A 118,824-nucleotide genomic window follows, 5' to 3' on the forward strand; every position below is an offset into this window, starting at 1 on the left:
CTAAAATAAAAGCTAAGACAATAAAGTATCTAGAAGAAATAGAAATATATCTTCACACCCTTGGAGCAGCTAAAGATTTCTTAGAACACACAAAGCAAGAAACAGAAAAGAAAATGTGAAAAATTACACTTCAATAAAAAGAAGTTCTGTACATTAAAACACATCATTAAGAAAATAAACAATCAAGCTTCTAACTGGGGGAAAATATTTACAATACGTACGTCTAACTAAGGACTTGTATTCATAATATATGAAGATCTTCTATAAATCAATAATAACAAAATCTACTCAATAAACATGCACAAAAAACTTAAACACTTTACAAAAAAAGATATATGTCTGTCCAAAATGAACATGAAAAGGTGTTCAAAATCATTCCTCATCAGAGAAATAAAAGTTAAAACCACCATAAGATACATGTCCACACTCACTAGAATGTCTAAAATCAAAAAGGCTGAAAATACTAAATGTTAGTGAGGACTCAGAGCCAGTGGGAACTCTCATATACTGCCGGTGGGAATATAAACTATTACAACCATTTAAAAAACAACTACTTGGGGAATTCCTCGGTGGTCCAGGGGTTAGGATTCTGCGCTTCCACTGCCGGGGGCCTGGATTCAATCCCTGGCTAGGGAACTAAGATCCCGCAAGCTGCATGGCGTGACCAAAAAAATTAATAAATAAAATAAAAAATAAATTAAAAAAATTTAAAAACTACTGACAGTATCTTTTAAAGTTAAACATACATCAAATCTATGATCCATTCCTAGGTATCTATCTAAAAGAAGTAAAACCATACATTCACAGAAAGACTTGTACGTGAATGTTCATAGCACTCTTGTTCAAAATAGCCAAAAACTAAAAACAACTGAAATGTCCATCAATGGAAGATGGATAAACAAAGCATGGTGTATCCATACATGGAATATTACTCGGCAGTTAAAAGGCAAACCTACAGATACATAAAACTTCATGGATGAATCTCAAAATCATTATGATGAACAACAAAATCTCTGTGCATATTATTGTGTATAAATTATGTCTCAATAAAAACTTAACTTTATAAGACAAACTAAAAATTGCGACTGGTAGAAAACAAATTATCTAACTCTACACAGCACAGGAATGAAAAAACATAATATCTTTGACCTGAGAGGAAAAAAAAGAGGACAGTGAGAAAGTGCTCACAATATGATTAAGTGGAAGCATTTTCATACATATAATATGTATAATCATTTAAATATGTGTGCTTTAAACTTTAAAGGAAAAGATAGCAAGGAAAGAAATCATGTTATAGTTTACAAATCCTAGGATTTGTTCTGAAGTCATCTGTCTTTTTTTTTTTTTTTAGCTCCCTGGCATCTGAACTCCCTTCCTATGCCTGTGAAATTTCTGCCTTCTGCTGCAGAAGCCCCAAAGCCAGATACCAACTTTCATAAGCTCCACTCCCTTGCGGGGAGGGCACATGAACAGCCTGGATACTGGCAGTGGGAATTCACGCTAGCAGCCATGGCAGTAACTTCGGGAATCCAGTCACAACTACAGCAGGAGGGTCATCTAGTAGCCAGTGTCAGCAGTGGCCAGTGCCAATGCCAGGTGACTAAGAGGGGCAAACCGTTCATCTAGTGTTTGGTAGTAGTGGACATGGTATCCTCACCAGCATCCTTCTGCAGCATGATTTTAGCTTCAAAGCTACACGCTTTGCTTTGTCCTGCCCATTTTTCTAGCATTATCTCCAGTGTTCCAAATGATTCTGTGAACCTACTCAGTATTCTTTCAACAAATTCCTTTTCCACAGAAGTCATCCAGAGTTAAGAACTCTGATGGAAAAATAAAATAATAAAAGCACTCTAATACAGAATACAAAATAATGCTCCTTCCAGTTAACAAAATTTTACAAATAAGTAGAAGTTATTTGGTCTCTTTTTTTTAAAAATTATTTAATTATTTATTTATTTATTTTTGTCTGTGTTGGGTCTTCGTTTCTGTGTGAGGGCTTTCTCTAGTTGCGGCAAGCGGGGGCCACTCCTCATCGCGGTGTGCGGGCCTCTCACTATCGTGGCCTCTTTTGTTGCGGAGCACAGGCTCCAGACGCGCAGGCTCAGTAGTTGTGGCTCACGGGCCCAGCCGCTCCGCGGCATGTGGGATCTTCCCAGACCAGGGCTTGAACCCGTGTGCCCTGCATTGGCAGGCAGATTCTCAACCACTGCGCCACCAGGGAAGCCCCTATTTGGTCTTTTTTTTTTTTTTTTTTTTTTTAAGTCATTGAAAGTAACTTTTTTTTAAACACCTTGGATTCCTCTCATACTTTCAAAGAAAAGTGTTTTTCACAATTAACGTTGTTTTAAAGGGGAGACATTTTCAAAATATCCATCGGGAAAAAAATAGACGTCTCCATAATTTACACAATGGATAACTGAGGTTCCAAAGGAATACCTTAAAATTAAGAAACTGTTAAATAGAAAAAAACACTCTCATAGCTAACATTCAAAGAAGTATGTATCTGTGACTGATGTGCTCAAGGGATAGGTTTGGGGACATGCCTATCAGCCTTTGTGTCACCCTCAAAGCTTGGGAACATGCTAAACATCTTACCTTTCCTTATCAATTGTGAATTGATCAACCATCAATTTTGCTGAGTTTATTTTATATCTACGCAAAATTTCCACATACATAAACTCTTTAGGTAATGAGTTTCATAAATTTACTGTTTGCTATGTGAATTAGTACTGTTATTTTTTGGTTCCATTATTCTTGTACTATAGGATTTTATAAATAAATCTATGTTCTCTGTAAAACATCTTTTGAAGAAATAATGTATAGACTCAGATAATTTTTCCTATCAAGATTTTTTTAAAAATTTGCATCTATCTTCATCAGTCCAAGCAAAATCCTTTCTTTGTTGTGGTTCTTTTTATTTTTGCCCATTGTTCCTCCGCATCCTCCACTCCTATGCTCATAGCCCTTCCTCATTGGCACCCACTCTGTGTTTAAAATACAGAGTGGTTTTATGTAGAAGATGTATACATTACCTAAATTGTAATGTGACATGAATTTCATTGTTTCTTACCTTGCCCTCATGAAGCTGACACTTAGTGGAGATAAAAGACAAGTTCACATATAAAATAAGACAATAATTTCAGGCAATTGTAAATGTAATAAAGGAAATAAACAGGGTGATGCAGTAGTGATTGAGTTACTTTATAAAGGTAATCCCTTCTGAGAATATGTTATTTGATCTGAGACCTGAAGCATGTAAAAGATGCTGTTGTGAAGAGCATCCAGACAAAGAAAGCATAGGCTCTGAAACAAGAACAAGCTTGACATGAGACAAATAGAAGAGGCAACTGCTGTGTCTGGAGCACAGTGAGCCAGAGAAACCTGGTCATAGATGAGGCAGGAAAGAGGCACGGACTGGTTCAGAATGACAAAAAAAAAAATCAGGGAAATTAGTTAAGAGATCATCTTACTCCATGTGAGATATGATGGTTTGGAGAAGGGCAGTAGGACTGGAGATAGAAGCATGTGGTGCCAGAGAAGCCCAGAGACAAAAGGGTTTCAAAGATTTTAAAAAACGAGGTTGTAGTCAATCATTTCAAATGTTGCAGTGCTTAGTTATATGAGGACAGGAAAAGGGATATTGGATTTGGCAACTTGGAAGTTGTCAGTGACAGAGGTAGATTGGAGGTCATTGAAGAATGAATGGAAGTTTTTCATTATTAGATTTGACCCTCATTCTCTTCTGGTAACATCCAAACTCCTATGGAAATGACAGTAAAGATATAGAGAAAATCCATAAATTCATAGGAAGAAAGAGAAGAGTTTCAGTGACAAAATTTCGGAGTTTGGAAAGCAAACCAATTAGTAGTGAGTGTCAACAGAATGAAGGAAGGTTAATTCAAAGCTAGCAGTGGAGAAAACAGAGCAGTAATCCATTTTACACTGCAAGTCCACTGAAATAATAAAGAACTGGTAGTACTAGGTGCCTCTGGAAGTGAGGGAGAAAACAGAGTCGAAAGAGGAGGACTAGCTAAAAGTCTATCTGCCAGACATTTAGACCCCTAGTTCCTCTCCTGTACTCAAAGCAGAAGCTGAAAGATTCACTCACTGGAGAGGGTAAAACGGAGAGGGTATCTAGAACAGGTAACACAAAGCACAGTTGAGGACAGGAGTCTTATATTGAAAACATACCCCCAGTCTTCTTCTCCCAACGACATTTGGGTCTATACCCTCCAGGAAGGTGATTGGAAGATTCTTCTCTGGGGATCTAACCAGCCATTTTGTTTCTCAGTACAAGAGTCCCAATAACGTCATCTACTACGAAAGACCACGATCAACAAACCCTCCCCATACTACAAAGTTTTCCAATAAGTATTCAGTGATTCTCTGTTAAAGATAAACAGACAATAAAGAATCACCAGACATTTAAGGAAAGTATCCATTGTGAAATGCAGAAAGTAAAACAATATGGGGAAAATGTAGCTCAGAGGAAACAGTCAATACGGTAGATGAAAACACAAAAATTTTCAAATTCCATTAATATTCTTAGCAAAATAAAAGAAAAATTGCATTCATGAAATAACAGAATGGTATACAAGAAGCATTAAATAAATAAGAATATGAATTGGTTTACAAGAATTATGCAACAAGTTTCCTGCAAAACCACACTAAAAATGTATCATCTGAAGATATTTCGTTTTGCTTTCTTTAAGGTCAATTGTGAAGCAATTTGATTTTTGCTTTCTCTTTTCTAATTCTTATCCACACAAAACTTAGGAGCGTTTTTAAAAATAACTTGACTTTTTTCTAGCTTCTTCAAAGCATCCAACCTTATTTTCTCAGAAACAGTAGCTCCTATCTTTTTGAACTTATATTTTGATGGTTCACATAGTATTTAATTAAGTTGTCTATCAACAGTAAGGCCAATTCTCTGTCAATACAGGGACTTAAAAGTTCATTACCATCAGCTGTAGTAATAGGCAATTTTAGTTTACTGCTTATTTTCTGCTGTGGTTAATTGTGTGGTCACGTCACGGCTTTACACCCATGAGGTTTACCTGAGTAGGTTTGGTCCTCTGGAATGAAGGCAACATACCAGGTCTTCTGCAGCCACTAGACCATTTCCCAGGTAGCTGCAAATTGAACAAGAGTTCCACAATTTCACACTTGAGTGCATTCAAATCTCTCAGGTAGATGGCAACCAGATTCCATAAATAACTTCCTGCTAGCACTGTTTCAAAATTCAGATTTTAAAAGATACTACCTTCTACGTGAAGGGCAAATTCTTAATGAAATGAATTATATGACACTTGAGCAACAGCCTGAGGCTCCCAAATCAGGTAAAAAGGATTCTCCCTGTGAATGCATATAATGAAGACATAATAAAATCAACCTCATCTATATAGATTTTGGTTGGATCTTAACATGACGATACGTGACTAATACACAGTGGGAGCTCAGATTTGTTTTTTGGTTTTTTTTTAATATGTTTGACTTAAGCTCATAATTTATAAAATACCTTTGGGGATTTGTTTTGTTTTGTGAGATACAATGAACTCTAAGAGCAATATTTGCTCCTGGACGTTCACTCTAGAGTTAATGAATTGAGAAACAGAAATTATACATGTATGTGGGCTCTAGTGTATATTTCAGAATACATATTAGTATTAGAAAAAGTAATAAAGAAATACCTTTACTTACTAAAGAAATATTCAATATGAATAATGAACTGTCATTTGCATCATAAAATATAACATCATAATGTCACTCACTGTGCTATTTCGAAATTATTTGTCTTTCTGCTCCATAAGACCTAAGCTCGAAGGCAATATTAGTCTTAACTATGCCTACCCTAACTTCTGGCACAAAGTTAGACACACAATAAATATCAGTTGAATTAAAATAAAAGTTGGCACTGTAATAAATTAAAGAGTGCAGAGTTTTTTTTAATGTAAGTTCAAAGTACAAACAATGAGGAGATGGAGCCAATAATTTAAAAATATTTTCTTATGTACAAGTGAAATCAGGTTTAAAACATAAAGCCAATCATACATTACTTCTTCAATAAGAATAGACCTATATATAAAATGACCAAAAATTGTTAAATCTTCTCAGTAAGCATCACATTTTTAAAAAATTACTCTATCATATGCTCAAGGAAAGTTATCAGAAATTGGTACAAAATTTTCTAAATACCTAAGACAGAATCTTCTCCATTCCCCCTTTTTTATGCCATTACTATTAAATGTTTTTTCCCTTCAGAAATATCTGATGACTCTGCAGTTGGTGCTCAGAAATTCAGGATACAAAATTCATGCTTCCCCTAGCTAATATTAATTATATATTTTATCCAAAAAATAAAAAAAACTTCAATAGTTACAATAGTGATAAGAATTTGTTTTATTGTGTTTTCCATAGATAGTAATAAGGTTTTTTGGTGAAAAAATTCATTACAAAGACAATCTATAATTGAATCAGTAACAAAAAAATATTTGCTTTAAATGAGTCAAGTATTCTGCATTTGAAATTCAATTTCATAAACATTCAAGATTAGTGAATTTTGATAGGAAAAAAGACTAACAGAAAGGAAAAAGACACCTTTTTAACAGATAGCGACTTACAGGTTTTTTTTTAAATTTCTTTGGGAAAACACACAGTATAGTTATTTTTTTAAGTCTTTTGTTTCAAGTCAAGTGAACTTTAGACTAAGAAATATTTTTAAATTTGCCAAGAAATTGAAGTGTTAAAAATAGTCTTCTCCTTATTCATTTAATTTCATGTTTAAGGAAATATTTGACAGATACGTTAACAAAATGCAAAAGAAGTTTACCTGCATTTTTATATAATAAATTCTAGCTCTGTAAAAAATTTCCTGGTTTTACACAAAGGCCAATTTTTGACCTTCATTGATCCATTTCTATGTAGTTAAAAAAATACAGTATCAAATCTTTCTCCCTCCCCCCAAAAAAACTAGAAGAAAAATTTTTAATTGTGAGTGTGTGAATGTAGCTATGCATATTCTCAAGCGTACCAAGCACACAAACATCACTTTACTTGGAAAATTATTTTCATCATACTGTAAACATCTTTTCCTCTGCATCTGGACATTTCAAAATAGTCTTTGGTATTACTAGCTATTGTGCTTTGAAATGGAAACTTAAGGGACTTCTGTAGCGGTGCTACATAGACATTTTAAGATATAAATAAGAAAAATGCACTTGGAATAAGTTACAATTAGCTGCTTTTGCATAATTTTCAAAAACTACAGTGTATGCCTGGTCACAGTTTTATGAGAAAGAATATCTCCTTTTTCAACTCCTTAATTTTAAGGAACACTTAATCATTTTGGCTAAAAATCCATTTTTGGAGTGGATCTGATGGATTGCATGGCACTAAGCTTGGATGCTCTCCACTTGCTGAAAGGCACATTTTAAAGAACGGATTATATAGAAGTTGGTCCTAGAATAAAAAGAAATACAACAGACATTAAGTTTCAAAACTCAAAGTTAACAGAGAAATATAAAAACACTTTATGGTCTCATGGAAGCCAAAGGGAGACTTACATAACAAATATACACCATTCTTAACTTTTAATCTTTCTAATATCTACTATGTCTGATAAAATCTTGTTGGTTTTTGGTGTAGGCAACATCATTTATGCCACCATTGTTCAATTCACAGAAGGTGCTATATAAATGAGGAGAGGTATGCAGAAAAAGGTCTCAATCAAGTTTTCAAATAAAAAATATTTCATTGATATAATTATAAGTGACAAACTCTAAAAAATCCTGTCATAAAAGTCATCTTATAGTGTTATAGAATTATACAAAACAATATTCAGGTAAGAACTGCTAGTTTCCAGCTAAGCTTTAAAACATATGTTTAAAAACAGAAAAAAACCTTTCACATATTCTCTCAATTCTAGATTCATGAAAAAGTACTAAAATAGGGAAGGAAAGAATTAATCACTTTAGGTAAGAAAAAATAATTATTTTTCTCTTCTCTGCCAGGAAAACAAAAGTATGACTGTCACAAGAAGCATCATAAGAATTTCTAAAACATATACGAACAAATATTATTAATAATCCACAGACATGTTGAACTGCATAAATCATGCTCTAAGATATTTTACAACTATTTTGCTCCTAAGAGTATTTAATTCATAGATATCTTCTTTCTTACCACATGGGTAGACATACATAATGACAAAGTTAACAAAGACAGAAATTCTGACAGATAATATTAATATAGTATGTTTCATGTATTTTCCCAGATAAGCAATTAGAGCTAATCAAAATGATTACATAAAGGGATGAATTAATTGTACTGAGGTACCTTCTGGATATCCCATATCTGTTCTCCAGTGACAAGTGTCTTGTGACCTTTGTAAGCACATGCCTTCAGCTGAACGACACCTTGAGCAGCATGAAGACATAATTCCTTCTGGATGTTATGCCGAATTTCATGTTGAACAGAGTATTCAAAGTACTGTGAAAGGAAGAATGCTGTTACTGACGAGAGCACTCTATATCCTCAGTTGCAAAATTGTCGGCCAAAAAAACCAAAAATCAGCAACTCACTGAATAATGGAGTCATGTGTACTTCACCAAAAGAACACAATGAAGTAAGTATCAAAATCGTAACCTGAGTTTTTGGGACAGAAGATATTATAGCCTTTCTCCAGCCTATCACCAACAGATAGTTACTTAATTAAGAAGGTATTGTCTTCCTTCCCATGTCAGAAATTGGAAGCTATCAGGTAGGATGGAGGCTAGAATAGGTTTGCCACAGAAAAGAGCCTGGAAACGTTTAGCAAGCCCATTAACTACCTCTTTCTCTCCACAAGTGTTTCTTCTCTCTTATTCATCTCAATTAATGGTATTTTAATTTAAACTAGAAACATTTAAACAGGGTACTCTTGGGAATTCCCTGGTGGTCCAGTGGTTAGGACTCGGTGCTTTCACTGCCATGGCCCAGGTTCAGTCCCTGGTTGGGGAATTAAGATCCTGCAAGCCACACGAAGGTGGGGGGCGGGGGGCACACGATGACACTTTTCCTGCCTCAGTTTCCTTGCCTGTAAAATGGGTAATTTAATAGCTCCTACCTCATAGGGTTATGAAGATAAATGGTTTAATACATGTAAAACATTTAAACCAATAACTGGTACATGGTAAGCATTCAATACATTTTTAGCTATTGTTACTATTATTGATGCTCCTCTCTCCCCACATATCCAATTAAGTAGCCCTTAGTCTTACTGAGTTTTCCTCTCAGATGTTACCATCCCACCCATCCTTACTTCCACATCCTCACTTCCTTTGTTCAGGCACTCAAAATCTCTACTGCAATACCTCCAGGTACCTCCAATTTCTGCTCCTATAATTCAGTCCACTCTGCTGCCAGTTAGTCCTTTGTAACATTGATTTGATCCCTTACATTCCCTGCTTAACGATTCACAATCACTACCGTTGCTAAGATAAAGTCCACACTTCTTAACTGGTACGTGAAATCTTCCACTTTCAGTCTAACATCAACCATTGTCCCAATTATACACTATGCTCCTTTCACACAATTCTACCAATGCAGAACATAGGTATCCATAACTCCACTTTGCTTTACTCCCTAGAATATCTTTCTGAATCCTTTTCTGCCTAGCTAACTCCTTTTGATCCTTCAAAAGCCAATTCAAATATTACCTTCTTTCTTTAGTTTTCCCTGAATTTGTCCTATGAACAAAATTACACTCTTCTCAGGCTTCCCATAGTCCATCAGAGATAACTTTCATAGCACTCTATTGGAATTGTGTGTGTAGCTAGCGGACTTCACCATAGACCAAAGTCAGGCAGTGTATCTAGTAATAACATCCATTATACATCAAATACTTCATAATGTTGACATTCCAAAGAAAAAATGAGTGAACATAATTGATTTTCAATAGTGAAATAATTAGTCTTAGCACTAATATTTATTAAGCCCTTATTATGTGCAAGGCGGGGACTGTTCTAAACCCTTTATGTATATTAGAGTAGGCACTCCACAAACATTAGCTGAATTAATCTTGAGTTCCCCTGGTCTTAGCCTCATACTTAATTTATCTCATTCCACAAATATAATATTTTTATAACTGATAGCTCTTCAGATGGAGACATTGAAAAAAAATGGGTTTAGATCATGAAAACAGCACTCTGGCTGTACTTCTTTAAGAAAGATAAACCTTAGGATTTCAAAGATGAAAAGAAAGGCTGACCAGAACTTTACATTACTCATATTATTTTTTAAAAACCATTAAGAGGGAAGTTATAAGGAATGGAGAATAGTTGAAGATACTTAGACAACTAAAGAGTATGTTATTATCTAGCTGAGAACACTGGAGAGAATTTTAACTTAGAACCAGGACAACTACACTGGAAGAGAAAGGGGAAGAGGCAAAGCATTGTGTTACAAAGCCATAATGAATTAAACTGCACTGCACCAGTATATTAGTCAATTTAGTCACATTATCAAAATACTTATTTTCATTTGGCATAGTCCAATACTGTTACAATGGAGTTTCATGCTATAAAAAAAATATCATTATCTGGTCAAAACAGTAGAAGGGAACATGAGGAAATGACCAAGTTAGATGATATCTCAAAAACATCTAGCACTCAAGGAACTACAATTCCCAAACTAGTTTAAATGCAATGCTTGATTGAAAATAACATTTAAAGGAAATAAATCAAAATAAAATCAATGGCTATGTCAGGGTGATAGAAGCCAGAGTTATCTTCTTAAAATATAAACTAGAAAATATAATTCTTTAGCTCAAAATCCTCAGGTGGCTTCTGTCACACTTGGAATTAAATTCAAGTTCCTTAACGAGGCCAGCAAAGCCTTATATGACCTGGCCCCTAATTCATGTCTCTGATCTCATTTTCCACCCCTCTCTTCCTGGACCACTCTGCTCCAGCCACACTGGCTTTATGCTTGCTCCTTTTACCTGCCGCTGGGCCTCTGGCCTTGCGTCCTCTGCCAAGATGCTCTCCTCCTGGAACATGGTTCCTCTCCCAACTCCTCAGGCCTCCACTCTAAGGCCACCTTCTCAAAAACGTCTTCCTGAACCTCCGAAAATAACTACACCCCTTGCACACACATTATCCCCCTACTCTGCTTTATTTTTCTTTATACCTAAAATTACATATTTATTTTTTCCTTTCCTTCTAGAATACAAGCTCCACAAGATAGAGACTTTGTCTTTTTCACTACTATAAGAGTGTGAGTTACATTATAGGCGCCAAACAAATACTTGTTGAAGGAATATGTGAATTACTTCAGCATCTCCAAATTTCTAAAAGATGGCTATATGCTATTTATAATTTTAAAATTATTTTAGAGACAGAACTATAAAAACATCTTTATGGCAATGATAGGAGAGAAACAGACAGAACAATGTATAAAATATATCTTCAACTTGTATGATAAAATAGATGTAATGCTAGAGGAAGCCTGAAATAAATTTATAAGTATTTACATTTAGTGATAAGATTTTTACAAATGAGGAAATATTTCTCATTGCTCAAAACCTTAATTTTTACTAGGATAGTCCAGTGTTATTTCCAAAAGAATGTAACTATTTATATAATTATTTTTTCTTCTAATATATAGCGTGTAAGGAAAATTTTAAGATATGAATATACGTACACATCATCGACATATATGTACATATATGTATATGTATCTGTGTGTGTGTGTATCTCCATCAAACTTTTAATATCATGGACCACAAAAATACAGTATGAACATGATGTTATTTGCTGTCAAATCCAGTTAAATATAGCCTTTACGTATAATTTAGCAAAATCACCATGCTAATAGGCATGCAACATCAAAGATTCACATAGAAGATCCTGTTTTTCATTTCAAATGGCATTATTCTATTATTTTCTCATTTGCCTTTCTACTAAATGGGTAAGCAACCTCAAACTGCTTACAGAGGCAGAGTGAAAATCAAAATAAAGTACTCTGCAACTTCTATATGAATTGCCAAACTTAATCTAAAAACATTTCACATACCGGTTTACCTGAACATAAAATTGATTTAGGAATTCTGAAAAACGTGCAACAACTTACTTCTGTTTGTAGGTACTAAAGAGAAGGGAGGATTTTTAGTGCAGTGCTCACCTGGTTTCCCCCAAGTCCATGACACGTATACAAAATTAATGGTTTGCCTCCTTGATTATTTTCTCCAACATCCAGACATAGAGGTTGACCAAAACTTTTAATCTAAAGGGAAATTTTCAAGTTATAAATTTTTTAAAAAATCTATGTGGTTTCTATTTTTTCGCAATTAATTTCAGGAAGTGGTGTTAATAATAATAATGTAAAATCTCAAAAGCAATAAAACAGAAAATATTTCAGCAATTTTTCTGAACCACATAAATATTGGTGGCAGGAAGTCTACCAAGTAAAAAGGAACAGGAAAATACTCACATATCCAGCTATAACAGGATTAAGGTCTGGCACATATGCTTCTGGATAAATATTGTTCAGATACCATGTAAAATTTTTACACTGAAGGCGGTGCTTTATTTCAAATCTTTTTGAAAGATCACCAAATGACTTCTGGAGAAAGATGAGAAGTGAAGGCGGATGCTTAATTAAAACAGCACTGATAAAGTACTTCGAATGCTACTATTTGTATTTACATTTAGGTCTTTTAAAAAAAAAATTCTGGGCCAAAATGTAAGATGCGATTTAACTACAGTCACCATTCATTCAGGCAACAAGTATGTCTGGCTGCTCACTTCTGGCTTCCAAGAGAATCAGGGACCACTGCAGTGCTGACCTAGTGCTATTTTATTCTTCCTTTGTGCCACAAACCTCTGTCATGGGACAAAGATCCCTAGTGAAATGCTGAAGGCAAAAAATGGTAGTGGGGGCATCCAAAACTGATCCTAGTTTTATACGCAAAAGTGGTCTGTAAAGTGTGGTGTGAGAAAGCAGGTATAGAGAAACAGTGCTAACTGTGCATAATGTAACATAACTCTTCTCCAGTCAAGACCACAAAAAGCAACGCAGTTGGGAATATTGTTTTCTAGTTTTAAGGGTGTTGCTTACTCCTAACAGTATCTTCTAATAATATCCTAACAATAACAATGTTTTGGTAGAAAAAGTCAAGTTTTTAATCAATTGTATTTTATTTTCCTTTACCTTATTTAAAAGGACTAAGAAAACTTAAAAACAAAAAGCACTATTAAATTGAAAAGGTATTTGGTACAGGCAAAATTTTAAAGAAAAATTACAGTGGGTGCCTAAATATATGAAAAAGTAAATACTCAAGCTTATCAGTTCAACTACGGAAAATATTTTCTCTGCCACCTTCAATGTTTTGAACGCAGGTGTTTTAGCAAAAAGTATAAAACTCTGAAGGACTTCTGGGTAGCTTACGCATTTTACCATAGGGGTCTACTTGCCCTATGTTAAAAACAAGGGTTTGCTGGCTCACTTGCCCCTTTGTTGGTGACAAGAGAGCATAAGCTGTATTTAGCATCCACTCGCCTGGTTAGCCAAGTACTTTTGTGCAGTACACAATCTGCCCGATTTGTTTTGGTGGCCCTGGGTAAAAAGTTAGCAATCTGACCCAGTAGTGCTCTGACTTTGCATGGTACTGACATGTTACAGGGAGATACCAGAGACCAAAGAAAAAGCGAAATGAGGTAACCAGATCTTTCTTTATGACATTCGAAATGTTGATGCCCTTTAATCCCAATATATACCTGCTTGCAAATCGGCACTCTTTCTCACAAAGAGTTGGGTGCCATTCGCTGAAGCATGTCCTTAAACTGTCTAGTTTATTTACCACATCCAATATTGAAACTGCTGGGACTCAGTTCTAATGCATTAGGCATGATGATTCTGCAGAGCTTTGATCTAGGACAGGTCAATAACAACCACAGTGCCATGCATTTGTTAGCACTTATTTCCTTATTTCACAGCTGCTCTGGGAGACAGGCAAGTATTTTATCTCAAGACAGGGAGGGAGAGGGAAGAAACGTGGTGGAGCACATGCTCCATGTCTGGCCAATCTGTCAACCACCCTATGAAGCACCATAACCATTTCACAGTCTCAAGGGGCTTTGCCAAAGTCACCCCTCCAGGGTGCAGTGGAACCAGAACTGGAAATGAGAAATCTTGATACTTCTGGTTCATTCTCCTGCCCCATTCTGACACTGTCTAGCTCTCCAGTTCAAAATGCCACTTAGCACCTTGATGTAGGTGCTAATCACATCGCCTAAAACCAGTTAAAAGCAGTTCCACTTAATCTTATTTTCTTTGAGTAAAATACTGAACCAAAGCAGTTACAAAAACTAAATATCTTCCATATTAAAAGGGTAACATCAGGTAGAATGCCTCAACTTTTTAAATGCAGTTTACTTGACTTTCTCAAGAAAAAAAAAAAGAAAAGAAAAGAAAACTGACATCAATGAGTTATATATTTTTGAGTTCAAAAGCCCAGCTTTAAAAATAACGTTTTAAAGAAATGTTTTATGCTTGAGTTGACTCAAACAGGTAAAAGGACATGTGAACTTGTTGTGGATTTTTACCGCAATTTAATTATTTAGTCCTAACTTACTTGTTTAACAATTTTTGCTGCATCTGTGTTTCTCCTATAAAATATTTCCTTATATTCATCCATCCAGACTTCTGCAAGGCGAACTTGGTTGCGAGCAATCACCTGAGTGCCTTTTGGAAAGGTATGAGGGCTTTTGCTGCGAAAAACATGTCCAACAACAGAGCAAGGCATAATCTCCAACTGCCCACCACATTGCCACACCTGATAATTAATGATATTTGTTTAAATTTACAGTATTTTAGGAAAATCAAAGTGTTGCTTTTAAGTTCACCTTTAAGATACTAATAAAAACAAAATAAGAGATTTATTGCAGCTTTACAAATAGTCTCTGTTCACTGCCAGTTCAACTTAAGTTCTCAAAGATAAAGAACTATTATTAAATGGTACAGACACAAGAGACAACACAACCCCACATTTTCAGAAATTACTTTAACAAAACAGTGATTTCAGATCTCTCATAAAAGTAAAGTCCACAATTTCTTCTCTTTTTTTTTTTTTTTTGCAAAAATTATGCAAGCTCTCTAGTATCCACAGAAGACCAATGGCTCTTCTGCATTTGACTTCCACAGCAGACTTGGAGTAAGTGAGCCCAGACTCTATTTATCTCTTGTATATTCAATTTTGTGATCAAGAAACAAATTCCAGACAGTCATTATTACCAAAGCACAATCTATTAAACTTGATCATTATAAAAACTTCATACTATTTAGAGATAGAGGGTCAAAAAAACTTACTTGCATTAACTCTAAAATGGCAAATCGCTAAATCAATACCTACTCACTTAAATATCTTGACAGCTTGTTCTGACATAAATGAAAAATCTAAACGTCATGTTTAATAATATGTGCTAATATTAGGGCAGTGGTTGTATTCTCTCTCTCTTTCTTTTTTTTTTAAACAAGTGAGAAAGCTTGGTGATATGTTCAGTTCAACAGACTGCTTGAGATCCAACATGTGCTGGGGCTTGGGAATATTTAAATGAATAAAACAAGACCCCTGCCCTTAAGCAGCTCAAACTTGGCCAAGATCATCACTGCCATTATGTGATGAAGCCAGAGCCAAAACTTAAATCTTCCAACTCCTAGTTCAATTCTTTTTCCACTACATTCCAGCCTAAGTGATAAGAAATGAATGACAAAATCATTGTAGAAAATGAACTCATGAAATCAAATACGTACATGTGGAGACCATCCAAAACCTTTCTTTTATTTCTCATATTAACTTTTAATATGTATAGGGGAAAAAAGCTTGTTTAATCCGAAGAGTTAAGTTCAATGTCCTTTAAAATTATACATAAATGTTTTTCCATTCTGACTCGCTTGATAATCAACCAATTTCCTGAAGCACTAGATTTAATTATGTTTATCTTGGCTGGAATTCAGTTGCTACAAGTGCATTAATTGGTGTTACTGCCTGGACACAGGCGTTTAACTGATTCTTCTTGTTACACTGGCAGCAGTAAATAAATATATTAAGTTACACTTTAAGAGGAAATATATTTATTCTAAAATTTCTAACAATTAAATTTTAGAAAGCACAAAAAGTAAAGACTACATTCATCCATGATAATCTGTATCAGCCAACTAGAAATATATATTTCATTGTTTAGTATGAGCGCTATATTTATAAACTTACTCTGAAAGACATTTCTATATTTTCACCTCCCCAAATTTCCATTTCTTCATCGTAAGTTCCAATATATTCAAAATAGTCTTTTGATATGGAAAAAAGGCCTCCTGCAAAAGTGGGTGTTCTGAAAAATAATCCATTGTCAAACTTTGTTATAAAAACCAAATAAGAAAAAAAACATATTTTAAGAGCAACTGAATCAAATGTACAAATAAATTAAAGAGAGATGACAATTTCAAGGCTTTATATAGATTAATAAAAACTAAAAATGCTATCTTCAAAGTCAAGTTTTGGGGGATGGGGAGGAAGTACTTTAAGTATCCTTCTCTAGCAGAACAAAATTATTGTGTCTTCTAACCAAACTTAGAAGATTCTCAAGGGAATTCCCTGGTGGTCAGTAGTTAGGACTCCGTGCTTCCACTGCTGGGGGCCCGGGTTCGATCCCTGGTAAGGAAACCAAGATTCTGGCCTCACAGCTCGGCCAAAAAAAAAAAAAAGATTCTTAAGTAATGATTATAAGGAAGACATAAGAGCTCACTTAATTCTACTTCCTACTCAGTAACATCATGTGTAAACAAGTACATAAATATATAAACGACTTTCCTATTCCTTCCATACAGAATATGTGTACTCTTTATTTTGTTAATGTGAATTACCTTTGCAGAAATTACTATAAAAAGCAAAGAATGCATACATATTCAAATACTTGAACTGTATATAAGACTTTGAGAGCAATCATCTTACTTAATTGGATAAGTTTCATCCTTCCTTCTTTGCTTCTCATGATCGGGAAGTGACTCCCAGCCAAATGAAAGGCTCCAGTCAAAATTCCCACGGTTGTGGTTACTTCCGTAAGGAGAAGGCTTGTTGAATTCGAACGTGTTCAGATCTATGGATGCAATATCTGGGCTCACGACAGCAGTGTAGTTCTCAGCTATTCTGGCCAACAAAGGTTCTAACCAGCCATAGAAACACTCACCTAGAAGGAATACAATTTTAATTAATTCAATGAAAACACTCAGGGTTTTTTTCCTTTTGTGTTTTGGAAGAGGGTTTACAGAGAAATGAGAATAACCAAGTCATTAGTGTTTTGAACATTTATATAGGGGAGATTTCTTAAAGGTTTCTTGTGAGATAAGGGTAGGATGAAAAATATAAAACAAGATTAAGCATAGTTAGAAAATGACTGATTTTTTTAATCTTACAATGGAAGCAAAATGATACTGATATATTTAAGTTTCAGACTGTGTATTTCTCTTTAAAATGGGCCATGAATCAAGGATAACGTTTTGCTGATCCACACCACCTAGCTCCAGAAGTGTTCTGATTTACTTAAACTTGTCTCCCTGAGTAAGGTATAGTAACTGAAATCTTCATTTCTCTGACAGGGTCTTAGGAGAAAACAAGTAAAGGAGTCAGAATATTCTGATTTTAGCAGTTGGAGACAAAGCACCATTCAAACCTGCCCAGCCCTAATGAAAGAGAGTGGAGGAGTGGCATGAAAGGTCTGGGTTCTGGCCCCAGGCCAGGCTGTCTCACATCACACATAGAGTTCAGGAGATGTGGCATGTACAGTGCTACTCAGGGCTTCCCATCATTCAGTGGAGTTTGGCAGTCATGGTCCAGGAGGACCATCAGACACATTTGCCTGGAGGGGAAGAATGCCCAGTCTGACAGTACTGTAATTTTGGACCAGGAGAGGGAATGCTGGAGAAGCAGCCATTTCCTTTTGAAAACACCTCTCCTGGATTACCTTTAGACCTTTCTTAAATGCCGGGTATTAAGAGAATACTGAATGTGAAAGCTCTAAAGAGACCCAAGCAACTCCAAAAGCCCTTCTGTAACAATTAGCGTATGCTCAAAACCATTTGCTTGGTCAAACATAACCTAAAGGCTGGCCAATCCAAAGCTAAACACTCATACAAAGAGTAAAACTCACTAAACTTAGAGCTCGAGGGAATAAGTGATACTTTAGTAATACCTAACATGTACATTAAACATTGACTCTAAAAATACTGTCTAAGTACTTTATTTAAAATCACTGACACTGAAAAAAATTTAAAATACAAAGAAAAAAACCCAGCAGCAACAAAAACAAACAAAAACTAACAACGTTCATGGGAAAGATACCAGAAGCTGTAAAGGGGCACCCCTAACTTGGCACAAAAAGGAGTGTGTGAATCTTTGGGGGAAAAAAAAAGAACTGAAATATAAAAAGTAAAAGTGTTAGGACTAGGACAAAGTTTAATGATAGGGTTGACTACACTTAAACAAACAAAACTTTCACTCACTTTAAAGTGTAGTAATCAAGAATAATAAGGAAAACCACATTTTTTTGACAAAATGAGCATATGAAAAAATCCTAGGCATGGATAACTCGCTGGGGAAGCTGGTCACTGGAGGCCATAAAGTTAAGGAGCCTCAAACAAAAGGACGTAAGGTCTTTGAATAAGTGAAAGGAATTTCCTACCCAGAGCTGTAATCTGCTTGGGCTGTCACTGCTATAATCACTAGCTGAAAATGATGTTAAAGAAAATGCAATTAGGCATTTAAAGAAAAGGCTTCCTTACCTTTTAAATTAGAGGGAGGGGGAGGGAAAATGTTACAACTATGTCTATACATGTATACTTACAGTGAGCATCTAAAAATGTGAGTGTTTCAGCTGTTGCTACTGTTGCCCCTAGCAACCTTGCAGTGATCAGACCTTTTCTCTCCTTTTGTCTGACTATTTTTACGATAGAAAATTGTTTTATATATTCGTCTAGTTTACCATGCAAGTACTCTGTAAGAAAAAAAAATCAAGATTAACTCATTTCTAAGTATATTTTCATATATATGAAAGCTAATAAAGAAACCACAGGGCAATGAGTCCTCCACATGCATAATCTTAACAGTTGTACACATCCATCCTTAAGACAAAAATTATATCTTCAACTCTTACTGGAAAACAAAAATTATATATACAGATCTTAACTTTTGAACGATTATAATGCGTGACATTACCACACATAGTTATCCTGCCCATGTCATATCAGTAAACACACTGTGTTTGGGGGGGGGGGAGACTTCCAAAGGAATAGACCCCAGGAGTTAAGAAGACTCATTTAGAGGCCAGAGAAAAGGGACAAAGGAGTGAAAGAAACTGAATTTGGCCAAAAAGATATTTGATTCTTATTTAAATTGGCATTTAAATCTGCAAATGTATAGAAAAATGTCAAGTATCAAAAAAATTCTCTGATATTTAGGCAGTGGTCAAAATAATTGAAGACCAAAATCTTGAGAGAAAGATGAGTAGGAAAATCCAGGGCTACAGCAGTTTGGGAATATTTCTACAAAGAGTCAGCAAAAAATTTTTGAAAGCTCTAGAGTCTCCTGACACAGAATTTTTTCCAGTAAAAATATGAAGGAAGAAAAGAGTATGTAAATCAGGAATGAGGTTAGAAACAGGCAAAATTTTAGTCATGGGTGTGTATAATTTAAGATACTCAATATTCCAATTTGGATGACATACATACTAAGCAACAGTTAAAATAGCAGGTAAAAGAAAAACACATCAATCAAGTCAGTCAAGTGTTGTCCATATTTTTAAACAACGTCTTAAGTCTGCTTGTTCACCATGGAATTCTTGACTCTTTGTTGAGTATATAATGCAGTTCTTCAAGTGGCCTTCTTGGACCCATAGCACAGACTCAAAAAAGATTTGGGAATATTGAGAACGCCAGCAAACATCCTGGGTAGATGTTTGCTTCTGCCAGATTTCAGAAGCAATTGCAGGTGACTTTGACTTTATCTGTAATTATATATTTTTAAAAATTCTCCAGTGGTGCAGATAAGAGAGTTGCTTATTTAAAGCTTAAACATTCATGAAGGAGGTAAGAGTCCAGGAATAACTTTTGTGGAAAAATAAGCCTATCTAAACATTATCGTCTCAGAGTAACAGATTAACTTTTTTAACACCTTCTAAGTACCTCAGAATTAATACTCTGAAAGACAAGTAGGATTGTAATTTGTCTTAAAAATATAATCATAGCTATTTCTGCTTTAATCATAGACTTATAGAGCAGCAACTTATAAAATAGAAACATTTTAAAGGTCTTAATGGGAGTTGATTTTTAAAACGGAGTCACTACAGATTCCTTCAATAAACCCTCCCACTGTCCATATGTTAAGAAATTTTTATTCACCCACAACTTCTGAATTTCCTATAAATTCTTACCTGCCCTTTAAATTTAGCCCCCATCCACACCCTAATTTTATGAAGTTAAAAACACAAAGCCATGAAATCAGATTTCCTGGGTTTGATTTATAGCACCATTACTTTTAGCTATGTGACCTTGGGCAAGTTATTTTACCTTACTGTACCTCGGTTTCTTTACCTATAAAGTGAGATAATAGAAAAAATGGGGCTAATAGGACTAACCCTCACAGGGAATTGTTAGGAGGATACAATGAAAGATCATTGTACAAATAAAACATTTAAGACAAGGGCTAACTAGCACATGGTCTATGCTCTGAAAATCTTAATTATATTTTGTTTGCTATCATTGGGATTTAGCTATCTGTTAATTGATTACCTACATATTTATGCTGCTTTTCATTAAGCAAATTGAAGTCAGGGACTATGGTTTCTACTGCACAAGCTCTTCTATGGTAACTAGGGACACATTTTCCACAGTGGGGACTCATTAGATAGTTCTTTGACTGATTCAATAAGACAAATTACACTACTATTCAAAGATAGCCCTCGCCAAGAAAACTTTTCCGAATCTATTGTTGATTACTATAAAGAATTATAAAAAATACTCAGACCCTTTGACCAAGCAGTCCTACCTCTCCTAACTTATCTAAGGATATAATTCAAAAACAAAGGAAAATAACATAAGCACAAAGATATTTATTGTAGTATTACATATAGTAAGGCTAAGGGGTAAATAAAAGTGAATGGTTAAGTAAAATGTATCTAGTCCATTTTTGTCATTAAAACTAAAGTTTTGAAGGTAACAGAAACAGGCTAATAATGTTACATGAAAATGTCAGATTTCAAAACTAGATTTCTGACATGGATATAATTAGATAAACATTATATGTTTATGTAGACAGTGATTAGGAAAGAAAAGGAAAAGATTAAAATGGTTGAAACATTAGGTTAAAAATGTTATGCTTTATTCACTTACAACCACGTCTAAAGTCTGGATACATCTTATAATTAATTGATGACATGTCACCTAATAGGTAGTGGGGTTTTTTTTCTCATGGTCTGTAAAGTAATGATTTACCTTACGGTAGATGGTGCTTTGGATTTGATGGGAGAGTGTTATCCTCAGTTTACAGATATAAGGAAACTGCTCATTAGTGCTGGAGCTAGAATTTGACTTTAAGGAATCTAGTTCCAAACTTGGGCTCATTCAGGAATAAATTTTGCAATCATTGAAATAATCTGTGTCTGTTTGGTACTTAAAATACTTGTAATGTTTGAAAACTCAGCAAATTATAGTATTTGTCTGATTATCCTGTGAGTCCAATTTAAAATGTGTAACTTAGCAACTGATTATTGACATAAAATTAAGTGAAAATTCATTAAAGATTTTGGCTAGCTTTGTAAATGGTATTGGAATATTTAAAAGCGCCAAAATAAAACAGGATGTGGTAACTCTTCAGTAATTTTTAACTACTCTTGATATTATTTATTAATTAATATATCATTTATATTAATTCTTCTAATCTTTAAAACAACCCTAGGAGTTATGTACTACTTATGTATTCCCTTATTTCTAAGCTATACAATTATATACTTCTTATAAGCAATGACATGTTCGTTTAATTGGCTGTAAGGGTCTTTTATTCTACTGGTATGTAAACTAATGATGTATTATACAATAAATTTGATGAAATATGGCATTTCCCCCATTTTACAGATAACGAAACTGAGGTATAGGGGGGTTAAGTAACTTTCCCAAGTTACATAGCTGGTTAGGACCAGAACTGGGATTCAAATCAAGGCAGCCTAACTCAAGGCTCAAGTGTGTGCTCTTAACCACTATGTCTTACAATAAAAGTCTCACATTGAGGACTACAAAGTTATAAATAATGGTGTTTCACACGTTTCACACATTTCTGAACTCCAAAATATTTGAATATGGACTTCCTTGGATTCTCCCTTCATCCATCATATATAGCATCCAAGACACTATATTCAAGATCTGAGGTGGCATACAGAGAGTACAATATACCCAAATAGACTTTGGACAACGCCACATGGATTTACTCAGGAAACAATCTAATTTGCATGTGCTTTCTTACCATCTACGCTAGCATCATCCACCAAAATGATCTCCTTCAGCAATATGGCAGGTGAAGAATAGAGCACGCTGTGGACAGTTCTAAGCAGCGTGGACCATGCTTCATTATGAAAAACTATTATGACACTGGTGGTAGGCAGGGGAGGACAGCGCTTAAATTTTTGTTCAATACATCTAGAAAAAGTCAAAGTAGAAGAACAATTATGAATTTTATTACTTTATTTCACAGCTATACCATTACTAAATTATCATTATTTAAACCTTTAAAACAATAGAAATGATAGTGGACACTTTATTTATATGTAAGATGATCTTAATGCTATATAAAGGCAAATAGATCAAAACAAAATTTCTTACAAATAGACCACTCACCCAGAGATCATGTCCACTGATATTGATCACATGTCACGAATTAAAACATGCTATTGTAAGCTTTCTCCATAATATAATTTTAAATACAAATAACATTTTAAATAAGAAAAATAACCTAGAAGTGAGACAACCTGTAAAAATAGCAAATACTTGTAACTGCTCAAATACAAACCGTTTTTTTCTTTCCTTGTAGAAATCATGCATTTTTCTTAACATGTGCAATTTTTAATCATTAAATGAATATTCATCTTTGTAGAGATTATCTTAAATTAGATACTTTCCTAGGAATGTAATATTGTCTAAGTTTAATCAACTTCCTTAACCTGTAACTGAACCAAAAGGGGAAAAATTGCTTACTATAAAGCCTATTTCCTTCAGCAAAAACTTAAGTACCTACCATATGTCACATGCCATGCTGTGTTAAAGATTTTGCTCCAGTAAGGAGAGAGACCCTAAATAGTTTTTGACTGATTAGTGGTATTACTCATTCACTAAAAACTTTAGTTATAAATTTATCTTGAATTCATTTTGATAGCAATGTCATCCTCAATGAAAATAATCTTCATATGAAGCCATTGGGGTGTGTGTGGGTCTGTACAATCTCCAGCCTTTGAGAATGGAGATGACCACAGTCCCTCACCTGTTGAGTCAAGGTGAGGACCAAATGAAATAACATATAGGAGAGGGCTTCAGAACACTGTAAAATCAAACGGAGTGAAGCTGGGACATAAAACATGTGTGGTCTATGGCAAAGATAAATAAGTAAAATAACCGGATCTTTGATAACCATAAATGGTTGTACAATTTTAGACAACAGACTATGAAATCCTCCTACACAGTCAAAAGCCACTATAAGTAGTGTGTGAACAATCAAACAGTACTGTTCGAACCCAAAGATAAGGAAGTAAATCATTCACTCATGGAGATAGGAGTCCAGTACACTTTGGTTGCCCTGCCAGGGCCAATGGGGAAACCAGAGCCCCCAGAATGGTACTAGAGGCTTGGGAAAGCCACCCTAAAAGAGATATTCTACAAACTCTCATTAATTACTACTTTTACAGCCATACCTCAGTATGAATGTGTTTCAAATCCTTTCCTGAGAGGACGTCTTTAGGTTGAAATATTTGTAGTGATAAGAAAGGAATTAAATTAGGGATAAAATATTGAGAGGGTGTCAACACCACTGAGTAGGAAACGAGGAGGAAGGTGAAACTGATTTTGCTCTCTAGGACCATCATGATTTTAAAGTGTAACATACATGCATAGCCAGAAGAAAATAATCACATTCATCCTCACTGGTAGATGAAAGCAAATGATTTATTCTAAAGGGAATTTTGGATAAACTATCAATTAAAAATAAAGTCCAAACACAAACTACCTATTTATATATCTTCGAGTTAAAATTACACGGAAACAAATGACTAAATATAAGCTTGTATTTTTAATCCATAAAGTCTTATAAGCCAACATAAAAGTATAAGTAAAAATTATGAAAAACTCCATACTATAGTATTTCTTTTTTAGGAAAAAACTTTATAATTTTGTCTTATAAGCATTTTGGGGAGGGAGTTTTGGGATTTAAAAAAAAATTTTCCTATATTTATTTGCCACGTGACTAATTAATATAGTATTAATATAGAATTATAAAAAGGTTTTGAAGATTTAAAGTATGACACTTTACAAAAATTCACACTAATAAAGTGTTATCTCTTTAATCTCACAAGGCTTTCCCTCAGTTTAAGCAAGGATTTATTTGCTTAACTGATAAGTACTAATATCAAGTAAAAGTGTCATGTTATATCATCAATGCAAGTGATAATAAAATTTCACAGTATGATTTCATAAACCCCATTTATTTTGAAACAATTAGCATGCTCAACTTATGTTTAAAAGTTGTTTCACATGTCATTTAAAGTAGTGAAATTCAAATAACTTGCCAAAGTGATTACAGATTTCCAGTCAAACCATTTGAAAAATTTGGCATATAGAAATGTGCTTAAATTATCAGTCACAAGACCATCTGGCTTTGGGAGAAACGATCTATATTTCTAATGAGCATGTAAAAGATTAGCAGTTCTTCAGAAAATGTGTTCCTTGATGATATAAGTTAAATTTAAAGTATGAAAGTATTAAATCTTCACAGTTCTAGGTACACATTCCTGCCCAAAAAAAAAGGTTCTTTGTGTGCTTAGCTATCTTGCACTTACATATTGATTAACATTATTGAATATTACTGCAGTTTCTCAAAGCTATATTGGAGAAAAGGCTTATCCTGAGCTCCCTTTGTCATGTCAAAGAATAAAAATCATGCTTCTTGATTTGTGATGGGGATTGCTTTTCAATCAAGACCGCTCCCAAAATCAGTAAAGGGCCATATTGCATTTTAACCTATTAGCATAAAAAAGGAACTATACTATGCCCTGTCAGAACAACTAGAATATTTTACATTCATTTGTTTCTTCACACATTCATTTAAAATGATGAGCAATTTAACCTTGAATCACACAGATTAGAATAGAGCAACAGAAATCTAATCTACACAGCTTCAATATTGAGGATGGAGCAGGTATTCATGATCATAAACCTAGAAAAATATGAAGGAAGCAATAGACCTAAGTCTACTAAAGTAGTTTTCTTCAGGTTCACTTATAAATTTAATTCTCTTATAACTAGAAAGCAAAATATGTAAGCACTGTTTGCTTACAGTTTGTCTATCTTGCACTTTTAACAAATCTACAGATTGTTTGAAAGTGCTGAAATTCATTTTAGCTATTTCAGTTCAAATAGAGCATTTGAACACTACCTCAAAGATAACAAGATGGTTAACTAAGAACAAAGAGACAGCACAGTAGAATCGGGGGCTGGGGGGGGATTTTAATCAAAATACTGTATATTTGAGATAAACATGTAAACAAAGTAACACTGAAATGCAATGTTGGCCTCTCAGAAGTGACAGGGAGAAAACTCTATAAATACAAGAGCTTATTCAACAAAACTCCAGAGAAAGAATCACAGTTGAATTAGTAATTAAAACAATACTGTCTCTTAAAAGAAAGGTTACAAAACACAGGACATTCTGAAATGTAGTTATAGCACTAAAAGTAGCCACAAAGTCTACGACTTAGCTCATAAACTATCATAGCTCCAAAATCTTGGCACATTTTTTAATATTTCTATTCTATAGCAATACACAGAAGAACAGAAACAACTCCACCGCCCACATCTCCCATAAAATCCACCCCATATTTCCTCCTTAATGGATGAGAAAACTAAAGCATTTAAGAATAAAGGATTTCCTTGTGGTTCTATAGAGGTCAGATCTAGACTTCGGTTTTCTAATTTCTAAGATGATAATTTTTCACATCTGCAATGCCTCACTAAACATAGATATAGAAATCTAGCCTCAATAACAATAAGCAAAAAATAATTAAGACAGGTTAAATAAATGGTATTTGCCGATTCTTTGCCTCAAAGTGGCTAAAGAACAAGCAACTTCCTTAACTAATGCCCCTCCCCTGAAAACACTCCTGATAAATACTAAACAGTGAATATTCTTCAACATACTCAGGAGGTCGAGTGTCTGGTCCAAGATCTCGGTGTAAAGAAATCCTGTCACTTGCAAAAGCATTAAAACAGTGTTTTGCTTCTCCACGTTCTTTTTCCTTCTGCTCTTCAATACTTAAGTTGGTTGTCTTGAATGCTTTGCCAGAAGCACCAGGTGCATTAGAATCCTGAGGCGGGCGGTCAAGAACGGGTTTCAATTCTGCTGCTGTATAATATCCTTGCAAACAGGGTCTCTCACCAGCATCAACGTTTTGCCTGACAGGTGCTCCTATTTGCATTTTTGGCATTACCTCTTTAATATTGTTTACAGCTTCTAGCATTAAATCAAACACCTTGTTTTTGTTTTTCATGTTTCTTTCCATCCTTGATTCCTCTTTGGAATATTGAACACTTACTTCTCTTTGCATTAAAATCAAAAATATTATAAAGAAAAAAACTACTGCACCAAGCTTCCAGAACTTTTTATGGTAATGTCTTTTAAGATGTAGTTTTACTAGTCGTTTTAGGTGAGCCATTCTGACATTAAAAGCTTGTCACTTGACAAATAACAGTTACAGTTTCCTCTGTTACGTATATTTTTTATCATAGATTTGCTGGCAAGAAGGTTTCCTTAAATTGCAATACCTATAAACAGAAATGACAGATTAGTAGCTATTCATTCCTATAGGCATGGTTCACTTCATTCACTCAGCCAACAACTGAACATAAGCTATAAACAATGTACTCTTATGGTTAATAACAATACAAAGATATCTTGCCCTCAAGAAAATTACACTTTTGGAAGAACACAGTTGCTATCATTAACTATAATCTATTGGGGTTATAAAATATTAGAGACTTCTCTCCAGTAAAAAATACATTGTTAACTCTGCCTAATATCTGCCATGTAATATGCATAAATGAGTTTTATAAATATATTTTGAGTTTTTAAAAAAAATCTTAGCTCAATAACCAAGGGGCTATAGAACTTCATTAAGCTGATTGTAAAGAAAGGGGTAATCCATAAGAAAGCAAAGGTACACTGACAGGTACTGTCAGGCATACATCTAAAACTGTGGCCTTTAAGAAGTTCACCATCAACCTATGAACTTCAACTAAATCAATTAAGATGATAAAGCAGCTTCATCACCAAGTAAACTGGCATTCTCCCAAATTTGCTTACCTGATAGCACTTGTTGAGTTTAACAGAACCAATAAAGACTGGAAAATTAAGATAATGTGTTGTTATATAACAGTTATTTTCAATAGCTCACACAAATACAAAAAAAAAATAAGAAATAGAAAAAAAAATGGCAGTGAGCATCACTTGGAATTGTCTCTAAAGAGGCAATAGAGATCATTAAGTTATAAAAGCAGTATCTGGTGTGACAAAATGCTGCTTGCAGTTGATCCTAAGAACAGAGCAGCATGTTTACCAAACCCTCGGTTGGGCCATCAGGAGCAAAAGAAACAAAAAGTAAAAGAGGACATTGACTACTGCCTGAATCACAGTGAAGACGGACTTTCTTCATGATGCCTAAAAAAATGTAATGTGAAGGGTTCAGTACATGATTACATACCATGCACCATTATAGTCAGTCAAGTAATTAGCAGAGACAAAAGAGCAAGGAAAATGCCTTTGCTCCCTAACCCTAAACACATTTTAAGGAAAATGTCCTTTAGAGGAGTAAAGATTAACACTTTATTTAACTTCTTTCCCAAAGTTATCACTAAATTTAAAATAAGAAAACCAAGTTCTGAGATGGATTCTCTGGTCTTTAGCAAAAAATTTGAAGCTGAATAAACAAAATAGGCAGAACTTGAAAACTTAGTTCTACATACTATTTCGAATTGGACTGCTCTATACGTTTTCAGTACAGACTGGACACTTTGGTTCCAACAGAGACCTCATTTATGATGTTTTGCCCATAAAAATGAGATTCCAATATTTCTGAGCTTTGGTTGCTTCAAGAGCCTCATGTAAGGATTAAAATGACCTCTTAAGATTTTAACATCATTTTAAGTTATAATGTAAGGAGTTTCGGACCACACAACTGTGGTTATATCATTTCCTACGTGTCAAATGTTGTGCTAGGCCATGGCTATGAAGGTACCTTAAAGGTAAGCTTCAAGGAGCAAAGGTCAGTATGAACGATGGCACTTCAACAGGCAACCACAAAGCAGCGTGATATGATGGAGACTATGAAAGCACATGGAGAATATGGAGAAATGTTATGGAAAATTTCCCAGCAATGACACCATTGAGCAGAATCTTGACAGATAAGCAATTTTTAGGCTGGTGGACAAGAGAGAGGAGAGAGAGGGAATGGTAGATGCAAAGGCATACGGCAAGAAAAGATGTGGTCAATCCTTGGGTACAGCAGAAGTGGAGGGCACAGGCAGGAAAGGGCAGGAGGTGAGGCGGGAAGGTCAGTTAAAGACCAGCTCACACAGTGAATTTGGAATCTACCAATTTTGTCCTGAATGAATAGAATGGAAAGTACTGAATGATTTTAAGGAAGGATCATAATCATATTTATGTTTTAGAAAAATCACAGGTTCCTCGGCGCCAGTAAAGGTAATGTATACCAAAGAGTTGAGGGGAGCAGGAAGGATGGAGGGGGCTGACTCAAGAGAGTCTAAGAAATGAGATCGAATAGGACTTGGTGAGAGAAAGAGAAGAATGGGAGGTGGATGGGTAGAGTGATGACATTGACAAAGGCAGGGAATATAGGAAGAAAGATTTGGGATGGGATGTTCAGTTTTGGTCATGACAAATTTGAGGTGCTGGTAGGGTTTCCTAGGTGAGTTCCCATGAGCCAAAAGATACATAGGACTGAAAATTAGGGAAAAGCTCTGTGCTAAAGATGAACTTTGACAGTCTTGGGGTACAAAAGAGTTCACCTACAGTATATAAAGTAAAGAAGGCCAGAGAAATAGCTACAATTAAGGGTTAGGGAAGGAAAAAAGAGAAACTGGAAAGAAAGAGCAAAAGGAATGAGAAAACAAAAGAAAGGAGAATCAAGGGAGAATAGATTGTCAGATAATGTATCCATGTCAAGTGGATACAATCTACATCTTACCCTTGAGAGATGTTAACTGTTTGACAGTGGTTGATATTTAAAAGTAAACTTCACGAGACCTAGTCCAATGGGCTTTAGTGCAAACCAGAAATGAACTTTGGCAGAGAATCCAATAGGCTAGTTGTAGTCATGCCCCCAAGATCCTAGGGCTTAGGATTCAGGACACTTTCAGACTAACGGGGCAACAATGATCTAAGAGGTTCCAGGGAGCTAAGGATGGCCAAAATGTTGAGTTTTCATAGGATAATGGTTTCCCAACCTATGAAATACAACCTGATCACCTTTCTCTCTTCTAATGGCCTCATTAGTTCCACCCTTCTTTCTAATTCCCCACCCTACCCACAAATATGATTTCTGGCGTAAAATATTCATGCTTGACAACAGATAAATAGATATAAATTAACCTATGTTCATCCTCCTTTCTGTCTCTGAGACAACCATCAAAAATCCTCTTCTCCAGTGCTATTTAGTGATACTAAATTTCTTCAGTAGCCAGGATAAGCTAGATTAGGAATTTGAGAAGGAATGAGCTGGTCTCCTTAGAATGTTTTAACACAACATAGAACAGGAAAGAGTCCTGGGAAAGTATAGAGTAGAAGGAGATGACAGAACGAGATCTTTCTCTTTTTAAAAAAAAAAATTAATTAATTAATTTATTTATTGGCTGCATTGGGTCTTCATTGCTGCACGAGGGCTTTCTCTAGTTGCAGCAAGCTGGGGCTACTCTTCGTTGCGGTGTGTGGGCTTCTCATTGCGGTGGCTTCTCTTTTTTGCTGAGCACGTGCTCTAGGGCACGCAGGCTTCAGTAGTTGTGGCTCGTGGGCTCTAGAGCGCAGGCTCAGTAGTTGTGGCTCACAGGCTTAGTTGCTCCGCGGCTTGTGGGATCTTCCTGGACCAGGGATCGAACCCATGTTCCCTGCATTGCCAGGCAGATTCTTAACCACTGCACCACCAGGGAAGCCCCAGAATGAGATCCTTCTACAGTAGTGATGGGTTTTCCAAAACATTTTATGCCAGAAATCATATCTGTGGGTAGGATGGGGAATTGGAAAGAAGGATTGAATTAATGAGGCCAGTGGAAGAGAGTTCTTTTTTAAGGATGCATTATAAACTAAAGGAGTTCATCAATAGGGTAGTAATCCTATACTGTGTGCATGTTTACCTATTTAAGGGAGTCACTCAGTTAGGTTTTAGTATAGGATATCTCTAATGAGAGAGTCAAGACAAGCTCATAAAGGACATGAATAGTATCTCCCTTACTCATGGTTGTTTTTTTTGGCACTTACCACAATGTTGGTGACTTAATGGGTACCCAATAAATGTTTGTTGACTAGAAAAGGGATGAAAGAAGACCAAGATTTCATTTACTATCAGAAATAACAGAAATAGTTAACTTTTGTTAAATGTTGATTAGGTCCCTGATACTTTAACACTTACTACATAAGTTCTCTTTTAGTCTTTCCAACAATCTTGCAAAGTTTATGTTATTCCCATTTTACTGACAAACATTGAGAGCCAAATAGACTGAGTGGCTTGGCCAAGGTCATTCAGTTTAAGTGGAAAACCAGCATTTCCTCAACTGTATTCCAACTCAGGTCTGATGTAAAATCCTGAGATTTTCACTGAAGTTGTCTGAAGTAAGGTCTTTATAAAGGAGTCAAGAATCGATGCTATAAATGTAAGGAAGTAACGGGAAAACCTAGGAGAAAAAAACTACAGATAGCCTCACATCACCTCAAGTGAGGTTTTCTGGACAAATGAGTTAAAAAAAAAAAACTATTTTCAGAGCATGTTTTTGGAAATAAAGATCGAGGAGGATGAGACTGTAGATTTTGACAATGGCGGGTTAAAAACTGAAACTGCTTAGTGGTAGAGTCTACTAAAGTAGGAACATGATGCTTTGCTTTTTTCAGATTATTTCTAAGGGAACAATTTTCTTTTATTGATTGCTGATCAGTGGAAGATTCCAACATAGATCCCCCAGGGACTGTGTATGACTTTTCTTTGCTGCTAATGTACAATATCAGCCTTCCATTAATGATAAATTACACTCAACATTAAGCATCTCCATCAGTGGTCTTCAACTCTGGATACACATGAGCAGAAAGCTCTTTAAAACTGCAGTGCCTTAGGCCCCATCTCTACAGAATTCGATTTTACTTATTTTTATTATTTTTATTCATTTATTTTTGACAATCGTGGCTTTTATTGAGAGGAAGGAACTACAGCTGTTTGGATCACTATGTATTATTAAAAAGAGACTTTTTAAAACTTTTTTTATAGCTTTACTGAAGTGTACATGATGCACAAGTTGTACACATTTAAAGTATATAATTATTTTTGTTGTTCTAGGGATGGGGCTTAGGCCCTGCTTTTGTTGTTATTTTCAACTCTCCATATAATTCTAAAGGGTGGCAAGGGTTAAGCATCACTGGTTCAGGTAACAGGACTTTGGGCAAAATTAGCACCTGATAAGAAAAGGACTGCATCTGGATCTAGAGACTGTCATACAGAGTGAAGTAAGTCAGAAAGAGAAAAACAAATATCGTATATTAACGCATGTATGTGAAACCTAGAAAGGTGCTACAGATGAACCGGTTTGCAGGGCAGAAATTGAGACACAGATGTAGAGAACAAACGTATGGACACCAAGGAGGGAAAGCGGTGGGGGGTGGGGGTGGTGGTGTGATGAATTGGGCGATTGGGATTGACGTGTATATACTGATGTGTATAAAATGGATGACTAATAAGAAACTGCCGTATAAAAAAAAAATTAAATTAAAAATTAAAAATAAAAGAAAAGGACTGCATCTAACCAAAGGCAACCACATTATTAATTTCTAATACTCCAAAGACAGGTTTTCAAAATAAACTCTTGATGTAAATTAAGCAAGTTATTTTGACACGGAGGGATAAGATAAAAAATCCAAAGCAAGAATGATCCAAGGATTCCTGAAAAGTCTAAGGGATTAACTGCTGATATAAATGAGGCATTGAGGTTATATTCCAAATTATGATGTTCTAAAATCATTTTTAAAATATTTTATTCCCATCATAAACATGGAAAAACTGAGACTCTAAACAATAAAAGACATAATCCGAATTAATTAATTAATGAGATAATCCTAATTAATTAACTAGGATTCTTTATTTCTATTCCTGGGAATAATACCATGTTCCTAGACCACACTACTTGCCAAACTTGAAGACCAATATAAAAACAGCAGACAGAGAAAAACAAATACCGTATGCTAACACATATATATTAATCTAAAAAAAAAATGGTCATGAAGAACCTAGGGGCAGGACGGGAATAAAGACGCAGACCTACTAGAGAATGGACTTGAGGACACGGGGAGGGGGAAGGGTAAGCTGGGACAAAGTGAGAGAGTGGCATGGACATATATACACTACCAAATGTAAAACCGATAGCTAGTGGGAAGCAGCCGCATAGCACAGGGAGATCAACTCGGTGCTTTGTGACCACCTAGAGGGGTGGGATAGGGAGGGTGGGAGGGAGGGAGACGCAAGGGGGAAGAGATATGGGGATATATGTATATGTATATGTATAGCTGATTCACTTTGTTATAAAGCAGAAACTAACACACCATTGTAAAGCAATTATACTCCAATAAAGATGTTAAAAAGAAGAAAAAAAAACAGCCAGCGAAACAAAGCAAATCTCTCCAAAACCAACTTCTAATTGGATTATTATGTTTGAGAATTAAAAGAAAAAACTCAGCACAACAGCAAGCTCAGGATATTTGCACATTAGAAATGTTGTATTTGCACATTAGAAATGATTAGCAGACAAAGGGTTTGTTCCTCTTGTACTCTTTCTAAAATCTTTAAACACACCTATCCAAAATGGTCAATTGCTAATTATAAAAGATCACATTCGCAGAAGAAGAGAAGGGAATACCATGAAATAGTTGTTTAAAACTAGAAAAAAAAAATTAAAATTCGGAGATTTTCTAAATTCCAAATCCCTATAAATGTCTAATGTTAGAAAAAAATTAAAATTCAGAGAACATCTGGTCTTAAAAAATATTACTCTATATCTTAGTATATATGTAGACATTACAAAAAGGCATTAATAATAAATAAAGATATCCACAAAATGATACTTTGAAAGGTTAAAACAATATGCACAATTCTAACAGTCTGTGAGACTGGGTTAAAATCAGTGAATTGTTCTCAGGAGTAAAAATATGCTTCCATCTGAACAGAAAAAAAACAAAGTCTCATAAATTAAAATAATATAACTACAAAACTGTGCTTCCAGGTATCTGGACCATGGCTTCTTAAACTATGATGTGGCAATAAATCATCTGGGGATATTGTTTAAACGAAGATTCAGGTGGGAAAACATCAAGATAAGATCCATCATCCATCATTATAGTCATGATTGTCCCTCCACGTGAAAAAGCACACACTGCAAGATTAGCTGTTAGTTTAATTTTTAAATTCCACCTAAAAAAATCTTCTAAAGCAGTTAAACGTAGAACTTCATAACTGCACATGAGAGTAACATTTACTAAAATAAGCGGACAGTGGTTCTTTCCATTTCTTGTTTCTGTGTTTGTGACAATAAACCTTTACAACTCCAGGGATTTAAGGTCTGGTTCCAGTTGAATGTAATTGGCACAAAGCCTAATTGTTATATGAGACTTGCTTACAACTTGAGTTAAAGCGTGCTGTAAAGAGTTAAGAATAACTACACAAAGCAAGAAATTACAAAATTACACCCTCAAATCACAGTGTAGATTGTAGATTAACAAAAGTACACTACTGTGAATTAATACTCATTGGATCTTTCCTACGTATTATCATCTGGATTTTCTAACTGAATTTAAAGACAAAACAAAACAAAACTTGTCCTGATAATAAACCCTTAAGTGCTTGGGCAGAAATTTTAAGTGCCCCTCATCTGCTGATGAAAATGTTAGGGAATGGAGGTGTGGTAGGAAGTCATTTCTGTTTGTATTTATTGGTGGAATCAAATTTCATGGTGATTTGCTACTGTGGTTTGTTAGTTTTGATTATGTTTTAGTCCACGTTCACATCCTCGCCAACAATTCTGAGAGGAAGTAACTTCCGGATGTATGACAAGTGACAGACACTGATGCAAGGCAAACCGCATTGAGAAAGCCACACACAGCGGACATACCTCAAAGATCCCAGCTAAAGATCAAATAAAGCTGCTCTGGGTGGCTGGAAAATGCCACCAGCAGCCAACTAAATGCATGAAATTGTCATAAAGTAGGATGACTTTTGTCATAAAGTAGGACGACTTCTGAACCTAGGTATCTTCAGGTTATGAGACAAAAAGCCTAGTGACAGATTTGACTTCCAGCAACTGTAAGGCACAGGTTAATAAGGAAAAGGGCATGGTCTGACATCCAACTTCTCGGCCACACCTGGTCAGATAAATATCTCCATTAACTTTATCTTAGGTGAAAGGCTGTAGACAGGATCTTGATTTGTGGACCAGCCAATCTATCTTTACAGTTTGGAACAAACAAGTAATTACAGAGCTACACTTACCCATGGGGGTAACAGGGTAGGTGGGGAGGGAGGCTCACATACTATCTCCTGCCACATCTGCACCTATGAATGAATTTCACATAACACATAAAAGATATACTATATTATTTACAGCATACTAGAGGGTAGAGGAATTTTTCCTCTACTGGAGTGATTCCAGGGGTTCCACGGATTGTCCACTTAACTGATTATTCCCCCAGGCAGAAGCAATGCATTTTGAAAGATCTGTCCGTCTAACTATTTACCTTGAAACATAGTTGATGGCTTTGGGATTAGCCATCCCAAAGAAACTACATAGTGATTTGAACAAGGAAAGTTTTATCTACTATTAAGAGAGGACTGGAGTAACAGGGCATTGGCTAGTAAGAGTTAACAGGAATGCTAAAGAACACAGGAGTGGTAGATATAAGGGGCAACCGGCACCCCTAAGGCTGAGATGAAGACCCAAGGAAGAACCATCCCCTCTTGAGGGCTGAGATCCAGAGATCTTAATGGAGATGGCAGAGCACTGGCTCCCTGATGGTGGAAGAGTCACAGAGATGCCTCACTGGTGATACTCCCTCTGGATCCTGGAAGAAGCCATTCAGAGAGAGGTGTCAAACCCTGGAACTTGCTAGGTGCTGAGGAAAACTGCTGGCTGCTGATGGAGTTGAAAAGCTTTCCTCTGTAGGAGTCTAGTGCACTTTCATGTGCATCTTGGGCCAGTGTAGCTCCAGGCTGGTACCTGAGATAAAAGCTGGGCAGCGGGTTCCCTAGACACCCAGTGCTGTGGGGCTCCCAGTGTGTACATGCGAAGGGCTAAAGAAAGAGTATGGGGAGCAGTGACCTCGGCTGGGAATAGGTCCATGATGTCTGTGGCTCCAGCCAGTACACAAGTCAATCTCTGGAGAAAGTGCAGGGGGGCAAGAAGGTGCCAACTCCAGAGAAAGCTGTGCCATGCAGTTACCTAGCACTGGAGAAAACCATGTGGGGCAGTAGAGGAAAAGTATGCCCAGCAAGAACCTGGCTAGTGAGCCACCCTGAAACCAAGAAGAGAAGCTCCTTCTACCTTCAGTGTCCCTCCAGTGTCCTCTACTGAAAAGGCTCAGGAGAAATATTTACAGGGCCCAGCTCCATCATTACAAGCAGGCAAACAGAATGACTTTGGAGCTGAGAGAAAATAAAGTGATAAGCAGCACAGTCTGCCCTTTTGATGACTCAGCCTCTCTGCCACACATCTGAACTCCTGGACAATAACAAGGTAATTGTTATTTACTATCTCCTGCCACATCTACACCTATGAATGAATTTATATTCCACCTAACAAGACGGAAGCATCCTTCTCACCAGTGAAGGGGAGACCTCAAAATGAGGAGACACAGAGCGCCAACAGCCATTGTATGCATTGTTGTGACTATGTGAATTACTTCTCAAATTCTGTCACAGTTCCACCTAATATTCTGTCACCTAAAGACTAAACTGTAACCTCTAACAACTTCTATGTAATATTTTTTTAAAAAGAAAATGGGGGGACTTCCCTGGTGGTCCAGTGGTTACGAATCCACCTGCCAATGCAGGGGACATGGGTTCGAGCCCTGGTCCGGGAAGATCCCACATGCCACGGGGCAACTAAGCCCGTGCGCCACAACTTCTGAGTCCGCGCTCTAGAGCCTGCAAACTGCAACTACTGAAGCCTGCGTGCCTAGAGCACGTGCTCGCAACAAGAGAAGCCACCTCAATGAGAAGCCTGCGCACCGCAACGAAGAGTAGCCCCTGCTCGCCACAACTAGAGAAAGCCTGCGTGCAGCAATGAAGACCCAGTGCAGCCAAAAAAAAAAAAAAGAAAATGGGAAGAAAAGAATAAAATTAGTAGCATATACAAATAAACACATACATATAAAAAGCAAAGGAAAAATGTGCAAAGTTACTACAATCCTCATTTATCTAATTGGCCACAAGGCCATAACTGATATCTATGTCTTCCTTCTTCCACTACCCATTCTGAATTTACCCTGTCCTCAGGCATTCCGTGCTGTTGACGTTGGCAGAAAAGGCAAATCCATATCCAGAATATTTGTCTATTTTAATGAGGAAAAATCTGCTCCCTCAATGATGGAAAATGTCATATACAATCAACCTGCCACCCAGTGGCTGGCTGGTGCCTGTAGGCACTCAATGTTGGCTTCTCATTGACTAGGAGGAACTCAGCAGTAGTGCTAGCAAGGTCAATTTTAGAAAGAAGAAGTCCACATTGCTTAACCCATGCACACATAGCCTCCATTTCTGCCACCATGGCCACTATTCGTGGCCTCACTGAATAAGCACTGGAGTGGCCGGGAGAAAGGCTGACTGACATCCACAGAGTGTGTAATTTTGCCCACTTGATTATTAAGAGCAGTAGATGTCTTATGGTAGGCATTAAGATGGGACATGAATTTCTTCAGGGTCTACTCTTTTTGAAAGGTTCATCCTCATACCTCTTCCTCAAAATTCCTTGTCACCAATCTTCCAACTCTGTTCCTCCCAAGTCCCTGACCATACAGTCAAACCATTAGGAACTGCCCATGGCCCATTATATATCTTTACTTCTGGCCCTCTCTCATTCCAGATATTGTATACAAATCATATCTACTATTCAAATTCTGCTGACTGGGAGAATTTTCCTTCACTGTCCTTCACGATTGCTCATGGGGTAGGGCTATAGTGTTGCAGCTGTCCACTCTTGAATGGTACCAGCATAACCTGTAGACTCCTCTGTAAACCAGGCTTGAGGTTTTTCTTCTTCTATCAGCTAGACTAAGGAAATACTCAAGAGGCCAAAGGCATGGGTTGGAGGAAAAGAGGCAATACAACAGGAGTTGCTATCAAAGGAGTCTGAGTCATTTGCTCGTACAACTTACTTGTACTTTCCAGAGCTGCCCAAGCTCTGTCTCTTACATACTACTGGGGCCCAGGGCAGGCCTCCCCCAAAATATGCCTCAATGGTATACATCCGATGCAAGAAGGACACTTTGACCTTCCTGTCTCCCAGAAAGCAGGAAATAAATCTCTCATGTGAACAGCGCACTCCCTGCATCTGGAGGTAGAAGGACACCTTTATCGCCAGAGACAGGGAATTTGGGGCCAAGAAGCCTGTATTTAAAAAAAAAATAAGCACTTTGTTACTTCTTTAATTTACTACTCCAAGCCCAAACTCTGTTTAGATTCTTCACTAACTAAGCACCCAAAGCCTAAGTTTCTTTGTCCTGTCAATTCCTCACAAATTTATTGTTTGTCTAAAAAGCATAAAAGCTGCCTGCTCTGGCCACTTCTTAGGTCTCATTTGTTATGAGAACTCCATGCACACGAATTAAAATGTGTTTCTTTTATTCCTGTTAATCTCTCTCGTGTCAGTTTTATTATTAGCCCAGCCACAGAACTCAAGAGGAGTAGAGGGGGATATTTCCCCCTCCCCAACAATACCATGTCCACTTGTTGGCAGACTGCTGCTGGGCATGGCCAACCTTGTGGCCAGGTAGGTCAGACAACACCCAGTTAATGATGAGAAGCCTGGTCCACATGATAAACTGACACCCCATGGTCATGTATTCAGGATCTACCTGGTAGCAAGCCAAAAGCAGTTTGTCAAAGGGTGAATAGTTAGCTGAAGAAGTCAGAGATTTTCTTCAATATCTCAGAGATCTGCATTGTGATTCTGCTATTGGTTCTTGCCAGAGGCTCTGTGCAGCATCCCTATTTGCTACAGGCACTTAGAGAATCATTGAATCTGCTATATCTTAAAGCCAAATTGGTAGCACAGCATGCACTGTGTCCTGGACTTGCTGCACAGCCTTCTCTTGCTCTGATCATCATTCAAAACTAGCAGCCCTATGGGTTACTCTGTAGATAGGTTGAAGGGGCATGTTCAAATGTAGAATATGTCACCTCCAAAATCCAAAAGGGTCTTTTGAGCATAGGGACCACTGAATATCCAGAAATGTTACTGAAGTGCTCTTGAATTTTTGTGGGGCTGGATTATTACCCTTTGGTTCTCATATGCTTTACTAAGACATCTAAAGTACTTGCTACTTTCTGCTCACTGGATACAATCAACATGATATCATCAATAGTAGACCAGTGTGATGTTTTGTGGAATGTTGGGATGATTAAGATTTCTAGAACAGAAGAACTAACTAACTAACTAACTAACCCTGAGGCAAAACTGTGACAATATATGGTTGGCCCTGCTAAATAAGAGCAAATTGCTTTTAAAGAGGGGATATATGTATACGTGTAACTGATTCACTTTTTGTTGTACAGCAGAAACTAACACAACATTGTAAAGCAACTATACTCCAATAATAATTAATTTTTTAAAAAGGCAAATTGCTTTTGGTAGTCCTGGTAAATTCATGAAGTCAATAGCGCACACCAAAAGCCAGGGGCTGTGTTGATTTGATCAAGTAAAGACATTGTATCTGGGTCAGCAACTACAGTTGATCCTTGGACAACATGGCTTTGAACTACATGAGTCCACTTACACGTGTATTTTTTCAATAGTAAATACTACAGTATTATGTGATGTGAGTTTGGTTGAATCTGCAGATGCAGAGCTGCCAATACAGAGAAACTACATAGTTGGAGGGCCGACTATAAATTATATTCAGATTTTCAACTGCTCGGAGGGTTGGTGCCCCTAATCCCCACATTGTTCAAAGGTCAGCTGTATAGTATTTGGAATCAGCCAATGATTAGGTTTATGATAGTCCAGTCATTCTCTAAGATCCATCCAACTTCTACACAGGCCAAATAAGTGAGGTAAATGGAGACATGACAAACATCACAAGTCTTATTTCAAATCTCTGATGGTGGCATTAATCTCATCAATTCCCTCCAGGATATGGCATTACTTCTGATCTACTGTCTTAGAAGGGAGAAGTTCTAAGGTCTTCCACTTAGCTCTCCTTCCACAATGGTCCTAGATCCATGATCTAGAGAGCAAATATAGGGATTCTGCCAGTTATCTTGTATGTCTATTCCAATCATACTTTAAGGAACTGGTGAAATAAGCACAGAGTGGATCTTCTGACCACCTGGGCACACTGTGAGTCAGGCTTGAGCTAAGACTCCATCTATTCCTTGGCCACTCTAAGTCCCCATTTTGACTGGTGGACCACAAGGATATTTTGGGTCCTCAGGAATAAAGTATGAAAGGTCTGATTATTTCCTTTTCCCCAAAGTACAATCTAACAAATGGCTACAGGTCCCTTTGGGGAAGGCTTAAAGGAGGGTTTATGGTGTATGCTTGAGGCAGTGACGCAGTGTTCTTCCTCAAGGGGAACAGGCCTCCACTTCAATCAAATGGCTCTGGATCTGTGAACTGATTTGGGTTTGGAAACTGGATGAAAGGTCATGACTCTCAACTGTGGCAACTAAAGTCAACTTTTTTGCTACCAGACCTAGACTTTTTCCTGTTATATACACAAAGTGACACTGGAGACTGCCATCTATTTCATTCATTACCTGCCACGAGAAGTCTGCTGATGAATTTACCTTAGACTTTACCCACAGAACCATCTGCGGGCGAATGCCTTCTGATTACACCTATGTCCCTGCTTTCCATTATTGTACAGGTAACCTACTTCATCTGTGTTAGTTAAGTGCTGCCACTTGGTTTCTGCTACTATGGGATCCCACCATCTCCACTGAAATCAGGGAGCCAATCTCAATGGGCTACCAAGGAGAGCAGCTACAGAATTTTTTCACCAATACAGGGGCTCCCTCATTGTTTTTTCTCAATACTTTAATGAAGGAAGTGTGTACTGGGCCTTGTCATGGAATATAGTTGGAAGATGGGTGTGCAAGTTGCATACAATAAATCCAGTCAAACATTCCTTTTTTGAAGGAGTCCCAAAACTCACTAGTAGTAGACAATGTCTGTCCACTTATTCTCCTTTTGAGGCCTCATAGCATTAAGGGATAGGGGAGCAGGGGAGTAGGATTGCTTGCTCAAATTGCTATCACTTTGCATTCACCTTTCTATAGGTTTATGCACAGCTCATTGAGTAAATGCTCATTCTCCACCTCTCAACTTGCATTCCCCTCTAGAATGTGTCAGCAAACTTTCTGTAAAGAGCCAAATAGTAAATATTTTTTGCTCTGTGGGCCATATGGTCTCTATTGCAACTGCTCAACTCATTTTTGTGGTGCAAAAGCAGCTATAGACAATACATAAATGAAAAGACATAGCTGGTTCTAATAAAATTTTGTTTACAAAAACAGGTGGTAGACTGAATTTGGCCTAAGGGCCAATCCCCAGTCTAGAAATTCAAAAAGACTCCCATCTCAACATTTATATATTTCCCTTACTTATCCCTTCTCCATTAGCTGCCACATCTCCAGATGTAAAAGAACAAAATATATTCTCCACAAATCCATAACATTATTTTTTAATTTATGCACAAAAGCAATGTCTGCCTTTAAGATTAGGGTAGACATGTGCCTAATTTGAAGCACACAATATCCCGCCACTGATCCAGTTACCATCTGAAATTTCTGCATTACCCACTCCCCATGGTTAAAGTATGAAAAGACCCTTTTAGTATATGTTTCAGTTGGAAATAAACCAATGTCAGGCTAAACTTTAATTTTTCTTTCAACAGCCGGCCTCAAGTAGGATAATTTTCATCAGGACCATACCTAGACAATTACCACACACTGAGGCCTATGAGACACATGCTGAATGCCAAGCTCCACATAGGGAAGGGAGGGGTACCTAATTCTGTGGGATTTGTACTTAATTCTTTAGGCAAAGGGGAGAGGACTTAATGGATTTTAAGCAGGGTGATGACCTAATCAGAACTGAAATTTAGAATGATTGTTCTTGAAGCTGTGCTGAATATGGATTTTTTTTCCTGGGGGGAGGGGGGTGGGAAGACCAGAGAGGAGGCTAGAGGCGATTAGGAAACTATTAAGAGCAATCCAGGTGAGAGACGAGTAGAAGGGGTGTGGAGGCTTGGGATAGGATTCGGAAGGTAGAGTTAGCTGAACTCAACAAATAAATCAATGTGGAGGCTGGGAATTCTGTTAAATTATAAAGTGTGTTAAATATGGGTTCTTGACTTGTTGAAAAAGACCAGCTAATGACATGCTCTCTACTCTGGATTATCTGCAGAGGTAGGCCTGGAGCTAAAATAATGGAGCAAGAAGCCATGAACACTAAAGGAGGTGATGACAAAGTTCAAAAAGATGGGTCATTTCTGAAAAAACAAAGGTCATGGTCAAAAGCTCAAAGACAACAATTTGCATTAGAAACCCTCTCTGCACTATTAATTGTCCTCCAGAAGGGCCCACTTACTACCAGGTGTTCTTTTACCCTTTACTCTTATCCCATTTGACGCAGAATTATCAAACATGCAAGGTCTCACACTACTCCAGTCTCCGTCAAGGTATCAATCAGGTATGAGAATAACTTCTAGAAATTTATCCCACTGATATGCTAGTACTCAAGTGAAATGACAACGTGTAAGTTTGCACATTAAAGCATTTTTTTGTTAATATCAAAAGGTTGAAACAGCCTACAACTCTACCAAAAGGGAACTAGATAAATAAATTATGATAGAGTCCTATGATGGAATAGTATGCCAAGTTAAAAACAAAGAAGCAACTTTATATGCTGATATGGTGTTAATTCCATAATAATTAAATTTTAAAAAGCAAGATTTATTTGCATTTCAAAAACAGAGAAAATATATACATATTGTTTTTGTTAAAAAAAAAAAAAGCATTGGCTGCCTCCATAGAGGAAAACGGTGTATCAGAGGGCAACAGCGAAAGGAAAAGGGCTACTGGGGGCGGGGGGGGGGGGGAGGGGGGTGTTCCATACACATTAGGGAGTAAATAAACACCAGAAGTCAACGTATCTAAGAAATACAAACTCCGTCAGAAATGTCAGCAAAGAAAAATCCCAAACAATTGCTGTGGAACAGGACTAGAAAGCAATAGTCCAAATAGAAACAAGAGAACAGAGAGCTCCAGGAAGGGACCCATAAATCTGATAGGTCTGATTATGTGGAAAAATCTTACTGAGAAAGGGTTGGATTATATAGAAATAGAAATTCATATATAGAAAAACTAAGCACATTCTTTTTTCTTAAGTGAGTTTATTATTAACTCCACGATTTAAAAAAATTCTACAAGTAAGGAACCATGTTCATAATACATGTGCTTGGCTCAGCAGTGAACAAGATTTACACAATAATAAATACATACTAAAATGCAAACGAAATGTGGGAATTATATTGCGACATCTATTGGGAAGTCAAGAAAGGGAGGGCAAGGGGTATGTGTGTGAAAAAGCTTAATATTTATCTACCATAATGGACAGTCAGTAGGTAATGTCAAATATTGAGACATTAAGAAATAGCAGTATAAGCATATTATTTCAAAAGGTAAATATGGAAAGAAACATCTAAAAGAGGTGAAAGTGGTTGCCTTTACGTAGCAGGACTGGGGAAGATGAGGGTTGAGTGGATTTCTGTTGCTGTTGTAAAATGTTTAATAGTCTTACTTAATTTTATTTACATATAAGTCAGGGGGAAGTACAGGATTTGGAATGAGACTGCTTAGATTTGAATCTTGGCTCTGACATTTCACTAGCCTTGTAGATAGAACCAAATTACTTACTCTTTCAATTTTCCTATCTCTAAAGTAGGGGAAAAATAATATGCACCTCATAGAGCAGCTTTGAAAATTAAATGATTAATTCATGTAAGTTGTTTAAAACATGCCTGGCACATAACTGCTCAGTAGTAAAACAGTAACTAAGGACTAATACTTCTTAAGACAATAAATATTAACTACTGTTACTTGATAAAAATATAAAGGTGTTAATAACTAAAATATTTTTTAAACATATGAGCCACATTTTAAAGTCTGCTCCTTTTGTGAGGAAACTTTTTTTTTTTTTTTAAGTTAATACTCCCAGGTACTAAGTAGGACTTTATTTCTTTAGGCTACAATCTTCACTTTAATCCATAGTTGGAAGGGGGAGAAGACCCATGAAAAATTCCAGTCATAGTAAGAGCTAAAATTGGAATCTGAAGATAAATTTTAGTTAGATTGGCCAAAATGGGAGGGAAGAGAGTTCCAGGCAGGGAGAATGACGCTTACAGAGACCTAGAGGCAGGAGGAACTTGGCAATAAAAAAAAGGCTAATAGAACTAGAACAGAGAGTGATGATGCGAGAGGTGTGCTCTGGGCAGGAACTAAATCATGCCAGGCCTTTAGGCCACGTTAAGGAGTTTGACTTATCCTGTTAAGCAGGGGGTAACAAGACCAAATATTTTGAGAAGATCCCTCTGGGTGCAGTGTGAAGAGTCAATTAGAAAGAAGTTCAGATAGGCAACAGGGAGGACCTTGCGAAAGTCCAGGCAAAAGATGATGATAGTGCTAGGAATAGAGAAAAGTAAATGGATTTGAGAAATATTAATTAAGAGGTAAAACTGACAGAACTTGGAGAAGGGAGACTCCTAGGAAGGAATCTTTTGCCTTTTTTTTTTTTGGTCTAGTCTAATTAATTTATATTCTTCAGGTAAAAGCTGACCTCCTAAACTTCTCACCAATACTAATGTACTCAATTGTAGAATATTTGCAAACAAAAGCTGTAAGACATTTCAATCACAAAGTTAACTTTTCACTTCTAAATGGTAAAACCCAAATCTTGGAACAGAGGCACAAAAATAACATCACAAAGGAATGAGATGGAAATAACAGCAACCTAAATTAAATAGTCTAATTAATTAAGTACAGTGAAACAAGTTTCCTACTTCCCAGTTTCTGCAGTTGCTGCCCATAAAAAAGGCAAATATACTGCTGCCCAATGCCTCTCCCCTTCCTGTGCCACTTTTACTCTAATATTTTTACTCTACAATAGTCTTAGAGGAAAGAGAAATTTTATATGCTCCACAAATAATCTACAAGTTGTGTGTGTGTACACAGGTGAAAAAGCAGACTGTATTATATCACATATGTAAGTCACATGATAAAAGGATACCCCACCCAGCTCAGGTGTATGTGGAGGAACGTTGGTTGGGTTGTGCAGTGCCCTCAATGAGATGAGACCTCAGTTGACTCTTAAGAACCGGAAAAAGTTATAAAGATAAGAGGAAAGGAGCTCTCAGCAGTGGAGAGTAACAACAACAACAATAGAAAAAAACAATGAAATCTGTTGCTGGAATAAAAAATTTTGGTTTATGGAGTATAAATCCGTAGTTAAACAAGGGTCATATACTGTGGGACCATTTTAAGGGCCATAGGTTCTCTATCCTGTGAGCTATGAAAAGTCACTACATGACTTGAAGCAGAGGAGAGAGAAGTTCAGGTTTACATTTTTAAAGAGATCCATCACCTCAGGGGTTCTGCTGAGGATGGATTTAAGCTTAACACTATCCACTGAGATATCAGGGAGCAGGTGACTGTGGTACCAAAGTCAAAAGTTGATGAAACCCTGAACTAGGGCAGTAGAAGTAGGAGAGGAATTTGTGAAAGTAGGTGGAAAACCTTGAGCAGATCCGGTGATCTGATAGTTGTGGAAGTTAAGAAAAGAGTAAAACATGACCTCTGGATTTCTGGCATGACACCTGGATGGTAGTACAGATCCATTACCCATTCTCCAACATCCCAGGAGCCTAATGTGTTTCAAAATTCAGAATATTTTGGATGTTAGAAAGGAGATATGGTTTACACACCCAATATAAGAGTGTACCCCCCAGCAGGGCCTGGGACGGTACCATGTAATCAAACACAGAACTATTTCTGCAGCAAGACACATCCTCCAAGCAGAGTAGATGATAAATAGCTTCCTGACAGTTCTCTCAGGTTTTACAGCAAATGCATTCAAGTTTTGCTGAAAAATGAGTTAACCAAAAAAATTTTTGCTATCAGAGATTTTTTGGTTTTGGAATTGTGGATAAGAAACGGTAAATGTACTAATACTCATAAATAAAATACAGGAAGTAAAACATTGTTTTTTGTTGTTGTTGTCGCTGTTTTGATGGGATAAAGTTTCTGGTTTACACATGTAAAATCTCAGGTAATTATGACATCTTAAAGATGTCCAGCAGGCAATGGGATACATGAGATGAACAACCTAGTTTGGGCAGTTTGAAATAATTATAGGGAAAAAAGTGTAGCTGGGAAAATAATCTCTATTTAGTGCCAAAAAATATGAGCCCAACCCAGAGAATGACTGAAGGAGACTTCATCTAATTGCCAGTAGTCACTAATGACCTAGAATTCAGAGTCCTACTTGTCTCTGCTTTGCCATAAGTTAATGCACTTTGGTCTTTTGCCTTTCCTGGCATTGATTTGAATTCACTGTTGCTATTGGCAGTATATTAATTGTGTTAAGATTACCCAAATCATATAAAACTAATTATTCTGATACTAACTAGATGCATAATTAGATAGGTGATTGAAAATACTTCCTTCTCAATCAGATTTTATAATCATAAAAGATCTGGCATACCAAATGTATTTTTACACTTTATGGACCAGAAAATTGAATATGTCTGAAGATGATTTGGGCATTGATCATTTCCAAAATATTAAATACATCAATATTTTCTTTTGGAGAAAAATTCCTTTTACCAGGAATCTGAAGGCATGTTAAAATTAAAAGCTTCTATGGAAGGCTTAATCATCCAATCAGAGCTTCCAAGCCTACATCCCTACAGGTCCTAGGGATCTAATTTCTTAATTTCTCAATCTTTTTTGGGGGGTGAATGGTATGATTCCCACAATATGTCTCATAGTGAAAGAAAAATATATATTAACAGACTACAAACCAAGTAATAAACTTGCCTGTTTAATGATTTTTTTCAGACTCCACCCAGCATTATAACTCAGCCATAAAATTTAGAACTTATAATAGAGCTGGACAGAATTCTTTTTCTCTCTCAAACTTTCACTTGATAATATTTGGTATTATCAAGATTATACTTGGTAACTTCAAAATCCCTTCAGAAAAACCTTTTCAGTTTTTCCTATCCCCAAACATACTACAATATGCTGAGAACCCATTTAAGATACAATAATGTACAATAAGATTTCACACAGTTCTTAATGTTTGAGAGTTTTAGTCTAGCACCAGATCCTAGAGTCTCAAGCCCTCCAATAAATGTTTAATAAGGATTATAGTATAATTTTATATATTTTTAAAAGTACTGTTTGATTTTCTATCCTGTGAATGCATGGGTGTGTGTGTGTGTAAGACACAGTAAACTGGTAGAAAAATCAGCCTTAAAAAAAATGTAAATTCAATAGGATACCGCTATTTTTATTGCAGGTTCCAGCCCACTGTGGTCAGAAAATCGATGAAAATCAATGTAGAGTTTTAAGACCAACGTTTTTTAAAAGTAAATAATAGAGAACATCCATGCTGTAGGATTAAGTATTGTTTTGTAAACCTTGTTTCATTTATATATACACATACTTGAGTGTATTGTGTTGAGGAATAGAATGCATTTCTGAAGATTGCAGTCCAAAAAAAAAAAAAGTTTAAAAAACACTGATGTTAAGGAAGTGTGCTTGCCAACCAAAAATCTAGAGTGTTGCAAATGGAAGGATGACCCTGGGTTGCTGCCTCATAAAATATATTTTAAGCCAATATAATAAAAGATCAGAAGACTAAATTATGTTGTCCGAGTTGACTCAAAAAATTAACTGTGGCTCTGAAATACCAAGAAAGGATTAAAAATCTCAGTCCACATGGCATCTTCTATACACATGTGATCCACAGTGACAGGTGAAGAATGATGGCCTCACTCAGTCTCCCTGGAGTCAGGCATCATCTGGACAAGTAGAAATTAGGGTAAATCAGAGCTGGACAAAGAACAATTGACTATTCTGTAATTACAAAGGCCTTACAAACTATATGAAAGACAACAAGGTAAACATCTTATGATAAATGAGAATGTAGGTGGTGAAAAGTACAGATAACATGAGTCGTGAGTCAAGCCACTCAAATAATAATGCCATGTCTACCACTAACTTGCTGGGTGAACTGAAGTTAGAATATGTCTCTCAGCTTCAGTTTATCACAAACTGGATGGGTTGACTAGATATCCAAAGTGAGAAGGGGATCCTAAGAATGCTAGGGCTAGAAGAGATTCCTGATTTAAGTCCTCATTATCTTAATCTAGGGAAGTATTATTTTTCATATTTTACAGATAGTTTAACTGAGACATCCTATTACTCTAGCTAATGCAAATATGTTAATTTCTCCCTAAAATTAAGGGTAAAGATAATCTAATAACATCTGGCCCAATAATCAGTGAAGATTAAATTAATACCCTACTCTCAGAGAGCAATACCTACACCTAATTTTTAAATAGTATTTAGCACATATATCTCTCCGTATGGAGACAAGATTAAGAGGACAGGTGAGGCTCTTTTAAGAAAAACAGAAAGCACTGGTTAAAGGTACCATAAATAATTATGTCCTATTGTGCTGCGGTTGACTTTTTAACTTTGATTGCACCTTTAAAAAAAACAACTATATGTGTTTCCTAAGGCATTTTATGTTAAGTGTGCAATTTAAAATATATTTTTAAAAATTAGCAAAGATAGTACTAAACAAATATAGGCAGTGAGATTGCCATTTATTATTAAAATTTCTATGTAAAAATGTTAGCTAAAGCAATGCAAAAAGAAAGATGCTTGGTACAAGCTCTTCAGAATGTTTTAACTAATATGTATGCTAGACTTCAGATATTAAAAGTTAAGTTTAAAGAAGTCTATTTGTAGGGTATGACTTTAACCTCATGTATTTTAGACACAAACTCAAAGAAAAATATACAGTAAAAGAAGCAACAGATTTTCCCACAACCAGAAATTCTCAAATAAATGATTTTTTTAACAATACAATTTGAATTTAAATGTCTTCATTATGTGGTATAACTTTTACAGCAAGTTATGTTCACTTAATAAGGTTTTCTGGAAACCAGAAAAATTGGTAGCTCCATGGAGTTCTAAAAACAGAAATAGTTATTTGATAAATTTGAAGTGAGGTGTTTGGATGAATATTTGAGAGAGAAGGAAGTGCTTTGATGGGCTTTGAAAGAAAAGGAAATGAAGTCTAAGGTAAGCACCAGTTTCACCCTCAATTCTTAGGCTTCAGAAAAGCCTAATTAGGCAGGGAAAGGAATTTGGGCCTGGCACACCCAGGTTCAGACGTGGCAGGTTCCTGAAGCAAAGTTTTTTTGAACCTTTGACTCATATGCCACAGGCAGACCAAAGCCGCGATAGGCAGGGCGTTTAGTCAACAGGTCCTTCAACGAGATGGTGTGCGGTTGGTGAGTGGCAGTTAGATTTCCTCCTGCCACGAAGAAAATAACTTCTCGATCAAACCGGAAAGTGGGCGCAGCTCTGGCTTAGGGAGCGCACCCGGAAAAGTACAGAGACCAGAAAAAAAAAGAGAGAGAGCGAGAGAGAGAGAAGGATGTCCGCGTCCCGGCCGCAGAGCGCCTTCCAAACCACTCGGAAACCATTTGAACGGCTCGGGCGGCCGCGGTTTCCAGCCTAGGACGGTCTGGGGTCCGGCTGGGAAAGTTGCCTGGCCAAGCCGTGCCCTTCTCGCCGCGGGCTCGCCCCTCCGGCCCCCGCACCGGGGCGGCAGGAGACCAGCAACCTGTGAGCCCGAGAGGAAGCCCGCAGCCTCGCGCCCGGCCCTGCCCCCCCCACCCCCCCACCCCCCCACCCCCCCACCCCCCCACCCCCCCCCGGCCACCCTCGCAGGGACCAGCTCGGGGCCCCCAGGACTTCGGCCCGGGTCCGGCTCTTCTGAAGCCTCCTTACAGAGACCGACAGGGGGCACTGCGAGTGACAGGCAGGACAGGGCAACCCCCGGAGCGCCACCTCCTCCCCGGTCTCGGGAGTCCCTTTCGGCCTCTCCCGAGGGGCAACTGAAACATCGCTCTCGAGACCATCTCCAACCGGCCACCGGGACCTTCCCCGTCTCTCCGCCACGTGAGCCTCCGCGTCTGTCCGACACCCCCCCCCGACACACACACACACACACACACACCTCCGACGCTGCCCAGGGGCAACGAGTCCCCCGCCCCGACCTGAGCGCCGGCCCGCCGAGTTACCTGGCGGGTGGGCAGGGCAAGGCGGCGGGAAGCGGCGGCCGGACGGGCGCTGGACGTGGGCCGGGCGCCAGGTGCAGGTGGCGGCGGCGGCTCCGGTGTCTGTCGCTACAGTTGCCGATTAGTCCAGCTCCTCCTCCGCCGCCGCCTCCTGCCTTCCCGCTGGGCCTCCGGCGTTGCCAGGGAGAGGCCGAACCGAGACTCGGCTTCCTCTCGGAGTCTCCCAGGTGAGCTCCAGCCTGCGACGTCGGCAGGGGCGAGGCCCCCGTCCCGCGCCTGCGCGCCAGCCTCCCGCCCCGCCCAAGCCCTACCTGAGCGCTCCAGGTGAGGACCGAGGACCGCGCGCGGGGCAAGGGCGCCGTCCCGGGCCGGGCGCGGCCGCTGCGCGGCTCCTCTCTCCGCGGGAGGCGAGGCTGGTTCTCGGCGCGAGGCGAGCCTCAGCCCGTCTGCCCCGGGGAGTCCTGCGCTGACCTGGTGGTAGGGGTCACCTTGTAACCAGAACACGGTCTGGGTCCTTAGGGAACCAGAGGGTCTAGATTTCCCTCACACACACTTCCCTTCCTCTGCGTTTTGCCAAAATGAAGGGGTGCGCTGCCCGGAGATCCGGGGGCCCCGTGCCTCCGAGGACCACCTCATGACGGCAGCAGTGGTTGGCTCGTAGGGTTTCCACGAGCAGGGTTCAGCAGCGTCTGTCACCACTTAGGTTCGTGAGCTATTGGGTGAGCCTCCTTCCCATGCAGTCTTGATTTCATCACTTGACTCACTTCAGCGCAGCTAGTGGTTTCCGTTTCTGCAAGCGCGCGCTCTGGTAGGGGCGCCTCACGTCCAAAGGAGGAGCCTCCCTCTTCCAAAGAAGAGCCTCTGGTATTTGGCAGAGCCTCGCGAATTTGGGGCGCACCACCCCTTCCTGAGTTGCTATCGAAAGGCAAACCAATTCCCAGATGAGAGGGAAAGCAGCGACAATAGAGAAACCCGCGGTCCTTGTTTGAAAAGACACTGTGGTTTCCTAGAGAGGGCTTGCTTCTCCTGCTGGTGTGCTTAAACCCAACATCTATTGGGAAGGTGAGAACGCAGACTCTAAGGAGATGGTGGGGTTTGCCGTTGTTTCTAAGACAAAAAAAATTTTAATTCCCTTCTGTTTGTCTTCCTTCTGCTGTTCTGAACAAACATTGACACACCCGGAACCAGGACTTAAAATGACCTTTCTACTTTCCTATGAACTTATTCATTTATTTGGCTCTATCTTCAATGTTCACAGGAATATAAATACGAAAAGAGCTGCAAATGTTTTAGTGGCATGCTTAATTACATGTTGGCAGATTTTCCATAAACTTTGCCTGTGGCCTTCCTCCTGTATTTTGACACATACTCTTATGGTTCCCATTTATTGGTATATTAGTGTTATGTGTGACCTAAAGTTAAGGTTTGGAAATACTGGTTAGTACAGTATCAACAGGTGTAGCTTTAGGACTCAGCTAGTCTGACATTGGTTTTAGCATCCACAGTACTATTTTATATTACACTCATGAATTGGATTTAAAACTTTAGTTAGTTGTTTGTTTTGTATATTATGGTTACTTTGCAAGCATCAAGGAACTATTATATGTTTATGACATTTTAATATCAGTACTTACCTGCAATTTTTAAGCTCTCCCTCTCTTCCCCTCAAAAGTTCAGGAGCTACTTATGTACATTACCATACCAACTAGATAATATTTGTCCGTAGAGCCGTAGCTAAAAACACTACCTAAATTCCACACCACCCTCCTCTTTCTTAAAAAAATTCTGCCACTTTCTTTGTTGTTTGCTTTTAAATAGAGATTAGAGTGTTAGTCTTTGGGAAATTTGGGAGAAATCCTAAATGTATAACCAAGGAGTATCTGTATCTCTTGTTTTGTACTACTCATCCCTAAATGAAGCAGGAGCCAAAGCCTATCAGATTTTTGATGTCCCACCAAGCAAAGAGCCAGAATTTTCACTGACAGAGCAGAACAGAGCAGATGAATATAGAATAGCAATCTGGAATCCAAGGATTGAAATGCATTGACAGCAAGACTAGTAAAGCCAAATAATAACTGAAACGAGAAGCTAGGGGAGACCTATAAAAAGAGAGAACAAGCAAATAGGACCAAAATGCTGCATGAGTGAAAAAAGAACAGGAAAAATATAAAAATCAGAAATTACTAAAAATTGACTGTCAGTTTTATGATGAAGACAGATAATTTAAATAAGGAAAACAATATTTCTGTGTCTGGCATACCTATTAGCGTTACGTGTACTATTTCATTTCATTCTGAAAGCAAAGTCTTAAAATTAATGAAAGTTATTTACTTAATAATAAAATTAAAATGCTGCAGGCCCAGAGAAAAATATTGTCATGCTGAAATGTTTAATATCCTAAATGCAATCAGTTGAAAGTATCATCCTATTCAAAATTATGGAATAAAGAATTTTTTATAAAGGGGAAATTAGTATTTCATCATAAAATAAAACCAAGGAGACTTAGTGTAGACATGCTTCTCAGAAACAAGCTTATTTTAATACTACATGCTTGGCATAAAATGGCAGTTAAGATAGAAAACCAAACAGATTTTATACAGGAAGGAAGACAGACATTCTCTCTCCCCCCGGCCCCCCGCAGGAAAACACACACACACACACAGACGACTAACCACAAATGCTCATTTATATGGGTTTAAAATAATACTCACTGTTTAATCATTTCTGTTAACATGTAAATTAATGCCAAGACCAGTATCTGACACTCAGTAGGTACTCAATAAATATTTGTTAAATGAATAAATAGATCCATTAAATACCATGAAAAAACCAATATGCAGAGTGTCTTGAGCAGAGTACAAGTCTAATGCTTTAAACAGTATGGAGAAATAATCTGGGCAAGTAAGAGTAATGGACTAGGAATCTGAGGGACAAGCTTCTAATAACAGTAGTTACCAGTTATCATATACTTATGTTTCATAAGGCGCTATGCAAAGAAACTTAACACTCCTATGAGTTACTTCTGGGCTTACATTTTCTCTTCCACAAAATAAGATAATGGTATAATGTGATTGCCAATTCCTTTACACACTGATTCATGTAAATGCCATGATAATTGTCAGGGGAAAAAAAAAAAACCTCTAGATAAAGGAATAGTAATGGAAAACAAATATGAGGATATGTAAATTACTTAACTAAGATTGAAATTTTAATTCAAAAAATTATAATATATAATGTAACTAGTGAAATTGTTCAGATTCACTAAGTCCAACTTTAAATGTTTTGGATTTGTTAATTGTTTAATTTATGGTTACCCAGGGTTTAGCAACTTTAGTTTGAAACGTACTGCCTGATTTAACTTTTAAAAACAATTTTGCCTTATGTGGGAACTGGAGTCTCCAGTTCAGGATCTCAAAGTCACATTGAGAATTTTGGCTCAAAGACTAAACAGATTGAAACAATTTCTACTAAAAGAATTGAAAGGCTATTGATTTAAAAGGAGAATGATGCTGGTATCATAATGAAGAGCCACAAATATGTGGGTATTTTTTTAAAATAATGATTCAGCATAATTCTACATTGTGCTTAAAATATTATGAGTGAAAACATGGATAGATTATTTTTAGTATGAACTCTCTTGGACATTGTCTTGTATGAGGTTTGCTTATGATTTTTTTCCCCTGTAGGCTATCATCAGAACAACCATCTGGGACTTTCCAAGATGTACAAATTTCTATGACAGCACTTACTGACTTAAATTGCAACAGAATTATGTCTTGTTAATCTTGTATCCTTAATGCTTGGCACATAGTAGGTGCTCAATAAATATTTGATGAAATGGATTGAGTAGAGTGCAGAGTTTCAAGCTTTTAAGCATTAGCATAAGAGCAAAAAAAAAAAAAATACTATGCTGAGTCAGGCTATATTCAATCTAGCCAGCTCTAAATTCTGATAGTGGCACCAAAGGATATTCTGTGGGAAAAGATGGAGACAGTCCTGCATGATGTTGACCTCAGAGAAGTACTCCAGGTATCCCTGACTCACTTTTTTCCTCAACTTATCTATTTTCTGTAAAATGATTGTTTAAACTGTAAAGCTATTCATGTTCATTATAGAAAAATCAGAAAATGCAGACAAATTTTGAAACATCCAAAATTTCTCCCATGAGGATAAATCAGTACTAACTACCAGACCCTTTTCTGTTATATATCTTTCCAGATATCTTTTTTTATTGGAAAAAGTTGGGGGAGCGGAACGTGAGATATGAAGGGAGATAGAGACATGTTTTTACAATAAAAAGTATATCATTTGGGGGTCTTGTTTTGTATCCAAAGTTTTCTACTTAACATATATTTCCACATCAATAAATTCACTTTTTTACAGATTATTTTTAAATTACTGCATGGTTTCTTTTTGTATAGATGTGTTTAATCAGTCATTTATTATGGATAATAAAGATTGTCTCCAAATTTTGCTATTGCAAACCATCCCGTGATGATCAAGCTCTTCATCTGTTGAACCATTTGTAATGATTTCCTTCTGACTTTTTTTTTTGTTTTTTTTAGAGAATTTTTTTTTTTTTAATTAATTTATTTTTGGCTGTGTTGGGTCTTCGTTTCTGTGGGAGGGCTTTCTCTAGTTGCGGTGAGTGGGGGCCACTCTTCATCGCGGTGCGCGGGCCTCTCACTATCGCGGCCTCTCTTGTTGCGGAGCACAGGCTCTAGACGCACAGGCTCAGTAGTTGTGGCTCACGGGCCTAGTTGCTCCGCGGCATGTGGGATCCTCCCAGACCAGGGCTCGAACCCGTGTCCCCTGCATTAGCAGGCAGACTCTCAACCACTGCGCCACCAAGGAAGCCCTCCTTCTGACTTTTATTAAGCCACTTTGTATCAATCATTCAAGATCCTAAACAATGATGATATCACTAAAAGAATCATATCACAAAGACAAACAGTAAAAAAATAAACAATTTAGCATTTTCTATTTGTAAGAATCTTAGTTACCAAACCTTCATGTAAAGGATGTTCATTATGATTAAAACCTTGTTACTTCAGAAATATGGAAGTCGAGTGCCCCCTTATTTTAGAAAAGTCAGATCTTTTACCATCTCCTGATCATGCCACACTCAGCTTCCCACCTCTGAAAATCCATATATCTTTTGATACAATATTCTTCCCTCTCTTCACTTCTCCAAAACCTCTTTAGCCCAGCTGAAGACCCTAGTCTCCTACAGAGCCTCCAAGATCAGCCCAAATCACCCTGATACTTTTAAATTCCAGTGCAATGGCATAAAATAAACTACCCTCCTCCCTTGGTCCCTACCCTCTCCTCACTCCAGTATCATGAAGGGAGAATTGTGGAGAGACAGTACCTGGGCGTGGTATCATTTATTGCCAAATAGGTTATGAAATTTGTTAAATAACTTAAATCATAGAAGACAGGGATGCTCTTTCAGCATAATAGGTCTAAGGTATTATACCAAAAGAAATAGCATCATTGTAATTAAGTTAAAGAGAGAAATATTGACTTTTCATGCATACTAGAAGGAAAACTTTGAAGGAAATTATATTTTTCTGTGGCTTTGTTTTTAGCTGATTAACAGAAAAGCCATTTGCTCCTTCCCTACATCTAATCACAGAATAAGAATGCACCTGTTCTCTATTCCCAAGGGAGTCAGCAGACAGACCACAGCCCACTCCTCCCCTCTGCAAACCTTCAAGAATAGGAGTCCCTGACAAGCAGCTGACATTTGCAGCCACACACACAAAATCACTGCTAGGGAAGGAAATGTGGTTATTTCTGTTAGAAGGGTTGACGGACCACAGAGAAAAGGGGAGGGGGGAAGGAGATATTGCAAAAAGGGGTTAAAGGGCTTAGAAATGATAAAGAAGGAGAAGAGTAGAGGACAAAGGACTCATTCATGTGGGACATCCTCTGAAGGCTTAAGAGCAGTCTTGGGAACACATCCCTTCCAAGGCCTGGTAACGTGGCTTCACTCCTGGGATTGAATAGGGAGCAAAGGAGGTAAACTAGGAACGACATCCAATTTCTTTCCCTCTTCCCTTCTCCCCCCACTGCAAACTCTATGCAGCTTTGTAATAACTACCTAAATCCTGTGGGAAAGACCTTAGCCTTCATCAAGATCCAGTGTGTATCTGATTCACACTACGATGATATTCAGCTGGGCCTCTACTAGCCTAAACAGTGTTTTGTGTGAATTAGAAAATGTCACTAATAGGCAGAGGGAGTTCATGGGCTCATGGCTTGGCAAGGGGATGACCCCATCCTCCTAGTAGATATAAATTCACTCCAAGGCATCCAGTTGGCTGAATGGAGCCCAGAATGCATTTCAGCCCTACTTGTCCTTTGACAGGACACCTTTATGCAGGCAGGGCACAGCACACACAACCTGGTGTCCACCAGGTAAAGCCTGTTTCCTCACCCTTTGAATATGGAGTGTTCCGCCACCTGTGTTGACCAATAGAATATGGTGGAGGTGATGTTATGTGACTTCCAAGGCCAGGCCTTAAGAGACTTTTTACCTTCTGTGTTTAGCCTCTTGGAATGTTGCTATGCCATGAAGAAGCCCAGGGTGAAAGACCATGGAGAGAGGCCCAGCTGTGCCAGATGCTCAGCTGAGCTCAGACCCCAGCCGACCACCAGTTGAATGCAACTTTGTGACTGAGCCCAGGCAGATAACAGCAGAAGAACCACCTGGCCAACCCAGTAAATCATGAGAAGTATTAATTTGTTGTTGTTTTAAGCCACTACATTTGGGGGAGTTTTTTAAGTTATTTAACAGTTTCATCTAAATTTGATCTCTCAACAAGAACAAGCGCCTTTAATATTTCTGCTCCCTTTGTACTCTCCCAGTTCATACAGAGAAAACTTTTGAAATGCAAAAGTTTGGATTTATTGGAATTTTGAAGTCTAAACTTTGAATGCGCAAAACATATGCCATAAACCCTATATTTTGAAGAACATGTGCTCAGTTGGAGCTAGTTTTCTCTTCCCACCCAAAATCTTAATAAAATGTATGCAGAATGTGGAAACAGAAGAGAGGCAAGGTGGGCTGGGGGTGAGGGCATTGGGAGAATGCCTGAGAAGAAGCCCTGTAACCTGGCTGAGCAGAAATACCATATTGCACAACTGCATGTGCCACCATTCACAGAATGGTGTGCAGAATAAGATGTGCAGAAATGCAAACTTGACGCTAAGAGCCAGACTGGTGAGGCAACTCTGAGAGCAGAAAAGAAGCTGGCTTCATAGACCCTAACCTGGAGAACAGAAAGACCCCCAAGTTTATTCCTTGCCTAACGTTCAGTAAGAACAGAAAACACTTCTAAAAGGCATCTTGAGGCAGACGGGCCTGGTACAGCCCCAAAGCCCTCTTGGGCCCCAGAAAGACTCAGGGAGGCCCCAAAATGTTTTTCAATATAAGTAAGAATAGATGTGAGAAAGAAATTACCCTTAGGTATAGATATGGAGAAATAATTTTACATTAAGTTTGTTATATATCTGATTCTGTCTTCAGAACTAGCACCCATTACAAGGCCTTCCATAGTAAGAAGCACAAAATGATGCAAAAGAAATCTATATTGAATGTTCAGCCTCCATGGGATTTTCTTTGGTCTCTTATCTTAAGAAAGCACATTCTGTCATTGCCATTTCATATAGAAAGTATGTTATTCACAACTCATGTCTTCTATAAGCTTTCTTCAGTGAAGATGGTAATGATGATGCACATTCCTTTTTAGTTCCAACCCATCCCTCCATGGTAAGTTTTTCCATTCCCTGAGACACCATTTCTCTCCCTTATCCCAAACCCCTCAAATGAAAAAGAATGACGGATAGGAAAACATGTATGACGTGAGTGGGAGGAGACAGTAGGGCAGGAATCCAGAAGTCTGTTGTTTATGTCACAAAAAAACACTGGTAAGTGCTTTGGATGTTAAGGAATTTGCTTATAATCTGTTGCAATGACTTGATATTCTTGTACCGAAAAAATTTTACTTCCTACTTTGACTTGTGATGTGGGGCAGGGAGAACATTTACTGCGTAATATCTTTGTACCAGGAATTATTCCTGCATTATCTAATTTAGTCTCCATAAAAATCCCTGTCATGTTTCAGGTGAGATCTCAGTAAATAGCTCAAAGATGCACAGCTGATAGAGCTGGAATGCAAAAGCAGGTCTGTCAGACCCAAATACCTGTGTTCTATAAAGTACATCATGTCAGAGAAGTTGTAAAATCATTTTGCCTTGAATCCAAGGGTGAATAATTTGGCATCTTCAGCTTGTCTTTAAGCATTTGTTGACAATTTCTATTTTCACAGTTTCTATTCCATTCATGTAATGATAACATGTGGAAAAGTTAAGCAGTAAGTTTTTTTTCACATGTAAATCTTAAAATATCTTCAAATATAATAAAACCAAAATTGTTAATTTTGTTTCATAGGAATCTTTCTTTAAATATAAGATGCTATGAAACAATGTCTTACCAAAAAGCAAACACACTGATTTCTACAATCAAAACATAGAGGATTGCAGGATCCTCTAGATAACTCAGGAGGATAAAAGAAGGTATAAAACTAACTCAGTACAGTGCCCATTTAACAATAGGAGCATGAGTTGTTCATTTAGTACTTTAAGTACAACAAGGTTTCCCAAAAAATGAATTGTTAACATTTTGGTGTAATTGTAAACTGTAAACTGGTAACATGATATTTAAAAACATAAACAAAATTCTCCAAAGTAATGCTTCATCATATTTAATAGTATAGTTTTATCCATTTAATTATAACTAGAAAAATAGAAATAAAATACCTCCAAATTGATATTTTGACATTAAAAATAAGAGTCTCTTACTTTTAAGTGATACATATATTTTAGTTGAAAGTGAAATACTTATAAAGACTTTTGGACCCATTGGTCCAAATCTACCTCTTGACAAAGTAAAAACATAAAGTGAGAAGTACAATAAAGTTCATTAATATAAAAAATGAAATTGTGAGTTTTGTAATTTAATTGTATTGGAGCCCATACAAACACACTAGATAGATGGAATTGCAGTGATGGATTGTGTTTAAGGAATCATTCTAGAAGTGTATAATATAAAACTATTCAGTGAAAAGGTAGAACGAAATAAAAATCCTCATGTAAAATGTATTTTATAAAATCTCAGTGCATTTTCAAAACAACTTTTCATTTTTAAAGACTGTCCAAAGCAAAAGTCTTGGGACAGCCTGTCAACTGGTTTTATGGAATTTGACCTTTTGTAGCATCACAGAACATAATGAACTAGACTGACTAGTTTTGCCATTTTTTTTTTCTTAATAGCATTTAAACACTTCCATAGTCTCATAGAAATCAGGAAATAATGTCCCAGACCACACACAAGTAGATGAATTATAAAGGACTGAAAATTATATTACTTTTAAAATATTTTGCTTAGGTATAATAATGGCAGTAATTGTGTAGCACCTTTTGCTTTTTATTGTTTTTACCAAATATTGAGCAGTTTCAAAAGAACATTTATTAAATATGTGCAAAATATAAAGAATCACAATGCAATGAACAGCTCTCTACCCAACACCTACTTAAAGAGAAAGAATGTTACTCTGATATTCCCCATGGGACCCTATCAGGTCCTAATCCTTCTCAACTTTGAATTTTGTGCTAATTATTCTCCTGCTTTTCTTTAGTTTTGCCACATATGTTTGTATGCCTAAACAAAATAATGGTTAATTTTATACATTTTTGAACTTTATATATTATGGAAATGTATGTGTAATATTCTGCTACTTGACTTTTTTGCTGTGTAGACAATATTCATACGTATTTTTGCATGTAGCTGTAAATAATTTATTTTCACACTGTATCAGGTTTATCCATTCTGCTCTTGATGAACACTGGAAAAATCTCCAGGTGCATGTGTGAGAGAGAAAGAGATCACAAACAGTGCTGCTAAAAACATTCTTACACTTGCCTTCTGGTACATGTGAAAGATCTGCTCTTGGATAAACACCCAGGAGTAAAATATCTGGGTTACAGAAAATTTACCATATAGTGCCCAGTTGTTTCTCAAAGTGGTTATATAATACATCCCCATGGTTTTGATGGCATGCTCCTTTACTGAACTATACATACGCATATAATTATATATATATAAATAACTCTTTTTATATATGTATTAGTTCTTTTCTGAAAATAATTTTATATACTAGAAATCTAAACACTATTAGTGCTGCTTTTTCAAAGAACCAAGAATTGTGAAAGATGTGGTTGATTGGGAATTTTTGATATTTGTTGCCAGGAAACAAAATATTACGGAAAAAATGAGAAGAATGTTTCAGTTATGTCTTAACAGATGGAAAAACAAATGTATTTATCTTTCACTTGCCTTCTATTACACTACTGATGTCTTCGTTTCTAGGACTGAAATAGGCATTCACTCTATTCTCAATCTTGGTCTTTGGTCTAAATAAGTGCAAGGGCTTATTGCCGACATTCAAAATAATGTGTTATACAAGAAACCAATTTCAGGGATGGAAGGAAAGCTGTACTTCTTTAGCTATAACTCTTAAGAATCATCGAAATGGGAACACTGGAAAAGATTTCAATATCTTTTGGTCTCCTCTATAACTTTTTTGGTAGATTTTTTTTCTCTTGTAACAGTTCTCTACTTTTTATTTATTTATTTATTGGGAAAGGGCTAAGTAATTTATGTGTCTTTTTTCATTAATTTTTATTGGAGTGTGCTTCCTTTACAATGTTATGTTAGCCTCCACTGCACAACAGAATGAATCAGCCATACACATTCAGATATCCCCTCCCTTTTGGACTTCCCTCCCATTTAGGTTACCACAGTGCATCAGGTAGAGCTCCCTGTGCTATACAGTAAGTTCCCATCGGTTGTCTGTTTTATAACAGTTCTCTACTTTAAGTTGAAGAGTGTTCATTAACTGCCCAACTGGGTATATTTCAAATGCTCTAAAAGTTTGGACTTAACTAAAATCCTCTGGGTACAATACCACCAGAAGCACATGCTTCTCATTTATATCTAATAAGATTTCTTTAATCAGTGCAGGCCTATAAAAACATGTTGTTCTTTAGAAGGAACATTTTGTAAATGCCAAAAAAAAGTTTTCTTATTTACTCTCTTTGGTCAACATTCTACTCTTCAAAGCTTCCTAATCTTATGAGAACTCCAAATTATTTAAATTAGAATCAAGCAAATGGTAATATTATCTTGAAAATCCCTTGAGTGGTACTCTCCCAGATCTTGTGCTCAGTTGGTTAATGTGTGTGCCCCTGATGGTCTCTTGCACTAGTACAAGAAAGCTGCAAAACCCTATTTTGAAATTAAGGTACAGCGGCCTAGATATTTCATGATGTGTTCATTCCAATGGGGCAATGTACTCACTAATATACATTACTCACTAAGGTACTCACTAAAAAGCATTTATAATATGCTTTATAAATACTAATTAAGTAACCAGAGTTATTTATAAGAAATCACTGCTATTAACCTAATGAAGAATAATTGGACATTAAATATCATGATAAGAAGCATATCACAGGTCTCTACAAAAATTAAATGGAGAACTGCAGAAACTTTTTTGAGATTTCCAAGCGAAATATATATGGGCCCTAAATTATTTGGTCACTGTTACTCCTTGGATGATCAAGGGCTACTCAGTGCAGAGATGCTTTCTAACCTACTATCAAATATTGCAATGCAAGCATATCAGCCATTAAAAAATCAAACTTCTTAAGCTCAAATAATAATGATACTAAGAGTGAATAGTAATGAGTGTGTATTATGTGTACTAAGCATTTTATGCACCTTATTTCATTTAATTTGCACAAAAGCCCTACGAGGTAGGTAGTAGTATTACCATGTTTCAGGTGAGGAAACTGATATTTAGAAGATGATGTAAGCTACCCAAGGCTACAAAGCTATCGAGCATCAGAGTGAGCATTCGGCCCATGCAGGCTGTTATAGAAGCTTGTGTCCTTAATCACTGTATAATTCGGAATACTCTAATATTATGAGGTTTTCCATTAGTAGCTCCCTTCTCACAGCTAAGAACTCTGATGGTCCAAACACTAGGTGTATATACTTACGTTTGAATGAAATGCCTACTTTGTACACTATGCTGTGGGGAGTGATATAAGGACTTACTATCCCTCTCCCCAAGGAGCTTACAGTGTTGATGGGGGGATAAAATGTAAACACAATACATATAATCAAAAGCAAAATATGGCAAGTGCCATAAGAGACATACTGTGGTGATGCACAAAAGAAAGAAATCCTGTTGGCTAGAGGGACAAGAAGTGTCTTTGTAAAGCAGGTGATATGAATCTTTTGAGGAGCAGGGAAGTAGAAAGTCGGGATTTTGGACAAAGCAGGCCCTGCAGCTAAAAGCTTAAGGCATGTTGTAGGCCAGCCCTGTTCTATTTTAACCTGGTTGGGCTAGGACAGGTTATGTATAAAGAAGACCTAGATGTTGGGGTGAAGAATTTGTGCTAAATTATTAGACAGGGAGAGCCATTGAAGGTTTGAAGCAGGAAGGATATCATTCATTCAACAAATATTTTAGGAGTGTCAGTATGTGCCAGGCACCGTGCTAGATGCTACGGTGAACAAGACCAGCCCATTCCTTGCCCCATAGCTCCTACAGGCCAATGGGGGAGAAAGAGGCTAATTTTCACTCTCACTGAGAAAGTGATGACTGTGTACAAAACAGGAGCAAAGACTCTGAGTAGAAACGAGTTTTAATGCTTTGGTTTGTATTTTCACTATTACGTTTTTTAAAAAAAGTTTTGTTTTAGAATAATTTTATATTCTATTAAAATTTATTTTAAAAAAGTATTATGTAATGATCTTTTTCTGTTTTTGAAATGTGCTTATATAATTCATCTGAACTTCACTGAGTATATTCACAGATATGCAAAATATTTTCTTGATAATGATTTCTAATAAAGGTTTTTTGTTTTGTTTTTTTTTTGCTAGTAAAGGATTTTCAAAATCCATCTCTATTTTTCACTATTAAAATTGCTACTTGATCATTTAAAGGATATCATTCCATGTCAGAACTCTGTGGGATAAATTTCAGAAAGACTAAAGCCACTTTTTACAGATAGGTTCGTTGCACAATACAAACTGCTACTGTGACTAAATAGATATACATGTTGAAGGGATGTCTTTGGAACTTTTAAATTTGACTCTGATCCCTCTGAATATAGCAAATCACAAGGTTCCATTTGAGTTGGAAAATTTTGTAATGACCAAAAAAGTATTACAAATATAGGAAAGTCAATTTAAAAAGAGGTCCACAGGAAAGGTATATAAACTAACTGCCCAACTATGATCGAACACCTTCATGAAAAAAATTTTATGGTAAGACCTACTTCTATTAGAAGTTTTTATAGGCTTAGAAATGTAAAACTCAGTTGTTTTTGAAACTGAGAAAGTAAAGAAGATTACTGAATTTATCCTGAGGTAATAATGTCTCAGGAGAAAATTGCAGTAAGGTGCTTGGGGATACAGACTGACGTGTGGTGGCAGTGGTGAGGAAGTGTTCGTTAAGAGGAAGAAATCAGATTGCAGGCGAACTTTGAAAAAATGGAAATGGCATATACTGATGCTTAGTTTCCTTTAAACATCTCAACACATGATACTGACAAATGTGGAGACAGCTGGCAAAACTGTATGTGTTAATTGCCAGCATTATATAACTAATATTTACTATAAAAAGCTCCCCCAAATAATTTTCTTTCATCATCAGATAGCCATATACATCTAGCATTCTTTATGTTTTGAAATGTATATCTTTTCTTTCTCCCTTCAGGATCAAAATATAAAGTTTTATGTTCCCTACTATATCTTCTTTAAGAATAGTATAAGTATTGAAGATTTTGTTTATGCAAATAAATCGTATCCTCATGAGAGAAAGAGCTCCTCAGAAAAACCTTCCTCTTTTCATTGTTTCCATGCCAATGATATTTCATTCCACTGTTTACTTGTTCTGAAATTTCACAGCAGCAGAAATTCTACTATACATTATACTTTTATCTGGTATCGATTAAGAATATCTTTGGTTGCAATTTACCAAAAATATCTGACTAATAGTGACTTAACAAATAGAGGTTTATTTTCTCATGTAACAAGTCTAGAAGTAGATGGTTCCTGCCTTTGGATTAGTTACTCAGCAATATAATCAGTAACTTCATTCGATTTTTCTGCACCACTGTCTTTGGCATGTTGATTTTTCTTTCCCTGGTTGTCATATCAGGGTCACAAAATAGTCACTGCCGGCCAGCAATATATACATGCTTAAGCCAGGACAGGGTGAAGAGAGGGGCTCCCAGCTACTTGTCTCTTTCTGTCAAAAAGGCAAAAGCTTCCCCAGAAGCCCCCTTAGTGACTTCTCCTTACATCTCAAGGCCACTACAAATTTCAAAGGGGTCTGGGAAAGCAGGAAACAAGATTCTCATGATTGACTTAGACCGTTACAGGGATGGATACACTGACATTTTAAAGAAAATCATTACTTCTGTCAGCAAAGAAGACGGGTGAATGGATATTTGGTAGGGAGTAAAAAGGGTCTGTCTAAATGCCCTAGGTCATTTGGAATAATGTAAAATTCTTAAAGACTGGGATTGTGTCTATTCTCTTCCTTCTGTATAGGACTTAGATCATAACAAAAATAGCTGAACCTAAATCCTGTATTAGATATAGATGTAGATATGATATATATGCTATATTCTATATACTAAGGCAATATCTCCAAATCTCACTCAGTTGTACAAATAGGAGAGGTACTATACAAAACTAGAGGGTTAAATATAGATGTGTACATATACATATATATATATAGTCTTAGCTCAGGCTGCTATAACAAAATACCATAGACTGGGTGACTTAAATAGCAGCTATTTATTTCTCACAGTCCTGGAGGCAGGAAGTCCAAGATCAAGGTGCTGCTGGATTCAGTTCCTGGTGAGAATGCATTTCCTGGTTGCAGATGGCCTGCCACCTTCTTGCTGTGTCCTCATGTAATGGGTAGAGTGTGCTCCGGTCTCTCCTCCTCTTCTTATAAGGACACTGATCCCAATGTGAGTGCCCCATTTCATGACCTCACCTAAACCTAATTACCTCCCAAAGGCCCTACTTCCAAATTTCATCACACTGGAGGTTAGGGCTCAAAATATGAATTTTGTGGGAGGGATTAAAAACATTCACTCCATAACATGTGTTATATATGTAATGTACAGTATTACATATACATAATATTACATATATATGTAGATTTTGGTTCCAAGTCTTCGGGTACTTATTATACATTCTTCTGACCAACAAAACTGTAGACACTGAAAAATACTAACAGAAAATGGTTCCAGCTTTTAAGGCATTTAACCTGAGATTAAATAAATAAACTATAAACTAAGATCCAAGCTGAACTAAAATGTTATGTAATTTATATCAGCCTTTTACCTGGTGTCTATTATGTATTTGTAACATATGTATTATGTAACATATTTTACTTTATTTAATCTTCCCAACAACCCTGCTAGGTGGTTATTGACCTCATTTTAAGGATTAGGAACTGAGAACATTGAGAGTTTAAGTAACTTGTTCAAGGTTCCCCATGTCATAAGCAATGGATCTGAAATTTGGAATAGATGTCTTTTTTCCCCAAAGCCATGCTTGCATATAGTACACACACCTCCACATGCTGCTTAATTCATCGCATGAATGAAAGCTTTCCTCATTTTATAATGTTGCTTTGTTTCACCCTTTTTCACTTCTAGCTTTCTCACTGGGGACTTAGGTAAATAAATGATAGGTGGAAACAAGAGCAGATTATAGAGAGATGATAAAATAATGATAGGTCAGATTATTAAGAGAGACAATGTTAAGAGTGGGGGAATCAAAGGGTAGAAGAAGAGCCAAGAGAAAAACTTGGGATTATGAAGGGACCAGACAGGAAAGGGGAGAGGGAAGGGAGTTAATACCAACTGGCATTTCTCTGGGCTGCGGATTGATGGAACGGCAGTATCCCACGCCATGTCCCTGTTTTCTCTGATCACTGGCCAAGCGTGTGGCTTGGCGTTGTGCATCTAACAGTTAGCAGGGTTCTGGAAGAGGCCCATGTTAGTGACTGAATTACACTTTCCGGAGCTATTCTTGTGTTCTAAGCCTCCCCTGAAGGTCTTTTATGGTTAATTTCAAACCACATAAATAGTTAACTCTTCTTTTAGTTACATTCCAGAAGCCTGTTCTCAAACAAGCACAAGTTAATACTCTAAATTTCAGTAACCACGAACTGATATTAATCTGCCCTAATGTCAATGTGTTCCTCCTCTTCAAGTGTATTTAAAACATGGCTATGCAAAAGGCCTTACCCATTTCGTGGCTACTTTTACCTTACTATTCTTGTAGCACAGACTCTCAGATATGACAGGGAGCTTAAGGTCTTTACCACTCAGCCAATACTTCAATCCACCTCTCCCCGCCTCCACCAACCCCCCCTTTTTTAAACATCCTTCAAAGTTGTCTGTAGCTATATTTGAATACTTCTAGTTCAGGAACCTCACCACTTCTCCAGGTAGTCCTTTCCATCTTTGGACGACTCTGACTTCTAGAGAGTGCTTTCTTATTTTGCCTGTCAGCATAAGTGAGGTATTCCACAGTAATAAAAGGCCCAAAAATGTCAGTGACTTTTTTTTTTTTAACAACAGAGGCTTACTTCTTGCTTACACTGTGTACCTAACACAGGTCAGATGGCTCTGCCCCCTCATCAGTTTCCACCTGGGATCTGGGCTGCTGGAGAAGCCCCTCTCTGGGACATTGCAGATCTCATGGCAGAGGAAAAGAGATAGTGGGGAATCCATGCTAGACCTTAAAGTTTTCACATTTTGTTAGCCAACACAAATCATATGGAATCCTCCCCCAGAGAGGGACAAGACAGGAAGAGAGACACCCCAGAGAAAAGCAGCAAATATTTTGAATAATAATTCACTCTACCACATAGATTGAGTCAAAATCCTTTTCCTACTAACATCTAACCTCTGGTCCTTGCTTATTGCCTTTCCCTCCTACCAGTTCTACAAATGTTAGAAAACTGCAGCCAGGGTTTCTTTGAGTTGTCTCCTTTCTAGTCTAATCAGCTCCAATTCCTTCATCAACCTACTCCCTATGTTTAGTGGCCTCCCCTAACGTCATCTTCAGAGCCTATTCAACCATCTTAGGTCCCCTGGTGAGAAAATTATTGGTTTATGCTCCAAAGGAGAGCATCCCCTGACACACTGCCCTTTAGGATGATGGGCTTTGGCTAGTGCTGAGCGTTCTAGACCCAAAAAAAAAAAAAAAAAAATTGTCTTAATCAATACCTTATTTAATGGCTCTCCAGTTTTTTCATCGACTCAGACCCTTAAACTTTTCACTAACTTCCAAGCCTTTTTGCTACTATACATCAGAAGGTGGAGATCTTTGTGTACTTCTAGAGAGCAGATGTCACATTCCTGACTATACTTTAGTTAACTTAGCAATTTGAAGAAAGCTGCAAATGGGGGGAAAAAAATAGTTGCACTGGCAAAGTTGTCCAAACTTCCTATCATTGCATAGGACTGGTTCAAAATGTGGGCTGTGGAAACAATTGATCTTAGATCAAACCTGCTGCCGCTATATACTACCTATGTGACCTTGGGCAAATTACTTAACCCTGAGCTTTTATTTCCTCATCTGAAGAGATAGAGATAATAATAGTCATCTTCTTCTTGTGGTTGTTGAGAGGACTTAATGACACAACAGCGGAGCTCAGTAAATATCTTCTCTTGTTACCACACTGTGGTCCTAGCGCTCAGACTTATCTCTGCTGTCACTCAAGGACCAGGTCCTCCAGCATCCCCTGAGCACACTACACATACCTTTCTCCTCTCCCCAAGATGTCCTCCTGGCCTCTTGCAACCTCTCATTCCCGAGTTGGCATTATCCAAGCTTAACCTGTATCTCTCAAAATGTTGGCTAGGAATAAGCTGCACTGGAGTCATCTGGAGGATCACTTGGCCCTATTTCAGATTTACTGACAAAATTAGAATATGGAATTGGTGAGTCTACATTTTAACAAGCTCCAGGTAGCGCTACCAGATAAAATACAGAATTTTCAATTAACTTGGAAGTTCAGATAAACAATGAGTAAATTTTTTTTAGTATAAGCATGTCCCATGCAATATTTTGGACATGTTTATAGCAAAATTATTCGTATTTAACTGAAATTTAAAATTAATTGCATGTTCTGTATTTTTAATTGCTAAATCTGGCAGACCTATCCCAGGGATTCTGATGTTTACTAAATTTGAGGACCACTGGTTTAAGAGATTTGGCAAAAATGTCAAATTCAACTTTGTAAGTTCCCCCTTAAGGGAAAAAAAATAAGAAAAAAACAAGCCCACAGAAATAACCTAGGTATCTCACGAGTCCCCAGAACAAATAGGCAGAAGAGCAAGGGTACAGTTTTTTCTTCTTCAGAATATGTTGCTTTCTGTTCCAGCAGCCACAATAAGCAAAAGTAGACAACCCAGCAGCCAGAGAAGACTCCACATCTTTATTTCTCTCATACTATTCTGTATGTAGCTTTGGGCTGGGCTTTAACTATCTCCTCTCTCTCTCTCTTTTGTTTTTTTTTTTTTTGGTTGTTTTTTGGGGGTTTTTGGGGGCTTTTTTTGCTATAAGATCCCCGTACTCATCTTCCATTGGGCACTTCCTCTTTCATTCTCCCAGAAGGCATCTTGGATGCATCTTCCTCTGCCTGCCCCAACTTCCCAAATATCAGAATACTTCACCACATAGCCAATTTTCTCCTAATATTTCAGTACGGTCTCTCTCAATTTTAGTCCTCTGATGGGAACTTCCTAACTCACAATCCATTCTCTTTTATGTGTAATATAGTAATGCATTGTGTTTTTATGGTTTGTATTTACAAAGTCCTTAAAGTAAACATTATCTTAGTTGATTTTCACAATAACCCCATAACCTAAGTAGATGAAGCACTGAGGCTCAGAAAGTTTAAGAAAAGCTAGGACAAGAGTCTGGGGCTTTTAATTCCTAGAACAAGACCCTTTTCATTCATTGGTCATTTTAGGACAGTGATTAAAGCATAGCTGTGGGATCTTGGACAAGTTTGTTTATTTTAACTTCTCTAAGCCTCCATTTCCTCATTTGTAAACCTAGGTTAACAATAGTACTTACATTGGGGGAACTTGATTTAATGGGATGATCCAAGTCTCAGCACGGTGACTACATGTTGTCAACACTTAGGAAATATTAGCCATTATTAAAACTGTACTTTGGGCTACTTCCTTTCCAGACCCAGCTCTTCTCAGTGTTGTGTTTCAGTAAATAGAGACAGAAAACGGGAAATTTAGACTAAAATTGGCGAAAAGAGAAGTATCGATAGCTGTGCAAGGAGGTAATGATGACCTATGCCACATTTTCTCTTAGCAAATACTTCCACTTTCATACTAACCCCCTCCCTGAACTCCAACAATTTTATGTTTATGTACAGTTAAAAATATAGCCTTTAGAAGCTAGACTTGACAATTCAGAGAATAACTGGTTGAAATATTAGGGTCTTTAGTCAAGAGCAGGAACTAGAGCGTAGTACCAAGAAGATTAATTTTAATCATTTGCATCTTGTCTAACTTTTGCATTTATACTAGCCTCCTTCACTTTTCTTTTGTTCCACAGTAATTACGGTATCCAGGGCCAGCTGTTTGGAGACACAATATTGTTACTATGTTCATCTTTTTTTCCCATTAGGATCTTTTTATGTTAATAGGCAATGTGATATCTTGATATTCCCAATGGATGAAATAGAATGCCCGATACACAGGTGACCTCAAAGTAGTTTTTTGCATTGCCTCTATTAAAACTATTTTCTTCAGAAAATACTCAGGCAATGCTGTTGTGGGTAATGGGAAATAAATGGTGGGTTTAGTACAAGAATAATGTACATCAAACTATTGAACAAGGAAAAGAGAGGCTTCCTAGACCAGTAGGTCTCAAGTTAGGGTCACTGCGCAAAGCAAAGAAGTTCTCTTTTCATGACTGGATCAGCACTTGTATTACTGTTGCCTTCCTCTTTAGAGGCAGCACACAACTATCCCAAAGAAAAGCAAACAACATGCTTGAGGCACAGCACGGCAGACTCCTCCAAAAACTTTTGTGAAAGAATTTGATATCTGATCCTTTTTGGAAAGCCTAAAAGTGATCATCAGTGGGAAAAATTAGAATTCTATAAGACTTTGTTATGTTTATTTTTGGCTTATAGTTTATAGTTTTGTTTTGAACTATAGTTTTAGAAAGGTAGAGGATAGGTGGATATCATAATCTTTGTTTGTTTGTTTTTTTAGAAACTCTAAAGGTCTTAATCAAATTTAGATTAATGCTGCATAGAGATTACTTGCCTTTTGCCATTGAGATATAGGTATCATGATCCCTTTACTCCTCTATCTGGAGAATGCTGATTTTTTTTCTTCTAAGACATGGAATTTGTCAGCTTCATTGCTCCTTCATGTCTAACAGGTTAGATTATGCTCAAGAATTCTACATGGGCTCTCCCATGAAAACCACCTCAGAAACCTCCAGTGACTCAAATGCTCTGTCTTTGAATGGTACAAGGAAGTGGAATATACCTGGGGCATATCCTTGACCTTTCTCTGCCTACTGGGATTCTAACACTGGTGAGGCCCATTTTATTTGCTATCTTGTCGAACAGTCCAATTTCACAAATACTGAGTAAGCAAGTACCATGTGCAAGGTATTCATTCAGCAAATATTTTCAGCCTCTCCTAGGTATCATGCATGTGAGATGTACTTACAAGAAAAAGAGGAGAAAGAGATAAAGAAGAAGAGGGGGGAGGAAGAGGAAGAAGAAGAAACTATTCCTGCTTTCAAGGAACTTCAAACCTTCCTGAGAAGAAGACATGTGACCATAACAGGAATGCAATTCATGTGTTGCCTCCATGTGCTGAGGGTGAGAGGGGGTAGATCCTTGAAGGAAGAACATGGTGCTACTAGAAAAAAGGAAAATGGATGCTGGGCAGGCAAAAACTACTGCTGAAAAATACAATCTGAGACGTTACCCTAGGGAAAGGTAGGACTTTTATTCACGTTGAAGCACAGGCAGTAGAAAATATATGGATTTGGGAATTAAACATAATTTTGATCCTGTTTTTGCCAACAAGCTGTGTGACCTTGAACACGCTATTTTGCCTCTCTGAGCCTCATCTCCAAAACAGGAATTGTGATGCCTAGCTCTAAGTGTTAATGTAAACATCTGCTCAAGCCTCTAGTCAGTCTCAAATAACGACCCAGAGTGTTTGGTGCCAACACTTAGCAATGAACTTGGGCAAGATACTGAACCTGTCAGTGCCTCAGTTTCCACATCTGACAATGGGAACGATAATACTAGCAAACCTACCTCCCATGGTTGCTGTGAGAATTAAATAAGTTAATTATGTAAAGTGCTTGAAAGAGTGCCTACACATGGTAAGCCCTGTGATCATTTGCTATTATTACCAAATGTTTAATGATGCAATATGAGCCATTAAATTAGCATCCTGCCCGGATAGCAGACACCCAGTAAGCTTTTTTAAAATGAAATATAGAGCACTGTGCTAAACGTTGTGAGAGATATGAACTTGTATTTTTAGAGAAGACAAAGAAAGAAATGATAGCCTAGTTGTAAATAATATTCATAAATAAGCATGACAAAAACAGCATGTGATAATATTGCAAGAAAGAACACATAGTTCAGAAATATAGGCGGTCAGGAAGAAAACAATACAAATGAAGGAATTCCCTGGCGGTCCTGTGGTTAAGACCTGGCGCTTTCACTGCCGTGGACCTGGGTTTGATCCCTGGTTGGGGAACTAAGATCCCACAAGGTGTGTGGTGTGGCCAAAAAAATTAAAATAAAAAAATATATATTTTAAAATTTTATATATATATATATACTTATATATATGTGTGTATGTATTATATGTATATAAACTATGATGGAGATATTCCCTAGAAGCATGGGAGTATAGGGGAAGGAAAGGATGTATTTTCCTGGGTGGAAAGAAAAAATAATGATCCATGAGTCAGCAGTGCAAGGATAAATAGGCTATTGCTGGGTGGACTAATATAAGGAAGACATTCAAAGGCATTGAAACAGGAGAGGGCTGTGTTTGTTACAGAGAAAAGCAAATCATTCTTGGAAGATGGATCATAAGGTGTGAACTTGGGGCCATCACTTGACTGATGGAGATACAAAGATGAATAAGACGTGTAAGAAGTCTTTTTGGATGATGCAGGCTGGAGATTGTTTTTTATGTTCCTTCTTCCTTGCCTTCCTCCTATCCTTCCTCCATTCTTTCTTCTTTTGAAATAATATTTATTAATACCTGTAATATGCTAGAGAAATGTGTCTTCCCTTATATCACTGCTTACTTGACATAGCTTTGGCATGTGAGAAGTGACATGATAAAGATTTTTCCAAGTTACAATGAGCCCTCCTTCCCCCCAGACGAGTCTCTTTCACTAAATACCTTGCTTGTGCAGTTATCTTCTCTCACTCTCATGTCCCTGGCCCTGGTGGGCAGGGACAGTATACAATTCTTTTTACAGTCCATTGGGCTTTATAAGGAGTAGGCAGGCAATAAATACTTGCAGCATTGAATTAAATTGTTTTGAGACCTTAAGTGCTCTAGAAGTTATCCTCTTCACAACTTGGTGGCAAATTCTTTCAGGAGCTGAAAGTTGGTTTTTTTTTTTTAAGGAAATGTAAGCTTGTAGAGATTCTTTCTCTCTGGTTTAGTAGCATCTACATGCTGATTTTGGGGGGGCATTGAACAGTCAGAACTGAGTGTTTTATTGACCTTAAATCAACAACCATCACTGTTTCTATTTTATATAGTAAATTCCTTGGTTTTTCACATTTTCATTGTTTAATGATTCAAGTGAAAAGACAAAATTTTGTCAAATCTACTAAACAGGGAGAATTTAAAATGAGCTACAGACTTTGACCTAGCAACTCTACTTGTAGAACTTACCTACGCATACTGACACATACATGCAAAGATGTATACATCTGAAAGTTTATTGAAGCGTTGTTTGTAGGAAAAAAGAGAGAAGCAAGTAACAGCTTTCTGTCCTGCAACAGATAACTGATTAAATAAATTATGGTATAGCCATATAATTAAATATTGTATTATATTTTGCAGTCATTAGAAAGAATAATGTAGACCTACGTAGGCTTATTTGGATGGTCTCTAGGATATATATTTAAATTTTTTTTAAAATATAAAAGAAATAAAGAAAGAAAAAATAAAACTAGGTAAAAGGAAGAAAATTCCCATTTGTGAGCCATACAAATATCTCTGTGTATGTTTTGTATATTAACTTATTACATGCACATGCTGTGCGTGCACAGAAAATTTCTAAAAAGATAAGCAAGAAAGTGCAAATAGTGGTTACTTCTGGATGGGAATCTGGACTACGCAGCAGGTATACTTTTCATTGCATATCCTTTGTATTCTGCATTTTTGCAATTCCAATGTATTTTTCATTAAAAATTAATTAATTGAAGAAAGAAAACTAATGGAAAGAGCCATTTTTGGTCAATTCTATGGCAGCTTGCTGGAGACTAAGTAACATACAATCTTGATATGAATGTCCCTATTTATATACTAATATTTCCCAGCCCTGGCTTTCTTACAAGGACATTTCCAAATAGGTCAAGTATATATAGTATTATTTTAAAGATATCAAAATCAAATAGCACTTTAGTTTTGTTTTAAAAGGAAACAAATTTTACTTTGGGAAAGAGAGGGAGGTATTGATTTCCAAAAAAGAGCAGTGCCCTAAAGAACAATCCATTTGCATTTCTGTGTATTGTTAAACTGAGTACAAACTAAGAAAAACTGTTCTTCCAGACCACACAGTAAAATTGCTTTAATTTTCCTATATTCAAAGGTCAAAACCACCACAGAGCCTACTGTTCTTCACTTCAGCTCATTTGAGTACTATTTTTCCTTGCTCTGGAACACAGTTGGCTCCTGGGGAAAGAGGCCAACTTTTCAGTTTCTGCATTTCATGGTTTCTGTCCTCCCCTGGGCTTCAGTGCAGGTCACTCACACAGATAAGCATTATGCCCAGAATAAGACTGGCTTTGTTTATCTGGACTAATAAATGAATGGAACCAGTTATTTTCATTGGCTTGGTCTGGAAGGAAACCAAACTAATTTCCACAGACCTTCAATTGGACCTAAACCAAGCTCCTTGTCCTCATTAGTAATAAGAGCAATAGTGGTGAACCCCAGTATAAAAGTAAAAAAAAAAAAAAAAAAAAATTTACAAAGGTAATACATATTAACTACCAGGAAAGGATATTTGGCTAAAACTACGAACTGACACTGGGGGCTCTGAAAGTTCTGAGAAGATGTATTCATTTTCGTTTTAATGGGTTTGAGGCTTGCAGGTCAACAGAACCTTTCTTTCTGTTCTAGAGGCTCCAGTTTCCTGGTGGTCAATTATCCTAATTAGGTTATTCTGCCTTATGCTGATGAGCAGAGAATATTTGTGGGGTATTTTGTACAGACCTCTGTTTTACTCTGGAAACTTGTAAAACTCACAGTTGCATTTCCAGGGTTCCTGACAAATCGGTATGCTTTATTTCCCAATTCATTAATGGAGCAGTGAGATTCTGACTTCCATTATGCATATATAATAAATAATTTTATCAGTGACCTTCAGTTTATGAAAGCAGTTACTGCTTCTGTCCAAAAGGTATAGCTGTCCCCAGTCAAGATTCATGGCTGGCCTTTTAATTATACTCCCAACATTGCCCCTAAATATCTTCCCATTAAAATAGATAAAAGTGTTATCTTGTTCAAAGATAGGGACAATTTCTTAGTCCTGCTTCCAGGACTATTGTTTTATGATTTGAAAGTTGTTTATATATTTTCCTCAATAGTTAATTTGGATATATTAAGACTGGAATAAACTCTTACCAAAAGGATATGTAAAGAACTTAAATCATGATTTCCCATAGTATGTATTTTTAAATGAAAATGATTTATTCTTTCTGTGATTAAAAAGTAATACCTATTTGTTGTAAAACAAAACAGACAATTCATTAAAATGTAAAAAGAAAAACGAAATCCACCCATATTCCTAAGCACCCAAAGAAAACCACTATGGACGTTTTCATGTACATCCATCCAGACATTTATATGGATAGACATTAGATACACACACACACACACACACACATACACACACCCACACACACACACATTTTTAAAGACAAAGATGAGGTCACACCATACTCTTTTGATTAACGATATACCCTGAGCTATTTAAAATATATAAAGATAGATGATTAGATATAGGTATATAGATAGATAGACCATCTCCACCTCACTATTTATAATTCTTCATAGTACTATTGTACTTATTTCACCAATCCAGTATTAACGAATATTTAAGTAATTTCAGTTCAATTTTGAATACGCAAATATCCATGTGTGTTTGTCTGATATCTCTTTAGATTTTATTCCAGAAGATTTTTGACTATAAAATTTTAAATGTTTGAAATGTATTCTCAGCTTACCCTCCAAATATGTTAAAACCCATAGTGTGGCTTTAATATCCTTAAAAAGTAGTTTCTACTTCATAGGAAAGTTATCTGGAAAGAGCCTTTGGGTGACAGGTGGTGAGGAGGGAACCAGCACTAAGAGATGAAGACAATACTAGATATATTTCTTAAAGAAGAAAAATTGTCTGTGAGAAGATAGAAAAATGAATATAGTTTGGAGATTTTTTTTAAAAGTAATGAAAAAGGTATGTGTTACATGAAGTCAGGCACCAACTTCAAAGAAGTTGCTGAGAGAACGCTCTTATGTGCCAACAAGCTACTCAAAGGTGAGAAACCCAAATAGTTGAGCTTGAATGAGCTGGAATGTTACTGTTTTGCTCTGTGATTGGACAAGATAACAAGAGATCTTGCCTAAATCTATTTTCAAATATAACATTCCCAATTTTCAGTGAGCCATAAAAACAAGCCCTCCTTTTCCTATTACACTTAAAAAATGCATTGTCTTCTTTTTCCCTCACACATCTTCAGTTTGGACCAGAAGATTCTGGGTTAGATCTAATTAACAAATGTCCTCCAGGAGAAGATACATCTAGAAATAGAATTTCTTATTTTGAAAATTTTCCAAAGTGAATTAAGATACTTCTTACACTTCTACAAATATTTAAATCCAGATGTGTTTATTAAATGGATAAAACTACAGAGGTTACTAGTTTTGCAAAACAAGCTCTCAGCAAATCCATGAAATAGAAAAATGTATCCTCCTGGATACTGTTTTTCAATCTTCCTACTCTTTTTCAGATGTCCAAACTCACTAAATGACACCACTTTGCCCCTGCAGACCTCTTCTCCCCCAGTCCAGCTTGGTCCCTTCAAGACAGGACGTTCAGGTGGGGATCATATTTACCTCGGTCTTTACACCTACTGAACGCTTTAGTTTTTGACTTTGTTTCCTCAGGGCACTCCTAAATGGTGCTCACTTATCTGATGAACCCCTTTCACAATTAACGACTGATTATAGTTCAGCCCTGTTACTACCCCAGATAACAAGAACAATTTAAAAGTGACCCTTCATGCCTAGATGGAAAGAAAATCTGTTACATAAAGGGAATTCAGGCTTCCTGCAACAGGATGTTTTCAAGTAAACATCGAAGTGTTGCCAAGTGTGACAACAGCTCCTGGTTTCTATTCACAATTATAGCCGCTGGTAGAGAGGTATGGGAAGATGCAAGAGTCTGCACTCATTGAAATTATTCCTTAGATACGCATCTTAACTATCTAGGGCCAGTATCCCTTTTATCTCAATCCTGATTTCCCCTTCAGAGCGCAGGGGGTGACTGCAATGGCAGAAGGCTTGATGGCAGGCAACATTCTCTGTTTACTGAAATGGCAGGTGACATTCTTTGTCCACAATAATATGTATCCCCCAATTTTTCAACTACTGTTCACAGTATTGACTTTTCAATTTGAGATACCATTACTGATTGATTTCCCTGCATTTAAAATGATGATCAAGGGACCTGACTCATCTCTCCTACCACACACCACAAACACAGGTCCCTCTTTCCGTCTTCCCACTGTATTTATAGCACACTTTCAGGGAAATTCAGTGTTTACTATTTATATTGCTAATTGCACATATCACTAATAGCTGACCTACATCATGTTTTGCAACTTACATTTCTTTCCTTGTATTAATTTTTGTTTTCCCTGGACTTTAACAGAGCCCTGCACTATTTTGTTTCCTTAGTCTCCTATGAACCTATTATCCACACATCCTCAAATTTTCTGACACTGCTGTTAAACTCCTAGTAAATAAGACCCACTGGGTGACCTATCAGTACTACTTTTTTCATGGAAATAGTCTTTCTGGCGCTGTCTGTCCTTCTGTGCTCCAGGCCTGCAGCACTGCTGCAGTCCTGGAAATTTCCTCTGTTCTTACCCTGAGCATTCCCATCCATTCTCATTTGCAGTCTACCCCTCAGAGTTCAGATTTCATGTCTTCCTCTTTTTTATTTACTCCCTCATTTTGAAGAAGCAAAGCGGTCTGTTGAGAATGGGGACTTGAGAGCTAAATGTGTCGAGGGATGGCATGTCAGAAAATACCTTTATTGTGTCCTCAGGTTTGGTTGTGGTTTGGCACAGCATTCAAGGTTGGAAGTCATTTTCCCTCAAAATGTTGAAGGCAGTGCTCCAACTGAAACATGGCCCATGTTGCTGTTGAGAAGTTCAGTGGAATCTGATTCTCATTCTAAATCCTTGTCATGAGAGCTTATTTTTCTCTCTGGAAAACTATTAAGGTCTTTTCTTTATCTCTGGCTTTTTGACGGTGAGCCTTGATATAGATCTTTTATCACTCATTGTGCTAGACCCTCGATAGGTCCCTTTAATCTGAAAATGTGTCTTTCAGCTCCGAACATTTTTATTCTTTTACTTCTTTGGTAATGTTGTCACCTGTGTTTTATCTCTTCTCTGTTTGTAGAACTCCTATTAATTGGCTATGCAGCCTCTCATTTTCTTGTCTCTTCTATTTTATTTTTCCATCTCTTTGCTTTTTATTCGAGTTTCTGAAAGATTTCCTCAAAATTTGTGTTATAAGCCCTCTGTTTTTATTTGTACCATTACATTCTTTTTAATTTTAAAAAACTCTTAATGTTCCTTGTAAATAGCATTCTTTTCTTGTTTCATAAGTGCAAAACCTACTTTTGTCTCAGAAGATACTATGTATAGAGACTTTTCCTGCTGCTCCGTGAATGGTTTCTAGTATATGATGTAATGGTTATGAGCTTAGAGTCTGCAACCAATTCAAATGCCAGTACTGCCACTGACTATGTATGAACAGTGACCTTAGGCAAGTTACCTGACCCCTGTTTATCAGTTTTCTCAGTAAAAATAAAAGTAATAAGAGTACTCATTGCATAGAGTTTTCGGGAGGTACAAATGAGATTAATGTGTACTAAGCACTTAGAATAGTACCTAGAAAACAGTAAGCCTATATACTATATTATTATATCCACTTCTGAGTCCCCCATCTTTTTTTTTTTTTTTCTGTTTTGTTTTAGTCTTTATCTTTGGCATTACACACTTTCCTCTAATACCTGGTGATCCTTGGCTGTGTGTTCCTATTTAAGAATGAGGAACTTAAAAGCTGATTGGAAACTCTTTGCATGTGCCTTTGGGCCCCTGAATTGCCATGTTGGAAATCTGATTCCCTGAAGCTGTTGTGCTAGAGAGACCATATAATGATAGAGAGAGATGCCTTAGGAGTGCCAACCGTCAGGATCACCACATGCAGCCACATGAGACACCCCAAGTGACAAGCACCTTGCTGGGTCCAGTCAACCTCCAAAACGATGAGAAGTCATAAAAATAATAAATGATTGCTGTTGATTTATGCCACTAAGTTATGCAATAACCTATGTATAACTTAAGTTATACAATCTAGAAATAATATATAGGAGAATAGGCTCTGGAATAAGTAAAGGCCCCACCTTGTATCAGATCCTGTGACCTGTAAATTTCAATTAGTTGTTCAGAAACAGCTTCCTAATCTCTATTCTTTGAAAGTCTACTAGACAACATCCTTGTTTGACCTCTAGACATTAAAACTGTTTATCTCTCTATTCAGTTCAAAATAGTCATAGAATCATGACTGGGGGGTATAAGAGGAGATGCCCCTCTAAGGCATAGTAATTACTTGTTTTCTAAGTATTGAGATAATGCATAATAACAAACCACCTACAGCAAATGGTGTAATTTTTACCTAGATTAACAGCACTCTTTTCATCTCATCAGTTCTCTCACTCATTCATCTAAATTCATTCTTGTGCCAGAAACAGGATTTCAAGACAGAGATTTCTTTGCAAACTCAAAACAGTACTTAAAATTAAGGGAAAGGAAAGTGAAATGAGAATGCCAGAGAAATCCTCTCAGAAGGTAAAACAATCCTTTGAAAAGAGATGCCCACAAAAATAAGGCTTGACTATTAGATTCAGATAATTCAGCATTAAACAATGTGCAACATAATTGCTAAGAGTGTATTTGTTTAAACCGTGGTGCAACTATTACCCTATGAAGAGGGATTTTGGACTTCGAACATCTTGACAGAGACCTTGTGTCTAAAACATATTTCTTTCAAGTCAATAGACATTGTTTACATTTCACTGCTCATTTTATTCCCACACTGAGAATGAGATTAGGCTTCCCCTAAAGAAGCCATTGCTACAGGGATGAGTAAAAGCAGAGTAGTCAAGGAGATCTCACAGGAAAGAAGGTAACTAAGCATCCAAATTGAAACGCTTAAATTTAAACAGCTGTAAACTATGAAATCAGCCATTCAGAATGTAACTGTCAAATTCAGCTACACTTATTGAAAATTTTACTCTGTGTTTATTTGAAATGTTTCAAAACTCTGAGTTTAAGATAAATATCATATTAGGTTAGCAGGGAAAATTTTATCTATTCTAATCTTATTCAATTACAGTGGACTATGGGGAGTTATTGTAAGTTGCCCAGAAGATATTTACTGAAAACTGTCATCACCATTCACTGGATAAACCTTAACCCTCAGCAGTTAAGTACTGTGTGTAAGAACACGCAGAGGATGAAAAATCTATTCTTTAAGTGATTTATATTCAAAGAAAAGATTTATACCTTTCAAAATCTTACACTGCCCCCAAAATAATTCAGCCACTGTTTTAATAGATCACCTCCTTGTGAAGTGGGCCTGGGCCATGGGTTGTGGTCTAGCCGTTGTAAACTATGGTTTCAAACTTGAACATGCATTAGCATTACCTGGATGGCTGGATGAGCCACAGATTTCTGAGCCTCACTTCCACAGTTTCCATTCAGTGAGTCTGGAGCGGAGCTTGAGGATTTACATTTCAAACAAGTTCCCATGTGATGTAGATGCTGTCAGTCCAGGGACCACACTTTGAGAACTACTGAAACAGAGCAATCAAAATCATCATCATTGGGGGCTTCCCTGGTGGCGCAGTGGTTGAGAATCTGCCTGCCAATGCAGGGGACACAGGTTCGAGCCCTGGTCTGGGAAGATCCCACATGCCGCAGAGCAACTAAGCCCGTGAGCCACAACTACTGAGCCTGCGCGTCTGGAGCCTGTGCTCCGCAACAAGAGAGGCCGCGATAGTGAGAGGCCCGCGCACCGCGATGAAGAGTGGCCCCCGCACGCCGCAACTGGAGAAAGCCCTCGCACAGAAACGAAGACCCAACACAGCCAAAAATTAATTAATTAATTAATTTAAAAAAATCATCATCATTTAAATTTTGTGTTTGTGTGTTATCAAATACACACACAAAGAGCAAAACCTGCTGTTTCAGGAGGAACCACTTACAATCTCTGATAGTTTACACGTGTTCCCGCAAAAAAATAAGATAAAGTAAAATAAAATGAAAGTGAATACAAGCTCAGTGGAGACAATAAAACCAAAAACAAGACTGGTGGCCTAGAAACATGATATAATCACCTTCATAGCGAAGGCACCCTTGTTAAGCACTCTACTTACGTTACCTTCTTTAGACCTTATAGCACTATTCTGATGCATGTGTCTATCCTGCCCCACCAACCCCTACATATGAGGATACTGATACTTAAAGAGGCTAAGAGATAGGATGAACAACCATCCTGGTGTGCCTAGGACTGAGAGGTTTCCCGGGTTGGGACTTTCACTGCTAATACCAGGAGAATCCCCAGCAAACTAGGATGATTGGCTGCCCTACACATCAGGTGAACTACAAGTAACTAAGTGGTTAGGAAAGGACATGGCTAGGCCTACCACACTGAAAATTTGAGAACACTCCATGGCAGCAAGCATTGCTTTGTTACTAGGTTAGTTTTCTGAGTTTCAACTTAGATTGCCACCGATCCTTAGACCAGACAGATCTCATTCTTGTATGATCTGTGAAACCATCAAAGTTTGAACATGCTTCTATGCCCCCATGAGGTTTAAAGGGCAGAGTTCACATTTATCTCATATAATACCTTAATTGTATTATAGAGGAAACAAACCTGGAGAGGGCAAATTGCTTGACCGAGGTGCCATTTAACTTGACTTCTGTAAATTACCCTGGAAGTAAAAGGAATAGGAATAGATTGTTTATCCTCTAAATTAAATATTCTTAATACCTGGTCTAGGTTTAAAGGGTGAACTGTCAAGAATATAAGATCATAGGTCTCTTTCAAGAAGAAAGAGAGAATATTTCAAATTGGTGGTACTGAATGAAGAAATACATAATCTATAATGTGTGCTTACTACCTTGTTTCAGAATACTTAATTAGGCTGTAGAAGACAAGAAGACAAATGGGATGGATAAAACTCAGAAGATGATTAAGCATAGATTAAGTAAATAGTAACCTATGAGATATGTTAAATACAAATAGGGTAAGTAGAGCATGTGCATTGACTATAGATAGAAAGGAATGGAAGGACCAAGTGACATTAGCTATACATCATACACTAAATATATCTGAGTTGTATGAGGCACCAAATAGTCACATTACACAAAGTATATGATTTACCAGGGTAAGCGCTCAGAAGAGTAGCTCTTAAACCAGATGTGAAAGGGAGAGTTCCTGTAAGGGCTGATGCCTGAACTGAATTATAAAGGCTCAGAGGAGGTGCAGTGGAGAGGGGCATTCAGACAGAGACAATCAGTAGTTGGTTGAGTATATAGACCCAGTTTTAGTTGATTCTATGGAAATAATCAATGTCAAGAGGAAAGCACAGACTAGACAAGGACCCAGGGTGGAACTCAAGGGGCTCCCAGACTGCTGAGGAAATAGATAATGCAATATATAACCTTTGACTTGCTTATATTGAAAAGAGCTCAAAGCGTATATGAATGCCATCAGTAATACTAGATCCAGGTTGGGCCTTGGGAATATATGTAGATTTGAACTTATCAGAAGAAATTAAAGTTCAAAAATGTTATGAATATGTTATCATAGATGTCTTTACTGAAGGTTCTAAGGAGTTTTCTTTTAATACAAATAGAGTAACTGGAAAGGGCAAAATCTTGACTAGTGCTTCTCAAATAGCAAATATCATCACCATTGTTCTAGTTGTCATCATCACTATATTATTTAAATGAATCTGCATTGCACTAAATAATTAACATGTATTGTATTACTTATTAGGCAACACTGTAAGATAGGTATACTTAAATTCATTTTAACTGAAAATAAGGCTCAGAGAGTGAAATTTATACAGCTAACAAATGGCTAACCTGGTATAAGAGCCCTAGTGTTTCTGACTCCAAAACCTTACTGTGAAATACATTCTGGTAATGAATGTTTTAACAATTAGAGTTTAGTTCACATAAATCAATAAAAAATTCAACAAAGTTTGATAGTTACAGATGTTATTGCAAGTGCCTTTCATTATTATATGACACTTTTACATTCCTCACTAGCCACATGTAAGAGGTAAAAAATAATCTTAGTGCCAAACCTGCCCACAATGTTCAGTAGCCACAGGTTTTCTTTGCTACTCCAAATTGCCTATTATAGACTTATCTACCACCAATACCACTGTGAAAATTTATTTAGAATCTTCATGGTCTTTGCATTCTTCTCTATCAATATAACTCTTCGTTAAAAACTTCTAACTTCTGGCTCTGTGTATCCATTCTTCTCCGTAGTGCTTTGATCATCTTTAAGATCACTACTCTGAACTCTTTCTCGGGGAGATTACCCATCTCCACTTAGTTCTTCTTATGGGGTTTTATCTTGTTCCTTCATCTGGAACATATGCCTCTGCCACCTCATTTTGCCTAAGTTGATGTTTGTATTTTTATGTACCAGGTAGGTTACATTTCCCAACTTTGGAGAAGTGGCCTCCTGTAGGAGATATCCTATGCACCCCAGCAGTGCACTCCCCCTTGTCACCTGAACTATATACTCATATAGCTTCCCCCTGTGAGAGCTCTCTTAGGTTCTCTCTATGAAAGCTGCGTGGGCCCTTCTATTGTGGCAGGCTGACTATGTGGGGTGTCTAGTAGGCTTGGTTGGCCCCCAGTCTGGTTGGCTGCCAAGCCCTGCCTTGTGCAGAGGCTTCCAGCTACTGGCTGGTGGGACTGCGTCGAGAGGCGGCTTGCTGCAGGACCCCAGTGGCTCCCTGGGGCTAGTGCTGACTCACTGGTGGGCAGACTCAGGGTCCAGAAGGCTCCAGGGTTGTTGCCCACTTACTGGTGGGTGAAGCCAAATTCTGGTGTTAGTGCCAGACTAGTGACAGGGAGAGCTGGGTCCTGGAGTCTGGTTGCAGAGCCCAGGGATCCCAGAGCTGGTGTTAGATGGCTGGTTGGGGGGTGGGGAGGGGCAGTTCCTGACACAGTGGATCAGGATCTGAAGTGTCCTGAAGCTCATGTTGTCCTGCTAGTGGGCAGGGTCTGGCTTGTGGTTTTCTTGTATCTGGTGTCTGCCCTGTGGTGGGTGAGGCTGATCCAGTGGCTAGGACAGGCTTCTTGAGGACAGGGCTAGGGCCCAGGGAATTCTGTGGCTGTTGCCTGCCCACTGGTGAGTAGAGCTGGGTCCTGGGTGCTCTGGGGGCAGGGCCATGTCCAGAAATGGCTGTGGGTTCAGGAGGTCTTTAGGCAGCCTGTCTGCTGATGGGAGGAGCTGTATCCCTGCCCTGTTAATTGCTTGGCGTCCCAGCACTGGTGTCCCAGCACTGGTGCTTACAGGCTGTTGAGTGGGGCCAGGTGTTAACACTAGAGGGAAGATTTCAAAATGGCGTCCACCAGCCCCAGCATCCACCAGCTCCAGTGTCCACCAGCCCCAGCATCCACCAGTCCCAGCATCCACCAGCCCCAGCATCCACCAGCTCCAGCGTCCACGCTAGGATGAGCTCCCGAGAATGGCTGCTGCCAGTGTCTACGTCCCCAGTGTGAGCCACAGCTGACCCCACCTCTCCAGGAGACTCTCCAAGACCAGCAAGCAGGACTGGCCCAAGCTTCTGTCAAATTATTGCTTTTGCCCTGGGTCCAGAAGCATGTGGGATTTTGTGTGGGCCTTTTAAGAGTGAAATCTTGATTTCCCCCAGTCCCGTGGGACTCCTGAAATTAAACCCCACTGACCTTCAAAGTCAAATACTCTGGGGGCTCATCTTCGCTGTGCAAGACCCTTGGGCTGCGGAGCTCAACGTGGGGCTCAGAACTCTCACTCCTTTGAGAGAGCCTCTGCAATATAATTATTCTCCAGTTTATGAATCACCCACCTAGGGGTATGGGGCTTGACTATGTTGCCAGTCTGCCGCTCCTCGCCATCTCATTGTAGTTTCTTCTTTATGTCGTTAGTCGTAGAAGATCTCTTCTGGTAGGTTCCGGTCTTTTTCATCGATGGTTCTTCTGCAAATAGTTGTGATTTTGGTGTGCTCGTGAGAGGAAGTGAGCTCAGGGTTTCCTTACTCTGCTACCTTGGCCAATCTCAGGGCTGGTTTTTGGAGCCAAATCTTTCCACTATCAATATTAAAAGGTAAAGATGACGACGTCAAACCTGCAACTTCTCTCCAGAGTAATCTATGTATCATTAAGTGGTAACACATTATATCAAAGGAATATATGCTTCCAGTGGTGGAATTTTAATCATTGACAAGTATCCTTAGGAGAGCTTTTGTGTTTTTCTCCCTTTTAAAGCAGAGAAGGGGGATAGGGATAGGATGGCAGGATGTTGAGGTAGAGAGTAGTTTGAAGGAAAGGAAATCCATCCTCTCTTGCCAAAGGCCTCCCACTTTATTTGTAGTTAATGATTCTATCTGTGGTTCAAGAGTTCTGTGGAAAAATTGTTAATGAGTGTGGATTGTTGTAAGTGAGAAAATAGAAATTTACGAATCTTAACCTTTATCTATGTATCTACCTATACATATGTATGTGTGTGTTATAAATTTGCCACTAAAAATATCAAGCGCCCATGGGGACAGTTATCTGTCTCACTAGGTAAGATATTACTGTCAAGGCAAAGGGCCTGGAGTGCTGGGAAATGGAGTGGGATGGCTTCATGGCATAGCAGGAGGACTCCCACGATTGATGAAGGGTCTTAAGCTGAGTCACTTCCCATAGCACAACCACATTCGATTGAGTGGTTGAAGCCCTCAAGTACACCACCTGAGATTCAGCAGCTTCAAGGGCCAATTCCACTTAGAACGCCAAGAAAAATGCCTCTATATCTCGCTTCCCTGCACAGAGCCCAAGGAGCTGCTCTAAATGAAAAGAAACATCTTCCTTTCCAACCTGAAAAGAGATAGCTAAGAGTGGGCCAGTCATTCTCCCTATACTTGGTTTTCTCTCTTACTTCCTGATCAAAAGAAGTTGGAAAATCCAGGAGCACTAAAGACATTTTGTTTTCTCCTAGTCTTGGGATAAAATGATCTGCTGTGGAGGAATGGTAAAAGGAATGAAACCTATTAAGGGCTTTAGAATGAAACCAAATATGTGAAAACTTCTTAGCACCAGCTGGTTTTTCTTTCTGGGATTGGCCTGAAATTAAACTAATCTCTGAAGACAGAACTTCATTTGGTCTCCAGGATGAGAAAAATCTGGGTTCATTCATTCCTTTATTCAACATAATTCATTAATTATTTCAACAAATATTTACCGATGAACTTGGAGGTGGCACAGCACTTCCGTGTCCTTTTGTTGCATGTTAGCTCAGAAAGTGAGTGGGAGCCTGACTCTGACAATCCAATGCCTGACACCAAGAAACTGGAAAATCGAAACACAGATGGGATTTGGTTTTTGTTTCCTCCTAATGTTTTTAGAAGTCCCTGGGCTTCCCTGGTGGCGCAGTGGTTGAGAATCTGCCTGCCAATGCAGGGGACATGGGTTTGAGCCCTGGTCTGGGAAGATCCCACATGCCGCGGAGCAACTAGGCCCATGAGCCACAACTACTGAGCCTGCGCGTCTGGAGCTTGTGCTCCGCAACAAGAGAGGCCGCGATAGTGAGAGGCCCGCGCACCGCGATGAAGAGTGGCCCCCGCTCGCTGCAACTAGAGAAAGCCCTCACACAGAAACGAAGACCCAACACAGCCAAAAAAAAAAAAAAAAAAAGAAGTCCCTGTCCCTCCTCCCAGCTGAATTTCCTGATGAAGTTATAGAAGTTTCATTGTGCAATGACTAGGGAATTCCTGGGTCCTTAGACCTTTAGGAGAATTGATCAGGGCCATGGGTCACTGGGGTTCCCACATGCTTGTAGTAAAGAGCTTTGAGTGGGGAGGTTAGGGAACCATTTACTTCCTGAGCTTCAAGTTCCTCAGGTTTCAAATGGACATCAAACAAAACAAAACCGACTTCACAAAGAGTTGGAGATAACTTCCACCAAGAACCTGATTGTCACATGTGAGATAATACAACCAAAATCACTAGGTCAGAAACTTGAACCAAGTACTGTCTAGTTCAATTTATAAGGGATCAAAAGTGTCATATGATAGTGTCTAGAAAAATGCTCCACCAATTCATAGGGTGAGATGATTTGTTTCTCCCTGGAGCTCCCCACCACTCAGGGCCTATTGGATGTGTTTTGAGAAATGATGTTACAACAGTAAAATCAGGTGGCTCAGCCTAGCCTTCTTCTTAGAGTCAAGCCCTAGAGATCCCCCTTAGTGTTTTTGCTGGTTAGAAAGAAAAACAAGTTCATGGATAATTAAAGCCTTACTCTCCTCTTTTGATAAAGACATTTGGCAAAAAATCACCATATAGTTCCACAAGCATTAGTCATTGAGGGATCTAAATCACTGAAGCATGGGAAAACCTGTTGATACAACTTTCCTGCCAGGAATGACTTGGACTGAACAGTCTGGCTCTTCCACCTAATTTGGCTGCTGGTTCTCAAAGACGTAAACTTTCAGGGGTGTGCTTAGGTCATGTTTAGCTTTAAGCATATTGAACAGCCCCACCATTTTGACAAAATTGAGGAAATGATTTGTATGCATTTGTCTATTGTATCTAATGAGAAGAGAGACAGCAAGCTCCATGATAGCAAGAACTGTGTTGTGCCTGGTGCATCACAGGTGCTCAATAAATGAATAAATAAGTAAATGCCAGTAAAAACCTGAGACAAGATTAATGTGAATATATTTTGGGAATTTTTAAAACATCTTTATTGGAGTATAATTGCTTTACAATGTTGTGTTGGTTTCTGCTGTATAACAAAGTGAATCAGCTATATGTATACATATATCCCCATATCCCCTCCCTCTTGCATCTCCCTCCCACACTCCCTATCCCACACCTCTAGGTGGTCACAAAGCACTGAGCTGATCTCCCCATGCCATGCAGGTGCTTCCCACTAGCTATCTATTTTACATTTGGTAGTGTATATATGTCAATGCTACTCTCTCACTTCGTCCCAGCTTACCCTTCCCCCTCCCTGTGTCCTCAAGTCCATTCTCTATGTCTTTATTCCTGTCATACCCCTAGGTTCATCAGACCTTTTTTTTTTTTTTTAGATTCCATATATATGTGTTAGCATATGGTATTTGTTTTACTCTTTCTGACTTACTTCACTCTGTATGACTGACTTTAGGTCCATCCACCTCACTACAAATAATTCAATTTCGTTTCTTTTTATGGCTGAGTAATATTCCATTGTATATATGTGCCACATCTTCTTTATCTATTCATCTGTCGTTGGACACTTAGGTGCTTCCATGTACTGGCTATTGTAAACAGTGCTGCAATGAACACTGTGGTACATGACTCTTTTTGAATTATGGTTTTCTTAGGGTATATGCCCAGTAGTGGGATTGCTGGGTCATATGGTAGCTCTATTTTTAGTTTTTTAAGGAACTGCCATACTGTTCTCTAAAGTGGCTGTATCAATTTACATTCCCACCAACAGTGAAGAGGGTTCCCTTTTCTCCACACCCTATCCAGCGTTTACTGTTTGTAGATTTTTTGATGATGGCCATTCTGACTGGTGTGAGGAGATACCTCATTGTAGTTTTGATGTACATTTCTCTGATGATTAGTGATGTTGAGCATCCTTTCATGTGTTTGTTGACAATCTGTACATCTTCTTTGGAGAAATGTCTATTTAGGTCTTCTGCCCATTTCTGGATTGGGTTGTTTGTTTTTTTGATATTGAGCTGCATGAGCTGCTTGTATATTTTGGAGATTAATCCTTTGTCAGTTGCTTCGTTTGCAAATACTTTCTCCCATTCTGACGGTTGTCTTTTCATCTTGTTTATGGTTTCCTGTGCTCTGCAAAAGGTTTTAAGTTTTATTAGGTCCCATTTGTTTATTTTTGTTTTTATTTCCATTTCTCTAGGAGGTGGGTCAAAAGGATCTTGCTGTGATTTATGTCATAGAGTGTTCTGCCTGTGTTTTCCTCTAAGAGTTTTATACTGTCTGGCATTACATTTGGGTTTTTAATCCATTTTGAGTTTATCTTTGTATACGGTGTTAGGGAGTGTTCTAATTTCATTCTTTTACATGTAGCTGTCCAGTTTTCCCAGCACCACTTATTGAAGAGACTGTCTTTTCTCCATTGTATATTCTTCCTTCCTTTATCAAAGATAAGGTTACCATATGTGCCTGGGTTTATCTCTGGGCTTTCTATCCTGTTCCATTGATCTATATTTCCATTTTTGTGCCAGTATCATATTGTCTTGATTACTGTAGCTTTGTAGTATAGTCTGAAGTCAGGGAGCCTGATTCCTCGAGCTCCGTTTTTCTTTCTCAAGATTGCTTTAGCTATTTTGGGTTTTTTGTGTTTCCCTACAAATTGTGAAATTTTTTGTTCTACTTCTGTGAAAAATGCCATTGGTAATTTGAAAGGGAGAACACTGAATCTGTAGATTGCTTTAGGTAGTCATATTTTGGGTATGTCATATTCACAATGTTGATTCTTCCAATCCAAGAACATGGTATATCTCTCCATCTGTTTGTATCACCTTTAATTTCTTTCATCAGTGTCTTATAGTTTTCTGAATACAGGTCTTTTGTCTCCTTAGGTAGGTTTATTCCTAGGTATTTTATTCTTTTTGTTGCAATGGTAAATGGGAGCATTTCCTTAATTTTTCTTTCAGATTTTTCATCATTGGTATATAGGAATGCAAGAGATTTCTGTGCATTAATTTTGTATCCTGCTACTTTACCAAATTCATTGATTAGCTCTAGTAGTTTTCTGGTAGCATCTTTAGGATTCTCTATGTATAGTATCATGTCATCTGCAAACAGTGACAGCTTTACTTCTTCTTTTCTGATTTGGATTCCTTTTATTTCTTTTTCTTCTTTGATTGCTGTGGCTAAAACTTCCAAAAATATGTTGAATAATAGCAGTGAGAGTGGGAAACCTTGTCTTGTGCCTGATCTTAGAGGAAATGGTTTCAGTTTTTCACCATTGAGAACGATGTTGGCTGTGGCTTTGTCATATATGGCCTTTATTATGTTGAAGTAGGTTCCCTCTATGCCTACATTCTGGAGAGTTTTTATAATAAATGGGTGCTGAATTTTGTCAAAAGCTTTTTCTGCATCTACTGAGATGATCATATGGTTTTTATCCTTCAGTTTGTTAATATATCACATTGATTGACGTGTATTTTGAAGAATCCTTGCATTCCTGGGATAAAACCCACTTGCTCATGGTGTATGATCCTTTTAATGTGCTGTTGGATTCCGTTTGCTAGTATTTTGTTGAGGATTTTTGCATCTATGTTCATCAGTGATATTGGCCTGTAGTTTTCTTTTTTTGTGACATCTTTGTTTGGTTTTGGTATCAGGGTGATAGTGGCCTTGTAGAATGAGTTTGGTAGTGTTCCTCCCTCTGCTATATTTTGGAAGAGTTTGAGAAGGATAGGTGTTAGCTTTTCTCTAAATGTTTGATAGAATTCGCCTATGAAGCCATCTGGTCCTGGGCTTTTGTTTGTTGGAAGATTTTTAATCACAGTCTCAATTTCAGTGCTTCTGATTGGTCTGTTTATATTTTCTATTTCTTCCTGGTTCAGTCTCAAAAGGTTTTGCTTTTCTAAGAATTTGTCCATTTCTTCCAGGTTGTCCATTTTATTGGCATATAGTTGCTTGTAGTAATCTCTCATGATCCTTTGTATTTCTGCAGTGTCAGTTGTTACTTCTCCTTTTTCATTTCTAATTCTGTTGATTTGAGTCTTCTCCCTTTTTTTCTACATGAGTCTGGCTAATGGTTTATCAATTTTGTTTATCTTCTCAAAGAATCAGCTTTTAGTTTTATTGATCTTTGCTATTGTTTCCTTCATTTCTTTTTCTTTTATTCCTGATCTGATCTTTATGCTTTCTTTCCTTATGCTAACTTTGGGGTATCTTTGTTTTTCTTTCTCTAATTGCTTTAGGTGTAAGATTAGGTTGTTTATTTGAGATGTTTCTTGTTTCTTGAGGTAGGATGGTATTGCTATAAACTTCCCTCTTAAAACCCTCAAAACCCATAGGTTTTGGGTCGTGGTGTTTTCATTGTCATTTGTTTCGAGGTATTTTTTGATTTCCTCTTTGATTTCTTCAGGGATCTCTTGGTTATTAAGTAGTGTATTGTTTAGCCTCTATGTGGTTGTGTTTTTTACAGATTTTTTCCTGTAATTGATATCTAGTCTCATAGCGTTGTGGTCAGAAAAGATACTTGATACGATTTCAATTTTCTTAAATTTACCAAGGCTTGATTTGTGACCCAAGATATGATCTATCCTGGAGAATGTTCCATGAGCACTTGAGAAGAAAGTGTATTCTGTTGTTTATGGATGGAATGTCCTATAAGTATCAATTAAGTCCCTCTTGTTTAATGTATCATTTACAGCTTGTGTTTCCTTATTTATTTTCATTTAGTATGATCTGTCCATTGGTGAAAGTTCCCTACTATGATTGTGTTACTGTTGATTTCCCCTTTTATGGCTTTTAGCATTTGCCTTATGTATTGAGGTGCTCCTATGTTGCGTGCATAAATATTTACAATTGTTATGTCTTCTTCTTGGATCGATCCCTTGATCATTATGTAGTGTCCTTCTTTGTCTTTTGTAATAGTCTTTATTTTAGAGTGTATTTTGTCTGATATGAGAATTGCTACTCCCACTTTCTTTTGGTTTCGATTTGCATGGAATACCTTTTTCCATCCCCTGACTTTCAGTCTGTATGTGTCCCGAGGTCTGAAGTGAGTCTCTTGTAGACAGCATATATATGGGTCTTGTTTTTTGTATACATTCAGCCAGTCTATGTCTTTTGGTTGGAGCATTTAACCCATTTACATTTAAGGTAATTATCAATATGTATGTTCCTATGACCATTTTCTTAATTGTTTTAGGTTTGTTTTTGTAGGTCTTTTCCTTCTCTTGTGTTTCCTGCCTAGAGAAGTTCCTTTAGCATTTGTTGTAGAGCTGGTTTGGTGGTGCTGAATTCTCTTAGCTTTTGCTTGTCTGTATAGGTTTTAATTTCTCCATCGAATCTGAATGAGATCCTTGCTGGTTAGAGTAATCTTGGTTGTAGGTGTTTCCCTTTCATCACTTTAAATATGTCCTGCCCCTCCCTTCTTGCTTGCAGAGTTTCTGCTGCAAGATCAGCTGTTAACCTTATGGGAATTCCCTTGTATGTTATTTGTTGCTTTTCCCTTGCTGCTTTTAATATCTTTTCTTTGTATTTAATTTTTGGTAGTTTCATTAATATGTGTCTTGGCATGTTTCACCTTGGATTTATCCTATATGGGACTCTCTGTGCTTCCTGGACTTGGTTGACTATTTCCTTTCCTATGTTAGGGAAGTTTTCAACTATAATCTCGTCAAATATTTTCTCAGTCCCTTTCTCTTTCTCTTCTTCTTCTGGGACCCCTATAATTAGAATGTTGGTGCATTTAATGTTGTTTCAGAGGTCTCTGAGACTGCTCTCAATTCTTTTCACTCTTTTTTCTTTATTCAGCTCTGCAGTAGTTATTTCCACTATTTTATCTTCCAGGTCACTTTTCTGTTCTTCTGCCTCAGTTATTCTGCTATTGATTCCTTCTAGAGAATTTTTAATTTCATTTATTGTGTTGTTCATCATTGTTTGTTTGCTCTTTAGTTCTTCTGGGTCCTTGTTTAATGTTCCTTGTATTTTCTCCATTCTATTTCCAAGATTTTGGATCATCTTTACTATCATTACTCTGAATTCTTTTTCAGGTAGACTGCCTATTTCCTCTTCATTTGTTACGTCTGGTGCGTTTTTCCCTTGCTCCTTCATCTGCTGTGTGTTTCTCTGTCTTCTCATTTTGCTTAACTTACTGTGTTTGGGGTCTCCTTTTCGCAGGCTGCAGGTTCGTAGTTCCCATTGTTTTTGATGTCTGTCCCCAGTGGTTAAGTGGGTTGTGTAGGCTTCCTGGTGGAGGGAACTAGTGCCTGTGTTCTGGTGTATGAGGCTGGATCTTGTCTTTCTGGTGGGCAGGATCGTGTCCAGTGGTGTGTTTTGGGGTGTCTGTGACCTTATTATGATTTTAGGTAGCCTCTCTGTTAATGGGTGGGGTTGTGTTGCTGTCTTGCTAGTTGTTTGGCATGTGGCGTCCAGCACTGGAGCTTGCTGACCATTAGGTGGAGCTGGATCTTAACGTTGAGATGGATATCTCTGGGAGAGCTCTTGCCAATTGATATTACGTGGGGCTGGGAGGTCTCTGGTGGTCCAATGTCCCAAACTTGGCTCTCCCACCTCAGAGGCTCAGGCCTGACACCCAGCTGGAGCACCAGGACCCTGTCCACCACACAGCTCAGAAGAAAAGGGAGAAAAAAAAGAAAGAAAAAAATAATAATAAAAAAATTATTAAAATTAAAAAAATAATAATAAAAAGAAGAGAGCAAACCAAGCAGTAAACAAATCCACCAATGATAACAAGTGCTAAAAACTGTACTAAGATAAACATAAAAATCAGAAACAAATCAGTTGCAGACAGCAAACCCCAACTCTACAGTTGCTCCCAAAGTCCACCACCTCTATTTTGGGATGATTCATTGTCTATTCAGGTATTCCACAGATGCAGGGTACATCAAGTTGATTGTGGGGATTTAATCTGCTGCTCCTGATGCTGCACAAAGAAATTTCCCTTTCTCTTCTTTGTTCGCTCAGCTCCTGGGGTTCAGCTTTGGTTTTGGCCCCACCTCTGCGTGTAGGTAGGTCTCAGGCATCTGTTCCTTTTGGGAAGTCTGAGGTCTTCTGCCAGTGTTCAGTCGGTGTTCTGTAGGCGTTGTTCCACATATAGATGTATTTTTGATGTATTTGTGGGGAGGAAGGTGATCTCCAAGTCTTGCTCATCTGCCATCTTTAAGCACCTTTTGGCAATTTTTAATGATGAAGAGTGCAGTAATAATTAAACAGAATAAGAAGAAATGAAGCCACTGATTTGTTACATTATTAAACATAATTTGAAGGTAAAGCCAACACACCTGGGAAGGCAGAGGTCGAGAAACCTGCAGCCAAATAGAGCCTGGTCACCCAGAACCTGCCTTATCTCTGGCCTTGGTGTTAAGACAACATGTTTCCTTACCACTGAAATCAGTTTTTCCATTATTTGCAGTTAAAAGCATCATAACTGACTCTACATCAATGCATTTACTTCCACTAAAGCATAGCCTTTCCTATAAGCAGAAATGCATTTATCTCCCACTCCAGACACTCCTTCCCATATTGGAAGATCTAGGAAGCCCAATTAGTCATCAGATGATTCTCTATCTCTCTCTTTTTCTCCTCCCTAAGGGTTGAATCCTTTAAAGGGGAATCAGATAGTTATAGAAATATTTTCCAGAGGATTTTAACTAAGTCTTTAGAAATCCTGTTGAAATATTGCTCCTCAGAAACAGAGTGCCACTCTCTCATCACTGGGAAATTCAGTGCACTCCAGAGCAAGACTTATTTTCCTCTTGAACAATGGTAAAGACCCTCTGTTCTTGTCCTTTTCTTTGATGCTGTTTGTATAAACCATTTGTCTAAAACAATTATAACGTGAGCCTTACATGTAGGCAGGGAAATTTTGCAGTAGCCATATTTAAAACAGTAAAAAGAAACAGGTGAAATTAAATTTAATGATAGATTTTATTTATTCCAAATATCTAACATATCTTTTCAACATGTACTCACTATAAAAGTATTAGTGAGTTATTTTACATTCTTATATTTGTACAAAGGCTTCAAAATTCTATGTGTATTTTACACTTACAGCACCTCCCAATTTGGACTGGCCACATTTTAGGTGCTCAATAGACAGTGCAGTTGTAGCTGGATACAAATCTCCTTTACTTATATTTTGTCCTAAGATACCTTTGATTAGGTAACTGATTATCTTGTTATTGCAATCATCATTAAACTAGAGTCATTCCATCCCTTTATCTGATTTAATGCAATCTTATATACATCATATTTTCTAATATTGAGGTGCAAGCCAATCTTCTCGATAGGTATGGTGGAGGTTATTTCTCTTTATCCAAGATTTTCCTTATTATTCTTTACTGAATGTCACTTTTACCAGTATTAGATGGAAATATTATAATTCATTCTAGAAACTCCTACTTTTAAACTATGTATTGACCAAAAGTAGACATGCACGGAGTATTTGTTTATTCCTGGTAAGCAGAATAACTAATGCAGCAAACAGGTATTCAGACCAAAAGCAAAACTTTGCTAGTTGGCATTCTGGTTAAAGTGTTTTTATCTGATTAATTGAATTCTAACTATATTGAGAAATAGATTAACTGAGATTACAAGAGATAGTGTAGCATGATGGAAAGGGCATGGCATCAGAGTCAAACAAACTTGACTCTATTGCTTACTAGCTGTGTAACATTTGGTGTACTTATTAACTTCTCTGTACTTCATTTGTAGAAAGAGTGTAGAATGAGAATAACATACTGTGACTGAAATTGTTAGTTTTACCCCAATGTCCATTCTTCCCTTCTTTATCAGTAAAGACCACCCCTGCCAAAAGTTAGCTAGATAGCAGGATGCCCCAAATAAAGTCTCTTGCCTCCCTTGCAACTAGGTGTGTTTATGTGATTAATTTCTTACCAAAGGGGTAAAAGTAGAGATAGTATCTGAAACTTCCAGGAAGTACTCTTAAAAAAGGGAGGATACCTTTTTTCTTCCCATTTTTCCTTTCTTTGGGCTGGAATTCAGGTATGATGGGTGGAGTTGGAGCAGTCATCTTGAACAATGAGATGTAAGCTATGTATTGAGGATAGCAGAGAAAATGCCCTAGATCATTTGCCCAGGGTTTTTTTTTTTTTTTTTTTTTGGCTGCACCTCACCGCGCGGCATGTGGGATCTTAGTATCTTAGTTCCCCGTCCTGGGATCACACCGGCGTCCCCTGCCTTGGAGGCACAGAGTCTTAACCACTAGACCACCAGGGAAGGCCCTGCCCAGGCTTTTAGAGAAGAAAGAAAGGCATTTCTATTTTGTTTGAGCTATTGTTGTTATTTATTTTCTGAAACTTGTTGCTGAACCTAGTACATGCCTAATCCATAAGTAGAGCTGTTTTGGGGATTAAATGGAATGGCGTGTGTCAAGTACTTTGTACAGTGCCTGCACAGGGATATGCCAGTACTCAATATGACTGCTATTATTATTAGGATAAAATACAAGGGAAGATGATTTTTAATCTGTAAATCTAAAAATCACTGTATAAATGTTGATCATAATTATCATCATCATCATTAAATTGTTAGAGAATTAGATAACTGCCAGCAAATTCTACTTGGGTCAATCTATTTAGGCCAGTTAAAAAATAGATACAGACGTCTTTTGTTAGGTTTAGTTAGCTTTAGTCAATTGTGAATATTTATAGGCTTGTCATTATATTGACGCTTTAAAACTTAGATGAAATACTCATGTGGGTAGTATGAAGAAAATGCTTAGAACCTGACAGGACTATGGCATCTTTTATACATTCACTTTTACCTTAACAAAGTTCTTTATTACAAAAATCAAAGTAGTGTTTGTAGTTAAATTACAAAGACTTGAGTAAATTAAGAGAGTCCATCCCCTTCCTACTCTTTTCCATGCCATTCTTTACAATTAACTATATTAACAATTTAATTAATAATTCCTTGTGAGTAAATCTATTTTTTTGTGCAAGCATATAGATACACAATTTCCTTTACAAAAAAGATGGGATTATTTTTGCAGGAAGTTCAAAATTGCAAGAAAGAAACATGCAACAGCTTGTTGGTTTCATTTTCTTTTATTTTCCAATTTAACATATCTCTTGAACATCTTTCCATGGCATTACATATACATCTATCTCATTTTTAAACACCTTCTAGGAAGTCATTTAAACATTTTTACTAATTAATTATTGTAAAATTATTTGTAAAACAAAGGAGATTGTCCTTAAAATAATAGTAGAAGCAACTTCTTGGCATTGTGAGGATTTCATTAGATAATTCAGGAAAGTGCTTAGCAATAAGTCTGGCACACAGTGAGTGATCAATAAATATAAATATTAGCTGTTAAGAATTGATAATAATATAATTAAAGTTGACCATCTTTTGGACCTCAGTCTCAATAAATTGCTATTGTCAGAAAAGTGCTTTTAGATATATATGTTTTATATATATATATTACTCACTATATATACTATTACTATAAAACATTACTCACTCATATATGTAATATTCTTCGTCTTATACTTTCATTTTAAAGACCACATCTGGGCTCCGTTGTATGGAGGAAGTGGGCGTCATGTCCTGGAAGGGTTGTCAGACGCTCCAGGATCGGCCCAGCCGTGTACCCAGTTCAGCGCCAAAACTGAACAAAAAACACAGTCCATCCATCTGCCAGCTGGTGAGGCAGCGAAGAAGGCATTTAGCTTCTAGGGCACTTGGGAACTTAAATGAATGCTTGTAGGAAGGAGAGACACCTGCTGGGTGGGGCTCACTGGGCCTTTGAGACCAGTGGGGATTTAAATGAGCCAAATTACTCCTGAATAGCTACCAGGCAACCAGTGACACAGCCTGACCTGGGGAGATAAATCACAGGGGTATCTGAGCTTTCAAGAAGGGGATTGCCTGCTGATGGAGGGCTCTGGGGCAGAGGAAGGGCTGTGACAGGAGCTATCAATCAGAAGAGGAAAATGATAAATTTACTTCAATAGATGGTAGGCTTCTCCTTGTAAATCTGATAATTTTGCCAGTCCCCAAATGTCTTAAGTGTAATTACACCAGAGCCTGAAAAAAGACTAGGTAAGGGAAAAAATGAAATAGAAATATTTTAAAATATACAAATATATAATCCTACTTTCAAAAATGTTAGGTGCCCAGGTAAATAAAAATAAAATAAATCCAAAAGCACCTTACTTCCTATACTGGAGCGTTCAGGAATTTACATGGATCTGAGGTGGGTTGTGACAGCAAACGAATCACCGCCTAATCCTCTTCCACCACATTTCTGATATCTTGTGAAGCTGGAGCTTTGAGTGGTCCTAACTGGATCAGAAATAACACCAGACTCAGTACCATCGTATACTTTTTCCTCTCTGTCCAAGGGCATCTGAGGCCCTGAATCCAACCCTCACGGCTCTTGAAAAGCACTTGTGCCTTGAAGAAACGACACCTTTCTATAAAGCATCCACCAGAAGGGGGAGCCTTTTAATAATTCACACAAAGATTTTGCTAGTGGAGGTCTTACCTGGATTGGCTGGCTGACCTGGGCTTGGATCTCAACTAAAGTGTCCTCCAGCACCATCGTTTCTGTTTATGTAATGCCATTCTCAATCATAGAATCATGGAATTTAGAAACAGTTAAATATCTTAGAAATGATAAATTCCAACTCATTTTCTAAATGAGAGAAATGAGCCATAGAGAAGTAAAGAGTTCTAAGTTTAGATAGCTAATAATAATGTTTATTCAACAACATTATAGTCTTTTATGAGTTTGTTCATAAACTCATTTTTACTGATGCATTGCTAAAACTTAGGTACTTAATTTTTAAAAAATTTTATTGGAGTATAGTTGATTTACAATGTTGTGTTAGTTTCATATGTACAGCAAAGTGATTCAGTTATATATATATTCATTCTTTCTCAGCTTCTTTGCTCATATAGGTTATCACAGAATATTAAGTAGATTTCCTTGTACTATACAGAAGGTCCTTGTTGGTTATCTATCTTATATATTGTAGTGTGTGTATGTTAATCCCAAGCTCCTGATTTGTCCCTCCCCACCCCACATTTCCTCTTTGGTAACCATGAGTTTGTTTTTGATATCTGTGAGTCTGTTTCTGTTTTGTAAATAAGTTCATTTGTATCATTTTTTAAAAATTAGATTTCACATAGGAGTGATATCATATGATATTTGTCATTCTCTTTCTGCCTTACTTAGTATGATAATCTCTAGGCCCATCCATGTTGCTGCAAATGGCATTATTTTGTTCTTTTTTAGGGCTGAATAATATTCCATTGTATACATGTACCATATCTTCTTTATCATTCCTCTGTCGATGAATATTTAGGTTGCTTCCATGTCTTGGCTATTGTAAATAGTGCTGCAATGAACATTGGGTTGCATGTATCTTTTCGAATTATGGTTTTCTCCTGATATATGCCCAGGAATGGGATTGCTGAATCGTATGGTAGTTCTAGTTTTAGTTTTTTCTTATGTACTTAATTGATTGAGGTTTAAGCTATAATTTCAAGCAGACAGGTGAAAATACAGGCAATTCTGCTTGCTGTTTAGGTCACAAAAAATGTTTGGTCCTTAGTATAGAGTTTTACATTCTGCTATTTTACTACTATTCTAGGTTTTTAACTAAAATGTGGTCACTTCCTCTAAGAAGTTTTTCCTTTCCCCTCCAGAATAGTTTGGGTATTCCTCCTACATGCCTACCCATCACCTTGGGCTTTCTGGATGATAACATATGTGACACTATATTATAGTCGTCATTTATAATTTTGGTTCCCTATAATCTGTAAGCTCTGTGAAGATGACTTATTGGGTATTTCTTTACACCATTGTATCCCCAGTATTTAAAATAGTGTTTGGAACTATAAAGAGGGCTAAATAAACATCTGCAGAATGAAAGAAGAAAGGAAGCAGAAACAGACAGAGGAACTCATGTAGAAATTGGGATGAAAAAATGGAATTTATAAAAAGTATGTTTAGGAATAAGAGTTAGAGGTAAAAATAAATGTAAAGAAAAAAATAGTTCCCTAATTTGCTGGCTTGTTGAAATAAGCCAAGGGCAAGCCCACATGGCAAGGAGTTGCAGGTGGCCTCTAGGAATAGGGGTGGTTGCTAGGAGTTGAGGGCAACCCCCAGCCGACACTCAACAAGGAGCCAGGGCTCTCAGTCCTACAACTGCAAGGAAATGGATTCTGCCAACAACTTGAATGAACTTAGCAGATTCTTTCCTAGTTTAGCCTCCAGCTGAGAATACAGCCCAGCTGACACCTTGCTTGCAGCCTTGTGAGACCCTAAGCAAAGGACCCAACTAAGCCACGCCCAGACTCCAGACTCCAGACTCACAGAAGCTGTGAGATAATAAATGTGTGCTGTTTTATTAAGACACTAAGTTTATGATGATTCATGACACAGCAAGAAATAACTAATATAAGATGTTTGTTAGGTTATAAAGAAGCTATAAAAATAATTAATCCCCCACTGGGAGGGAGGGAGGGAGGAGGGAGGGAAGGAATATAGCCTTAGTTAAAGCTTCTGGATTTTATTTTTTGACTTAATTTGGTGATTTTAAAATCTGTGTAGAAAACATCCAAAGAAATTATCTTGTAAGATTTTTTTTAAATAGCAAACATCAAATATTTATCTGACCTGAGAGGGAATGTAAGAAATCTGACAACTCATTGCCACTAAGGTTTGAGCAAATTTATATGTGTGAATTCTATGAACACATAGGACTGGAAAAGAGCTTAAGAAGACAGGTGATCTAGTCAGAAAGAGAAAAACAAATACTGTATGCTAACACATATATATGGAATCTAAAAAAAAAAATTGGTTCTGAAGAACCTAGGAACAGGAATAAAGATGCAGAAGTAGAGAATGGACTTGAGGACACAGCGTGGGGGGAGGGTAAGCTGGGACGAAGTGAGAGAGTGGCATTGACATATATACACTACCAAATGTAAAATAGATAGCTAGTGGGAAGCAGCCGCATAGCACAGGGAGATCAGCTCTGAGCTTTGTGACCACCTGGAGGGGAGGGATAAGGAGGGTGGGAGGGAAACGCAAGAGGGAGGGGATATGAGGATGTATGTATACGTATAGCTGATTCACTTTGTTATACAGCAGAAACTAACACAACATTGTAAAGCAATTATACTCCAATAAAGATATTTTTAAAAAAAGACAGGTGATCTATATTTATCTTTAGATAAGGCTTTTCCTAAACTCTCCCAATATACGATGATGATGATGACATGAATACTATGTCAATAAAATTCTCAATAAATGAGAATTTATAATGAAATATATATGAGAAATTTTCTCAATAAATAAAAAAAGAATGAAATAAATAATATTCTCAATAATAAACTCAATAAGTGAGCTTCCATTTATTGAGCTCCTCATATATGTCAGACAGAATAGGAAGAAACTGACTTTTATGGAGCACCTACAATAGTCCATGTACAGTACCACAAACTTTATATAAATAATCTTAAATTAAGAACAATAAGCCTTTCATAATAGGCCACAAGTATTATTTCTCCTATTTTACACACACACACATGCACAGACACACACACACCCCCATACACTTGCAACCAGAGACATACAGAGAGAGAGTAACATTCTCCAAGTCAGCTAGCAATTAAGTTGTGAAATTGTGATTCAGACCCGTATTTAACAGTTCGCACTATCTGGAAATTCTCCCAAACAATCTGATTTCCAACTTTCATGCAATATTTTAAGCCCAAGGATATACAGGCAACTATCCCGATTCACTCCTATCATTTTGTATTAGAAAAAACACTGAATATGCTATGGTGTAAAACAAATTTCAATATTGGGAAAAGATGTGAAAAGGCAATTCACAGATGAGAACTCCAAATGGTTAATAAGTATGCAGTAGAATGGTCATCCTCACCAGTAATCAGAGAAGCACAAATCAAAATGAGATATCCCTTTATACTCATCAGATTGGTAAAAATTAGAACCTTCAAAAATACCAAGTGCTAGGTAGATGTGGGAAACTTTGTGCAAGGTTAGTAATTGCTTAGAATTGATGAGATCAGTTTGCAATATTTGGAGAAATTTAGCACTTGTATACCCAAGATCCAGCACTAGATTCTACTACATAGTCTGTAGGAGCTGGGAGGTAGGTGTCAATCTAGATCTATTGTTAGGGGAATGGGTAAGTAAAATGTGTTGGATACATACTGTGGAATAATACGCAGTGATTAGAAGCAATGAATTGGCACATATAGCACCATCTTAAAAAACATAGCATTGAGTGAATAAAAAGTGTGGCAGAGAATGAGGTCTGTTGTTACAGTACCACTTACGTAGATTAAAACATGCATACACATAACAAGTATATGTATTTTTCAAAGATATTTACATATTTAATAACATATATCAAACTCATTAAAATGGCCATCTGTAGGGAGGGGAAAAATGGATGAGGGGAGGTAGGGGGTGGGTAATCAGGAATGAACTGAAAAAACATGTAAAGGAAAACAAGCAAGGGGCCTCGACCAGACTGATGATTGTTCATTATGAGCTAAAGGGTATGTTTAACTCACCTCTCAGCCCTTGAGTTCCCCCAAAAGACAACTAAAATTGCTGTGAAATGAAGCTCTATTATTATTGGCTGAAGACCTTATGCCAACCTGAGATATTTCAATTAAAAAATAAGGGTACCCAACTTTTTATTGGGAGAGGAGCCACATCAGGATAATGCACTCTCAAAAGCTGAGGGGACTGGAGGGAAATTGTTTCTAAAAATAAAATGGGTAATTTCTTAGATTTGTACTTGGAGAAAACACAATGACTAATGTTTTGGCAAGGTATTAGAACTTGTGCATTAGTCTTGTCTTAATGGAAGGGAATCTGTTTGACAAAAATTTTCCATTTGAGCAGAGCAGTCTTGTGGTAGATCATTACTCTGTATAAACAGCCGAAAGAGCCCTTCAGCCTGGATTTTATGGTGCATCTCACTCATATTCTCCAACCAAAGGCTATGGGACTGCGTGCTCAGGTCTGTGTGGATACCCAGCTCAACAAGGCAGGGCAAACCGATGGAATCGTTTTGTTTTGTTTTGTACTGGTCAGTCTGATTCCCCAAGGAATAAATTACTAGGAATTGTTGATATATTCCTTTCCAAACAATCATACACATTTGACATTATTTAGACATCAGACTCAGAATATAATTTCAGTCTAGTGTTTTAGAAACACTAGACTGAAATTATAAATGAATTTCTACATGAATTGGAAATGATAAATGAATGAATAAACAAATGAAAGCAAACCAAACAAGCAAAGCAGAAAAAATAGGATACGTGTCCTTGCCTTAAATATAATTATCACACTTAGCTACAATTTGAGGAAGTATGCCCCACAATAAATGTTATCATTTGGCTCAAAATATTTTTTACCTATTTTGATAAGTAGCAGATAGATGGAGGAAAAAGAAAAAATGAAGTGAATAAGAAATTACTTCATTTATCTATTCCTTTAGGAAATGATGATAGCCCTAAACTTCTACATGTTTATAAACCCAAAGCGCCTTTTACTGGTATCTTCTCTCTCTGCCTTCTGTTACTTCTTTCTGCTATGATTTTTTTTAAGCTGTTCCACCCTTCCTTGGCCATCCCCATGCCTGCTGCAGACACCCTCTCCTATGGGAAAAAAATCCATGGGTTTCATGACAACCATGGAGAGAAGATATTTTCTCCTTACTTCCAGGTATGGGGGTGTGTCTGTGTGTTTGTGTGTGCATACCCACATACCCAAGGGAAACTCTAAAAGCTTAGTGGTATCCTTTCTGTTCAAAATTATTTAAATCAAACTGTCATGATTTTTATTAGGATTTTTCTATCTACAAATATATATATATATATATATATATATATATATATATATATATATCTCCTATTTGGAGTTCATAGTTCATTTCATTCTACAAGGTGATCAACCAAAAGCACTGGATAGAATTTTAGTAGTACCTATTTTATTGGGCAGTTCCTGTATTTTACTAGTGAGTTCAAAGTAAATATTTTCTTTTCTTTCTTCTGCTACTGCCAAAATTTTCAGAGACTAACAAACTCTGAATTTTATTTGCTCCTAGTTACAACAACAGCCAAATTTAGCATTGGAAATTACAAACATTACTTAATCTGAAGAGATAGCAGTAGAACTTCCCAGGCATTTTTCTCATTAGAATGCTACTCTCCAGGGCTTCCCTGGTGGTGCAGTGGTTGAGAATCTGCCTGCCAATGCAGGTGACACAGGTTCGAGCCCTGGTCTGGGAAGATCCCACATGCCGCGGAGCAACTAGGCCCATGAGCCACAACTACTGAGCCTGCGCATCTGGAGCCTGTGCTCCGCAACAAGAGAGGCCGCGACAGTGAGAGACCCGCGCACCGCGATGAAGAGTGGCCCCTGCTCGCCGCAACTGGAGAAAGCCCTTGCACAGAAACAAAGACCCAACACAGCCATAAATTAATTAATTAATTAATTAATTAATTAATTAATTAATTAAAAAAAGAAGAATGCTACTCTCCAGATATAGAGTAAGTGTCATGAATGAGACTATGTCCACAGACTTAGCAGCAGAATTGTATCAAAATTACAGTGACCGACTTTTCTTTGGAGGTCCTCTGAAGTTGAACTATTAGCATGGCTGACTACCTCCAAGTCAACCTGCAAACAGAAACTTTTCATACACCAAATACAGTGCCCTCTTCCTGGTAGATATTCTGTAAATTGTAGAGCACAATATCCCTTCCCTTAATTTCCCCCCAAAAGCCTTAACTAGTAAACATTTTTATCTCATTTTTGATAATGAAAGAAAAATAATAGTAATTACCATTTGGCCCCATTGAGTCACTGTGAAAGAAGATAGAACTGACTACCCAGGCTGGTTACAGAGGCTCAGTGGTGAAACCATTTCTGCATTGGTCTGAATGCTCCCAACTTAGTCTCCCTTAAGCATCAGCCACCATCCCTCTTTGCAGAAGTGCAACCGTTAGAGTTGAGGAAGGGTTGAGTGGTCTGGGCTCTGCACCACATCATGCACTGCCCGTTCAAATGACCATCTGAACAGCATGAGGACCACTGAATGCCTCTGCGAGTGGTTCTCACTGTGTAAGCACAGTCAGAGGGGAAACAGGAGAGTGACACAAAGTCTAAAAAACATGAACCGCAATATGCTGGGCTGCTACAATCACTCTCTTCTAATCCAGTAATGTCCTAAACCAGTATTAATGGAAGATCCTTTTTCAAGGGTTCACAGGTTATTTTTCTGAAAGGAATGAAAAATGCTGCAAGATTATCTTCTAATTCCTACCTTTATTTCTTTAATGTTATTAAATAATAATGTACAGTCAACTCTGATGTCATACTAAGACAATATTTTTGTGTAGATCTAACATATTCATTACACTCACAAGCCACAAATATTGTATCACAAATTTACATGTAATACATAGTTCCCCCCCACCCCCAAAAGAACCCCATTCCTTTAAAAGTGACAAAGCATTTAGGCATATTTCTGAGCTACATTCAGATACGATTACCAACAAGTGATAGGTGATAATTTTCAAGGAAGAAAATTATCAAACATAATCGAATCAGTTTACTATTTGTGACAGAAATTAAGTAATCCATACTTGATGCATTTCGTAGTACCATAAAAACTTTTCAATAATGGTACATGCAAAAATAAATGTATATCTAATTTTTTTCTTCTGGTATACATATACATAGAAATTAGAAGGACTATAATGGCAATTAAAAATGTAATGTAACTTTAAAAACTTGACTTAAGGATGTCCAGTAGAAAGCCACTATTAAAGCATAATATGACAGTAATGAAACTATCTCCAGTCCATTAAATTCAAAACATCATCCTTACATTTTCCACATTAAAGGTCAACAACTCATCTATGTTACCATAATTTATTTTGTAATTTATTTCAATTTAATACTTTCAAGATTAACTTGTCTGAAACTTCCCTTTAATATTTTAGGTCTCAAACTTATTCCCAGGTTTCTGAAAATATTGATATTTTCTCCCCTTTGACGTATAGAAGGAGTTGCTTTAAAAAAAAAATACGTGTGAAATGTGAGTGGGCATTTAGTTATACACTATCTTAGTTTAAATTAGAAGGGTACGGAGGGAAAAATACAAAAAGATAACTATCATGCAGACTCTTAAGTTCATGGTGTATTTTCTTTTTTCCTTTCTAATGAACAAGAGGAAAATAAATCTTTGGAATTCTAAGGGTGATTCTGAAGTGTAACCTCCATCAGATCATCTAGATACACAACTGTCTGGCAACATTATAATAAAGGCAGTAAATAATGTTGTTCAAAAGACCAGCTGAAAAGCTGGAGTTTTCGTCAGTGGTGGTGATGGAAGCTCATGATTTGGACACTATAGTTGAAACCTCAAAGACTTATGCACTGAGCAACAGTGAAGATACTGTATAATCAACTAGGAGTACAGCAAAACACCACCACCAAAAAAAAAAGTGCTTTCAGCTCATAAAAGAAATGATTATCATGAGGAAAGAGAAGTGACTGCTGGATTTAAAAGGCAATCAGGGAGAATTTTTTAAACTAAATATAAAGAATCACCACCCTACCCCAGAGGATGTTAAAACCACAAAGAAAACTGTCTAAGGGAAATAAAATAAGCTCACAGATGAAAAATCATTTACAGGATACATTTTAGGATGTACACTTTGCTAAATGATCCGCAAAATTAGAAAAACTGATTCACTGTAGAGGTGCATTATCTGAAGAGGACACAGTGTCCAGAAATTCTGTTGCTGCTTTCATCACAATCAATCTGAGGTTTGCATTAGTAAGGATGCAAAGTTATTTAAAGGAGAAGGCAAAAAAAAAGCTAGAGAACTAGTATCAAGTCAAGAAGCAAAATGCAGTGTCAACAATGTTCATTTCCCAATGTGATGGGGGATTATTAAAATATAATAAAGCACCATTTTATCCTTCAGCTAATATATAAAAATTAAAAACCTCAGTATGCTTGAAAAAAGTTGTTTCTACAAATGATGTGCTTTCTCAATACCATTCAATAGCTGTTGTTGAAATTTGGCTCGTGAAAAAGCTGCAGTTATATTTTTCATATGCCTCTATGCATGTCAGTTAATTATGCAATGTTTTGCCACTGTTTTGTTTCATGTGCACTTGTGTCAACAGTTTGTAACACTGGCTCTTTACTTTTATGCTTCAGTACACCTTATGTAAATATTATTTTCCATCAGTGACAGTGGCTCATTAAGTAATCATGAAATCTTTTGTAGGAGACAATGTTAAGTGTTAGAACCTCTCTCCAGTGGGAAGTTTTTTAAAAAAAATTTTTATTTTATATTTCAGTATAGTTGATTAACAATGTTGTGTTAGTTTCAGCTATACAGCAAAGTGATTCAGTTATACATATACATATATTCATTCTTTTTCAGATTCTTTTCTCATATAGGTTATCACAGAATATTGAGTAGAGTTCCCTGTGCTATACAGTAGGTCCTTGTTGGTTACCTATCTTATGTATAGTAGTGTGTGTATGTTAATCCCAAACTCCTGATTTATCCCTCCCCCCACGTTTCCCGTTTGGTAACCATAAGTTTGTTTTCAATATCTGTAGGTCTGTTTCTGTTTTGTAAATAAGTTCATTTGTATCACTTTTTAAAATTAAATTCCACAGATGAATGATATTTGACTTTCTCTGTCTGACTTACTTCACTTAGTATGATAATTTCTAGGTCCATTCATGTTGCTGCAAATGGCATTGTTTTGTTCTTTTTAATGGCTGAGTAATATTCCATTGTATATTATATATGTACCACATCTTCTTTATCCATTCTTCTGTTGATGGACATTTAGGTGCTTCCATGTCTTGGCTATTGTAAACAGCGCTGCAATGAACATTGGGGTGCATGTATCCTTGTGAACCATGGTTTTCTCTAGATATATGCCCAGGAATGGTATTGCTCGATCATATGGTAGCTCTATTTTTAGTTTTTTAAGGAACCTCCATACTGTTCTATAGTGGCTGTATCAATTTACATTCCCACCTACAGTGCAAGAGGGTTCCCTTTTCTCCACACCCTCTCCAGCATTTACTGTTTGTAGACTTTTTGATGACGTCCATTCTGACTGGTGTGAGATGATATCTCATTGTAGTTTTGATTTGCATTTCTCCAATAATTAGCAATGTTGAGCATCTTTTCATGTGCCTCTTGGCCATCTGTATGTCTTCTTTGGAGAAATGTCTATTTAGGTCTTCTGCCCGTTTTTTGATTGAGTTATTTGTTTTTCTGATATTGAGCTGCATGAGCTGTTTGTAGATTTTGGAGAGTAACCCCTTGTCAGTCGCATCGTTTGCAAATATTTTCTCCCATTTTGTGGGCTGTCTTTTTGTTTTGTTTATGGTTTCCTTTGCTGTGCAAAAGCTTTTGAGCTTAATTGGGTTCCATTTGTTTATTTTTGTTTTTATTTCCATTACTCTAGGAGATGGATCCAAAAAGATATTGCTGTGATTTATGTCAAAGAGTGTTCTGCCTATGTTTTCCTCTAAGAGTTTTACAGTGTCCAGTCTTACACTTAGATATTTAATCCATTTGAATTTATTTTTGTATATGGTGTTAGAGAATGTTCTAATTTCATTCTTTTACATATAGCTGTACAGTTTATCCAGCACCATTTACTGAAGAGACTGTCTTTTCTCCACTGTATAGTCTTGTCTCCTTTGTCATAGATTAATTGACCATAGGGGCATGGTTGTATTTCTGTAATTTCTATCCTGTTCCATTGATCTATATCTCTGTTTCTGTGCCAGTACCATACTGTTTTGATGACTGTAGCTTTGTTGTATTGTCTGAAGTCAGGGAGCCTGATTCCTCCAGCTCCATTTTTCTTTCTGAAGATTGCTTTGGCTATTCGGGGTCTTTTGTGTCCATACAAATTTTTAAATATTTTGTTCTAGTTCTGTGAAAAATGCCATTGGTAATTCAATAGGGATTGCATTGAATCTGTAGATTGCCTTGGGTAGTATAGTCATTGTGACAATATTGATTATACCAATCCAAGAACATGGTATATCTTTCCATCTGTTTGGTTCATCTTCAATTTCTTTCATCAGCATCTTATAATTTTCAGAGTTACAGGATTTTTGCCTCCTTAGGTAGGTTTATTCCTAGGTATTTTATTTTTTGATGTGATGGTAAATGGGATTGTTTCTTTAATTTCTTTTTCTGATCTTTCATTGTTAGTGTATAGAAATGCAAGAGATTTCTGTGCATTAATTTTGTTTCCTGCAACTTTACTGACTTCATTGATGAGCTCTAGTAGTTTTCTGGTAGCATCTTAAGGATTTTCTATGTATACTATCATGTCATCTGCAAAGAGTGACAGGTTTACTTCTTCTTTTCCAATTTGGATTCCTTTTATTTCTTTTTCTTCTCTAATTGCTGTGGCTAGGATTCCAAAACTATGTTGAATAAAAGTGGTGAGAGTGGACATCCTTGTCTTGTTCCTGATCTTAGAGGAAATGCTTTCAGCTTTTCACCATTGAGTATGATGTTAGCTGTAGGTTTTTCATATATGGCCTATATTATGTTGAGGTAGGTTCCCTCTATTCCCACTTTCTGGAGAGTTTTTATCATAAATGGGTGTTGAATTTTGTTAAAAGCTTTTTCTGCATCTATTGAGATGATCATGTGGTTTTTATTCTTCAATTTTTTGTGCACCATGCTGATTGATTTGCAGATATTAAAGAATCCTTGCATCCCTGGGATAAATCCCACTTGATTATGGTGTATGATCCTTTTAATGTATTGTTGGATATAGCTTTGCAGTGTTTTGTTGAGTATTTTTGCACTGATGTTCATCAGTGATACTGGTCTGTAATTTTCTTTTTTTGGTGGTATCTTTGTCTGGTTTTGGTGTCACAGTGATGGTGGCCTTTAGAATGAGTTTAGGAATGTTCCTTCCTCTGCAATTTTGGGGAATAGTTTCAGAAGGATAGGTGTTAAGTCTCCTCTAAATGTTTGATAGAATTTGCCTGTGAAACCATCTGGTCCTGGACTTTTGTTTGTTGGGAGTTTTGAAATCACAGTTTCTATTTCAATACTTGTGATTGGTCTGTTCATGTTTTCTATTTCTTCCTATTTCAGTATTGGGAGATTGTATCTTTCTAAGAATTTGTTCATTTCTTCTAGGTTGTCCATTTTATTGGCATATAGTTGCTTGTAGTAGTTCCATATGATCCTTTTATTTCTGTGGTGTTTGTTGTAACTTCTCCTTTTTTATTTCTAATTTTGTTGATTTGAGCCCTCTCTTTTTTTTTCTTGATGAGTCTGGCTAAAGGTTTTTCAATTTTGTTTATCTTTTCAGAGAACCATCTTTTAGTTTCATTGATCTTTTGTATTGTTCTCTTCAACTCTATTTCATTTATTTCTGCTCTGATCTTTATGATTTCTTTCCTTCTACTAACTTTAGGTTTTGTTTGTTCTTCCTTCTCTAGTTGCTTTAGGTGTAGGTTAGGTTGTTTGTTTGAGCTTTTTCTTGTTTCCTGTGGTAAGAATATGTTGCTATACACTTCCCTCTTAGAACTGCTTTTGCTATGTCTCATAGGTTTTGGATCATTGTGCATTAGTTTTCATTTGTCTCTAGGTATTTTTGACTTCCTCTTTGATTTCTTTAGTGATCCATTGGTTGTTTAGTAGCATATTGTTTAGCCTCCACATATTTGTGTTTTTTACAGTTTTTTTCTTGTAGTTAATTTCTAATCTCATAGTGCTGTGGTTGGAAAAGATCCTTGATATGATTTCCATTTTCTTAAATTTACCGAGGCTCGCTTTGTGGCCTAGCATGTGATCAATCCTTGAGAATGTTCCATTTGCACTTGAGAAGAATGTGTATTCTGCTACTTTTGGGTGGAATGCTCTATAAATATCAATTAAGTCCATCTCTTCTAATGTGTCATTTAAGGCCTGTGTTTCCTTACTGATTTTCTGCCTGGATGATCTGTCCATTGATGAAAGTGGGGTCTTAAAGTCCCCCACTATTATTGTGTTGCCATCAATTTCTCCTTTTATGGCTGTTAGTTCATTGGGAAGTTGAGAAGGGATGGTGGAGTTTAACACATTCCTCAGGGGATTCTGACTCAACCCCAGGGGTTATAAACCCCTTCCCATTTTGAAAATCAGTAATCTTTGAACAAAGAAAAAGAATTTATATTTTTACTTCATGCCAGGCTAACAAGTTTCTAGAACATGGTGTGTATAGTCTAGATTCACCAAGGGCATTCATGATCCCACATTTGGTAGGGCTTGCACCTTGACTGATACTTATATCTATATCATCTATATCTATATATTTTTTTCTTGTAGCAATGAAGTAGTTATGCCTATCCACCACTTGGTTGTGATCACTAGCATAAGGAGGCTGTCTGGGAGTAAGGGTCTAGTCAGGCCCTGGGATAGAGAAGTTTCACTTTAGCATATTTGCTCAGCAATTCTAACCAAAGCTAATAAACCATAAATCAAAGCCATATGTTGACAGTAGTATTAATGGCAGACTCAGGTCCAAGTAAATAATCTGGACCTTTCACTCACATAGTTTGGCTGTCAGGAAGGTGGAAGGAAGAGGTCAGGCCAAGGTTTGGCTGTGACCACATTCACTAGCATCTGAAACAATTAGCTTTAGTAGCCACACAAGTGCTGCATGGCTATCTTTCTATCCCAATGGGGGAAAAACTATATGACAAAGCAACCTCCTTATAGGTAGGTGTCATCATCCTGCCAGTGGATGCTGTGGTAGGTCCCATCTCCCTATTCAGGATCAAGGTATTACTTTCCCCAGGTGCCAGGAGTGTTGGCTGCAGATGGCTTACAGCTTACAGCTAAGCCCCAGGAATGATCCTTGGCCTAAGATCGTCTCCCCTCCTGGAGGGAGGGGAGGGGCAGCCTGCACACAACACATGGCCAGTAGGAGAGTGAAGCAAGTGAGGAATAGGCCTCAGTGCTAGATTTAAGGGAGTGTCAAAAAACTCAAATCAAGATAAATAATATTTTAATGAACTATTTTTAAAAATCAAAAATGAAAACAGTCCATAATGCTCAAAATATCACAATTTTAAGTAAAGACAATATCAGTAATGACAGATTCATCCTTTTGCTGGAGGATCATTTGTGACCCTGCACAGCACTCTTACTTATTCTGTCTTTACTCAATATGTTCAGTATTTTGTTCATTGTGGAATTTTGCATTAACTTATATTTTTAAAAATAGTGCAATAAAATATCATTTATCTTGGTTACTGAGTTTTTGGCACCCCTAAATTTTGTCCTTGAGGTGAGTGCCTCTCTCTCCTCACCCTTGTCCCAGCCGTGGCAGGTGGTAACAACGCCTGGCTCGTTTGCCCTACAGGGAGACAATGCTGAAGGGTCATCCCAGCAACAGAGTTCCTGTGGGACCAGCTGGAGCCTGTCTTATGACTTCATCCCAGTCCAATCCTGCTTCCCTCACTCCCTTACCAGTGTTACTCCCAAGAGCACTCATGTGGGCAAGTCTCTGTCTGAGTCTGTTTCTCCTAAAACATCCCATAAAAGAGAGGTGACAATTGAAGCTCAGAGAGGCCAAGGGGCTTGCCCAAGTTCTCAGAGTTCCTAAGTGGTGGAGATGAAAACCCAGGTTAGTCTAACTGAAAGCCAGTGCTCCTCATTGTAAAATGCTATAGTCCAGGGCCAGGATTTGGGACTATAGTCAAGTAAGCCAAGGTCAAACCCAGACACCAACAATCCCCATGCACTCCTCTGACTGAAATTCCTAATCATGGACTAGAAATCAGTCTTTCTGATTTCCAGGAAGTAAAGCCTCCGATTATGTCAGACCATGTGGCTGACAGAGAAATCCAACCCCCACCCTGCCAAGATATCAATATCTTAATCCCCAGAACCTATGAATGTGTTAACTTACATGGCAGAAGGGACTTTGCAGACATGATCAAGTTAAGGACCTTGAGATGCAGAGATTATATTGCATTTCCAGGTGGACCCAATATAATCACAAGGGTCCTTATTAGGGAAAGAGGGAGACAGGAAAGTCAGAGGAGATGTGATGATGGAAGCAGAGGTCAGTCATGTGACAATGGGCCAAAGAATGCATACAGCCTCTAGAAGCTGGGAGCATCGAGGAACAAATTCTTCCCTAGAGCCTCCAGAAGAAGAACAGCTCTACTGCCACCTTGATTTTCTCCCCTTGTATAAGACCCATTTTAGATTTCTGGAAGCCAGAAGTCTAAGAAAATAAATTTGTGTTGTTTCAAGCCACTCAGTTTGTGGTGATTTGTTACGACAGCAATAGGAAACTAATACAGACTCCTAAGGCAGGGCTTTTGCCCTGATATCATGGCATCACTCACATCACTCTGAGTTGTCATGGATCCCTAACAGAAATCAGACAGAACCACCAGAGGAATTTGACAATGTCTTCTCAGTTGTATTATATTTTTTTAATTAAAAAAAAGTAACTTGGATGTGTGGAAGGATTGATGATCTGTTCTGACTCCAGATGGTCCTGTTCTGCTGATGACAGGTAGAAGTCCAGGACAGGCAGCGCCCATCTATCTACATGAAAGAAGGAAGGAAATGATTGATGTAAGAAGGCCAGCATGACACAGGAACTCTTCAAAGCACACTTTTTACTTTTCTGACTCTTTAGTAATATCTTTTGAATTGTAGATATTCCATTCCTGTTACAATTTTAATTCAGAACCAACTGTTCTGTTCTTCTTTCCTAACTTCACTCAATGAGTTGGGATTTTAAGCTCCTCCTGCTACTTGAGCAAAAGTAGACATTTTGTTGTTGTTCACGTCATTGATTAGATTTGGGGTCTGATGTGCCATCAAGGTTTATTATTTTAAAAATCTGAATATTAAAGAGATTTTCATTTTTAGATTAGTTATATGAAAGAGGACAAAATACTTTGGCTAGAACAAGAGAATTTGGGACATCAAGAAAATATCTTGAACAGAAACAGAAAAAAGCACAGGGCTTCACTCCAGGAAAGGAAGGGGTTCTAGGATGGGGACAGACAAGAAGAAGAGAGAGGAAAACACCATGTATATATGAGTAAGGGGGTGAGGGAGAAGGGGCAAGGGGTGGTGGTTATAACTATGCAGATGGGACCCTGGGCAACCTTGCAATATTCTTGCCCAAGTGTGTGCTGGCAAGTTATGGTCCTACTCATAGGAGCAGAGATATCACTGTCTCTGCTCACTGAGCAGAGAAGCCTTAAGTTTTATCCAAATGAGCATCTCCTGCTCCTGGGGCTCAGTTAGCTGTACTTGCCTTCTGCTTCTCCTGAAGATTTCACTCCATCAGCTAACATCTTGTTTGGGTCCTCCCTGAAAAAATGATTCCTATCCATTTCCTTAAATTTTGCTTGGTTTCTAACTTACCCTTACCTCACAATGCCCCAGGACACATGTAAGCTCAAGAAAAAGAAGGCAGGTAATGATGAAGTCTTTGGATTGTTCATGTTAGAAATGTGTCTGGGCTTTCCCTGTCTACCAGTGGCATGGCACATTTTGAGTTGGCTGCAAGCTATATGTTTGTTTTGGATAAACTGTATGCAAGGGAGGTGATTTGGAGTTGGGGTTAAGAACATAGCCTCTGGAGCCAGGTTGCCTTGGTCTTAACCCTAGTTCCATCCATTCCTATCTCTGTGGCCTTGGCTGAGTTACTTGCCCTCTCCTGACTCAGTTTCCTCAACTTCAAAATAGAGATCATAGCACCTACCTCACAGGGTTGTTTTGAGGATTAAAGTAGTTAATACATGTAAATCTCTTAGAATAGTATACAGTTAGTACTACCCAAGTTGGACATTCTTAAAAAAAAAAAAAAGAAAAAGAAGGCAGGTAGGGGGAGAGAAGGGGGGAGTCCTAGACACTTAATGGGATGGCATAACAAGGAATCCTATAGCACTTTATGGATCCAGCCTGATTTATTCCCCTCCCAGCATCTCCCTGTCTTTCAATGAGCTGGGATAATGGTTAATGGCTTCCTTTTACCTGATAATAATGTGTAAATTTAAGAGTCAACTTGCACAGAGGAAGGAATATAAAGGTCAAAAGTCCTGTTATATTATCAACATACATTTTGAAATAGCTTACTAATCAAGTTGGAGAAGCACGGGTCTTTATGGAGGCTTTCTCCCTGATTTGGAGAAGTACTGGCCTAGGCAGTTACCAAGTTGTTGAGACTCTCGACAATACAGACTCCACTAATCTCCTGGTTAAACTGAAGTAGTACAGCCCTTTATATGTCCGGGTTTGGGTTTTTTAGACATCTGGTAGAAAGAAAACAGGCAGAAGAATGATTTTGAATGAATAATTTACTACATTGAAAATTATTTTATTAATGAAATTTATTTTCTCCATTTTTTAACTGAAATTTGTGCTTTTTTTGTGTAGTTGGTCAGCTATGCTAGTGCCTGGGTACTTTTTTTTTAAAAAAAATACTGGCTTAAGTACTTTGGAGGGAGAGGTGCAAAGGGATCAGATGACATGCTTGTAGAGGAGCCTGTGGGATTGTCTGCCCAGCAATTTTCTGATCCATAGAGGTAGATCTAAGCGACTTGTTTCACTGGGTGCCCACCCTCCTCACCAGAGTGAGGTGGGGTCCAGGCTAAGGGACTGTATACTTGAGTCACTGCATATGGCTAAATTTGTAACACGGATGGGAGCAGTGAAATATCTGTGAGAGGTGAAGAACATGTCTGCTCAGTGAGGGTTCAACGTCCGGCACAGACTCGGTCTTCAGTGAGTATTTGTTGAATGACCTGACTTAGTAAATGGGTGAACAGATGAATACAGAAATGCCCAAAGCAGCAGACATTCCAGTCCCTGGTTCCAGTTGCTTCCTGCCTCTTAGCTTCCGTGCAGACCTTAGTAAGCCTCCATGATCCTTGGGTTTTTACACATAACTCAGGCCATCTTATGTTGGTTTCTGTTACTTGCAAATTGTAGTCACTATTAATAATGAGGAGCTTGGAATTGACTTTGAGATAAACATGAAAAAAAATCTATAGAACTTATTCTCTCTTTATATATATGTGTGTATATTTATGTGTATGCATGTCTGTGTAGTGTCATGTGTGTATGTATATGTATATATACGCATATATCCATATGAACTGGATAAATCAATGTCCCTGAGCTCCATTCCTTATGTCTAAAATAAAGGGGTTAGACTAATGATCTGAATTAAGAGGTTATACTTTTAAGAATTATGTCAATGATTTGTTAGTAAATCACCAGAAGGTATACCGTTGCCAGAAAAGAGAGTCCAAGATAGCCACTTTGGGAGTTCATATACTTTCCATGTTGTTTCATTGTTGAAAACAGTTTGGCAGATCTTTTGGAAGTGCATTCTCTGGTGGTTGCCTGTTATTTTAACTCTGCCCTTGGAAGGTGATCTCCAGTCTATGGTGACTGAGGGTGCTGGTAACACCAGTTTGGGTAAAATAGCAAAATTTAGCTGTAAAGTAGCAGTGAGACTTTTCCCCGTGAATTGGCCTTGGAGGAAAACCATGAGGAGTGCCACGTCAGTATGGACAGAATATTGGTGGGAATGATGTACCAAATTGAAGTGTCCAAAGGGTGAATAACCAGCAGTAGGCATCCCCAAACTTGGCTGCCCTCTTTTTGATGGGACCTCAATATCCCTCACACATAAAGCACAATGCTGGGTGTGGCCCAGGTGTTCAAAAATGATTGAACACTGTGATTGATAAGCCAAGTTCATAACACCAGCTGTCATCAGTGTTTGAATCCTTATTAATGCCAACTGCTTTACATATTTTTTTTTACATATATTTTCTTATTTCACACTGTCAACAATCCTCTTTTTATTCCCATTTTAAATGTTAGGAAATTGGGACTTAGAGAACGAAAGGAACTTTCCCCAAATCACACTGCTGATAAGTGGCAGAGAATGCTAAGCCAGCTTGTCTGACTACAAAGCTCACTATGCTATACTGCCTCTCTCTTCTCAACCATATTTGGAGGCAAGTGAGAATGGCACAAAGCGTTTTGCCTTATACCTGATTTAACTATCAGTTATAGACTCTTCACAGACCAATATGGATCTGAATCATAATGTGCTCCTGAATAGCACTGGCTGCCTAGCAAATAAGTTCAGGGGATCATAAACGGTTCAAAAATTGTACATCAGTGTTTTTACAGTGTGGAAATACATGGATTTCTAGCTGTTATTTTCGCTGTGTATTTTCAGAATGTCTGAGAGGGCAGCTTATCTTCTATAGCACTCATCTCTACGTGGCTCAGCTGTTCACATGGACTTTACTGGCATGTGTCATTGTTCTCCCTTTTCCTATATGCCCTAAGGTAGGGCACTTCTGCCACCCACTGAAGTTCACTTCTAAAAAGCTAATAGCTTTGGGGGAATAGCAGAGGGGTTATTTATTTTTTCAAGTTAGTGTGGAGAAAAGGGAATAGAGCAGATTCTTCCCAGATGCCTGATTTCTCGTCAGCATGCTGCTTGAGTCCTTGATTGCACACACTTCAGCCATCCTGTGCCTAAGGAGAAAAATACTCCTGCCTCACGTCGCTATGGTAACTGATGCTCAGCAGGCAGTTGCAGTTTCATTTAACATAACTGCCTTTTAGAACTTGAGGGGAAAGTATGCTTTCATGTAAGAAAAGGGATGACGAGAGATTTAATTAATGTGTTTCAGCTTAACATAGGGATACAGGTCACTTCCACCGTTTGACCGTAGCATGTATAGCTCCATTTTATATCTGTATCAGATCTAAGGCATCAAAAGGTGGACCATTTCTCTTATCATGTGTGAAGTGCACAAAGTGGGCAGAAACGGAGAGACAGGGGTTGTGCTGAAGCCTTTGCAAAAGGTTTTTCACTTTATAAAACCATCTCGGCTTGAGAGTGTATAGGAGAATTGCTTCCTCTTCTCGCATCCACAAAGGAGGCCTGAGTGATGGGTTGCTAGGCAACCTCACACTGAAGACTGGGGCACTTTGAAATTAACATAGCTGACCTCCCCATCATCTCTGCAGCTCTGCTATTCAAAAGCATTTTGTGAGGCCATAGGACTCAAGAAAATAGATATAAGATGTAAATACAAAAATAAAGAATAGGGGAAATAAACCTGAATTTTTCAACGACCAGGATTCACTCAATGAAAAAAGGCAGCAGTTTGAAAAAGCAGGTTGAGGGTAAAATGGTGTTAGTTGCTATAAACCAGAAACTAGTATTTTGAAAAATCTAAGAAGAAAATTTCCCTATGTTTTTAGAGATGTTTGTAACTGCCATGTAAACTATCACAGCAAAGGGTCTGAAAATACCTAAGGGCAAACAAAAATAAATCCATTTATGATCATATATATCTACTACGTATTTTTAAAAAAATCTTAACTCTCAATCCTTAGCATATGATGTTTTGCTTAAGCTCCAGAGTCTCCTACTATTTTTCTTGCTACTGCATCGTTAATATGATACTGGTTGGTGTGGGAAGGGATGGTATTTATTTTGCAAGTAGATGAATATTTGGAAGGAAACTTCAAAGCTGGTCTATGGAGCAGACACACCCTCCTGTCATCAATAAATTATTTGGTTTGATTTTTAAAATATCTCATACCACTGGGAAAGGCTTATGGTAACATTTTAAAATATGCTGTTAAATTTGTAAACATCAAAATCAATCAAAATTGGTGGTACTGGGAAAAGTGGGAGACAAATCCTGAGTTCTTTTTGGTAGGTTTTTTTTTGTTGTGAGCATTTGGGTGAAGCAAGTTTGAAACTATTTTAGGTGGATTATAAGA

The 118,824-nt window shown here is 37.6% G+C and overlaps 1 protein-coding gene across 4 annotated transcripts; it reads right to left on the reverse strand.

Moving 5' to 3' along the window:
* Window positions 1-6,032: 6,032 nt before the first annotated feature.
* GALNT3 (polypeptide N-acetylgalactosaminyltransferase 3) lies at window positions 6,033-50,871 on the reverse strand. 4 transcript variants are annotated; one of them, XM_061184624.1, is made up of 11 exons: window positions 50,500-50,871; window positions 26,476-27,099; window positions 22,541-22,713; window positions 18,873-19,022; window positions 16,985-17,219; window positions 16,247-16,364; window positions 14,612-14,812; window positions 12,469-12,600; window positions 12,160-12,261; window positions 8,335-8,487; window positions 6,035-7,458 (listed from the first exon to the last, which is right to left on the reverse strand). In XM_061184624.1, exons 2-11 carry the CDS (start codon window positions 26,988-26,990, stop codon window positions 7,336-7,338), a joined length of 1,902 nt encoding a protein of 633 aa, XP_061040607.1. In that variant the 5' UTR covers window positions 26,991-27,099; window positions 50,500-50,871; the 3' UTR covers window positions 6,035-7,335. The 4 variants fall into 4 exon arrangements, with proteins under 4 accessions (XP_061040615.1, XP_061040607.1, XP_061040586.1 ...); XM_061184603.1 differs by lacking the exon at window positions 50,500-50,871 and adding an exon at window positions 50,192-50,451; XM_061184613.1 differs by lacking the exon at window positions 50,500-50,871 and adding an exon at window positions 50,128-50,198.
* Between the last annotated feature and the right edge of the window lie 67,953 nt (window positions 50,872-118,824).

This window comes from Eubalaena glacialis, chromosome 1 (assembly GCF_028564815.1).
Source record: "Eubalaena glacialis isolate mEubGla1 chromosome 1, mEubGla1.1.hap2.+ XY, whole genome shotgun sequence".
Classification (NCBI taxonomy): domain Eukaryota; kingdom Metazoa; phylum Chordata; class Mammalia; order Artiodactyla; family Balaenidae; genus Eubalaena; species Eubalaena glacialis.

Excerpts from the sequence above, each read along its gene's own strand:
- GALNT3 (XM_061184624.1), bottom strand. The coding sequence starts at position 26,990 with ATGGCTCACCTAAAACGACTAGTAAAACTACATCTTAAAAGACATTAC. Across the intron at positions 19,023-22,540 it reads GGATGATGCTAGCGTAGATG|AGTACTTGCATGGTAAACTA; the intron begins GTAAGAAAGCAC and ends TTTTTCTTACAG. Across the intron at positions 8,488-12,159 it reads ATGGACTTGGGGGAAACCAG|TACTTTGAATACTCTGTTCA; the intron begins GTGAGCACTGCA and ends TTCCTTTCACAG.